At 48.7% G+C, this 142,975-nt stretch overlaps 1 protein-coding gene across 3 annotated transcripts; it reads left to right on the forward strand.

Moving 5' to 3' along the window:
• The first annotated feature begins 8,410 nt into the window (after nt 1–8,410).
• Nucleotides 8,411–112,774, forward strand: ESRRB (estrogen related receptor beta). Of its 3 annotated transcripts, XM_057731809.1 has the most exons (7): nt 8,411–8,460; nt 61,117–61,526; nt 78,320–78,436; nt 94,120–94,230; nt 95,061–95,222; nt 106,199–106,468; nt 112,530–112,774. In XM_057731809.1, the coding sequence occupies exons 1-7, from the start codon at nt 8,411–8,413 to the stop codon at nt 112,772–112,774; spliced, it is 1,365 nt and encodes a 454-aa protein (XP_057587792.1). The 3 variants fall into 3 exon arrangements, with proteins under 3 accessions (XP_057587792.1, XP_057587794.1, XP_057587793.1); XM_057731811.1 differs by lacking the exon at nt 8,411–8,460 and having other exon boundaries at nt 95,031–95,222; XM_057731810.1 differs by lacking the exons at nt 8,411–8,460; nt 78,320–78,436 and having other exon boundaries at nt 61,130–61,526.
• Nucleotides 112,775–142,975: the final 30,201 nt, after the last annotated feature.

Here is a 142,975-nt window from a genome sequence, read left to right on the forward strand (position 1 = left end):
CCGCTCACCACTAGAGAAACCCCGTGCACAGCAATGAAGTCCCAACGCAGCCTAAGATAAATAAATAAATAAATTTATATTAAAAAAAAAAAAAGCAAAAAACCAGGGGGAAATGAGAGCACAGTATGTACTGGGCCTCCCGGGTGTGGAGGAGAAGGAAGAGAGGGGACTGGAGAAGGGACACTGGACCCGGGGGTCCTGTTGGTTGGCTTCGGATGGTACCATTGACCTGGATGTCTTGGCAACTGAGCCAGAACTAGGGTGTCTGAGTGGACGAGTGAGTGGGTGGGTGGCGCAGGGTGCACGTGGGCCTCTGTGAGCCAGTGAGACTGTTACTAGTGCAGCGGCCCCCCGCCTCCGTCGTAACCCGTCAATCATTATGCTCCTCCTCCCCAACCAAGGAATGCGTAGTAAATAATAAAATAGTGTGAATTGAGAGAACGTCAGTGGCCCTGAGCCACTTGCTGATTCAGTCTTTATCCTCGCAGCCGTCCCCTGGAAAGCAGAGCCTGAGGCCAGCTTTGAAATGCTGACACGTCACTGGATAGGTGCAAGGCCAGGGAACGGAGGTGATGAAAAGGGGAGGCGGAAGGACAGGGGCCAAGCAGTATGTGCTGTGTACTGTGCTGCCACCACCTCCCATCCAGCCTCAGAGAGACCTAGCAGGTTGCTTAGGGGGCATGTCTCTTCTGGAAGGTTTATGAAGAGAAATCACGCCATGAAACAGTGCACGGAGGGCAGGAAAAACAGCAAGAATTCCGGGAGCGACCCCCCTGAGCATCTGGGGTGCATCATCTGGCCCCTCGGGAAACCAGACCTCATGTGCCGGAAGTGGAGGTGAGACTCAGCCTGCGTGAGGTGCTCAGCAAGAGGGAGAAAAGTGGAGGCAGTGGAGGGAAGCTGCCATGGGACCTGCAGTGTGCGCGTGTGACTCGGGCTCTGGGCCCCGGGCCCCGGTTTTGTCCTTCGGTGTGCAGGGACATCCCACCTGGTCCCACGTTTGTCCCGCTCCTTGTGGGGCTCGGACACCCCTCAGGAGGCCTTGACACCGTCTCCACTGCTCTTCCAGTCCTTTCCTTATCACCCTTCCAGTCTGCTTTGGAAGCAAGTCCCACGGGGCTGAGCATAAAATGCCATCAGTGCCTTTAGGAAGAGAGAGTAAGGAGGAATTATGGCTGCTCCTTGCTCGGCTGGGTTTTGTAGAATTACCCCAAAGCGGTGTTTATCATGCCGTTGAGCCAGAGGCCCATGTTTAATGTGCTATCTGTCCTGACCCCAGATGTCTCTCTGCACCGCTGCCCTTCCACCAGCCTCTCCTACCATCCGGCTCCTTCTAGGGTCATTGCTGACAAGTGTATTACCGGTGTTTATCCATATTAAATCTTGTATCGTTGACTGCCCTTTAGCCATTTCTCTAAACTCTCTTTTGTCCTCCTGCAGTTTCCCTTCCTGCCTTGCCTTGTCCTTCTTGGAAAGGCAAACCCTTCTAAGTCAGGAGTTCTAGTGAAGCTTGTTCCTAATTGTTTACAGAGAATAAAGCTGTTAGAGGTGGCCCTGCTACAAGGCTGGAGCCTTCATCTGGAATTGGTCCTGACCCATTCATAATGACATCGCTCAGAGCAGTGGGGACTTCACCGATGGAACTGGCTTCATTACAATATGCACGTTTGGGAAGGTAGCCATTGGCCAGCAGTTTTCTCATGTAAAAACACAGTGGAAAGCTATCGTCTTAACCAGGTTTTACACAGCCAGAGCACTTTACAGTTTATAAAACACTTATGTTTGACTTTTTTCCTAAAACCTAAAAGCATTTGCTGTTTTTCCCTCCCCATAAAACATTTTACTAGAGCAAAAATAAAATGCATTTTATTCTGAAAAATAATGAAATAAGAAGTTCTACCTTAATTGAGCCATTAGGAAATGAGAACACATTTGAATGTTCCCAGGGTTGACTTTTGTCATTAATGCTAGGGAGACAGCCTCAGCCAACGTGTTTCTTTGTTCCCCACTAAATAACAACACTCTGCATGTGTGTAGTAGTTTAGAATTAATTTTCCCAAAGTTTCATGCATTTAGTGATTTATTTAAGATAATTCCTGAGAATAGATATTCTTTAAGATATTTCTTTAAGGTATTCCCTGAGAATAGAAATATACTGAGAGGTGTAATTTGTGAGTTTGCAAAAGCAAATCCCTCACTCTTTCTGTGGCCAGTGTCAACCATGAGAATCTGGCAGTTAAAACTATCATCAAAGAAAAAGTTTGCCTTTTACCAATGATGAGGCCCTAGAAACAAATTGCTTGTTTGATATTTGAAACCAACTGTTTTATGCTTAAACTGAGGCAAAAGTCACAAGAAATTGGATGATAAATTAATATGTGACACAGATGAAAATAGGGTCAAATTTCTTTGTTATTGGTTATGAAAACACCCCATGATCCACTGTAATGGAAAATATTTAATTAGACAGATCATTCATTCCCTCAATAGCTAGTTGCTTAATGGCTCTTTGGTACCAGGTACTATCCAGGCATTTTCTTCTCTCCCCTCCCCTTTCCTACATCCTCCTCATCCTCCCCTCTTCCTCTCTGTACTCCTCCTCTTGCTCCTCTTTCTTCCCCCTCAAATGTGGCAGGTGACAGAGCTCTTAGAATCATGATGTGTTCCGAGTCTCCTGGTGAGAGGAGGGAAAAAGATCTTTGTTTCTATGGAGAGACATCTCACCTTCCTGACCCCACAGACTGCCTGCTCGCTGAAGTCCCCATCTTGCACAGGGCAAGGAATCTTTCTGGCAAACAGAGAACTTCAATATGCCATTCAGCTGTGTTGGAGAGAATGGGATCTTGAGGCTCAGAAAAAAATAATAAATAACAGAGCTTTGAAATATCTGGAAGTTATTCCAAGACCCCTGGTAGGGATTTCAGATAATAAAATAGATGACAGTGGTACCCAAGCATTTATCCACTCAAGACGTCGTCCCCTTCATATTTCATCTTTGGTGTCATGGCGGCAGTGCTAACAGGACACGAGCCTTCTTGCCCCAATAATGGCCCATTACAGCTTCAGGAAAAGCCATCATGTTTCCGCAGCATTTATCTGTCAGCAGGAGACTATTATGGGAGCACAAACTCACATTGTATTAGCGTTATCAGTTCACTATGATCCTTGGGATGCATGCCAGCCAGTGGGCTGCCAGTCTGCTGACCAGCACTCGGGGATATAACTCCACACCCCAAATTCAAGCTTTGAGAAGAGAGTGGGCCCAGCAGGGGTGAGTGGTTGGGGACATTTTCTCTGGCCAGGAGTCCATGGAGCTCTGACCTGATCAGCACAGTCCCCAGAGATGCCTGGGTTAGGCTCACTGTCCTGGCTGGGCCCACCTTAGTCCTCATGGACCGTCAATGGATGTGCTTCCCCGACTCACCTCCCCCAGTGCTTACCCTGGGGCGGAACAGAAACAGACTTGGATTGTGATTCAGACAGTTCCACGGAGGCATCCTCTCCTTCCTGGGCTGGTGGTAAGAAGTGACTACACACCTTGTGTTTCTAAAGGCATCATTCTTACCTGGAAACTTGGTTCGGGAAACATGGATAAGGTTGAGGGACAGGGATACCGTAACCAAGCAATTAGTGTCCTGCATTCACGGCGCTTAGGGAGCATGCAGTGGAATTGCCAGAAATTCTTGTTGGGTCTTGTCTTTTAGTGATGAAGCCATCAGGTGCTCCTGCTAGGTTGCCTGGCTTGAAAGATGAGAAAAGCCACCGCATTGCTGGGCTGAGAGCAGCCCGTCCAGGGAGGGGATTCAAGAACCCGAGAGACACTGCTTGCTGCCGCCTTGCATCTACAGAAATGACGGCTGCTGGGGTGGGGCATGGAGGCGCCTCAAGCCAGGGACATACACACCAAGACCGATGCAAGGGGTGCTGTGCTGGGGTCGGCTGCATAGATCATGGCAAGACAGCTCGAGTGGCCCTTGAGATCCAGGTGCAGGCATTTGGACAGCCCATTCTAAGGACTTAGCCAGACTGGGATGGGCAAGAGTAGGTGGTTGGTGTAGACCTGGGTTCAGCTATTCATGAGACGCTTGGTGCTTTTTGCACCCAGGGGAACATAGATTTGGGGGACAGAACACGTTGGGCTGTGTCTGGGTATGTTTTCCTACTTATCTGCCTCCTGGAACCCCACCCCAAGGAAACCACTTGGGGAAGGGTGTGGACACAGAAGGCTGGGTCTCCACCATCTCCCAGGTAATGTGCGTGTAGAGCGTTGTTGCCAAGGGCATGGTTCTGGTTTGGCTTCATGTTCGTTAGGAAAGAGCTTGAACTTGGGGAAGGAGGGAGGAGGGAAAGTGAAGAGACCTGTCTACAAAGAATTAGTAGTTGAATAAGTAGGAATCTATGCATTTGCCAGTTATTTGCTGTGTAACCTTGGGTAGGTCACTTCACCGCACAGGGCCATTTACAAATTTCCTTATTTATAAAGTCTGATGAAGGTGCTAAATGATTCCCTGAACCCTCCCCACCCCCAATCCTCAGCCGTAAGGTCCTGCAAATGTAATAAATACCTACTTAAAGGAGTTTGTCACAAGAGCAAAGTCAGCGGCTCTCCCCTTCTACCCTCCACAACTACTGTGTCTAATACCTTTTGTTCCATTCCCTTGGGCTGACTTGCCCACCTGGGGGTGCCAGTATCGGCACATGGGAGAGTGAAGGAATGGCTTAGAGCTTTTTGCTGGGGTGGATTACAAGTTACACCTGCTCCACGTGAGCAGTGGAAGATTGAGGTGATGATTGGTTGAATGACTTTTAAGCTTAAGGGAGCCCAAGAGCCCTGCCTACTCCATTATACCCCCAGCACCACTTTTGTTTTCTGGAGAAGAGATAACATCAGCCAGGCCATGCGGAGTGGTCAGGACCAGATCCCAGAGTCCTCTGCATGCTCCCACACCGCCACCTCTCGAGCTAGAGGCCTGGAAACCCATCCTCCATGATCTGGCTGAGGACAGAGAGGAAGAAAAGCTGGTCCCACGAATAGTGTGTGTCCTGGCCACGTTTGCCTGGAAAACCACAGGGGAAGCCTGGGCCTGCCAGGCTGAATCAGGTCCCCAAGGTGTCTCTGTCAGTGGGCTGTCTTCTCCCCTGCAGTGGAGGCTGCAGTCTCGCACTTGCCAAGGAGGGAAAGGAGGAAGAACTCTACCCTAGGGCCATGTGCAAGGGGCTGGACAGGCACCACTCGGGGCGAAGACAGTCAGAAGAGGACCAGATCTCAGGGACCTCATTCTCACCCTGGAGGACAATCAGCTAGTGCCCAGGGGTAAGGTCCTCAGTACCTGCATCCCTGTGCCTTGGATGCAGACAGTAGTTGTGCGGACATTTGCCTATGTTTTTTTTCTTTTAATTTTTATTGGAGTATAGTTGATTTACAATGTTGTGTTAGTTTCTGCTGTACAGCAAAGTGAATGAGTTATATATACACATATATCCACTCTTTTTTAGATTCTATTCCCATATAGGTCATTACATTTTTTTTTTATTAATTAATTAATTAATTGGCTGTGTTGGGTCTTCATTGCTGGGGTGGGCTTTCTCTGGTGGTGATTGGGGGCTACTCTTCAGTTGCAGCGCACAAGCTTCTCATTGCAGTGGCTTCTCTTGTAAAGCATGGGCTCTAGGCACGCCGACTTCAGTAGTTGTGGCTCGTGGGCTCAGTAATTGTGGTACACAGGCTTAGTTGCTCCGTGGCATGTGAGATCCTTCTGGACTGGGGATCAAACCCATGTCCTGTGCATTGGCAGGCAGATTTTTAACCACTACACCACCAGGGAAGTCCCCATTACTGAGTATTGAGTAGAGTTGCTGGTGCAATACAGTAGGTTATTATGTTATCTGTTTTATATGATATATAGTAGTGTGTATATGTTTTGAACCAACACAGACTTCCTGTTTTCCTTCATTTGCCCCCACTGGCTTTGCACCCACTGCTCCAGGGTGTGAAGTTGTCTTTCTTTTCATGCTCTACCCAGTGTGTTCTGTCTCCAGTTTGAGAAAAGGTGCACCCACCCAAAGGAAGGAGCCAGTGGATCTCATACAACCTGTCAGGAACTAAGCCCCTCCGGGGCAGCCAGCCTGTCCCCTCAGCAGGCTCTGCCCACCTCACCCCAAACTGCTATGGTCTAACATTTCATTCAACAAAGTCTTTATGAAGCATCCGTTGTGTGCCACGAACCAGTAAGCGCTGGGGATTCTCTAGTGAACAAAAGCAGACAAGTCCCTGCCCTTATGGAACTTACAATCTAGTGTGTGTATGTGTGTGTGGAGGGGGTATTATTCATCCCAACACATGTATAATTGCAAACTAATAAGTTACCAGAAGCAAGGCAAATAGCAGAAGGTTCTGGTGTGATCTGGAACGTGGGGCATTCTAGGTGCCAAGGGCAAAGCCTGAGGGGAACATGGCATGGGCTGAGGAGAGGTACGGATTCACATCTGGTGCTTGCCTTGTAGACCACTGGGAGGGACTGGGGCCTCTTTCCTGATTGCAACAAAATGCAAAGGGGACTTTGGATGTGCATTTTACAAGGCGCTCCCTTGGCTGCTGTGTGTTTGGAGAGTGGCTTTCCAGGGGTCAGAAAGGATGCAAAGAAACCAGTCACTGAGGTCTTGGCAAGAGATGGTGGTTGTGTCTCTGCACCCCTCTCTCCATCTCCAGTATAACCAAGTACCTATGTGATTAAAAAAATCTGGGGCTGCCGGGGGTTCTGCTGACAGAGCCGACATTTTCCTCTCTCTGTGAGATATCTGCCAGCGCCCCGAGCCTGGAGAATCCCACACGTTCCTGCACTTTAGCACATAGGAAAAACCTCAGCTCTGTCTCCCAGCCTGCACGAGCTTCCATTTATCCAAGTCAAGCATCATCTGCTGTCCTGCAGCCCATTCCCCAGCCCCTCCCGAGCGGCCGGCCCCTCCTGGGGTTTTTCACAACCCTTCTGCTTTTATTCCTGAAGTGCTTGAACACTGCCTGCAGTTAAACTCCATCTATACATTATTTTGATGATAAAATGATGTTTCCCCCCTACTGTTCATTGTCTTTTGTAGAATACAGGAGAATAAGGTGATGGTGTCTCTTGAGGGCTTTTTTCTCCCCTTTAAATAATTCTATACCTATCGCTGCCCCACACTCATTTAATTATTATCCCTGTGGCTGGCACATCTCAAAAGATGACAATCCCCAGAAGAAGGACTGGGGCTTGACTTACAGCTGGTTTTGGTACAGTGACAGCCCATAATATTTGGGTTCATGGAAAGAGCAGCAGACAGGGATGCAGGTGTGTTCGTAGCTGGGGACTCAGGTGTGTATGTTGAAGTGTGTACTTGTGCTTCGAGGTGGATGTGGCAGGTAAGTTGGTTGTTTTCACCACAATTGTGTTTTTCTAAGCAGACAGGAATTTATTTGCGGGTGTCTCTGTCCTGGGTACATTTCTGAGAGTTGCCAATGAAGAGAGCATCGTTGTATACATCTAGAGAGCCTTTTATAGAAGCACGCCCTGCCTCTAGCCATGTGAGAGCCATTCAGAACCCACTGGCCCAGGTGATGAGAGCTGGGAAGGAATCAGTTTCTACCCTGTTCTCTCTTGCTGGGCCTCACCTGTCAGCCTGACCCTTTGCACTTTTGTGCACCAAACGCCAGGTTTGAGGCTATGAATTTCTAAGGTGCTGGCCTCTTCTCCTTGATAGGAGGAAGGAAAAATGTGACCCATTTTCAATTTGTAAAACAGACCCTTTCCAAAAGACTGAGAGGTGAGTTTGCTAGACCGGCCAGTTAAAAGATAGGATGGGGGAGGGCAATGAAAGGCTATATAAGGGGCACATCTTTCAACCCCCCAGTCCCACTAGCTAGTTGGACAATTTTCTTTTTCTTTAATGGCGAGAGGACAGGCCTTGCGACTCTACAGCACAGTCCTCCTACTCCTCAGGAGGTGGGGACCTCGCGCGAGCGTCTGATTCCATTAAGTCTCTCTGGCTCACCCCCCTCCTCCCACCCCAGCTCGATTCTGTCACTTTAAGTCCAGCCCCTGAGAGATAGCCAATAGGAGCCAAACCATACATCAGTCTCCCAGCCTTAAAGCTACAGTAGGGTTAGTGGGCTCCAAGTCTCTGGTGCCCGAGCCTCCTCCACGGTTTCGCATCCCCTCTGCCCGCTCGGAGTGTGTGCATGAGTGGGAGCGCTGGGCTGGAAGCGCACGGCTCTCTGCCTCCCTCTCGCCCCGCCACGGCGCTTCCTCCCACTCTGCCTTCTCGCGCTCACTGTGCCCCTGCCCGGACTCGCACCTCGTCGGTGCCCTTCACTCGCTCTTCCGCGTGATTTCCCCGCCGCCTTTCTCTACCAACTGGGAATGCTAAAACGGGACTGATGGACGTGTCAGAACTCTGCATCCCGGACCCCCTCGGCTACCACAACCAGTAGGTGCTCTGCTTCTCCGTCTGTGTCTGTCCTTCCGCCTGTCCGACTGTCTCTGTCCTGGGTGTCGCAGTTCTTCTTCTAGGCATCCTTGAAGTGGCAGGACCCCGGGGGCACTTGGGGGGACGTCGGAAGGGGAAAACCGCACACTTCCTGCGTCTCCTTCTGGGGGTAAACCCGATTCTAACTTTTCCCTCACCCCTTTTTACAAACCCTCACTTTTAGGTAAGAGCAGAGCTTTCTCATTCACTCTTTCTCTCTGATCTTTCCCTCGGGGAGAAAATATTTGAGTTTCTGCGGAATGGGGAGGAGCAAGCCCAGAACAGGTGCGGGAATGTCGCAAGGATGTTCTGTCCCATCCGGGAAAGCCTCCCTGCGGGCCCTTTGACTTTAATATTTACTTCCATACTGGGGAGCGAAAAACAGTCCCGGCAAGCGGGCGAAATCGAACGTGCGGCGCTGGTTTGGAAAGTGTGGGCGGCCAGCGCTGCTCGCCCTGCAGTCCCAGTGGGGCGCCCCGAGGGCGCGCACGCGGCGCTGTGGACCCAAGTCACTCTAGGGCTGCGGGCGGCGCTGCCCGGGCAGACTGCGCCCCTCACGCCCCACCAGGGGAGCCCGCATCCCGCCAGGGGTGGGGACAGTCGGCTCAGCGCTGCGGCGGAGGCAAAGTTGGTTCGCGGCTTTAGAGGAGGCTGCGCCCGGCGAAACGGACTGGCTTGATTTCCGTGCCCCCGGGCGGCTTTGCGCTCGTCTCTTTGGAACCTGGGGTTGCCCGAGAGGCGTGAGCGTGGGTGGCGGCAGGGGCTGCAGGACACGACTGCCGGTAACCGCGGGTCCCCGGGCTGCGGCAGCGTGCAGAGCGCGCAGGGTGCAGAAGCGGAGAACTGACCCCCGGAACGGTGGGAGGCTGCCCCGCGCGACCAGCCTGTGCTCTCCGGGGTGCTGCTCCGGCCACCCGCGGATTCCCACCCAGTGCCCTCCGCGGTCGTCGTCCCACTTGCCCGGGTACCTGCCCTGGTCTCCCCGCGGGCGCTCTGCGTACCGCCGCGCTCCGGGCTGGTGTCCCAGCGTCTGGGTGTGGGCGCGCTCAGTGTGGTCCCTCGGAAGGCTTCAAATAATAATACAATGAAAACTCTAGGTTTTCGTGGACCTGCTTAACTTCTTGCTCTTCTTCCTCCTCTTTTTTTCTGAAGCAAACCGAACTACCAAAGTCAATTCTCGTTCCGCCATCCTTTCATTTTTGTACCACCCCATCCTCCCAAGAACCACGACATCCCTAAAACAATACTCTGGATAACGTGGGGTCCCAGGAAATGTGATTACACCCCGCCTCGCTGCACAGAATATCTCCACTCCAGGTGGACCACGCGTGAGAGAGGAGGCAACTTCACAGCAGCGTCTCCTGGGGGTGACCGGACTGTCCAGCCTCCACGCTGACCTTTTTGGTTCTAGTTTGGGGATTTCCCTGGGCAGAGGGTCCTTTAGGTGCCGCCAGAATTTAGACAGTGTCAGAAGAAGGCGATTGGGTTGGGAGATGAGGGGAATCTTTCATTATAATGGATTCAGATTTCCATCAGTTTGAAAAGTGGCTTTTCATTCCCTTTAAAGGTTACACTGATTCCAGCTTGCATGGCTGGTGGGGGTGGGGATCCGGGGTAGCTCCACACGGTGGTGCTCCCTCCATAAGGGACTGGGAACCCAAAGAAACCTGCGGGGTGGGTGAGGCTGTGAACAATGTTTGAGGCTTGTGGGGCATTTCCTCACATAAAATTACCAAGTGTGACAAATATTGGATATTTAAATTCTTTAGGTTCCCTCTCTTCAGAGGTGACTTCTTTAGTTGAGCTTGAGATATCTATGTATTTGTCCCTGGCTCAAGTCACAGTCAATAAATATGAAATTTCGTATGGGGAAGTACATCTTTTGATTATGTTGACCAGGAGAGCAAGGAGAGATGGGGGATTTAGCAGCTGGGTAATTCATCGCGTTGACGGCAACCCTGGCTTGAGTTTGAGGAGAAATATGGGCAAAGAAGGAATGTCAGGGAAGCAGCAAATGGGAGTGAGGGAGCTGAGGTCCTGGGTGTCTGGGAAGGGTTTGAAATGGAAATCAGTTATAAAGTAAGCCTGACAGTGGTTTGGACTCCCTCGCCTTCTTGGTTTCTTTGCAAAGAATTAGCTTCTCACTCCACAGGGCACAGGAAAAGCCAGAAACGTGCCTGCTTTTTCTACGGAGTAACTAAGCATCCCTGTGAGATGCTGTTTCTCAGAGCCCAGGACCTGCTGGGAGCCAGCCCAAGCATTAGGGAGCTGGCCCCGTACACAAGCGCATGCCTCCTGGCGAGGGTTTATGTCTGTTGCCGTTACAGGGGTACAAAATCTCCAAGGATGAGCTTGGGGAGGTCGGAGGCTGGTGTTAGGGGAGGCCTCTTTCTGGCCTTTCGACCTGGGTGCTTCCCGATGAGTCGCTTTAGAGACACTGGTAGCAAAGTAACAAGACAGAGGACCGCATTCTTCGGTTTGTTGGAAGAACTGTAGAATGAATCCATCCATTACAGTGCCGATGTTTCTCAGGGAACATATACCAGAGTGGGTTTGAGTGCTCTGTACACACAGTGGCTACCTATTTGGCTTAGTTTACATTCCTGGACTTGAAAAAACCCAAGGGCGCAGGGACCACAGTCCAGGGAGAAAAAACTCCCCAAACCTCCTTCTTACTTGCTAATATACAGAGAGCATTTTTTAATGCTTTAGTGTTATTTTCACTTTCCAGGTGAGAAATTAACACGCACAGACACACACATTCACACACAGATATACTTGGACTTTCATACCTTTCTCTCCTTCATTTTCATTTTCCTGTAGCCAATCCTGTAGGTGACTCCATTACCATTTCTAATCAATATTTTATGTACATATATAATCAGCCAGAGTGGGAGTGAGTGTGCCGGCCTGTGTGGGCCTGTGTACAAATGCGTCAGGGACGGACCTGATGGAGACCCTGGCGTAAAATTTAGGGAGCGGTGGGGGGGGGGGAGCTGCTTCACCTACCATCTGATGACCACTTTGCTGATGTTAAACAGAGAACAAACTGTCCCGAAGTTAAAATATGTGGGTTCACACGTAGGAAAAATGCCACACGGTAATTCAGAATCAGTGACCCAGAGAAAAACAAAGGGGGAAATTAATTTTTAATGTTACATTTAAAAATAAATCAGAGTGAGGACATTAGTCTTGGTTTTCTGAGGGAGGGGCTCTAGGAAATAAACCTTTCTGTGCCTGCCACCCTTCTGGGAGGTGTGGGCTGCTGTGGAAGAGGATGGGCTCGTTCAGGCCCGCGGGCAATAAACGAGCAGGAAACAGTAGGTCAACGCAGAGGGCCCAGTTCTGGGGAAGGCCCTTTCCAGCTCAGTGAGATCTTGACATCAACTGGAAATTTCCTCTTGCAGCTTATTTCCCCAACTCCATTTTAGAAACAGTACTCGATTTTACCAATAACTGGGACATATGAAAAGATGTCTCTTAAAAACATGTATGAAGAAACAAACTGACCCACCAAACAGGAACCTTTCCACTCTATTGATTTGAAGTAATCAATACATATTCCATTTAGTCCGAGAGAGGAGGAACAGAGAGGACTTTCGGGGAAGGCTCTGTGAGGAAAGTGGCTGTGATAGAGATTTCATGTCACAACCCTGCCTTCTCAGAGTGCCCCAGCCCTAGCCCAGGGGGCCCTTGTGACTTTGTCCTGCGCGCTTGTGTTCCTGATAATGGGACATTTTGCCAAATGGTGTTTGTTTTGTTTTGTTTTGTTAAGATTCTAAACTCATTGAAAGTTTGTCTTCCTCAGTCCTCTGCAAAATGCCTAGTTTCTTTTGAGCAGTTGGAACTGGGAGGCTCTATACAAGTCTGGCAGCCCAAGAATAGGGGGTGGGTGGAGTGTGGTGTGAGAGAGACATTGTGAGTGTGTTTGCATGGTGGGGGTGGGGGGAGGTGGGTGATGGAGCTGGCCCTGTGAACGAGCAGGATTCAAAGGGAAAGCAAGTTCAGTTCGGAAGATGGTCAAACAGTTAGGCAAGAGCTGGGATGCTTTTGACACGGTTCTGCAGGACCCTTCCCTAGAACTTGTCTTCCCAGGTGCTTTAAGTGGTTTCCTCAGTATGATTAAGATTATTTGTGGCTCTAATTAGAGGGGAAGGACTAGCAGATATTAGACCATAATCCACTCCTTCCAAGTGAAGTCCAGCCCACACCCTGAACACCCCAGGCTGGTGCCTTTCCACACCTACCGGTCGTCGTTCAGCTCTGTCCCTTTTCTCTCTGCAAGCAAGGCCCTCCCAGTCTCTTCCAGCTTGACCAGGAGGTCTGCCCAGAATCAGTCAGGACTCCTCACGTCTCTGCTGGGAGCTTCCATCTTGGAGTCAGGTGGCTTTTGGCTGAATGATCCCACGGGGACCCCAGCACGGCTTCAATGCTGAGCCTCTGATGTCCTCTGCAGTGGCCGTGGTTCCCAGAGGGTGCGTGGGCCCAGGAGGGGGCTGCTAGTAGAGGGTCCGCAGACCATGCCAGAAGGGCTCACCCTGGGGATGGGCTGGAGCCCACCTCCTGCCCTTGAGGCCACTTGCTGATTTCTAGGGATAAATCAAAGGTCTTTTTTAGCACTGTAAGTGCTGGTGACCCCTGACTGGGCTTCATCTCTGGTGAGTGTCCCCTTTCTCAGTCCCAGCAGCCTCAGACCTCTGAGGAACTGTCACATGCATGGTCATTCCTTGGAGGAGGGGCCCATAGGCTTTGGCTGGCCCCGGTGTCCCCTGGCGTGGCTGGGGTGGCCTGCGGCAGGATCACATCCTGGTTGTCCCATTGGCTGGTGTGGCCAGGTCCCTGCGCAGGGAGGTTTCAGTGTTTATAATTGCAAATGTAATTAGCAGGCCGGCTCCGGGGGACTGGGATGCTCAACTTCTCTGCACATCACAGTGACCCCTGTGCTGGCCGGCCAGCAGATTAACCCTCCCCGGGCCAGCCTGCCCCCACCTCTGGTAAGGCCGCGGACATTTCACTGATAATGGCAGGGCTGTCCCGGGGAAGGGGTGGCAGGGCCAGACTCCTTCCTTGGAGAGGTTGTCAGGGCAATGCCTGGGAGAGGTCAGTCACTGCGGGTGTATTTCTTCCCTAGGCCACTGGGCATGTGACCCTTACCACTTGTGACAGTGTGACCCTGTGTGGCAGGCTGCCCTGGGGCATTTCCTCGTGCACTTCCCAGGCCAGACTGGAAGGAGGTCACCTGAAGACTTGGGGTGCATGCTGGTCTGTGGCTGTGGGGCCCTTGTTGGGGAAAGCAAGGCTCTGGAGGGGATACTCTGTGACTTCTGAGGAGTGCTCTCGGGGCTCAGCGGGCAGGGGGAAGTGACTGCCTGCTGGCTCCCTGGTTCTGCGGGGGTGCCCTCACTCCGGATGTGCAGGGGGGCAGGCCCTAGGAGAGCATGGGCTTCATTTGTCCCTGGGAGCAGAGACATCCTCCCCCCAAAGCAACCATCCAACAAAAGACACTGACAGACCAGACGTGTGGGGAACATGGAGCCGCACGGCCCCCCACCCCCGCCCCCTTCTGTGAATACTGGTATCTGCCTACCTAGGGCGCCTTTCTGTACGGACCAGGATTAGAACAGAAAGGATTTAATAGCACCTTTATTTATAAGCATTGGCTTAAGGGAGCGTCAAGCCCTTTCTTGTTGCCATTAGCGCCCCTGATATAGAGGATATCTCTGAACCCCAAAACATCAAAAGCCGCATCCGTTCCTAGGAGAACGTGTGCCTGTGTGTGCACGGGTGTGACAGCGTGCTACGGTGGGGCCCCCCTTTCAGATGGGAGTCACAGGGCCGAGGGGCTCTGCTATTTAAACACAGCCCCGGTCACCCGGCCTTTTACCCTCTGCCTGGACTGAGGTCAGGCTGTGGCCACATTCCTGTGGGGGCTGCCGAGCCTTGGGGTCTTTCCGTGCTGTGAGGGGGAGCACAGAGGGACCCAAGGGCTGGCTGTCTCTGCCGCCGGAGGAGTTCAGTCTTTCTTAAGAGGCTCTCTTCAGTTTTCTGGGCCTGGGTAGGGGTGGCAGACCCCGGAGAGGGTGAACAGGCCATGCTGCCCTTCTCCGGGAGAACAGATGGCCACGCTCAGAGGAGCGTTGGGAGTTCTGCCCCAGGGCCCCGACTCACCCTTCTCTCCCTGGATATGACCATTGACAGTCTATCGCTGAAAAGGTCAAATGTATTCTTAAGTCAAGGAAAATCAGACTGGTTTTAATCTGCCCATGGGACTTCAGTATGGAATTGAACAAGGTGAAAAAAAAAAATCTATTGGCTAAATGTCTTAAATTCAAAGTTGTGTGCACTTGGGTTAAAATAAGCCCCAAACAAAAGTTTTCCTGGGGATTAGAGACAACTTTTTTTCATCTTCATTTTAACCTATACACATTTTAGTCCCAAAGAAAAATATTTTCCCCTTCCTTCCCTCTCTTTCTCCCTTCCCCCTTTTCTCTCCATGTCTCTCTCTTTAAATTTCTCTCCTCTGTTCCTTAGGACTTGAAAATATTCTATTCAATATTGTCATTCAGTGTCCCCTGGATTGAGCCTTTTCTGGGAATGGTTTTCTGGATAATGTTATTTTGTTTCTCAATGTCATTTCATCCAGAGGTCAAAAGGCAGTTAAACAAACTCCAGCAAGGTTTTGTTTTTATCTTCTGGTTTCAAATGTGATCAATTTTCATTTAAAACGATATCAGAATCCTCTTCTACCAATTACAGCAGCAGTCAGCCTCATGCCTGACCATCGGTGTTTACTGAAACACTACATTAAAATTGCGCGAATGTGAAGTGCCCAATTAGAGTCAAGCTTGTCTATCTAGGAAGCTATGTTTCAAAACCCCAAATGCTAAGTGTTATTTTAACTTGGCTCTTTTTTTTTAATTGTTTGAATTAACTTGAATTCATAAATTTTTTTTTTCTTCTCCTTGTTATAAAAATTCTTAAAGTGTTGTGTTTACTTAGATTTATGTTTTTGGTCTTTTCACCTGGCCTGTATTTTTAAAAAGATATCTGGCAAAAGGTTTTTGAATATCACTAGTCTTTTCGTGTGTTCTTGGTTTCCGAAGGGCAAAGAACAAGGAAATACAGCCATAAAGAAATGCTCTAGGGGACGGTGGAGGATGTGAAGGGTGACGTTTCAGATGAAATTCTCTCATGTCTTACAATTTAACATTTTCTTTCGTCTTTACTTATTTTTTTCCCTCTATTTTCATTCCAGCTTACTCTAGTTTGCCTTTGTCCTTTCATCCCTCTTTGGTTTTATATGTTTTGGAGGAAGGAGTGTAGGGTGTATGGGTCTGTGTGTGTCTACTTGAGCGTGTGTGTGTGTGTGTGTGTCAGTGTCTGAGTGTGTGTGTGTGTTGGAGCCATTTTGAGGTGTTGAGCTGAATTAGTCGAGAGAAGTCCCAAAGCAGAATGGCTGTTATGGGCCACCCTAGTCTGATTCATCCATCAAGACCTTGACCCACTGTCAATGGCCTGCTTGCATTTGGTGGAGACAGCAAGGAGGGTAAAAAACTCTGGTTTAAAGCACATTCCAGGTTGGAATCTGAGGAGGTGCGGGTGAGAGGGTATCAGGATGCACCAAACTTTATTCGAAGCCAATTTTTCCATCTCTCCACTCTCTTATCTCACTTCCCAGCACTTTGAGCACGAGTTTGGGATCCTGGTGATGTTGAGTGAATGAGCTGGTGTACACTTTTGTTTCTGCCTTCCTAATCGATCGGCAGAAAACATTCCCTTTTGATGGTGAGACATCTCTTCAGCACGCGTGCAGAGTGCAGTATTTATCCTTTCCCTTTTAGCCTCACTCTTTGTCATTTGTCCCTTGGGTGTGTTGACATTGTCTACCTAAGCAGTCAGGCTAACAAGCTGTGGCAGAAGGAACACCGCTTTCACAGAAATAATAGCGAGAATGCAATGGTTGTAAAAAATTATAACAGTAGTAACAGCTTGCAGCCTTTTCTTTCCCAAAAGCGCAAAGCAATTCTCATAACCAGTTTCCTCATAGTAACCGGATGAGGGTTGCTGTGTCTTGCCTCTAAACATAAATGTTTTTCTGCAAACATAACATGCAAAGGCTTCAGGTTTGCACGTCGAAATTCATCCAGGAGCCAAAAAATGCCTGCTGCCTGAAATATGAACAGACAGATAGAGGAGAATACGGTGTTAGCTACATGCCCCGCACCCCAAGAAATGCTAGGTGTGTTGCCTTTGAACTGGGAAGGGAGAAATGTTTCTTGTAAAGGATGCCGTGTCAGGTCTGCCCCTCCTGTCACAAGCACCTGAGCTCCATGCCAGGCTCTGCCTCTCCGTGCCCCCAGTGTTCCTTGGCTTCTCTGGCTGCGATCTCAGGAGAAGTTTGCAGACCAAAGCCACACAGAGGACGAGGGAGGTTATGACTTGGCACATGTGAATAGCTGGTAAAAGAACTGGGTGAAGAGAGAGGCAAAGTCACCCCGCCACCCTTGATCACCTTCTTGGCCATTCAGCGTCTCCCAGGGCTGCCGTCCCTGTTCCTGGGTACCTCAACCTGCTCTCTGGAGGCAGAAATTGGAGGGAGGGCACCAGGGAGCCGAACCTCCTGGATCCCTGTGACTCCTCTCGTGACTTTTCATGCTGATACCCAGACCTGGACCTGCTCACCTGCAAACTGCTCATCTGTGCGTTATTTTTGAAATTGGCACTGCCTTTGTTATTTCCTCTCTCATTCCCCCACCCGCTTTTTTATATGCGTGCCTTGGAAATAGGAGACACCCTAATACACCAGCCTAGTATACCAGCCTAACATAATAGGAGCCACCTAATATACCAGGGCCCCACAACTGTCTGTATTTTTTTCTGCTTCGGTATTCTTACTCATGTTCTTACTCAGTTCCACCCCCCCCCCAAATACCCAACAACCCAAAGCTTTGGGTTATTAATTGATTATTATCTGATTTAACAAACAAAACATCCTACCCCACAAGGAATCCCAGCAAGAATCTGGCTGTGCTGCTCAGGCTGAGATCTGCTTTCTCCCCCCTCAATCGGTGAGAAACGTTATAGCTTCAATTCCCTTGTTGGACCCTGAGTAAAAAATTAATTCATGAATAATAAAAACCAATCAGTCTTGTTGAGTTTAAGAAGGATTAGGAGAAAGGGTGTTTTTTCTTACAGAGAACATTTGGAATCTGCGTGTCATTGTCACCGAGTGTTCGGGGTGGCTTGAGCGTGCCTTTATTCACAGCAAATGAGCTGTTTATTAACCTGAAGTGTAACACGTGCGTCTTCCTCAGTTGTAAGGCCAACTTAACTAAAGATTGTTACGGGTTTCCCACCCAATTCTCTCCCACAATCACATACGGCAAGTCAGTGATCAGTCATTGAAATTAAGACAGTTTCCTGTGTGAGTGGCACATAACCAAATAGCAACCGAACTGGCATTGCATTGTGAATAAGCCCATTTGTTGATAGAATGGAGTCTGTCTCTACCTTTCCCTCCCCTTTCTTTCCCTGGGAAGTAACTGACCAGAAATTTACATGCCTTTGCAAGAAGTAGAGAAATTAGACTTGTATATTCTCTTTTTAGTTTCCAGAATACTATCTACCTCCCAGGATTGTTGTGAAGATTAAACAGAGGTAATTCACAAGTGTCAGGCACATAGTGGGTGTACATTAAATGTTTGATGTTCTTATTAATTTTTTCATGTATCTTATGGGAAGTTACTTTTCATTCCTTTGATATAACCTCACGATGAGAGTCCTTCCTACGCAGCACTGAGATTGGGGTGCTTGAACTGATTACTTTGTTTAATGCAATCAATGTGGCTTGGGTTTCCATATGTAACACAAGGGGATTACAGAAGGAATTATGATTTGGGACCGAGATGATGAATAGGAAATTTCCTCTGAATGAATCCCTATATTCTTGGACCATGGGTAGAGTTGCCCAGTAAAATACAGGATACACAGTTACATTTGGATTTTAGGTAAACAACAAATAATTTTTTAGTGTAAGTATGTCCCATGTGATATTTGCTAAATATGGCAACCCTGCCCATGGGTGTTTTTCTTAAACTGATCTAATTAAGAAGCACTTCCCTTATTTTTTCTACTTTTGACAAAGCCCCAAAGAACAATTACGTGTAGTTTTTTCAAATTGTTTTTTAAATGACTATCTTTAACTTTTTGACAATGTTAACTTGTTTGGTTGGCCATGTCCTTAGAAGTTAGTGGGTACAAGTGATTTCTGTCATCCAGATATATTGATGGAGTAGCAATCAGATAAACAAATCTGCTGAATGAGGTCTCCTAACATAGCATCCAGAGCTACTGAATTTTGCCTTAGGGAGGAACAGGGTAAGCCGAGTCTTTTCAGGTACCTGTCTCTGATGATGTTTTCCTGACAAGCAGGTGGAGGATTACTAGAACCTGACACCCCAGCAATTGGAAGCTACCCTCGCTGCACCTTGGAGGCCAAAGCAGTGGTCTCTCCCTGCCTTCCGACACAAGGACAGGAGGCTGACCCTTTGGAGGCAGCCCCTAGGAGGCTGTGGGGGAAACAGCCCAAATCAGTGTTAGGTGGTGGAGTAGGAAGGACAGGGGCTGAACCTGATACAGTCAGTTGGGGACACGGATGAACTGGGGCACACCAACAGAGGACCAGCGAACCCCAGCTTCTCTTCACTCATCGCCCAGAGCAGCACAGTCGCTCAGCCCCGGTAAACACAACCATTGTTTTAAGCGTGGTACCCTCACAGCCCAGAGTATGGGAAATGGAAGAGCTCTAGAGCCCCCTGCAGGCCATCAGTGGCACTGCACCTCATGGGTGACAGTCACACTGCAGAGCCTTCTGAGGGAGGGAAGGAGTGTGGAGAATCCCAGCTGGTGAGCCTGCAGAAACGCAGGATCCTGGAGGAGTGGGTTAAGGTTAGGACCCCGGCTTCAGAAAGCAGCTCTGGTTTTGGAACCGCCTTTCAGAGCCACGCTTCATGCTTTTTAGCACTGCAGTTGTCTCCTAGCATGGTATGCCAACGCCCTCCCCCTATGCACACATACACACACAGGACTTTCAATGCCTCTGTGGCTTGCCCTGACCTCCAGAAAGGCTGGGCAGTGCTCAGGACTCACTCAGCCTGAGGAAAGGCCTCCAGCTGCTGGGTGTGCAGAAGCACGGCAGCCAGCGCCGTTTTCGGAGACTGATTGACACTTGTGTTCAGATTCTCTTCTCCAAGACACTTAACTCCCTGGGGATCACTTTAGGCTTTGCTGCAAGAAAAGTTTTGGGGGAGACAAGAGACCTGAAAATGAACTGCAGGGTCAGAGATGGACAATCATAATAACAGTAACAGTCATTAATATTTATCAAGCACATACTGGGTGTGGGGTTTTGTCCTAAGAACGTTTCGATGTATTAACTCACTGCTTCCTCACAATAATCCTATTGGGATTAATAAGAAAATAGGAACTATGTCCTATTACCATGCCCATTTCACAGGTAGGGAAACTAAGGTATAGAGATGCTAGGTCACTTGCCCAAGGTCACACAGCTGACAAAGCTGGAATTGGCTCAGGAGCTGTCTGGCTGTGTGCCTGCACTCCAACCAGTGTTATACGTCACTCATTAAGTCTAGAATTTTAGCTTTCTAACCCCAGCTTTCAGACTGCCCCTTCTTAGCTGTGTGGATCAGACACATAGGTGAAGTTTGCTGTGAAGGTGGAAGGGGAAAATTGGGCCCTGTGTCCTGTTCCTAAAAAGGCAGAGGGAGGAATGGCTACAGCATGTCGGGCCCTGTTCCCTCCTTAGCCTGTGTCACTGGTAGAGGGGAAGGCTGGAGAAAAGAACTTTTGATCTTCCTGACCTCATTTTGCAGGGGCCCATGGCTAACCTCCACAGGCACCCCCTTCGTGCCTCCCTCTGAGCCTGTCATCAGCCTATGTTGAAGCTGTATTTTCTCCCATCTCATCCCCTCCCCCTGTTCTCTCACCACCTGCTCTCCAACAACTCCTAAGTCTGAATCTCAGGGTCCAACTCTGGTGTCCAGCTTGGACTCCTGGGTGGACCTCACACCAGCACGTGCAAAATAGAATTGCAGCATCGTCCTCCAAACTGCTTCTCCCTGTGCCTTCCTTGTCTCTCCCTCCCTTGACGCAGGGACCCTCTGCCAGGATACAGAGCGTGTCTTCAGTTCTTCCCCCGCCTCCCCTTCATTTTCTAGTCGCCTCCTCAGTCCGAACAACTGAGATCTATTCTTTGCTATTCTTACTACTGCATACACCCAACTCCCAGTCTGCCTGGCAAGTTTCTATTTATCCTTTAAAACCCTGTTCATGTGTTCCCCTCTGGGTGATGCCATCCCTGACCCCCCCCCAGGAGGAAGTAATCTCTCTCTTTTTGCAGCTACAGTCTGGGCCGTGCCCCTGACTGGGTTGTAACCTGTTGGATTTGAATATATGCTAATCTACTTCGTGAGCCCCTAGAGTACAAGCTTATCTCCATCCCCACTGCCTACAACAGCACCTGGCACGGAGTAAGTGCTTAATGCGTGTTGGTGGGCTAACCTAGGGAGATCAGAAATGAGTAAAGGGGAAGTCGGGGGCAGAAGAGGGAGGTAGAGGGCCACAGAAACAGTTGCTGGGAGAGGCCCGACTCTGCAGCATCTATTGCTTTGTTTTGATTGATGAGGGCATATCTGGCTGGTAGGTGGTCTCCATGCCCTTCTTGGGGGCAGTATGGCGTCATGGTTAGGAGGGAAAGCTCTGGCTCCAGACTGACTGAGTCTAAATCCTGGCTCCAGTGGTGTGCTGGAACCAGCTCAAACTGGCTCGGGAGAGCCGACCATTAAATGTTCAGGAATTTTGTAGCTGATTGTTAAACACAATCATTATTAAAAATGAAATTATAGAAACTTACTAGTAAATACATTGTCTTAAAAACAAAGGTAATAAGTACTCAAAACTCACTACTTCTAATATTTACTACCATTATGTTCTTGAACTAAATCCTCTGGGAATACCAGAGGATGAATTGTTACTGCCCATCCCTTCACAGTAGTATGGCATCAGCGATGTCACATTGGTAGCTTGAAACTGGCCACGATGGGAGTATTTACACCATGGAAACAGGCAAGTCAGTCCCCTTCTTCCAGGCAGTTCTTAAACATTTACTGTCACACCACTGCCTGGCACATTGACATCCCAGCTCTGTGACCCTGGGTAAGTTGCTTAATCTCTCTGTGCCTTGGATTCCTCATCATCAGTGACCCCCTTCATTGCTGTAAAGATTAAAAATTGATCAATATAAAGTACTTCAAGCAGAAACTGGTACACAGTAAGTGCTCAAGAAATTTTGGCTCTTTTTAGTATTTCTCCCTCGTGTCTCCAAGCATTTCCCTATTGAAATTCTATCAAAACTAATGACTTTGGAAATTCCTCAGCAGTTCAGTGGCTAGGACTTGGCGCTTTCACAGCCAAGGCCTAGTTCGATTCCTGGTGATCAGGGAACTCCCGCAAGCCACACACTGCAGCCAAAAAAAAACAAAACAAAACAAAACAAAAAACTAATGACCTTCTCAGATGGCAGAATGTGAGTTTTATCCTTAGAGTGTAAGGTTATTGCTTTTCCCTGCTGAACCCTTGCCCATGGGCTTTAACTGTAGTAGCCCAAATCAAGAAGCAGGAAACACTAGTTTTCCAGGGGGAAAGGCCCTGGTGGAGAGGCTCGCTCAAGCCTCCGGGACGGGAGAGTACCTGCAACCACAGCAGCCGCCAACACAGCTGAACAGGTGATGCAGGCACAGGTGAAGTCAGGAGAGAATCAGAGCAGATGCTAAGAACAGCCAAGCTCCAGGATGAAGAGAGCCCGTGCTATGGCTGCAGTGGGTTCCTTAGATCATGTGAGGGGCAGTGCCTCTCCCCGGAAATGGTGGGAAGCGCAGCCGTGCCTGAGAACGTGAGGGCCCCTCTGGTTTGGGGAGTTTGGGGAGTTGAAGGAATATTCCAGATCATCCCCAGGTTAGCACACACACTGTAATCAGCTTGAGCTGGGGTTGCATTGGCCGTGCTGCAGTTGCTGGGGAAGCTGCAGGAAAGTGGGAAGTGGAGAGCATCTGGTCCACAGCTCCCAGCACAGCAGAGGCCCAGGAGATGCCGCAGTGTGCTAGGCTTTCTTGGACTCCTCCTCAGCCTGTTTCTCTGGCCCCAGCCATGTCTGGCCCTGGAGGAGTTCTCTGCATTGGCAGTTCCCTGGAAATTGCTTCTGGCTCAGACCTTTGGCATCAGGAGGCCCAGCTCAGTGACTCAGTCACACACAGCCACCCCCGCCCCCCCACACACACCCCCCTCCCCAGGGCCAGCCCAACCTGCTTTCAGTGGTGAGAGGACTGCAAGCCTACAGACATAGGTAACAGCTGGATCTGCACAGCTTTCCAGGCCAGGGGTGCATCTCATCACTGGGGGCTCACTTCATTCTCTGAAGCCCTGGTCTATAGAGAAAAACCCTTGGAAATGGCCTTGCCAAGGAGGAGGCAGCCTTGAGAATTAAATTCCTCCTTCCCACCTCTCAATGAGTGTTGCTCCATCACCCTGAGCCCCTTAAAGGCCTGCGTCTGATTTATTTGTGAATCTGCAGCACAGCGCCAGGCATGGAGGAGCCTTCAGTAAATAGGAAGTGAAAGCTTGGATACATTTTGAGAAAATTTGTGTATTAAGTTTAGCTGCTGATGGGCCACATGTACAGTTGTACAGGTTGTTCACTGACAAAGAGTGCCTGACTGAGGGGGTAGGTGAGGTCTGAACCTAGTTTTTCTAATTCACCCCAAAGTACACATGGCAGGGAGGAGAGGTCGTGAGTATTTAAGGAGTTCAGGGCCTAGAGGGGCTTAGGAGTCTCAGGCCCTGGCACACAATGGGAACAGCCCCCCTAATTAATATATGCCCTGATTCTCTAAAGGCCACTGTGTTTCTATCTGTCCAGCACCATCCTTGCAGCATGAATTTAGAGCCTGATAAGTCTTCAGAAGGCTTTGTGTTCTGTGTAATTGCAGTTCTTAGTGGGTGCCCACAGCTCTCGGCAGGTGTGACCAGGAAGGGGCCCCCGAAGTTCCCAGACTCAAGGGATTGGGTGGTGTATGAGTGTAGGTGTGGGCAGGCGGGGGCCCTAGTTAGCAGGGCACGTTGGAGGGAGTGTGTCATGTGGTCCCTGGGCTCCAAGGGCCTCTGCAAGTAGATCTCGAGGAGCACAGAATCTTAGCCACTTGGAAGGGAGAGGAACTGCTGTATGAGCATTTGATCGGGTGCTCGCAGCCATGATCTCTTTATATTTACAGTAACATCTCAGTAAAGTAGGGGGTCCTACCCCCTTAATGGAAGAAGAACCTGAGGTCCAGAGGGATTGAGTGACTTGCCCAAGGTGACAAGTGGATCCACTTAAAGGGCCAGGCTGCAAGTCCAAGTCTACCTGAAATAGTTCAGAGCTCCAGACCAGCCCTCCTGACGTTCCTCCACCCCCCCCCCACCCCCCCACCCCCCCCCCCCCCGCCGCAATGATAATGTGGTCCCAAGCTGCCCCCAGGGCTCAGGAAGGGGCAGTACAGCCCTTGAGAAGGGCATGTGGCTCTTGAGCTACCCTGGGGCAGCTGAGCAGAGGGTCAGGACATGCAGAAGCGTGGATGTCGGTACCTGTGGATGTCTGTGCTGGGCTGAGGAAAGTGCCTCCTCTCCCTGAAAAGGAAAGAGGAAGAGTGAAGTTCCATCCGCTTGCGGCTCCTGTCAGCTGCCTGGAGCTGCTGAGAGCGCTGAGCCTGCTTGAGCTGGAACTCAGGCCTGTGGCCGGCACCTCCGAGGGCCTCCACGCACGTCTGTGGGGAGGGGACGTGCCGGAGGCCAGTGTCCTGCGTGTGGCCTTTGGGGCACGGTGGAGAGGGGGCCTGCTTTGGTGTGTCTGTGCTGTGGCCAGTGTTTAGCAGGCCTGGGTTTGGGTTTGAGGTTTTCTCTCTCTTGCCTCCCCCTCCCCCATCTGTACCCCTGATTGGCAGAGCAGTCCCAGGATTGACTTGGGGCAGCAGTAGGGACCTGCCCGCCCTCCGGGGGAATAGACACCCCTCAGCAAAACGGCTCTCATCGCCTTGGGAAGGGGCCCTACTTGGTCCTATTAGAAGCCCCTGTGTGTGCTCCTGGGTGTCAGCCTTTCTCACCCCTCCTCCACCCCTCAAAACCTCCTATGTCTTTACTCTGCCAGGTACTTTCCCATGGTAATAGTAAAACAATAGTTACAGTGGTCTGCAATGGATCTTTTATTTATTTATTTATTTTTGGTCTGTAAATGTATTTGTTGAAAAAATGTTACATGTTATGACATCTAGATATTGCATGAAATAGCTTTATGGCAGAGGTTAAAGCTACCTGGGATCAGAGCAGTCCCAGAAATAGGGACCCCTGGCGGCCAAGCCAGGCCCCTAGGGAGCACGGAGGTCAGGCTGGGAGGCGGGTCCCCTGGCAGTGCCATGTCGTCGTCGTGGGTGTAGCCAGCGTGGCAGCGGCTCAGGGGTGGGCAGGTGGGTCTGCAGTGTTTCTGAGCAGGAGCCGGGCCAGCAGCCAGTGGCCGCGTGCAGCAGATACTTGCAGGATGTGACTCAGAGGCCTCTCCACGGGGAGGGAGCGGAGAGGGGACAGGAGGACTGGTGGGTGCTGGGGCGGGGGCTCAGGCAAGGGACTCCAGAGCCACAGGCTTCTCAGGGGATCACTGGATTCTGGATTCTGGTTTCTGCAGTAATCACTACTCCTGGCCACACAGGTGAGGCCAGACGTGGTACCCACGACAGGAAGACCCGGCCACTCCAGGCTAAACCACTTTCTCTCTGACTCTGCAGCTCTTTCCTCTTTCTCCAGCACACTTGCCTCGCAGCCCTGTCGTCCTGCCTCTGTGAGCCGAGGCTTGTTTCAATGTGTTTTTCTCTTCCCGCTGCTCATGGCCACAGCCATCATGGCTACCATCTGCTGAATGCCTGCTCTGAGTCAGGCACCGTGCAAAGCGCTTCCTGTGGCTACTCTCATGTTTTCCCTCCTCTCTTTCTGCGCCTTTTGTTCTAAAGACTCAGCCCCGGGAGCCCCTGAGCGCCCTGCCTGGGTGGTGCGTGGGACTCCCTACTTCCCAGAGGGAGAAGGCAGAACCTGGCGGCTGGGAAAGACAACAGGAGGCTCACCGGTGCCTGAGCCCGCATTTGGCAGATGGGAAAACTGAGTCCCTGACGGCGCTTGGTCGGGCACTGCCTACCTTTCTGGATGTAAATCCTCTTTGCCCTCAGCTTCAGGGAGGGCCTCCAGGCCTCTGGGCATCAGGACCTGAGCTCTGAGCCTCAGGGCCGAGCAGTGCTTGTCACTGTCTCTCTGTTCCACGGTGCACCTACCCCAGCCGGGCTGGGTCAGGCAACGAGACGGTGGGAACCAGACAGAGAATCATAGTGGGGGCGCTGAACAGGCTGACGGGAACGATTCCAATCTTTTTAAAACATCAAAGAATTGAAAGAGTTTTAAAAGCTGGAAACTGGCAGGATGAAAGATGAGCTGATCGTCCTGGGCAAGGAGGCCCCCCCACCCCCACCTGCGCGTGGTTCCCCTGCCATCCATCACCCGACACAGGCCTGTGGGCCCCTTCATGCGTCCCTCCTGGGGCATCTCTTAGGCTGTGCTCTGCTCTTGGTGACCAAGGTGGAGATATCAAGGAGCTCCTCTCAGCGCGTGTGGAGAGAAGGTGGGAGATTTGAGCCACGTGACAGTAAAGATCACATACTGTGTCTGGCTCACACTGGCCTTCCTGGTGCCTCACCCCACAGCTGGCACCAAAAAAGAATGCATTGCCCTGCTGCCAACCCTGTGGGCACTTTCAGGCAGCATCCCAGCTGCTGCAGCCCATGTCCAAGGTCAGCACCTAACTGGCCATCTCTGATCTGAGGTCAGTGTCAGGGTCTGCAATATTCCGGTGTGTGTAACGCACCTGGCTGGGCTGGCCAGGCTAGAGAAGGGCTCCTTGGAGGAAGGGGAGAGAGTCCTTTCCTGACTCCTGACTCACACTAGTGCACACACAGAAATAGACTCCTGTGTGATGAAGTGGAGAGGGTGGAAACTTTTATGTCAGACTGGTCTGAATTCACCTGGCAACTCTGCCCGCCCTTGCTGTGGAAACTTGAGCGAGTCACCTAACCTCCCTGTGCTAAACTGGCCTCATCTGAAAAATAGAAATAATAATCCTTCCCAGGACTTCCTTGGCAGTCCAGCGGTTAAGACTCCACACTTCCACTGAAGGCGGCATAGGTTTGATCCCTGGTCAGGGAACTAAGATCCCTTATGCCATGTGGTGCAGCGAAAGAGGGAGAGAGAGAGAGAGAGAGAAGGAAAGAGAAAGGAAGGAAGGAAGGAAGGAAGGAAGGAAGGAAGGAAGGAAAGGAGGGAGGGAGGGAGAGAGAGAGAAAGAGAAAGAAAGAAAGAAAGAAAGAAAGAAAGAAAGAAAGAAAGAAAGAAAGAAAGAAAGAAAGAGAAAAAGAAAGAAAGAAAGAGAAAGAAAGAAAAAGAAAGAAAGAGAGAGAGAGAGAGAAAGAAAGAAAGAAAGAAAGAAAGAAAGAAAGAAAGAAAGAAAGAAAGAAAGAAAGAAAGAAAAAAGAAAGAAAGAAAGAAAAAAAGGAAGGAAGGAAGGAAGGAAAGAATAACCCTTCCCTTAAGGGTTGTGGGGAGCTTTACTACAACAATGCTTGTAAAAGGCTCACACAGGGATATTGCCAGGACTTCACAAAGTCCATTATGCCCCAAGCATTCTCTGTAAAGATTCTGTAGTCATTGAAAGGAAACATGCAAATTTCTTTCAAAGTACGACTGAATTGTGAACTTATTATGTATTTTTCCAACTGATGAAGAATGACGGTACCCAGATTATGATACAGGGGAATCAAGAAATGTTTTAGTATTAAAAATCCCTCCTAGGTCCGTATGGACTGATGCAGACATATAAACAGCACAGAATTAAATGGAAAATAGAGCAGGTGGCTGAGCAGAATATATAGTAAAATCACATTTATGGGCTTTTAAAGTTACGAATGCTGGGCATATGCTTTGGGAATTTCTGGAAGGAGACACAAAAAGCTGTCATTTGAGTTACCTCTGGGGAATCTGCTTGGGAATCCTGGAATTGGCGAAGATTTTTCTTTTGACCTTACCCTCTTGGTCATATGTATGTGCTCTATATAAAAACAATTTTAACTTAAAGGTTAAGGAAACCAACTTAAGCAAGTACACTAGCAAATGCTCCTAAGAAAAACATCAAAATGAAAAGGGGTCCTCTACAAACTTGGAAGCCAGTGCTCCAGACAGACAGACTTCCAGAAACGGGGTTCTGTCCTTGCCCGGCTCCCTGCCCACCTGCTCCCCCTTGGCCCCGCCGCGGTGCACAGCTCAGCACGTTGTGGTGGGCACCTCTGCCCGCAGCAGATGCAGAGACAGTTCCCAGTGCAGGTCGGCCCGCAGGCTGGGCTTCCAGGGGTGACACTGACGGTGGACGAGGCAGCCGGGCTCTCCGGGATTGGCAAGGGTTGGCCTCCCCACCAGAGTCTTTCTCTACTTCACGCCTCGCAGAGCCAGGCCAGGGAGCTGCTGGAGGACCTTGGCTGGACGAATGGGAGGCTGTCCCCCTGCCTCGGAAGCCATTAATCTTGTGTCTCCTCGGCCTCCCACCCCCACCGCCCTGGCACAGACGGACTCGGGGAAGGACATGAAAGGGGCCCTGGGCTTCTCTCTGTGGTGGACTGTGACCCTAGAACATACCATCTGGCTTTTCTGTGTGTCTTCTGACACCAATTCCCCAGGTCGGGACACGTCAAAGAGAGCTGCGTGTGGTGACATTTCTCATTGTTATTCCTTCGGTGCAGCCTTAGGATTCAAGGTCACAGGTAGATGCAGCCTCCAGAGGCTGCCTGTGGGGCCTAGGGCCTCCCATCCGTCCTGTGGATGCCTCGGAAGGGGACATGCACAGGGACTCCCAGGACGGCAGAGAGGGCAAGACCCTACTCACTGCGCCCCGGCAGGCCAGTCCCACAGGGCCAGGCTGGGTACCAGAACTTCCTGGTGCAACCAGCTCTGCACTTGCTGCCCTGCAGTCTGACTCTTCCCACACAAAATAGCCAAAGTGCCAGGGACCCAAACTGGAGTGTCAGCAAAGGCATAGAGTTTGACCTTGGCCCTCAGAATCTTGGCTTTATTCTCAGATCCGTATTTGCTTTAAGGCAGAGGTTGCTGGCCTTAGGGTAATTCCAAAACAGAATTATCTGGGGTAGGGTAATTTTGTGCAAAGGAGAGAGTCTTTGATTAACCTGGATATTTGATACTCAGAAGTGGACTATCTTTTGAGCAGTGAGTTCTCCACCAGTGGGGGCATGTAAGTGGAAAGGGGACCTGTTTGGATCGAGCTTGCTGTTGCACACTGTGCCCTTTGGAAGAAAACCGTTCATTTCATATCAGTGGGGAGCAGATGGTGGACCTGCATGGGGCCACGTTGGACAGCATCTCACTTTTTACTTCTGATCTTTCCAGCATGGGGCAGTGCCTGCTACGCTAACTTGCACTTACTGGAAAGTTGGTTCCATAACCCTAATAGCTAACACACATGTATGTGTTTACTATATGCTAGGCACAGCACTGCATGCTTGTACCTATTTTTTGTCTTTGAATCTCAACAGTCCTGCAAACAGACATATATTTTTCTCACTTGACAGATAAGAAGGCCGGGGCTCAGAGAGGTTGAGTAGCATCCCCAAAGTCACAGAGCTAATAAAAGGCAAAGCCAGGATTTAAACGCAGATCTGCCTCCAAGTCCATTCTGCTGGTCACACTTGCGGATGACAAATGGTTCCCCCTGTATTCTTTGCTCCCTGTTGGAAATTATTTGGTTCTCCTGTTTATCACTGTTTATGCTATCAGAGTTTAAAGGCAGTCAAGAAACTGGGTGGTCTCTGCTTTGCTGCTTACTGCCTTGGCAGGTCTCGTGGCTGGGAGGAGGGTGTCCAAGCAGAGGGTTCTCGGGGCACCACTCTCGGCAGTAAGGGGACATTCACCTGGGGTAGGGGGTGCCTAGCGTCAGGCATCTCATTCAGAGACAGCCTTTCCAGGCACCAGATACACATGCTCATCGAATCCTTGCAACAGCCCAGTGGGACAGAAGCTCTTCTGTGCCTCACTGTACAAATGCTGAAACGGAGGCCCAGATTGGTTGTGTGGTTGATCAGCTTGTGGACAGTGGAGTCAGATTCAGCTCAGGGTCTACCTGGTTCCTAACTCCGTCACCAACCTGCATTTTATACAGCTCAGCCTCTGCTGTTTTGTTGGGGGGATATGTGGGGAAAGAGAAGGGGTGCAGTTGCATGGGTGGGTGAAGGATTATTCTAATGCTTCTTTTCCAGATGGAGACACTGAGGCCTCAGAGTGTCTTGTTGAAGTCAGAAGTTGGGGACCAACGTTACCAGCAGGTCCTTCTGTTGTCCCCCGTCTCCCGACTGTTCCCTTTGCAGAGGGGTCCAAACAGCTGATGCTGACCATTTAGGAGGAAGTGGTCCTGTGGCTGTGTGCGAGGGCAGGAGGCTGGATGATCTGTTGACTGACTGGTTGTTGTTTTTAAATCAGGGCTCACATCCTGATTTAAACAGGTGGAATGCTTTGACCCGTCCAACAGGAAGTTCCCTGTGGTGGAGTCTGAGGCCCTAGCTCAGCCCCTTTGGTAGATCTGTCGTCTTAACTAGTCACTTAGCCTCTGAGCCTCCATTTTCTCACCTGTTTAATGAGGATAACAGCACCCCAGCTCACTGGGTACATGTGAGGATTAGGTGAAATCAAGTCTTTAACAATGGTGAGAGTCGACTCCCTGGGAGGCAGAGCCTAGCAGTGCCTCCATCCCTCACTCCTCCTTGGTGGGCCCTCAGAGTCTGCATCATGGTCTCTGAATGTGTCCGCTGGTGGTGAGTCTTCATCCTGCGGGGGTGGATTTCGTTTTCAATACAGCCAAGGTCATTTGGAGGCAAGTATAGGGAATTAGCTGGCAACAAAGCGATTTTTGATTACAAAGAAAAGTGAGGAATGTGACTCTTTCTCAGATAATCTAGCTCTCAAGGCAGTTCCCAAGAGGAGTTTTAAAAAGGCTTTGACCAAAGACAGCATCACTGAGAACTGGGAAGAAATGCCCAAGGTGACCACGTGGAAGTGGACAGCGCTCCCCAGGTGTATAAATATTGGTTGGTCACAACTGGTCTCCTGACTTGACAGTCAGACCCCGCTGCTCCTGACCAGCTGCCACCGTTGGCGGAGCAGACTTGGTGGGGGGAGGGTTCATGCAAGCATCCAGGGGAATTCGGGTAATTGTGGCAGCCACGGGTCAGGCTCAGTCCCTGCTCCATGCAGAATAAGTAATGGCCCAGCAAGATGCCTATAACTCTCTCATCTTATCAGCTAAGCCTGCAAATTACCTAGCAGAACCCATGCTGCTTCGGCCAGGATGGCCAAATCAACCGCAGCTTTGGAGAGTCTACTTGGCTGCAAAAGGGAAGAAGGACACTCACCCCCTGCCGACCCCCGGTACATCATTTGCTCTTGAGATTTAGCCTGGCAGTGGGAGCCCTAAAAGTGGGCACTTAATTCCCCTTGTCTTGTACTGTCATCCCCTGGCATTTTGCTTCTGGGGAAACTTCCAGAGAGATCGTCCTTGGAAAGGTAGAAATTCAGAAGTTTTGAATAAGAAAATAGCAAGCCAAGAACATAACTTGGGGAGAAAGGCAGAGTGTGAGGACAGAGAACCCTGAGTAGTGGCAGATGGATCTCAAATGCTGGTCTGAAGACTGTTAGTGATCAGAATAAAATGAGGACAGTTAGAGCAGCACCAAAGCCTTCCAAAAGCATTCACTTCAAGTGCAAGATTTCCTTTATTCTGAGATTATGACCTTCTCATTTGGGATTCTAAAATATCTCTTTCTTTTTTTTTCATGTTTATGAAATGATGGTCATACTAGGTGTTTATTTGTTGTTGTTGTTTTGTTTTGTTTTATTAAACTTCTTACTTGACAAAATAGTCAGCCTTGTATTCGTTCCCAAATTTGGTGGTAGTGGGGTAGAGTGAGGTTTATTCTGTGAGACAGAAAGATGGGGAGCCACTGGCCTAGAAGCCAGAACCCAGACACCAGGTGTCCTGAAGCTGGGCCACAGGCTCTGTAGGGAACCTGGAACAGCAAGTGCAGACACAGGAAGCAAGTGGTCCCGCCTGATGTTTTTCAAGGGAGAGGCTCCTACGAGATGGGGCTCTGTCCACCCAGGGATGCCCTTCCCTCTTGCAAGTCTGCTCTTCGTGCTGTTCAAAGGGCAGCTGATTGGAAGTCACAGATATAGATTTCTTCTCTGCTTTGGCCAAGTGCCACAGAGAGCGCTGTCCTCAGCCTCCCTGGATTCCACCCCGAGGTCTGGCCTGCTGCAAGCAGTCAGCAGCTGCATGTCTGAGAAGAAAGGCTCCCATTACCCTTTGCGGTGGTGGCAGTTCAGGGCCAGGCCACTGCTGAGGCCGGCACAGCCCCAGGTATTCACGTGGGAGGATCGAGAGGAGAAAAGCCCTCAACTCCTTGTGTCAAAGGAGAGGGAACGATAAAGGAAACTCTGAAACAGACTGGGAGTTGTCATTCATGAAAGAGCAGGCCTTCTTAATCCCCACTCCAGCTTTTTCAGCCTGGAAGATTTCAGATTAAAGGACCGTGGTGAATAGGGACCACAGTGACACATTACTTCAGAGAGTGCCCCAGGGTTTAGGTTAGGGGTAGCCCCACGCTCTGGGCAGTGGGTGGAAGCAGAAGCCTACAGCCCTCTTCGATTCTGACCCTCAACTGCAGCATTCCTTGAAGCATTTGTGGAACTTAAGGACTGCAGGATGCTCTGGGGAGAAGGTTTCTGTGGTTGTATTAGTCAGGGTTCTCCAGAGAATCAGAACAAATAGGGTGTGTGTGTGTGTGTGTGTGTGTGATGCATATAGATACACACACAGACACACACACACATAAAGAGATGTTAAGGCATTGGCTTATGCACTTACAGATGCTGACAAGTCTCAGGCTCTGCAGGGTGAGTCAGCAAGTCCGAAAGCTGGAGATCCAGGAGGGCTGATGGTGTAGTTCCCGTCCCAAGGCCAACAGGCTCGACACCCAGGAAGAGCTGCTGTTTCAGTCTGAGTTCGAAGGCAGGCAAAAGCGGATGTCCCAGTTTGAAGGCAGTCAGGCAGAAGGAGTTCTCTCTTACTTGAGAGAGGGTTGATCTTTTTGTTCTCTGTAGACTTTCAACTGATTGGGTGAGGCCCACCCACATAAAGGAGGACAATCTGCTTTACTCAATCTACTGATTTAAGTATTAATCTCATCCAGAAACACCCTCACAGAAACAGCCAGAACAATGTTTGACCAAATACCTGAGCACCATGTGGTTCAGTGAAGTTGACACAAAAAATCAACTGTCACGGTGGTCAGACGAACTTGGAATTCTCTGTATACAATCGTTGTGTCTTAGACCTTCCAGTGTGAAGTTCTGCAGTAAGGAAACCTATTTGACTTGTTCACCTAAGTGTTCTGCTTATTTATTTGACAATGATTTTTTGTCTGGTTTTTTGTTTGTTTTGTTTTTTGTTTGTTTGTTTTTTGTGGAGGGGGTGTGGGGAACAGGCAAGATATCTTTCAAAATCTCATGTAACTGGATTCTGTGGACCAGGCAGTGGGAAATACTGCACTGGAGACATTAGCTGAGACATCACTGGTCCTCAGAACTTCCTCTGCCATACTGCACCCCTGCAAATACTTGATTTTGGCTTCTTAGGCTTCTCTTCTCTGCTCTCCCCGGTGCTGTGCCGGCACAAAGGTGTCCTATCCGTGACTGGGGCTATTGTGCAGGTAGAAGATTCTGTGCACTGTCATGGTCAAACTGCATCCAAAAGTAAAAGGACTTAAGAGAGAACTTTTTGAGAGTTCTTAATTAGGCTGCTTTTCTTGGGTGCTTACTCAGTACTGGCTTGGTGCTAAGTGCTTCATAGGTGTGATCTCACTTAATTGTTCCACCCATCCTTTGAGTTAGGGACTGGTATCTCATTTTACAGGTAAAGAAATAGGCACAGTGGGAATTTCCTGGCAGTCCGCCGGTTAGGGCTCCTTGCTTCCACTACAAGGCGCGTGGCTTCGATCCCTGGTTGGGGAACTAAGATCCCACATGCTGCGTGGCACAGCCAAAAAAAAAAGAGAAAAGAAAAAGAAGTAGGCACAGAGTTCCCGTGACTTTCTAGCAGATGGGAAATCAGGATTTGAACTCAGGCCCATGTGCCCCAGAACCATGCCTTTTACTGCCATGCAACCCTGATGTGCAACATGTGACTGAGAAACCTTTAGGAACAAAGCAAGCAAAGGTCTCACAGGCATGTAGTTGGAAATTGGTCTATTGATGGCAAAAGAGAAAATTGGGGAGATTAGGGAATGGGAGGAAGATAATGCCCATTAGGAAAGAGAGACTGTGTGCTTATAAAATGTGCTCATGTTCCAGAGGGAAAAGCAGAACATCAGCTTAGACTGTCCTGGCCCATGGTCCCCCTTGCTGGTGACAGACAGACCCTGCTCAGCTGTGTGTTTCACTTGGTGTAGGTAGGCACCCGGTGCCCTTGGCGGTGATCCCCGAGAGCGCCAGCGGGTGGGGCAGGGGTGGTAACAGGCAGCAAGGTCCTGCTAATTGGGAGCAGGACTTCTGGTCCAATAACTGGCGTGGCTTCAACAAGCTGGGTGCTCCCAAATATCTGGTGTGCTGTCTGCCAATCTGCTAAGTGAGCGAGGCGGCTGCATCCTATTTTGAGGGTGTTCCATAGAGGAGGAGCAGCGTGTGTACATGCCCGTGTGACCATGTCTGTCTTCAGCAGTCGGTGCCCATCAAGGAGGGGCTGGCCCCTGCCACAGAGGTGCCCACAGGAGTGTGTCTGCATACGTGTGTACATACACAGCCATAGAAATGTGTTCCTGCATCACACAGTACTTTTAAATTATTTCAATTATAATTATATATTATATTATTTATATTGTATTATATCCTTGTTAATCATTGGTCCCTCCCAAGAGAATAAAAGCTGCCTGAGGTCACAGACCTTATTTTCACTGCCAGAGAGTGTCCAGAACACTGACGTACCCGATAAATATTATGAATGAATGGATGGATGAATGGACAGACCACCAGGTATGATCTTTTAGTAAATGCCCTGAGATTTACACCTTCATATGAGCTGCACCTCTTCAGCAGAGCCCTTCAGGAAACTTCTGTTAGCTCTCCCACCCTTCTTTCCCTCCCCCCTCTCTTCCCCTCCCTCTCCCCTCCCCCTCCTTCCCCACCCCTCCCCCTCCCCTCTCCTATTCTCCCTTCTTCCCTTCTCTCCCCCCCACCCTCTCCTTCCCCTCTTCCTCCTCCCCTCCTCCTCCTTCTCCCTCCCCTTCCTCCTTCCCCTCCTCGTCTCCCTTTCTCCCCCCCTTCCCCTCTCATCTTTTCCCCCTCCCTCTCCCTCCTCCCGTCCCCCACCTCCTCCTTCCCTCTCCTCCACCACCTCCTCCTCCCCTCCCCCTACTCCTCCTCCTTCCTCTGTCCCCTCCCTCCCTCTCCCCTCCTTTCTCCCTCCCCTCCCCCTCCTTTCCCTCCGGTTCGCCCTTCCCCTCCCCCTTATCTCCCCGTCCCCTTCCCCTACTCCTCCTCCCCCTCCCTCTTCTCCTCTTCTCCCTCCCTCTTGCTCAGTTTCCCCTCCAGATCCCTGGTGCTAAGAGTCATCTCTGGCTTCAGCCCAGCCTCTTGAATATCCTCAATGATTTTTACCTTTTTTTCTAAGAGACAAGAAAAGTCATTTGGAACGAAGCATATGAGCTGGTTTGTTGGCCAAGTTGGTCACTATCCCAGAGATGATAAATGAGGTATAATAATCAGATGAATATTTTTTTTGAATATTAATACTTTTTTGAAGTAGGCCCAGTGCCAGAAGGTGAGATGAACTGCCTTCTAAGTTTCCTTGTGAGGTGGTTTGGGAACTTGGATGCTGAGTTTATGGGCATGATCACCAGAGGGTAAAGTGTTCCCTGCAGTTTTTCCTAGTGAACCTGGGGGTGAAGTATCTGTGAACTTCAGCAAACAGATCCCAGAGGGGAGAGAGAAGTAGACAAAACCTAGAATCTCCAAGGGCCTGCTGTGCTCAGGTTGGTAAACCAAGGTTAATTTAACTCTTCTTCTCTGCCAAGCCTTCCCTCTGCTTCTGACATGTCACTGTGGGACCTTGGCAGGGACTCCTCCTACTCTGATTTCCTCTCTCTTGTGCTTGCATCTTATTCCACCCTGTGCTCCCTACCTGCCTGGAGAGCAGCTACCCAGGAGGCAGGACCTTTCCCCTGTACCTGGGCACAGTTGGAGTGGGATAGAATGGCCATGCCCTGCCTCACAGACTCCCTCTTGCTGGGCAGGCCCCTCATCCTGTCCAGAGTGCTGGCCCTTGGACTGCATCGCCACTTCCTGCCCAAGCTCCAGGAGCCCTGATGCCGGGGCACTGGGCACCGAGCCTGGTTTGGAGCCATTGCCCCTGCTGCCGCTCTCAGAGCTTAGCACAGAGCCTTGTGCGTTCCCAGCCAAGGCTGTTTAAGATTTTCACAAATCCGTATCACAGCATCCATATTAAATGCCTCATTAATATAATTTTTATTGTAAAAATTACTTGGAAAGATTGAAAACCACTTGAAATTTCAGGGATGCAAATAACTCATTGATTTTACAATAGGCTCTGATTTCTCAGAAATCATTAAGCCAATTCAGAAATTCTTACTAAAAAAAAATCTAACCTAACGATTATTTTCAGATGTGATAAAATGTTTATGAATACATCATTAATGAGGCCAGTTGACATCATGTTACACTTTGTGGACATTTAATTAAACATTAAAAATGTTTGGTTTTGCATTTTTTTTTCCTTTTCATATTTTGGGATTAAGAACATTTTGTATATTTCAAACATATAAAGATCTTTGAAAAAATTCACAGGCCAGAGGTTCTGTGTATATACAGCTGAGTGGACAAACTGACCCTGTTTCACCCTTGGGAGTTACAGGGTAGGGAAGGGGCAGGAGGGGGTGGTGGAGAAGGGGGAGGTGATGGCTGGAGAAGCCCAGGGTCTCTGAGCAGCAAGTGGGGTGGTGGGTGGAGTTAGGGCTGAAAGTCAGGGGCTGTGTTCTGGACTCCTCTCTGATGTTCAGTTGCTCTCATCTGTAAAAGGGCTTTGAAGCCTTGTTCTGTTGCCCGGGGTGCTTCTCTAACCTTCCAGTTACCCACTTAGCTCTCTCCCTCTCTTCATTTAAGACCTGACTCAAATGTCATCTTACTTAAAATGGTACCTCATCCTTCTCCAATACATGATGCAGTGTCAAGGAGACATTCATACTATAAAGACAAATAAATGAGGACAAGGGAGTAGGGAGTGTCCTCTGTCGTGCATTAGTTTATTTACTTGCATGTGATCTGTCTGGACCTTCTTCCTGAGAGGAATTGCGTTTTGTTCATGGTGATATCTCCAGCACCTTGGACAGTGTCTGGCACCTAGTAACTCCACAGGGTAAATACTTAAAAAATTTTTTTTTAATTAATTAATTAATTTACTTGCTGCATTGGGTCTTCATTGCTGCTCTGGGCTCTCTCTAGGTGTGGAGAGTGGGGGCTACTTTTCATTGTGGTGCATGGACTTATCGCGGTGGCTTCTCTTGTTGTGGAGCACGGGCTCTAGGTGTGCAGGCTCAGTAGTTGTGGCACACGGGCTTAGTTGCTCCGCGACATGTGGGATCTTTCCGGTCCAGGGATTGAACCCGTGTCCCCTGCATTGGCAGGCGGATTCTTAACTCCTGCGCCACCAGGGAAGCCCCCACATGGTAAATACTTGTTGGCTCTGTAAATGAGCGAATGAACGATCTTTGTCTGCCTGCCTCCGGTGGCTGTTGGGAGAATCAAATGAGAAGAGATGCACTCTTCAAATGAGAAACTAATGGGCCAATGGCCCCAGGAGTCAGAACACATTTTGTTTGCAGAGGGCTTTCCAGGTGTTCACTATGTGGCTCACAGGACAGTGATTCTCAAACTTCCATCTCGGTAACAATCACTTGGAGAACATATTCAAGTGCAGGTGGAAGATTCACGCCCGAAGTTTCTGATTCTGTGGGTCTGGGGCAGACCCCCAGCATCTGAACTGAACAAGCCCTCTGGGTGATACTGATGCTGCTAGTCACCAGCCCATGCTGAGTGAAGCCCTCGCAGAGCACTAGTTGTAACTTTCGCCTCATTTTGCAGATCAAGACAAGAACCCAGAGCCCCTGGGCTGTCTCAATGTCCGGAATGCAGTGTGACCCCAGAGCCCATGGTTCCAAAGTTGGTGGTGGGCGGGAATGGGGGCTGCCCCTCTCAAGGGCCCAGGAGCCTGTGCTGAGAACTGTGACTCTGGTTTGGTACCCCTGGGTGCTGGAGTTCTAGTTTTCCTATTTCTTCTTTTTAGGCCAGAGGATTTGGGAGCTGCCAACCACGCAGGCACCTCAGGGCACACACCAGGTCCTGCAGGGCCAGCCAGGCAACTGGGCCTTGTTCACACGCAGCCTGCCTGAAGCCTTCATTGCCGAGCACTGATGGGGGCTGTACTGTCTTGGAGGAGGGGGTCTGGGTGCCCCCAGGAAGTCAGAGGAAACCGGTTACTGTCTGATGACCTTGGCACAGGGCACAGAGGTGTTGGCATTGGTAGCTGAACATCCCAAAGCCAGTGTGAGCGGAGGCAGCTGATTGGCTGCTTCTCTGAAGCAGGACAGATCCTCCAGGCCTGACCTGCTGGTGCAAAGGGCCCATGAATTCCATCTGTGCAGCCCCGGGCGGGGTGATGACTGACGCTGGCCTGTGGGTCCTGGCTGCCCAGCCCTCTAACAGACACCAGGCAGCACACCGTATGCAGGTCACAAATGCACCTGCAATCTGCGAGGACAGGGTATCCGGCCACAGTGACTCACATCTGTGGAGCAGACTTGGGACCCCTGAGTCATGAGGCAGTTTTGAGGGGCCATCGGGCCTTGGCCCAAAAAGAGTGCAGGTGGCCGTTCCCAGTCCCCTGCCTCACTCATTGATTCATTCTTTGTTCATTCCACAAAAATGTATTAGGCACCTTCTATGAGGACACAAAGATGAATAAGACAATCCCTGTCCTCAAGGAACTTAACCAACAAATGATGCCCCAAGGCACACGCATTTACAGAGCAGCGAGCAGCCGCCAAATGCACTGTGCTGCACACAGTAGGCGCCCAGTAAATCTCTGTTGAAGAGCGAGGTGCAGGGGAACATTAAGGAGGGAGTGGGAATGGTGCCAGGGAAGGCTTCTTCACGAAGGTAGAGGGAAAAGGCATTCCAGACAAAGGTGTGAGAGTCATAAAATATTTGGGGAATGCCAAGAAATTTGGTGTGAGTGGCAGTAAGTAAGAGCTAACTTTTATTAACCACCCCTGTCCCAACCTGGCAATGTTCTGAGCACGTGTTATGCGGGCTCTTAACCCCCAGGGGATGCAGCTCTACAATGGGAGTGACAGCAATCTCTTTAACCCTTGGAGACTGCTATCACTCCCATTATACAGTTGCATTGCCTGAGGCCCAGAGAGGTTAAATTAATGCTCCAGGCCAGGCAGGTAGTAAGTGGTAGAGCCAGGTGTTAAACCACTCACTAATTGGTACTTAATCTGAGCCTGGATTTCACCATCTGTAAAATGGGATACCCAGGTTTCCCTGGCAGGTTTCCTGGAGGGATTAAGAAAGCTATGCATGATGGCACATGGAAAATCTGTGAAAAGCTACAAGTTTCAAAAAAAAAAAAAACTTGGTAGCAGGGGTTACTGTGGGGAGTCTGTCAAGGGAACCAAGAATTACGAGAGCAAGAATACCATACAAGTTACTGGATCACTTTTTGGGCCTCTAGTGTGTAAAGGTTAGATGACAAGGAGCTGGGATGGGGGTCCAGTTCTGGAGGAGAAAGAGAAGTTGAAGCTGGTGTCCCTGGAGCACGGATGGCACTTGTCTGTAGTGGACACTCCCCCTGCACCCCCACCCCTCTCTCTGAAGGGAAGGACACGGTGGCGGTGGCGACAGGCCTTCTCCTTCATACAGTATGTACATTTTATCTCTGCAGACTTCTCGCAGACTTGGTTTAAAGATCTCAGCTCAATACCATTAGTGTATATCTGCAGAGGGCCCTTTGTAAAATTGATTAGAAAGTGGGCTTTTGCATGTGGGGTGGGGGTGGGGGGGACCTAATTGGATTTGAGCACTAGATGGTATCTAATTCCCTGCATCTAGCAACTGGCTTGCGGACCTCCCTGGGAGCCAGGGCCCCTAATTTGGTTTGTGAATACATTAGCCAAACAAGCTGAGGGGACTTCTATGGGGAGAGGGTTTTGGGGGGATGGGTCAGGGAGATGGTGGAAAGGCTGAGGAAATGAAAGAGGTGGTTTCTGCCCAGGTCCTCGGCCATGGCTGTACTCAAGATTGCCAAGGGTGTGCATTTCTGATAGTTTTAGCCAGTCCAGGGGAGTGAAGCAAACTTTGAAAGGGACTTGAGTTGCTTGCCAATTTATTAAGCCCCTACATGTATATTTTTTTCCTTTCTCAATTTTTTTAAAAGGTAATACTCACATGTAAAACCAAAAAAGTCAAACAGTTTGAGAATATAGGCAATGACTGGTCAGTTACTGTTTTTCCCCTAATTCTTGGTCCCACAGACAGCCTTCCCAAAATAACCACTGTTACAAAGTTTTCTGTGAATCTTGTATATTTTCTCAAATTTTCCATGTACAAGCACAGCTTTCTTTGTTTTTAAATTTATTTATTTATTTGATGGTTTATTTATTTAATTTATTTTTATTGGCTGCGTTAGGTCTTCGTTTTTGCGCACGGGCTTTCTCTAGTTACAGAGAGTTGGGGCTACCCTTTGTTGCGGTGCATGGGCTTCTCATTGCAGCCGCTTCTCTTGTGGAGCTCAGGCTCTAGGTGAACGGGCTTCAGTAGTTGCATAGCATGGGCTCATTAGTTGTGGCTCGCAGGCTCTAGAGTGCAGGCTCAGTACTTGTGGTACACGGGCTTAGTTGCTCTGAGGCATGTGGGATTTTCCTGGACCAGGGATCAAACCTGTGTCCCCTGCATTGGCAGGTGGATTCTTAATCACTGAAACACAGCTTTCTTAATCCCTCCAAGAAACCTGCAAGGGAAGCCTGGGTGTCTCATTTCACAGATGGAGAAACTGAGGCTCAGTAAAGGCTCAGCACTGGTAAAGTGCCAGTCGGTGAGTGGCAGGGCCAGGATCCAAGTTGTCAATGGTCTGGCTTTAAATCCTGGAGTCTTTTCACCAAATCATGTGCTGGTCCTGAAAAGAGGGGGGACTGCTTAAAGCTAAACCCTTGGATTTTTATTTCTCCAACTTTTTTCTTGAGTCCACTCATGTGCTGTCATTTTGTGCACTTGTACCCAAGAATCTTCAAAATAGGATGGAAAGTTACAAGGGCATCTTGGCGGGAGACTCCTTCAACTCAACGGCCCTCATGAGAGGGCGTCGAGTGAATCCTTGTCTGCTTCATCAGGGTCTTGTGGGCTGCCTCCTTCTGTCCCCTTCCCTACCGGGCACTTGTGGTTTGTGTGTGGAGGGGGAAGAAGGTGTATGCGAGAGGCAGCGTGTGCTGTAAAATAAGTGTGGCCTCAGAACCTAGGGTCAGCGCCCAGCTTATTACCGATGGTAATGGTGCCAACCTCATAAGCTTCTTGGGAGGTCTGAATGGTATGATGGCATGGCACTTGGCCCATGGTAAGCTCTCAATAAATATTAGTAATTATTAGTAATACTGGATAGATAACCTTTCATATATTACTCATCTACTCTGTACAAGTTACCCCAACCAAAACATAAGAATAGTATTGTTCTTATATTATTATACTATCATTTACTTTATTTAATCGGTAATATTATTTAAAATATAATTCTACTTACATAATAGAGCTTTTAAAAAACAGAATTAGTGTAATAACAGGCATACAAGAAACACTCAATAAATGTGATTTTGCATTTTCGTTCCCTTCCCGTGACCAGCTTTAAATCAAGATCTTGGTTCTCTTTTATCTCCATCCTGAATCTAATTTCTCTAGGGGAGAATGAGAACAGGAGCATCAAGCTATTTGGGTGGATTGGGGAGTGTGTGAGGTAAAGGGCTGGGCTTCCTCTCCCCACATGGAAGATTTTGTAGGGACCAGAAGACCTCAGCCCTGATGCTGTAGTGTAAAACCCAGAATTATGTAACAGCTGGATTACGGGGCGATTATTAGCTTTGCTTAAAGATTTTCCGCTTACACAAGGATTAGCTGTGGGGTTCCTTTAAATAGCTGGCTTTGGTAATGCATTTGTACTGCAAAGAAAGGAGGGAGGTGGGAGAAAAAAGGGGACAGGACTGTGAGGCAGAAGGTCTTCATTCTAAGCCTGCTGCGTGATGGTCATTTTGCCCCACGGAACCGCAGTTTTTTGACGGAAGTGAGAAGCGGCTGCCCTGCGGTGCCGCCAGCAGGAGGACCGCAAACCACTGCGCTAAGGCTGCGCTGCACAGCAAAGGTGCCCCAGGTCGAACTACATTAGGCTGGGCAGACCCCGCCTCCCACGGTGTGTTTGTGATGCACAAGCCCAGCAGATGCTCTAGAGCCCCGTAGCTGCCCCGCAAAGGTTCCGATGTCCAAAAGCCCTAAGGTAGCCCCAGGGATTTTCTGGAAGGAGCCCCTGCCCACATCTCCATCCAGATCTCCTGTCATGCCCTTATTTGTCCCTGTTCTAGACTTCCCAGTTTGTGACTCCCCGAAGTGCACTGCTGTTTCCCATCTATGACTTGCACGTGGTGGTCCTGTTGTCTAGAGGCCATTCCACACCCACTTTCCTTATTGGCCTGGCTAACACCTTACTTGCCCTTCAAGACAGCCTAGAGGACACCTCCTCCAGGAAGCCTTCCCTGACCCCCTTCCCCTGAGGAGGGTTAGACACTCTTCCTCTCTTCCTTCAAGCGTCCTATGCATAGGCATGTGTGACTGTCATAACACTATTGGACACTTTATTGTCAGTGCTCGTTTGTTTGTATCTGCTATGAGCTGCCGAGCTTGGGGGCAGGCTCCTTGTGGGGTTTTGTTTTTTTTTTATATAATTAATTTTTTAAATATTTATTTATTTATTGGTTGTGTTAGGTCTTCATTGCTGCATGTGGGCTTTCTCTAGTTGCGGCAAGTGGGGGCTATTCTTCTTTGTGATGCGCAGGCTGCTCATTGTGGTGGCTTCTCTTGTTGCGGAGCACAGGCTCAAGGCACGCAGGCTTCAGTAGCTGTAGCTCATGGGCTCTAGAGCACAGGCTCAGTAGTTGTGGTGCATGGGCTTAGTTGCTCCTCTGGCATGTGGGATCTTCCCGGACCAGGGATCGAACCTGTGTCCCCTGCATTAGCAGGTGAATTCTTAACCACTGCACTGCCAGGGAAGTCCCAGGGTCCTTGTGCTTGACTCAGTAAATTTGTGGTAAATGAAATTAAATAAACAGGTAGTAACTTTATTAATTTATTTAGCTGTGCCAGGTCTTAATTGCACAGATGGGCTCTTTAGTTACGGTTCATGGGCTCCTTAGTTGTGGCATGCAAACTCAGTTGTGGCATGCATGTGGGATCTAGTTCCCTGTCCAGGGATCAAACCTGAGCCCCTTGCATTGGGAGCTCAGAGTCTTAACCGCTGTGCCACCAGGGAAGTCCCATGACTATTTTTTTCTGTGAGGTAAATGTGCTTCATCCCCAGGCACTCCCACCCCACCAGAAAGCATACAGCATGTCCTTAAGAGCCAAACCCTGTTGTTAGACCACCGGAGTCCAAATTAATTCTGGCTCTATGCCAGCTGTGTGACCAAATTACTTTGCCCCTCAGTTTCCCCAACCTTAAAATGGGATTGTAATAGTTCTGACCTCTTAGGCTGCTGCACTTAGAACGGTGTGTGGACATCTTTCCATATTGAGTGATGGGTTTCATTCTGCAGGGCTCTGGAATCCTGCCCCTGCAGATCCTCCCCAGGCCCTGGCGCCCCCAGGTTGCTGAGCTTGCCATTTCTCTCTCTTCCCTGGCTCTAGTGAACTTTCTCACTTCCCCACCCACCACAACCAGTCAGCACGGAAGTAATCCAATTTTACTTGATTAGTAGTCATTACTTTCTGCTGCTGTTTTGGTTTATTACCTTTTTTTAAGCCTTTGAGATTTAATTGAGTTGATTGATTAGCACAATCACTGATTGGAAGGAGATACTCTGTAACCTTCTCCTTCCCCCCGCCTGTACCTTCCCCCAGAGAGAACCTGGGCTGATTGGTGGGGTCCAGGGCTCCTGCCCTAGAGATGCAGTGGTGTGGCTTGGTGGGCTGGGAGCCAGGCACTTGGCCCTGACTGGCTGAGTGACCTGAGGTGGGTTCCTTACCCTCTCTGAGCCTGAGTTTCTTTCTCTGTAAAAAAAAAAGGGGACTGAAGTCAACGAGCCTTCTGATCCTTTGCCACCCAAAAATTCTGTGAAAACTATACATCTAAATACCACCCCCACACCCCGACTTTGGTCTGTGAATCATTCATTCATTCAGCATCACTGAGAACCTGTGCCCAGCACTCAGCCAGGTGCTGTGGGATCCAGATGTGAGTGACACCAGGGCCCTGCCTTCCAGGAGCTGGGGTGGGGATAGCCTGACAAGTGGCAGATTCCAGCATTTACAACTTACATGTGCTTTTAAGTTCAACAGAGTTTCGAGGGGAGTCCCTAACTCTGGAAAGCTGTAGAGGAGGGGTGACCTCAGTCCAAAGCAAAACAGATTGTGATGGGGGGAAGTGATCTTTATGGAGGTCACCCCTCCATGCCAAGTACTGTGCTTAAGCGCCTTCTTATTTTCTCTGTAATCCTCACAGTAACCCTGAGACTAAGGGAATGCAATAGCGATTTTATCGATGAAACACTTGAAGCTCAGAGAGGGTAAGTGGCTTGCCTAAAGCCACACAGCAAGTAAATGAAGTCTGAACAATATTAAAGCATGTCCTCTTTATACAGTTTTACACCGTTTGCAATGTTCAATCGTTTGAGAAAGGTTTAAAAAATTTCAGCTAATTTCCCCAAATATTTCTTCTCTTTTCATTTTTTGTACGTTATCTTCCATGCATACCGTTTTTATGTTGTGAATATATACATCTCTTAGTGCAGAGGCCCTGAGGTGGTGACGCGCTTGCATATTTGGGGGTGAGAAAGGAGGCCAGTGTGGCTGGAACATGGGGAGCAGGGTGGAAGGTAAAGTCAGAAAGGCAGCCAGGGCTAGGGCATGGAGGGCTTTGCAGACTGGTGAGAACTGGGTTTTATTCCCAACATATTTCGCCATTGTCTTCCAATTCCTGTTGTTTCAAAAGCCCACAGTTCAACCCAGTGGATTGAACTGGATGTGGCATTATTCACCAGCATTGAGGGTGTTGCCAGTGGGGGGTGTGTGTGCATATAGGTATGAGTGTGTGTGTGTGTGTGTGTGTGTGTGTGTTTGAAGTGAATACTACATGTCGCATTTCAAACATATGGCTTTTGGGGAACTTTCGTTCTTTCTTTTTTTTTTTTTTTTTTTTTGGCTGCACCGCACAGCTTGCAGGATCTTAGTTCCCCAACCAGGGATGGAATCCTGGCCGCTGCAGTGAGAGCACCGAGTTCTAACCACTGGACCACCAGGGAGCTCCCCTGGTGAACTTTCTTAGTGTAAGTCAGTAGGAATTGAGATGACTGGTTTGGTATTTGATTATTTATGTGACTAGACCAATACAGCCAGGCTGTGATTTGCGGTAAAGAGAGGAGAAGGGGTTCCAGCCAGCAGATGTGTGTGTGCAAAGAAGCAGAGCCAAGAAAGTGTAAGGCTTGTCTGGAGGCCTCTGGCCTTGAAGGAAGAGCAGGTGATGGGAAGATAGATGTCTCCTAAGGACAGGTCAGCACGCGTGGCTCTCCACCTTCTCTTCAAGAGGCAAAGTTGGAGCTTATATGTTTTCCAGTTTTTAAAAAACTTTTTATTGGAATAGTTTTGCTTTTGCAGAAAAATTGTAAAGATAGTGCAGACAGTTCCTGTATACCCCGTCCAGCTTTCCCTCTCACTAACTTCTTACATTACTATGGTATGTAAGTCACAATGATGAAATTGACATTGGGACATTACTATTGACTAGATGCTGAACTGTGTACGGATTTCATTCGTTTCCCACCGCTGTCCCTCTTCTCCTCCAGGACTCAGTTCACCACCTCACCCTGCATCCAGTTGTCATGTCTCGTTAACCTCCTCTGGTCTGTGACAGCTTCTCAGACTTTTCTTAATTTTCATGCCCTTGACAGCTCTGAAGCTTGCTGGCCAGGTATCTTGCTTTTGCATTTTTAAACTTTCTATTTCCATCTGGAATCATGATGTTAAGAGGCTGTGAAATGTTGAGGTCAAGCTTGGAACACAGGAGTTGGAAGGGCCTGGGTTCAAATCCTGGCTGTGCCCCAACCCATGATGTGACATTGACCAAGGAACCCTTCCATCCTCAATTCCTTCCCCGCTTACAGTGGGGACGAGGCTGCCTCCCTCAGGGGCCTGGTGAGAGTTCACTGCATGGATGCTTAAGTGCTCAGAAATTCAGGTTTCATTTTCTATTTAATTTTATTTTTTTTATTTTTTGGGGGGGTACAGCAGGTTCAATCATCTGTTTTTATACACATATCCCCGTATTCCCTCCCTTCCTTGACTCCCCCCCCCCTCGAGTCCCCCCCACCCTCCCCTATTTAATTTTTGGTAGACACCTGGTGGGACTGATTGCCCTAAAGACCTTATTCACTTCCTTTCCAGGAGCCAGGGTTGTGAAATGCCAGAGCGAGAAGGATGGTGGAGTGGGTGTGACAACTTTGCAGGAAGCTGACACTTTGCAAAGCTTTTAAAAATAAGATCCTAATTTGATCCCCACAGTAACTCCATGAGGTAGCAAGATGGGTTAGCCCTGTTTTAGAGATGAAGAAACTGAGGCTCAGCGACCGCCAAGAATCTGCCAAAGGTCATGGAGTAAGGAAGGGGCAGAACTGAGACTTGAACTTGGACTGGGAGAGACTGGATTTGATTCTCCTCCCAGTGTAGCCTGGCCTGAGCTGGACAGTGGGTGGAGCAGGCAGCTCTGGGGTGGATGTGGGTGCAGAAGTCATTCTCCCCTGCTCCTGCGCTGAGGTGAGTCTGTCGTGTGGGGCAGCGGACTGGCGTTTGGCTAGGACATGTGGACACGACAGGGCAAGAGACTGGAGAGTTATGGATTCCCAGTCTATACGCATCATATTGATCCTAGGCATTGTAGTACAGGGAGTGGTTCCTTTTGTAATGTGAGTTTTGTTTTGTTTTTTTCCTTTAGGGGATTTCATTTTTAACCCTTGAATTATCTGTGAAACTAGAAACAGCAAAAAGCTCTTGACTGGGGCCTGCTTCCTGGGGAAATCTTGTTACCGTTAAAGACCAGTCTGGCCACGAAAGGGAAGAAGTAGCTGTTTGGAGTCACACTTCTCCAGAGATGATCCTTTGTCTTTGGGAGGGGGTGGGTTGGGTAGAGTGGCTGAACCCTGCACCGTGGGTGTCAGGACGGATTAGTGCTCAAGACGTAACCCTTTAATATATCGTAGAAGCTGTGTGGCCCGTGAGGCTCACCATCTGTGCCTTCATAGATCTTCCCATTTGTAAAATAGGACTAAAGATCCAGAGTTATTGGGAGGATTAAATAAGCTTATATGTGCAAAGCAGTTTGCACATAGTAAATGGTTGCTAAACAAGAAAGGAAATTTAGTATAATTATTGCATTAAATAATACAGCAGCATTAATTTTTTTTTTCTTTTAAAGGGCTTCCATGTCTGTTTCCTTATCGAGACTTTACAACCACCCAGGAAAGTAAGGTGGTTTTTCTTGGATCCATTTTCCCAGTGCAGCACCTGAGAGGCAGGGAGTGGAGTGACTTGTCCAAGGCCACTCAGCAAAGCAGTGGAGATTGAGGCTTGACCCTGAGGTCCCTAGGGGTATCCCAATCTGGTACACCTGCAGCCCCAAGCGCCTTTCCTGGCAGGCATGACAGCAGCACCTGCCCCTCCAGTGCTCCCCTCACGAAGGACAAGGGCATTTCCTCTCATCCTCCTGCCTCCCTTTCCTGGGGCAGCTGACTTCCCCACCTCAGCTCTGACTTCCCAGGGAGAAGGGCCCTCATCCTGCTTGGTACTGGCAGGGGGTAGCTCCACCTCTCAAGCCAGTGGCAGGGCTGGTGTCATTGCCAGCAGCATCTCGGTGGGATGAAGGTTGCATTAGTGAGCAGTAATTGAAATGCAAAATAACATTTTGATCGAACCAGCAGGCTGTTTATTTATCAGATCCATAGTCAGAATGCCCCATCTGGAGAAGTCCCTGTGATAAGTGACAGCATTTCCAAGGGCAAGCCTGGTGAATCCAGCCCCTGACTCCCAAAGGCCCAGATTAAGAGACGGCCAAGGAGCCTGGGAGTGACCCGTGGCGGCTGCCCCTTCTCCTCATTTTCTTCTTAGATCCAGTTTATAGAGGAGACGACTGAGACCCGAACTGTCAGCTCATCCCTGCTGTGGCTGGAAGGACCTGCACCCGAGAAACCTGAGGAATCACAGGAACCGCTCACGTTTATGGAGCCCTTACTATGTGCAGGCGTGGCTGTCAGTGCTTCCCGTTTATTGTGTCATTTAATCCTCAGAACGCTTCTCTGAGGCAGGTACCTTTATGTTACGCATTTTGCTGGTGAAGAAACTGAGGCACGGAGAGGTGAAGCAACTGGTTGCACAGCCGGGGAATGACAGAACCAGGATTCAGACTCAGGTGATCCGGGCCCAGAGCCCTTGTGTCTGGGCCTGCTTCTGTCCCCTCTAGAGGACAGGGAGCAGCAGAGGCTTTTTTTCACTTATACAGAGTCAGGGTCCTGGCTCTGAAATCAAGGCAAGCTTTTTCCAACCTCACATCCCAAAGGTTTTCATTAATTACGTTGATGTTTGTGTTAACACATCGTCTTTAACATTTCAAAACTAGATTTCTTGATAAGTGGGTCTGAGATGCTAGCTTTCCTAAGTTGCTTCCAAACGTGTCACATGGTTTGGGGTGCTTACAAAAATAAATAAAAGTAAGAAAAATCCATACATCATTCACAAAGTCTTTCCACCAGGATTAGCAGAATTTGATGGGAACTGGGAACGAGCTTTAGGTCCTCTCAGTGAGACTGTTGGCTGGACCTCTGCTCCCGAGGTGCTGGCTGACTCCCTTGTCCTGACTCCGGGCCTTCTTGTGGCTCAGGCCTATGATGGTCACAGCCTTGAGGGGCTTAGGCCTTTGGGACTCATGCCCCACCCAACGCTCACCTCCTCCTTCATTTGTTCACTCAGCAAATATTTTCTGAGCATCTGTTGTGCCTGGTCGCATCCCAGACAGTGAGGGAAGCAGAGCAGAAAGCAGACGCAGCGCCTGCTCTCATGTATGGGGGCCACAGGCCCTGAGGTGGCAGTATGCACCCTCGTCCAGGCACAGCCAGGAGGCCCACGTGGCTGGTCCGGAGTGACGCCGAGGGAGAGTGGGCAGCCGCGGAAAGGACTCCTGCTTTCCTGGGGGTGTGAGGGGAAGTCCCCAGCTATTTCAGGCAGAGGAGTGTTGTGACTTACTCCCCTTTGCTTTGTAACTCACTCTGGCACTTTTTGGTGGTGTGACCCCTGCCAAGATATTTAGCCCCTCTGGGCCTCTGTTTTTTCATCTGCAAAATGGGGGAACGACAGATTGTTGAAAGGAGTCGCCGACCTTGTGAATATAATTCCATGCCCAGCGCACAGTGAGCCATCTCTTGTCATCATTACAGAGCTCGGGAGTGGGTTCCCAGTTGGCTGCAGTGCCAGGTCCCCCCCGTCCACCTGAGTTAAGATGTCTCTTTGTCGTCTGCCCAGGCTGCCCATCGGCACAAAGACTGAAAAACTAAGTCAGGAAGGGAAATAGATGCTGGGAGCCCTAAGCTTCCTGTGTCATCCCTGCTGTGCATAAGGCCACATAGAAAGGGCCACTGCTGTGACCAGGCGGCAGATGGAATTGTGGTCCCTCTCACTGGATCTGCACACTGCCCTATAGGAAAGCACATAGGAAGGGGACAGCGAGGCCCAGGAACAGCACATACGAAAGAGACTCAAATGTGTGAGCACACATGGAGCGGAGCGGAAGTGAGCCACGTGCCTTAAATGCTGATTTCATCTAGGGTCGCATCAATAGAAGTATAGTATCTAGGATGAGGGAGGTGTCAGAACTGCTTCCCACTGGTTGGAACTCACCTGGAAGGCTGAGCTCTATTCTGCTGCTCCTTTTTATGAGGAGTAAACAGAGCAGATGGATTATTCTCAAAGGAGGGCAAAATGTGAGGAGGAGCGATTCTAGGTCCAGGAGATATGTTCCTGGTGAGGACAGGGCTCAGCGGGGAGCCTTCAGCAATCTAGAGGGCTGTCAGATGGAAGGCGGTTAGGCTTGTTCTGTAGGTCCTGAGGGAGAGAGCTGTGTAAACTAACTGAAAGCTCCAGAGAGAAGAAATATTTTGGCTCTTGACAAAGAACTTAAAAAAAAAAAAATCTAAGTTGTCTAAAGATGGAAAGAGCTATCGCCTGAACTAGCAATCTCCTAATCACTGGAGTCTTTAACAAAGGCAGACGGCCACGGGACAGACCAGGGGTCCTTTGAGGTCCTGGCCTGGTCCAAGTGCCCCTGGTTGGGAGAGGGCCCTGCCCACCTGCCTCTCCCTGTCTTTCTGCTGTTCCTCCAACACACAGCTCTCCCTGTATACCTCCCTCCCTGTCTTTCCTCAGGGGTCGCCTTAAATGTCACCTCCTCAGAGAAGCCTTCTCTGGTCACTGTGTCTGGACATTGCTCCATCCTGCCATCTGTCCCCTGGCCCTGCTCTTTCTTCATAGGGCTCATCGCTAACTGAATTTATACCATTTGGTTGTTTACTTATTGTATTAATTAGGGTGGGTCACACTTTTGTTACATAAAACCCCAGTGTTTCAGTGGCTCAGCATCACAGGTTACGTCCTGCTCACGTGACATGTTCGTGAAGGTGCTTGGCAGATAGCCTTTCATGAGGTTTTCATGGGTCCAGGCTCCTTCCAGCTTGCGGCTCTGCCATCCTCCACGGCCTTGGAGTTCCCTCCTGGAGACTCTGCCTAGATCCTGTGTGACCTGCAGATGGGGGAGGACAGGGGATTGCCATGGCAGATTTTTATGGGCCAGAATGGGAAGTGGCTTACATCCCTCTGACCACATTCTGTTGGCCAGGACCCAGTTGATGAGCACAGCTAACTGCAAGGGAGACTGGGAAATGTGGCCTTCCTGTGTTTAGGAAGAATGTGAAATTACTTTTGGTGACCTTGTGCAGTCTCAGCTATACTTATCATCATATTTCATTGAATCTATGACATCATAGACATCATTTTTTTAAAAAGATTTATTTCTTATTTTATTAATTAATTTATTTTTTGGCTGCTTTGGGTCTGCGTTGCTGTGTGCAGGCTTTCTGTAGTTGCGGTGAGCAGGGGCTACTCTTTGTTGTGGTGCGTGAGCTTCTCATTGCAGTGGCTTCTCTTCTTGCGGAGCACGGGCTCTAGGCCCACAGGCTTCAGTAGTTGTGGCACATGGGCTCAGTAGTTGTGGCTCGTAGGCTCTAGAGCACAGGCTCAGTAGTTGTAGCACACGGGCTTAGTTGCTCCGCAGCATGTGGGATCTTCCCAGACCAGCGCTCGAACTTGTGTCCCCTGCATTGGCAGGCAGATTCTTAACCACTGCACCACCAGGGAAATCCCAACAGCATTATTATTTTTGGAACCACTAATTAAATTAAACTATGGCATGCCATCGATTCAAGATGCATTCTGATTGCCAAGATGTTAAAATGTGAAAAACGGGTGTAGTTTAGAATCAATGAAATACAGTGTTGTCACTGCTTGAGGACAGGAACCTGTCCATCTTGGGCACCAATCCATCCCCAGGGCTGGCACACTGTGGATACTCAAGGAATAGTAATGGAATGAAGGAGGGAGGGAGGGAGCGAGCAGATGAATGAGATGATGTGTGAGTTGATTAGCTGTCAGAACCCCCTTGCGTGAGCTGCCACGCCAGGGAATCAGGCCTGGTCGCTCACCTGAGCAGTGGTGCTGCCTCAATATCGAGAAGCTGCCGACTAAGGCTCCCGGGCCTCTGGCCCTGGCCGGCACCCTTGTCTGCTGCCAGCTTCCATACTCTATCTCGCTGCACATTGGTGCAAAGTCTGACCTCGCTCACACTTAAATTGTCCATCTTACTGGCTCTGTCCCTGGAGAGGCAGCCGTGACACCAGGGTCTCACGGGAGAGACTCACTGCCCAGCCGGGGTCAGGTGCACATCCCTGGGTGGCTCCACTGGGCCAGGAGGTGGAGGTCTGTGTGAATGTGGTGATTCCCGTGGGAGCTCGATGTGCATGCGGGAGAGAGAGAGAGAGACTGCGGGAGTGAGAGAGAGAGACTGCTGGAGTTGGTTGTCAGCTCCTAGCAGAGAGGCTAGTTAGTTCTAATAACTGGTTCTAGTGATAAGGAGCCCCTGTGTCTGAAAGGGGACTTTCTCTGTGGAAGTTCCAGCCTGCAGAGAGGCACACAAGTGCATGATTAAGTGGTGGATGGATGGATGCGTGGATGGATGAATGATGGGAAGGAGAGAGGGAGCAACACAGTCTTGCTTGCTGTGGGACTGAACTTCTTAGAGGCTGAAAGGAGGCTATCTCCTCATTACCAAAAAGGGTGCTAGTAACTAAGGGCTAACATGTATTTATTGATCACTTTTGCCAAGCACAATTCTAAGCTCTCTTCTGTATGAACTTGCTAATTCTCAAGACCATGCTATAAGATGAATACGATAATTTATCATCATCCCCATTTTACAGATGAGGAAACTGAAGCTCAGAAAGTTTAAATAGGGCTTCCCTGGTGGCACAGAGGTTAAGAGTCCACCTGCCAATGCAGGCGACACGGGTTCGAGCCCTGGTCCGGGAAGATCCCACATGCCTGTGCGCCACAACTACTGAGCCTGCGCTCTAGAGCTGTGAGCCACAACTACTGAAGCCCGCACGCCTAGAGCCTGTGCTCTGCAACAGGAGAAGCCACTGCAATGAGAAGCCCGCACATCGCAATGAAGAGTGGCCCCCACTCACCACAACTAGACAAAGCCTGTGCACAGCAATGAAGATCCAACGCAGCCAATTAATTAATTTAAATCGTCTTAAAACAAGAACGTTTAAATAACTTGTAAGAGACGGAACTGGAATTCAGATTCAGGCAGTCCAGCTCTGACCACTAAGCTCTACGGCCCAGCACTGCGGCTCCTCCAAGATTAAATGCTGCCTGGAAACTGCCGAACCTGTTCGGTGACAGTAGGTGGGATGTTTATGCCATATCACTGCTTGATATGGGGTAAAAATAAAAACAGATTCAAGAAGAGTTAAGATAAATTCACAGATGCCAGATCTCCAATAGCTATTGATTGAAAGGAAGATCGCTAGAGGTGGGTTTGAGGGCATCTTTTGAAATGGTGAGCTGGCCTTCCTCCGCACACACCGCTTTGTGGTGTCAGAGGCCAGAGGCGGCCAAATGGGCTAAAGTAAGAGCTAACAGGTACTTTGGGGTCCTGCATGAGGGCACTCCCCTGAGAGGACTGAAGTGAGGGCTGAAGTTTCAATTGGCCTCCCCAGAGGGGGCCCCTCTTTCTAATCCCCAAACAGCCGCAACATAAGCCAGCAGAGGCTGTCCACGGCAGGCCAGAGCTTTGCCAGGGGACTCAGTCCTCCCAGCAGCCCCGGAGCAGCCACTTGGCGTCCGGTGGTCTCCTCCTGCTTTGGCGAAGCGTCTCTCTTCTCATAATGATGGATGCAGCCTGGGCCATCATGGATAAAAAGCCCCGATTGAAAGGCACTAATTACCCATCATTATTTCCCATGCCGTAATTTGTGTGGAACGAGATTTCAATCAGTTGTCTGTGATCAGCCTGGTTTTGACTAATCTTTCTAACGACAAGATGCTTAATTACAGATTTTTGCCTGGGCTCCGTTGGCGTACAGGGGGAGGCAGGCTCTCACTGAAGCCAGTTTGCTATCCAGTCATTTTGTAGTCTTAAGTCCCAGAGGGGCCCCCGAGGGAAGAGAGAGAAAGAGAGTATGAGGAAAGTATTCCTGAGGAGACCAGACAAAATCAGACCATCTCAGGAATGGTCCTGTGGTAGTCACGTGGTGATGGAGGGGAGCAGGTAGGCTGAGTCAGCCTGTTCCCCTGCTCAAGTCACCTACCTACTGTGTCTCTACACCCCCAGCCAGCCTGGCTCTCTAGGTAGTGTCTTTGAGTGAGTCACGACTTCTGGGGGCTTCAGCTCCTCATCTGAAAGTCACCAGGCCAGGAAGGAGAATCTCTGAGCACTTATGATTCACTGACTCCCGCTGTGCGCTGGTGTCTGTCCAGAAAAATAGATACACTGTTGAAAGATATGCATCTCAAGATTTCACAAGGAGTGATAAAAACACTATTTATTAAAATAGGTGATTCAGACTACTCCAGGGGCAGGTCAGTTTGAATTAAAGAAATATCTGAGTTTAAGGGAAAAATACGTAATGAATGGACTCAGATGCATGGAATTGGATTAATTATAATCCTTTGTTCATAATACTTTTCATCACTGGCTTCCCCTTCCTCCGCCCTCCCCCACCGTCCCCCTCCCCTCCTCCTTCCCTCCTCTCTTCCCTCCCTCCCATGTAATAAGTACCCATGGATCCTTGTCCCAACAGGAATGCTGGGACCTTGTCACTTACTCATATTTAGCCACGTGGTCCTCCCCATTCTGTCCCTCCATTAAAGGCTCATTCTGCATCCTCTAGTAATATTTTTAAAGGAAGTTTAGCTGTGTTACCTTCAGGTGCCTGAGGGGCTTATTCATAACAAATAAAGCCTTGCTGGAGGGTCTAAGGATCTGCTTTAATGAATAGCTCAGTGGCCCCTGGTTAGCAAATGAATTATGGAAATGTACATGAGTCTCTCAAGTGTTCAGAAACCACTTTTCTTCTGTAGGGTGGATTCCTGCTTCAGGCTTATTTATCCTCTTAATTTGCCTAACCTACTACTTTCTCTCCTGGTAAATAGCAAGTTCCTTGTGGAATTATCCTCAGTTTTAGAGCTGGGGACTGGGTTGAGGGGAGCGCTTTGCTGGGTTTAACCACAGGCCGCCACGAGCTGCTGGATTTTCTGGAAGGGGTTTCCTGGGAGAATCACAACAGCAGCCACTGCCCACTGAGAGTTTGCTGGGCCTCAGCACATTGTAAACGTTTTGTCTGCATTAGGCTCTGCTAGCCCAGAACAACCCTATGAAGGAGGTGCTGTATTGGAGCCCATTTTACAGATGAGGACCCTGAGGCCTAGAGAGGAAGACTTGTTTACTCAAAGTCAACAGCTACTGTGGACTGGCTCATCTGACGTCAGAGTGACAGCTCGTAACGGTTAAGTGACTCAGCGGCTTGTTTCTGCTCTCACAGGGGCGGCCCCAGCACAGAGTCAAAAGATGGCTCTGAGGGCAGCCCCTCTACATGTGATTTGGATCCCGGCATGTGGTGGGGTGGACTCTACCCAATAGGGGACAGCAAGCCAGGCCCCAGACTAATCAGGCCAGCCCATCCCTCTTCCCTCCAGGAGCCTCTGTTCCTCCAGAAGCTTCTCTTCTGCTACCTGCCCACCAGTAGGTGGCTTGAGCGGGGTAGATCCCTGGGATTGTAGCTTAAAGTTTTTTTATTTTTTAAAATTTCATTTATTTTTATTCCTTTTTTATTTAAAAAATTTTTCTTGTTGGAGTATATTTGTTCTAGCTTAAAATTTTATGATTGTCTCTTGCTGATATCCTGTAGTTTCTCCTCCTCTAGAGGTCCGTGGCAAAACAGCTGAACAGTTTGGGGTTTCCTTTAGAATTTCCAAGACTCTGTTGGTCTCTGTATCAGGAAAACCTTCAACCACTTCCCTGTCCAGCAAAGTGATGTCCAACAGAAGAAGAGAGCCCCCCAGTAAGCTCAGGTGTCCCTGGAGGTCAGGCTGCTCTGGGGTAAGGGTCCCACACTGGATGCTAAAAGTGGCAGACCTGGGTGAGGGTGGGGAGCCCACATTAATCAGATGGTGGTGACATTGAGGTCAGGGCAGCTCTGGCTGTGCTCCTGTAATGAGATGGATCAGAGGGAAAATGATGCCTCGAGGGGTTTCGACCACTGACTATTGCTCTTTCAAAGGCGGCTCAGATGAGGCAGCAGTCCCCTCCTGTTAAGTCAATAGTCATCGACCATTTGGGGACTGGGTCCCAGCCAACCACAAATGATGGACTCGACATGACCCTCTCCTCTCCAGAGCGCAAGTGTTAGCCACCTCCCTCTCATCTCAAGGCTGCGCTCTTCCTGCACCCCATCCCGGCCACCCACCCGGTGGCCACATCCTCCCTTGACATTGAGGCTCCACCTCTGAGATCTTCCCTGATCCAGTCTCCCATCCTTCCAGCTGTCCCGCTCCTTCTTCCTGCTGTCCCTCAGCCTCCACCCCCTGGAAACCCCCATGCTCTTGGGCCCTCTGTTTTTTCCCAATTCCTCTCTTTCTGACATCACTCTAGCCCCAAACTACACCATGTGCCCAACCCTCAGCTCCCGGGCCCTGTACCCACCCCCTTCCCTCCAACGTCAAAGTCGGTGGTTCTCAACTGAGGGTGATTTTGCCCCCTGGGGAGCACCTGGCAATGTCTGGAGAAGGTTTGGGTTGTCATATCTGGGGGTGGAGGTGCTACTGGCTTCTAGTGGGTAGAGGGCAGGCATGCTGCTATAAACGTTCTGCAATGCACAGGATGGCCCCACAGTGAAGAATTACCGGCCCCAAATGTCAGTAGTGCCCGGGTTGAGAAACGCAGATTGAAGATCCCCTGCATTGCTGCCCCTGCAGAGTGAGTTAAGGCACCTGGTAAACCTTTATGCCCCTGATTTCTGTTCACTCCTCCTCCCACAGTGGCTGTTGCAAACTTTCTTCCTTTTTCTAGATCTCCTGACCTCACCTCCCAATTTCACAGAGTGAGGAGAGGCTGCATGGGGGGCGAGGGTGACCACCTCCGAACCTCCCCTCTGCACAGCCAACCTTCCCTCCCCCTCTTACTACTTCGACTCATTTCTCTATTTCTCTTCCGGGGCATCCAGACTGCTTGCAAACTCCCACCAGTTCCCCTGACTGCATGTGCTATTCCTGTAGGATTCAAACTTGATTCCCCTAAGAATCACATCTGGGGGGACTTCCCTGGTGGTCCCAAGGGTAAGAATCTATGCTCCCAATGCAGGGGGCCTAGGTTCGATCCCTGCTGGGGGAGCTAGAGCCTGCATGCATGCTGCAATGAAGAGCCTGCATGCTGAAGCTGAAAAAGATCCCGCTGCCACAGTGAAGATCTCGCATGCTGCAACTAAGACCCAGTGCAGCCAAAATAAATAAATAAAAAAAAAAAAAAAAAAAAAAAAGAATCACGGCTGGGATACTAAAAACAAACCAACAAACAAAATCAAACATGCAGATTTGTGGACCCCACCTGCAGTGAGGAATGTTCAAGATATGACTGGGGTAGGATCGGGTCCAGGAAGCTGCTTGTTCAACCGACACCTCGGCTGACCCTGACGAAGTTTGGAATAGAATTTGAGAAAAGCTGACACTCATCTTTTGTAATCTTAATCTCTGCATCTTGACTGGCTCTTTACTGTTAGCATGTAACATAGAGTCCGCTGTAGAATTCATTGCCTCCTCTGGGGAGAGATGGGGAGTGATGGGGAGCGATGGGGAATTATGCTGGGTCAGTAGGTGGGATCAGGATTGCCCAGGGCAAACTGGAAAGTAATTTTTAATCTTCTTAAATTCCTTACATTCTTGACACACCCCCTTCTCATCAAAGAAGCCAATAAGTTATGGACAATAACAACAAAACATTCCTTCTCTGCCTTCACCACCCCTAAGTTCAAGTGGATGGTGCTGCCTAAAGGTGTGCAAGGAGGCCCCCACCCCCACGCCCTCCTCTGCTGGCCAGACTTCCTGGAAGGATTGTCTACTGTTCAGTGCCTCCTGCGGCCCTGGCTGTGTGGCTCCCATCCTCCCACGCCGTGACACTGCTCTGACCAGCCACCTCCTGACTGCGCACTGCAGGGGACTTGCCCTGACGTTGTGGCTGCACGTGACCTGCTGCCACCCCCTTCTCCATGGCTCTCCTCACTGCCATGGAGGCAGTCCACACCTCTCTTTCTCTTCTCCTCCAGCTCCTCTAGCCACTTCTCTACCCTCTTTTTGGACTTCTTTCCCTCTGTCCTTCCTTTAAATTATGCTGTTGAATAAAGGAACAGTGTCCAGGAGGTCAAGGATGGCTGGAGGGAGGACGCACGTTTCCTGGAGGGAAAATGAACGCACCTGTGAAAGAATGAGTGAATGAATGAAGCCAGAGCAGAGGGGCATGGCAGGCGGCGGGGGAGCCCCTGTCGGTGTCGTGTTCCCCACCCCATCCCCCGCTTTCCTGACCACACTCTGCACACATGTGTGTGTTGAGGCGTCTGTCCTTCTGGTGAGAGGATGCGCTTCTCGACATCATGGGGTGTGCCGGTCATTCCCGCTGCCTGGCCCGCACTTGGCACACAATAGGTGCCTGAAGTGAGTGTTGACTCTCCCTGGAAAAGACATTCTAGTGGGGCCAAAATAATGGTCCCAGAAACGAGAAGCCTGCAGGAGTGACCTCCCCAGCTGGGGCTCAGGCACCATATTCGCAGCTGGATTTCCGTGCCAACTCTGAGGCCAGGGTCAAATTTGCTCCCTTCTCAGTCCTAGAGCCTAGGGCCTGGAGGCAGCGGCCTGGACAGGGTGGGTCTTGGCTGCATAGCCTACTAAAGAGCGCTTTGAACCAATAAGGAGAGAGGCAGGAGAGGAAACCTGTGGCTTAGGGTATGAAATCACTGCCTGCCCTGGGTGTCCTTCAGGGCTGGCTGATCCATGAGGCTGGGGAAGACAGTTCGGAAAACTGTGGCCTGCTGTCCACTGGACGTAGCTATAGGGCTCCCCAGCTGCATTGCTCAGGGCACAAGCTTCTCATACATCCAAGGCACAGATCTGAAGTGGGTGGCGTATAATACATGTTCACTAAATAGCAGTTGCTATAGTTACTGTTTATATTAAGTGCATCTCCCGAAATCTCTAGGGGTACTCACAAGCCTGAGGAAGGAGCGGGATGGGGCGCTCGGGTCTGGGAGCTGCCTCGCCCTGCGGTATTTGTCACGGTGGGCCTGGGATGCTCCTGGGCACGGCAGAGCCTAAAGCAGCAGCGGGAGGAGATTACAAGTGTAAGAGCACCTGGTCTGCTCTCCCTGCAGGCCCAGCGCAAGGGCATGGTGTGGAGTTAACCCACAGATGCACTTGTGCTTCTCAGGTTGATGGCATTTCCTGAGAACACACCAGGGACCCTCTGGTGGATGGAGGGGTGGTAGGTGGCCATGTGGTACCTGGGAGCATTACAGGGGACCAGCAAAAGATGTAAAAAAAAAAAAAAAAGGCAGAGGAGACTTTCAGTGGTGTACCCACTGCTCATGTAAGGGAAACTCAGGGCTAGTAGGAGAGGTGTCTCAGAATATTCAGTTTGGAAAAGAGACCTGAGAGCTTTTATCTTCAAACACTACATTCCAGTAGATAATAAACTTCTTGACAGTAGGGGCCTTATAGGTATCTTTTATCTTTTTATCAGAAGCAGCTCCCAGCTTCTGATTAGAACGGTCTGCGGGGCAATGAGTTCCCTGCCTCCGGACATGTTCAAGTGTAGATGGATGGGAGAATCCCCTGGGAGGGGTATTGACTGTGAAATTATTGGTGGGACCAGGGACCGTGGTGGCCCCTCCCCGTCATAAGGTTGTTTTCGGTGGTGTGAGCGTGTGGCCGAGGTTTTGTCGTGAGGGTGGACTTTGTGAGTGTGATAAGGCAGCCCTTTCCCCACATGGTGACCAATCCTTTCCTCAATGATCTGCTCAGAAAACAGGGGCTACCTCTGGGCATCGCTGGACTGTGGCGGCTTCCCCAGTGGGTCCTCCAGCACTGGGCCCACCCCGCCCCCCGCCCTGGGCGGGGACCCTATTTCCACAAATGGGGCTGTACTGCCGCCCTCTCCAGCCCTTTTCCTCCTCCAGGACCTTTCCCTCTTAACTTTCACCTGCTCCTCAGGCATCCGCCTTGGCCTCCTCTTTACCTCCACCCGACCAGGCCAGGACATGGACAGGTGGACCCTGACCCCGCCTCCGGACTCAGGGCCCGACTGGCCCAGAGCGCTAGAGTGCAGGCTGCGGCTGGGCTTCCCCGAGTGTTTCCCTGCCCTTCTCTCTTCTGGCTCACGCGGGAGAGAAGCCCCTCCCCTTGTCCTGGAAGCTGAAATGTGCGAGGGTCCCACGTTGCCTGCCTTCTCACCCACCAGCATGGTTCCGGGCGGAGGCATTTTTGTTGGGAAATATTTTATGACCCTTCGTGGTGATCCCGGCTCTCTGCCGATGCTCCCTGACGCCACAGTGAGGCAGGGGCGCTTCGAGGTTGAAACTTCAGATTAAGAAACAGCTGGCGGCTGCTGGGAGCTGGGGGCGGAAGGCTCCCTTGTGCTGCATGATGGAGGCTCAGTCTCTTGAGGAGGAGGCCGGCCTGAACCAGAGCTACGAAGGGGAATGAGAGCGGGCGCCTGGCAGCCACCCTCCAGATGTGCCCAGGCCAGACGCCAAACCCAGAGGGCGGCCAATTTGGCGGACGCCTCGGCCACAAGCCCTGCCTCTTGCCCTGGCCGGGTGACTTGGCATCTCTGGTCCCAGTCTCAGGGGTGGTGGCGTTTGGGGGAAGCTCCTAGCTTGGGCTTACCGGCTGCCCCTGGGGGAAGGGCCGGGTGACGTGGGTCATCGGGCCCTTGTACTGAGGGTGTCTGGTGCAGGGGGCTGGCACCCCTGGACTTTCAAATGTGTTCCCATTGTGCGGGAAGGCTGGCCAAAGATTTTGGCTGAATTGGTACCACTTTTTGTCCCCCTCAGACCAGCAACTTGCAAAGGGCTGGGGTGCCTCACCTGCAGCTCATTGATCAAATGTAGTTTTTGTCTTGAGGACTCAGAAGGTTCTGGGGGGTAGTGCCGGAAACTTGCTCTGGGCTGTGCCATTTTTCAGCCCAATTGACCTTCCCGGCCAGCATTTTATCTCACCAATGCCTTAGCATCGGGCCCCTCCCAGCCACCCCGCCCACCGGTGCCCGGGAGCCCAGAGCTAATTCCTGGGGCCGGGTCACACCCGCCGCACCTTCTGCGAGCTGACTCCTGCGCTCTGTGTCCCCAGGCTGCTCAACAGAATGTCCGCGGACGACCGGCACCTGGGCTCCAGCTGCGGCTCCTTCATCAAGACGGAGCCGTCCAGTCCGTCCTCGGGCATCGACGCCCTCAGCCACCACAGCCCCAGCGGCTCATCCGACGCCAGCGGTGGCTTCGGCCTGGCCCTGGGCGCCCACGCCAACGGTCTGGACTCGCCGCCCATGTTCACGGGCGCCGGGCTGGGAGGCACGCCGTGCCGCAAGGGCTACGAGGACTGTGCCAGCGGCATCATGGAGGACTCGGCCATCAAGTGCGAGTACATGCTCAACGCCATCCCCAAGCGCCTGTGTCTCGTGTGCGGGGACATCGCCTCCGGCTACCACTACGGCGTGGCCTCCTGCGAGGCCTGCAAGGCTTTCTTCAAGAGGACCATCCAAGGTGCGTGGCAGCAGGGTGGGCTGGGCAGGGTGCGGGCCCCGCGGGGAACTGGGTGATCCACGCGAGCGGCTGGCTCGGGGTCTGGGTACTACTGGAGCCAAGGTTCTGGAGGCTCCTCTTTCTGTCTCCCAGGGTTTCTCTTTCTGGGATTCTGGACAAGGGCTTTAACTCCCAAGCTGATGTTGAAATGGCATGCATCCCGCATAAGGTACCGCAGAAGACCCAAAGAAAACCCATACAAATGCCTTAGCACAGGTGGGCCTAGGATGGGAAATGCTGTCAAATGTATGATCCTAAAAAGCTGATTTTTGGGAAAAAAAAGTTAGCCCTGTTTGCCCTGCAATTCCAGACATCTTGAACGATAATGGGCCTCTCATTTTGCTTTTATCTTTTTTAATTGCACAAGTGGAACGTGTCTATTTTCTTCATCGTGAAAGAGTCAGGGCCACAGAGCAAGGGGAATCTCCCCCTGACCCCTCATCCTGTCCCATCCACGTGGGGCTGCTCTTCGAGGGGTTTTACAATGTATGTACATATCAGCCGAGTCATGTTCCGATGGCCGTGGGGTGGCTGCCTCTCTCAATGGGCGCTCACTCTGATGGAGGTGGGCAAGAAGAGCCCTACCAGTACTCTCTGTGAAGTCAGTCCTAGGTAAGTTGGGGAATAACGATGGAGCCACCCTTACAGGGCTGTTATCAAGTTCATGGCACAGGGCCCAGCACAGAGGAATGGCCAGGCATGGTAACCAAGATTCTTACTACAGTAGGTCATGTGTAGAGCACTTGCTGCATGCGTTCCATCGAGGATCTGTGAGCTCCTACTAAGTGCCAGGGTGGTGCTAGGATAGACCAAAAGCCCTGCTTGTGGAGATCACTGAGATGAGCAGATGCTGGTCCCTGGGGACAGAAACTGCAAACCAGACTGGAGAAAACCCAGGGGTGTCAATCCTGTCCCCGTCCTGCCTGGTGGTCCGAGAGTGTCCTCCCTTCCCCTATTCCCCTATTTCGCTTTTGGAAGAGGCAGGCTGAGCTTCCCTGGGATGATTCTTGGCTTGTTCGTTCAACACATATTTGTTTAAATTTCTTGAGACAAGTTATTTGTGAAACTAATTGAGGGCACCAGGATTGGCTGTTTCCAGTTCTATGCATTAGTTGAGATGGTGTGGTGTCCTGACCAGCCGCCAGGCAGGCTCCTGGGTCACATAGCTCCATCCCTTACCTTACAGCTCAGTGCTCTGGGGCCTGCCTCAGTTTCTCTGCTTCAGTTTGCTCCTGGGTAACGTGAGATGATGTCACGCCTATTTCACACAGAGCTGTTAAAACAGGCTTAAATGCATTAATATATATAAAGCACTCATACTGTTGCCTGGCACTTAGTAAGCACTAAATAAACATCTGCAATTATTATTTTCATTTTCACAATATCATGTAGTACATATTATTCCTAAGACAGACATACAATTTGCTTTATCTTACAGAGCAGGCCTTTGTAATTACATACATTTAAATAAAATAATACAGTTATAGTTTTGACTTAACAGGATTTCAACTATTTTAGTTGAAATTTAGTTATAAATTTATTTATTTATAACTAGTTATAAATATATAACTAGTTATAAATATATAGTTATGTATTATTTATTTATTTATTAAATGGGCCCTTTTAAAAAATGTAAACATGGTAAAAGTTCAAACAGTACAAAGGAATAAAACAGTAAAAAGTAAGTTTTCCTAAAACCCCAGGCCCCAGTTCCCTGTGCCTTTCCCAAAAGGAGTCAGGATACCAACTTCTCTCAGCAAGCACTGACTGAGCACCTTTGTAACAGGCACTGTGCTAGCTTCCAGCATGGTGAGTGGATACACCCTGGTCCCTTCCAGGCTTCGCATCCCCATCTGGGAGGAGGCCCTGGAATCTCTAGACGTGAAAAGAAGTGCATGTAATTCTAAGTCTCCTGCCTCAGCCAGGGTTGAAAACCTCCAGTCCAATATCCAATCAATATCATTGGATATTTGACAAATAAACATGAGATGTTTAAACCAATTTAAGCTGCTAAAATAATAGTGTTTTTCTTCCCAAATTGGGAAGTGATCTTGGTAAAATTGCCACTATTTTAGACTGCTGGAGGTCAGTTTTTGAAAAACTGCTTTTTAGGAGACAATTACATTTTCTTCTCTCCATATTCTTAAATATGCTGGAGAGTTCTGGATCAAATTTTCTGAAAGCAGAGGCTGGCGTAGGCAAGCAGAGGCTGGTGTACTACACCCTTGACAGCGGCCTGGGTGCTGGCAACGTTCTGTGCAAGTCAAGAGCCCACAGGAAAGATTTGTAAATAGTCTTAATTACTTGCTACCACGTAAAGGATAAAGATCTCTTCCTAGAAGTCCAAAGACAAACAGCAGCATTTAGTGCAATCAGAACGGGACCGCTCTTGTCTCTTTTCTTTGTCACAAGAAGAGTTACTCACTTCCAACCAGAAAGAGGTTTCTATCTGGAACAGGGAAATTGAACTCTAAGGCTGATGGATGGCTCTGGTTATTTGATCAATTCTTTGGTTTTGTTCTAACAAAGATTTTGATTTTGTTGTTTCTGAGAGTCATAGTTGTAGGAAATTTGGAAAAAATGGGAAAAATATAAAGAGGAAACAAATGACCTACAATTGGACAACCCCAGAGACGAGCTTGAGTCCCTACCCTGAGTAAGGTGCTTCAGGGTGAGAAAGACAGGTACCTGCCCTCAAGAAGCTGGAATCTAAGGCTTAAAGCACGCAGGCTGCAGGCATTGGCTCCCAGCCAGGGCAGGGTCTCGGTGCGCACAGTCACGATAGACCTCCATTCTTTCCCTACAAATATTTATTGAGCACTGACGGTGCACTTGTCTGTGCTGGGGCCTAGCACTGAGGGGATGAGGGGGAAAGGGAGGTGGGCAAAGTACATTTTGCAGGCGGCTTCCTGCTTTTGTAAATCAAGTTGTATTAGAAGAGGGCCACACCTATTTGTTTACATATTGTCTCTGTTTCACTGCTTTGGTGCGGTAGCTGTCAGAGAACTTCTGGCCACAGAGCATAAAGCATTTACATTTTTTTGGCTTTTTACAGAAAGAAACTTGTTACCCACCCTGCACTTCAGCATTGAATAAGGTAGATGCAGCCCCCCAGCCCCCATGAGGCTTATAATCAATGCCTAGTGACGCATGTTAAGTGTTCATTACACTTTGCCCAAGTCTATGCTGTCAGTGCTGGGGGTTGTAGCGACACCCAGAGCAGCTGAGCTCCGAGGAGGTCGACAAAAAAGCACAGTCCTGAAGGGACAGAAAGGCTCCACAGCAAAGGAGCTAATCGTCACCCTGATTGGATTTAGTAGCATATCTAAAGAAAAAAAAGGATGCATCAGCCCTGAGGGCACAGGGAGTCAGCCTGGGACAGCCTGATGTGATTACAGGTTCAATGGATCTGATTCACATGTTTCTGATTATGATCTAGGTCCCCTGTAGGTCTTCTACTTGGAGTGAACTTGCTGGTTAGGCAGAATGCTGGCTGGGCAGATCAGTTTCTCCTCATACTGGAGTGTGCAGGCAGCCCTGGGCTTATACATCAGGTCCCTGAATCAGGGCAGTGTGAGTCAGCCCCTGAGAGATGGAGCCCCTTTCTGTGGCTGGCACAGTCAGGCTTCTGGATCATAGGGCTGAGTGCCGGCTTCTGGACTGGGATACTGACCCACAGCAATGAAAACGTTTGTCATGAGTACTGCACTGAAGGGGGGGCCTTTCGGGGAGCCGCTTGGGGAGTCTGTGCCAAGCTGTACCCCCAAACCCTGACCTCTTTCAGCAACTTCCCTGCCGCCTGTTCCACGGAGACAGTGGAGGCCCTCAGACGGGAACTCCCTCAGCTTGCTGCCACCAAACCAACCCACTCGCAGCGTCGCTCATTCGCTGATGGCACAGATCTTCACTGCTACCCACTCGTGCTGGGAGAGGTGGCTCCCACCCTGGGCGCTGCTCTTCTCAGGCTTGGGATCCACCTCCTCCCCACTTCCCAGAGACCCTCCTACGCATTATCTCCTCTCTTTTATCTTCTCACTCTCTAGGGGCTCCTTTGCATCAGTATTTAAATACTGCTAGTATCTCCAGTCTTAAAACCCTGAAGGGACTCCCCTCCCTGGTGGTCCAGTGGTTAAGACTCTGCACTTCCACTGCAGGGGGCATGGGTTTGATCCCTGTTTGGGGAACTAAGATCCACCAAGCTGCGCAGCCAAAACCAAAATCAAACCCCCAACAATATGCTCATATGTTATACTTGCATATTTTCAGTCGCTTTATGTAAAACTGTGTATTATTTTTTGAAAAACTTTTTCTTACATTTTGGGAAATGAGGTTTATCGAATGTTTCACATGACTCTGATGAAAGTGTCTTTGCCTTCTCTAGGGCCACTTTTTTTTTTTTTAATTAAAAAAATTTTTTAAATTAATTAATTAATTGGCTGCTTTGGGTCTTCGTTGCTGCATGCGGGCTTTCTCTAGTTGCAGGGAGCCGGGGCTACTCTTCATTGTGGTGCACCGGCTTCTCATTGCTGTGGCTTCTTGTCGTGGAGCACGAGCTCTAGGCACGCGGGCTTCAGTAGTTGTGGCACATGGGCTCAATAGTTGCAGCTCTCAGGCTCTAGAGCGCAGCCTCAGTAGTTGTGGCACATGGGCTTAGTTGCTCCGTGACATGTGGCATCTTCCCAGACCAGGGATGGAACGCGTGTCCCCTTCATTGGGAGGCAGATTCTTAACCACTGTGCCACCAGGGAAGCCCTAGGGCCACTTTCTGAGTCATCTGGGGCAGTGTTTCAGAGCACACAGTCTTCACTTCCATCCAGGTTACAGGAGATTTCATGAGCATGGATATGTTGCTGTCCCTCAAATTTTTGTTTTGAGCCCTAAGTACATTTCCTAGACCATTAGGATAGTTCATACAGTTCAGTCACTTTACAATCATGGTTTCCACAACGTATCAGGTACCATACTGCTTTTGACTCTCAATTGTTATTGTGACATATTCCCGGGAGTAGCTAAATTTGTGTTAAAGTTCTTTCCGCCTTTGTTACAGATTCAGTTGGGTGACAAGGCTCGATTGATGTCTTCTCGGGGCAGTGGGTCTCCCCGAATGATAGCTGTTCACTACAAAGTGACTGACACAGCACCTCTGATAAGAGGCTTCACGAAGACGCAGATATTAAGCAACTTTCCCTTTTCTAAAGGACAGCATTTGGGGAAAACTTCTGTCTTACATGGAGCTTACGAAGCAGCTGTTCAGTTCTTTGGTGACACTTTACTGAGTCCCCACCAGTGTGCTGGGAGCTGAAGTCAGAGCACTGGGCCCTACCCTGTGGACTTCTAGTTTCAGGGGTACGACAGATAGTAAATATGGCAGCAAATATAGAAGCACGCTGACAGACCCAGGTGCGCGCGGTGACGGACAAGCAAGTGATGGGAGCAAAGGTGGCTGAGAGAGGGGTCTAATTTAGTCTGGGGATTAGGTAAGGCTGTGCTCAGAAGGCAACTTTCAAGGTAAGGGGAAGCACAGGAGAGAATCCTGGGACCAGCATTCCAGGCAGAGGAGACAGCGGATCTGTTTCGGGACCAGAAGGAGGGCCAGCGTGGCTGTGGCGAGCGAGTGAAGGCCAAATGGAAGGAGGTGGGGCTGAGAGGCGGTCGAAGTCTCGGGGGTGGTGAGTGCCGCACCTGGATTTCCTTCTAGCTGGGATGGAAGGCGAAGACCACGCGTGCTGCACAGCCGCGAGGGGCTGTGTGCAGGGTCAAAACCACCCTGTCCCCCTCCCCATGTTCCCAGGGCACATGGCCAACTTTGCAGGTCACCAGGAGGCCCCTTGAGCAGCTCCTTAAAGAGAAACAGGCAAGAAAGAGGCCCTGGCACCGAGCTTCCTATGTTCACGTGGGGCCCAGGTGGAGGCTGGGAAGGAAACTCCCGGAGGAGAGGGGCTGGCAGTGGGGGGGGGGGGGGGGGGGCGTTATTGATGGGCTAGCCTGCCTTGGACCACCTCCAGGACTTTTGTCCTGCAGAATGAGGCCTGCGATCCCAGGGGACAGAGACTATGACAGGGATGCAGAGATGAAGCCAGGAGCAAGTGGGAGCGGGAGTGGGGTGCTGTCCCAGCCCTGCCACTCACCAGCCAGCTGACCTTGAGCAGAGCCTAGGGTCCTCTGGCCTCAGTTTCCTCATCTGTACAAAAGTATAAGAAGAGTCAATTAAACCCACAAAGCATTGCTGTCTACAGGGCACTGGGGGAATGAGAGGAAGAACAAACCACAGTTCCTCTTTTCAGAGGCACAGGCAGGGTGAAAGGCAGGTGAGACACAGCCAGACGGAGCAGGGAGGGCTTCCCAGAGGAAGGGACATTTAAGTGGGAGTGGAAAGTGAACATTCTTGGTAGAAAGAACAGCAGGAGCAGGCCCACAAGAGTTGAGTGTGCTCTGCTCGGGACATGGGGACCCACGATAGGTGATGGGCTGGAACAGAGCATGGGACTGGATGTCAAAGGGCTTCACAGGCCATATTAAGGAAAAGTATAGAGTAATATTTCAGCTTGAGCTGCTTCACCTGGCTTAAGATCCCAACTTTACAATTTCTTAGTTGTGTCAACTTGGGCAAGTTACTTAGTTTCTCTGGGCCATAGTTTCCTTGTCAATAAAATGGGACTAATGAGGCTGATAGCCAGTCCCTGCTCCTAGGATAGTCTTGCAGAAATTACGAGACATGCACGTAAATTGTTTAGCTTCATGCCTGGCCTATGATAACCATTAAACAGAAAGGATTTGTTATGTGTTATATCCTTGGCAACGAGAAGCCATTGAAGATTTTTGAGCAGGGAATTAGTCACATCTCCTTTTAGCAAGATAATTCTGGCAGTGACAGGGAAGATGGTCTGGAAATGGGAGTCTGGGGGCAGGCAGACCAGTGAGGAGGCGACTTTAACAGTCCAGGTCAGAGATCTAGTTAACAGTCCACTTAGAAGCATCCAAACCAGGAGCAGAAGGGTTAAAAGGAGAGGTTAGGGTTTTGAAAGAGATTTCAGTATAAAAAAATAGTCCCTGGATTGTGAGACTGGCTCTTAGATTTCTAATTTAGGCTATTAGGGAATGGTGATGTCATTAGAGGGGAAGAAACCTAGAAAGAAGAATTTTGCTGGTGGAAGGGGGGCGGCCAGGGAGGAGACCTGGGATAATGGATGATGTTTGAGACCTGTTGAGTTTGATCGGTTCACAACCTTACCCTAGACAGCTGGAAATACAGGGCTAGACCTCAAGAGTAAAATCCAAGTGAGGTTTTGGGTCTAATGGGATCTTCTAGGGCAGGGTTCTCAAAGTGTAGTCCCCAGACCTTAGCACAGGCTTCACTAGGGGTCTGGTTAGAAATGCGGTTTTCAGGCCTGTAGCATCTGAGGCTCTGGGGGTGGGGCCCAGCGGTCTGATTTAACAGTCCCTCCAGGAGAGCTTGTTCTAGGGAAAGCTCTTCTGAAGAAGAGGGGTGAAGGGATGGGGCGCCAGGAAGAGGGGCCCTGGTGAAAGGAGGGGCTCAGAGCCTTGAAAGGAGACTGAGAAACACCATATTTTATCAACTCTCAGATGCACGATCCCCCCGTGTAACATCTCTGAATTGTGCCGATTAGTGTCTGCTCGGTGACAGCTGTATGTGGTTGTCACTGCCCTCACAAGCACATTAAAACTTGCTGAAAGGGGCCAGTGACCTGGAAGGAAACCCCTGAGACAATAAGGGGCACTCAAGAAGCACAGTGTCATCAGCTGCTTTGTTAGCAGAGAGGACAATTCCATGGAAAAACATGAAAACAACGACTTTGATCAAAAATGATTCAGGAGAGTCACACTAGGAGAAGTTCTAGGAATATCTTCAACTTGTTTTTCTTATGTTTTTCCTTTCATGTATGCACAAGAATGCTATGTGATCAAATCTAACTAAATCTCAAAGAGCTCTTTTAATAAGGAAAAAAGAAAATGCTAGTGGCAAGGAAGCCCAGCCATACTTTGATTGCAGATGCTTCTCCTCTCTTTCTTGGTGGTATAGAAAATAATGGTGCAATCTTACCGTCAAAAGCATCTGAGATTCTATGCAATAAATATAGAAGCCGTCCGAGACGTTACAAGAGTCCCTGCAGAAAAGGGAGATGAAATCTAACAGAGGAGCAGTTTTAAGAGGTGTGATGGGTGTCTGCCGCTTCAGGGAAGGACCAGGATGGGGAAGGCCCAAGAGAGGGGATTGCATTTGACAACTGGGAGGTCATTGCTGAATTCTAGGTTTCTCTGGGTGGGGGCTCTTGCTTTCAATTCATTTGCTTTGATTAACAGGTATTTCAGGGGGCAGGCACTGTACTTGAGATACAGAAATGAAAGACCTAACAAGCTCTATTCCCAATAAGCACACAGTTCAGAAGGGAGGACCGCATGCAAAATCCTGATTATGAAACATTGAGCTAGTTGCTTTCAGGATGTGTATGTGTGTGGTGGGGGTGAGGAGGGTGATGGATGAGGCCTGTGAGGGGAAACAGGAAGGGGCATGTAAACCTATCTGGGACAGAAGGGAAGAGCATGTCACCGAAAAGGCCACATGAGCACTGAGGCTCCAGGGATGTGGAAGAGTTTGTCAGGAGGGGTTTTAGCTACAGGGAGGTATGAGAGGGCTCAGAGGCTCCATGCAGTTTCCTGGAGCCTACAAACTGGGGGCCTCGGTGGAGGGAGATTAGAGTGGACTGGTCAGAGGTGGCCAGATCACAGAGGGCCTGGTGTGCTTTTCCCTGGAGGTTAGATTTCATCTTTACACAATGAGGAAATTAATTTTAAATTAATTTTTAACTTCTATCAAAATAATGTGTGCATAGTTTAAAAAGACTCCTATAATGAAAAACAACAGTCCCTGACCCTACCCATTCTCTCCCTTTCCCTCCTGATCTAGAGTTAGCCATTTAAGAAAATCTTTCTTCTAGCCCTTTATCTTCTTAATTACTAATATGATTTTACAGCTATACTTACTGACGTAGCAATTTTACATTGTTTCTTGACTTCCTGTTATGGAAGATGAAGAGTTAGTTCCTAATATACGAACCATCCCAACACACATGCCTTTTCCATCTTCCCATTGTCTGAATATGGTTATACCACAATTTTTGGTTAAGTGAATCTATTTACCTACTGCCAATTCCTCCTGGATGTCTCCTTGACTTTTCTCCTGGTTGGATCCTCTGTTCTCTGGATCCTACCTCTTCCTCTTTTTGGTCCTTCCCTTTTGGGGACAGGGTTGGGGGGGAGCTCATGCTAGAAAGGCACAGGAGAGGTAAAATTGTTGATATCTTGGATGTGTGGAAATGTCTATACTCACTCTTTCAACCCATACATTACATTCTAGCTGAGAATAATTTCTCCTCAGAATTTGGACACCATTGCTGCTTTGTCTGCTAGCTTCTAGTGCCGCTGTCAAGAAGTTTGATTTGTTCACTTAGAAAATGTATATTGAGGCTTCACTCTTTCCCAGACATAGTTCTAGGTCTTGGAAAACAGCGGTGAACGAAGCAGACAATGAACAAGCTAAATAAAGTCAGGTGACGGTGCTAAGTAGAAAAAAAGTATGCGCACAAGTTTTCTGTGTTTGTATGTGCACAGAGACGGTTTTTTGCCTTATGGTCTGAGATGTGGTGGCCAATCTTACTCTTGATCCTTTGATTTGTTTTTAACTCTCCATGAAAGTTTTTAGGATTTTTTTTTGTCTTCCATGATAAAAAAATCTGTGCTGTGTGTGTAGGTCTTTATTATTATTATTATTATTTGATATTATTATTATCATTATTATTATTATTTGAGGTAATTGTAGATTCCCATGCAGCTGCAGAAAATAATATAGAGAGATCCCAGGTATATAGATCCCATACCTTTCACCCAGTTTCGTCCAAAAGTAACATCTTACATAACTATGCAGCATGCATAACTATACGTAGCTATATGACATAACATATATGGGCTATATAGCATAACTATATGTAGCAAGATTTCACAACCAGGAAATTGGCATTGATATCAACCAACCTTATTCAGATTTCACCAGCTGTACGTGTGTGTGTGTGTGTGTGTGTAAGTTCTATGCAGTTTTATCACTGCAGATTCCTGTGACCACCACCACAGTCAAGATACAGAAAAGTTCCATTACACAGGATTCCTTTTAAAGCCACACCACCTTCCTCTCTCTTCCCTCCCTGACCATGACAGCCATTGATCTGTGCTCCGCCTCTATAATTTTGTCAAGGTCTTTTTTTCATTCATTCTTCTGGACTCTCAGCAGGCCTTTTGATCTGGAAACTCATATTCTTCAGGTCTTAGACATTTTCGTCCCTCCCCTGCTTCTTGCCGCAACCCCCTTTCTCCCTTGGTGATAACTTTCTCTCCACTGTTTTCTCTTTCAAAAACTCCTAAGGGTTGGATATTGAGCTTCCAGGATCAATCTTCTAACTCTTACCTCTTTTCTAGCTTATTGTCCATCTCTTTGATTTTTGGTTCTATTTTAAGAGTTGCTGCTTAGGTGATTCTTTGGAATTTTTTGGTATTTTTAATTTCTATGAGCTCCATTTTATACTTTTTATAGCATGCTGTTCTTGTTTCATGAGTATTTTTATCTTCTCAAGGCAACAGTATTCCGAGTGTTGCTTGTGGAGGTTTATTTCTCCTCGCTTTGTCCTGGTTTCTTCCCACATACTTTCCCCCCTGTTTATTTTGGTTAGTTTTTGTGTTGTTTTTTTTAAGATTTATTTTATTTTTAAAAAAATTTTTGGCTGCGTTGGGTCTTCATTACTGCACACAGCTTTCTCTAGTTGAGGTGAGCGGGAGATACTCTTTGTTGTGGTGTGCAGGTTTCTCATTATGGTGGCTTCTCTTGCTGTGGAGCACTGGCTCTAGGTGTGCAAGCTTCAGCAGTTGTGGCACGTGGGCTCAGTAGTTGTGGCACACGGACTTAGTTGTTCCACGGCATGTGGGATCTTCCCGGACCAGGGATGGAACCCATGTCCCCTGCTTTGGCAGGCAGATTCTTAACCACTGTGTCACCCGGGAAGCCCAGTTAGTTTTTATATTGAAGGCTTTTCATAGATGTAGTGATAACCTTTGGCTGTCTTAAATGCAAACAGGGATAAAAAGCATAGAAGGAGCTTTCCTTTGGCTTATTTTTATCTGCTGGTCTTTTCGCTGATGCTGTTTGTTCTTCCAGAGAAGGTTGCTATAAATTCCCATCTTCAGGTTGGGGGAGTGGGGAGTGGAGAGTGGGTGTGAGGGGGTGGAATGTATGTTTGGCTGCTAGAATTTGGGGAGTGGGCTTCAGGAGTGGGGCTCGGCTGTGTCACTGTTCGGTATGCAGTATTCAGTCATCCTCTTTTCAGCTTCAGCTTCCCTTCTGCCCCCTGCTAAGCCTGGGGTTCCTGAGTCCCAGTTCACTTGCTTACACTCTCCAGAGATTAAGTGGGCTTCTCTCGTGCAAGCTATGGGGAGATCCTTGGCGGCCACATAGAATGGCAGCTAAGTATACCTTAAATGCAGACTTCCAGTAAATTCCCACTTTCAATTCCATACCTCACTCCAACTTCTGCTGTGTCTTCAACACCTGAGGCTTTTTGAGGTTCTGCGGTACAAACGACTTATTTCTTATCTGGAATCCCCTCTGGCTACTCTGGTTCTGACTTCCTTCATTCTTCTGCGACAGTTCTCACTCCCTTACTGCCCTTTAGCGGGCTCTCGGGAAGGCACGCAGACATAAGTGTTCAGCGTGTGTGATGAACCAGAGGTCCATCGAGGCATTTTGCACAGGAAAGTTGTTCACGCCTCTCCAGGGGCAGCGTGGAGGGTAGACTGACTGGAAAGGGCAATGGAGGTGAGAGGGGGCAAGTGCACTAGAGGTGAGGCAAGAGGTGATGGGCGTGGGAAGCAGCCGTGGCAGGAGGAGAAGGAGGCAGGGAGTGTCAGGCAAGTGGGATGAAGAGGATCTTAAAGGGAAAGGAAAGGGATAAATCTATGATGCCACCCCAGTTTCTGACCCAGGTGGCAGGTGGCTTAGTGATGGCTTTGCTGAGAAGGAACACAGTAAGAGAACGTCTGGGTGAGGATGGGCTCAATTGGAGGAAGTATGAGGAACCCAAGGGAATTCCAGGTGGAAGGATCCAGCAGGCAGATGGGTCTAAGGATGTGAAGCATAGACAGTGCCTCTTGCTGCCCATCCCTGCCAATCACATAAGCTGAAGCCAGTGGCATGAATGAGATCATCAGCTGGAGGGGAAGAGGAGGCGAGGGTGGAGAGCTGAAGACAGTGGACCATGCAGAGGTGAGAGGGATAACCTCTGTCCTCCAGGCGTGAGATTAACAAGCGAGTGGAACCAAGTGACTGCCAGCCCAGCCCTATCACTCCAGAGCTAAAATTGGTGGCCATTCAGGCTCTGCTGTCAGCCAGCAGCCTCTGAGCCCATAAATTCCTCAAGAGCTGTTTATCTAAGCTCCGCAGCCCCTGTCCCCAGGGAGAGGACTGCCCACTCCTCTGCAGCTGTTTAAGGACAGCTGATGTGGATGCCCCTGGGCTTTCCTTCTCCCGGGGCACAGGATCAAAGGGAGCTGATGGTGGGGGTTTCCCCTCCACCTTGAGGTCACACTGAAATCCAGATCATTCCTGGCTCCCTCCCTCTCACACGCAGCATCACCTCTGAGGTCTATCTATGGGAGGCCTGGTCCTAATGTTCTTAAATGGCAGGACGGTGGTTGGCCTCAGGTCTGACACCTAGAAAGGACTCACTCCGGGGTCTTCTGGCTGCATGTACCCTGGCAGCCCTGATGGATGGGAAAATAAGCATGTTCACTTTGCTCACTACCCAGTGCCTGCACTGCATTAAACCCTTTATGTGCTTTCTGTCACTGAATCCGTAGGACTTTATGAGATGGGAACATACTGTGCCCATTTTACAGATGAGGAAACCGAGACCCAGAGAAGTTGGGTGATTTGCCTGAGGTGGAGTCTGCATGTGTTTATACTGGGCACACTCCCAGGTTAGAACTCTGAATTTATGCTAGACGTTGGCTGTGTCCCTGTCCTGTGAGGGCCCACCCCCAACACTGCCACACCTCAGCTTGGTGAGTGTGTGTGTGAGTGTGTGTGTATGTGCACACACCCCTCCCTGCCCCTGCGCTCTCCTAGACTGCCCTCCAGAGACCACAGGAATTCTGATGATTTAATCTCATCACTTTATCGAGGAGGCACTTACAGAAATTACAAGGCAAGGCCACCAGCCTGGCTTTGCTGGCAGCCAGCCGCTTGGGCCATAAAACAAATTGAAAGGAACAAAAATAAATAAATAAAATTAGACCCCCCCCCCCTCTCTCTCTCTCTCTCACACACACACACACACACACACACACACACACACACACACACACGTCAAGAACATCGCTAGGTTCTTGTTAAGGCTCGGTCTGTTGTCCTGAGAGAGCAGCAGTGCCAAATCAACAGATACTTATTGACCCCTTGCTGGAGCGACAACCTAAGATCTGTCCTTTAAGGGATTGACAGGCTGGCCAAGGGGCTGAGACCAGTGAACGTGAAGAGATAGCCACCTGCAAGTGGCATCCCACGGTGGCCCGTGTCCCCATGCCCCAGGACCTGTAAACTCACCACTCAGTGCAACAGAGCAGAGCAGGCCAGACCCCCTGGGTTCAAGTTTTTGCTCTGCCTCGTCCTGGACTCGGCTCACCTTTCTCATCTGTAAGATGGAGAGGAAGCTGTTTACCTCCAGCGTTCTTGGGAAAATTAAAGATTCAATATATGAAAAGCAGCCTGCTGCTGCTTCCTAACAAGCCCGCGTCAGTGTTAGCTCTCAGTGTGCACTGAGCATCTACTGTGTGCCAGGCACTGGGACTGCGGAGAGGAGCTGGTCTGGGAGGAGGAGACACACAGTGGCGACGCGGGTGATGGAGAGAAGGAGCACCTTCCCAAGGGGGACCTGGAGGGGCCGGCAGGCCAGGCAGGGAGGCGGGAGGGAGCAGAGTGGGCTTGTTCTGAGCAGCAAAGACCTGGGAGCCTAGGAGGTCACTGAGTTCCAGGAACTGATAATTATGCAGAGCAGTGGGAAAGGTGAGGCTGGAGAGAGAGGAGAGGAGTGGGGTGGAGCCAGGGGCCAAATTCTATGGAGTCTTCTAAGCCAGAATAGACCTGAATGAATTAGTTTATGTCTGGGATTTCCTCCTTTCTGTTTCATTCCCTCTCTCTCTGTCTCTCTCTGTCTCCAATGTTGTGTTAGTTTTGGTATACAGCAAAGTGATTCAGTTATACACACATATCTATTCTTTTTCAGATTCTTTTCTGTTAGAGGTTATTACAGGGTATTGAATATAGTTCCCTGTGCTACACGTAGGTTCTTTTTGTTTATCTATTTTATATACAATAGTGTGTATCCGTTCATCCCAAGATCCTAATTTATCCCTCCCCTGTTTCTCTTTTTAGCTTTACCATGCTTATGTGAGTACTGAAATTATATCCCAAGTCGCACAAGCGAGAAGTGGTTAGGCTCAGATAACAGAAGGGAGGGGCACACAAATCTTTATCCCTCCCCCTCCCTCTTACCTCCCATCCCCCAGCACAGAGGATGACCTCTGCCCCCCCACCCCCCACCCCCAGAAAGATGGTGCTGGACTTGAGAGAGAGAGAGAGATCTGTAAGATGCTCCAGGCAAATCGACCTCTATGAGCCTCAGTTTTCTCGCCTGTACCAAATGAGGGTCAGAATACGCACTGAGCTGTTGTGAGTACTCAGTATAATTAGGCATCTTGTAATTGGGGCTCAATAATGTCATTACTTCAAAGCACTTCGTCAACAGTGGAACCTGGTTCATGCTTATTCTCAGAAAATCCAAATGCCACCTGGAGGCTGAGGCACAGGGACACCTGAGGGCAGCCCCTCTCTGCTTCCTCTGCACCAGCTCAGCTGCTGGGTTAGCACAGGGGCCTGTCTGAGGTCCCCAAGCTCCTTGAGGGGTGCAGGGGTGGCACAGGGGCTCTGTGTGGCCTTGGGTAACTCACTTCGGCTCCTTGGTCTGTGAAATGGGGCACTGGTGGGTCCCAGAGTGTCGTCGTGAGGATTGAGGGAGCTGAGGCAGGTGACACACATTGTAGGTGCACAATAAAGGTGGCTGTTATCACTGCTAAAGTGGATGGGTTACGTGGCGGGGATTCTGAGGACAGGCAGGACTGGCGCTGCCCTGGGCTGTGAGTGGCCTTGTGGAGGCTGCTCTGTTCCAGGCAGCATCCTTGCTGGGTGAGCTGGGCCCAGGAGGGGAATCCAGGGAAGCAGCAGGTGGGCCATCACTGTCCCGGCTCCCTGAGGAGGTGGTACCTGGGTGGGGGTGGAGATGGAGAGTTTGCTCTAGCTCAGAGTCTGTTCTCTGAAAACCACAGACTCAAGCAGACTGCACTGACTGGGAAGAGACATAATGAAAAACAAAACAGCACTGTGGTCCGCTGTCCTGCACTCGTATCTTCCTGTTGCCTGTCTCTGCCCCGTCCCCAACAATTCCACTCCATCCCCCCACCCCCATTGCCTTTCCTTTGGCCTTCAGGCTTGTTATAGCTGCACAGCGCACATTTGTGAAATGTGTAGACAGGGAAGAGTGCTCAGGATAGATGCTGCGCCCCTATGTTAGAAAGGCAGCTGCAGCCTCTCCCGACCATGCTGTCAGCCCTCCCAGGAAGAGGCACTGAAGAGGGACAATGGCCTCCCCAGCGCACTTGAAGATCAGTTCATCCTAAATAAGACCCACACAGTTACACTGCATAGAACCTCTCCATAAACCTCAGGTTTCTCATCTGTAACATGGGGATGGTATCATCAGTACCTACTTCATGGAATTGCTGTGAGGATTCGGTAGATTGTTGCAGGTTTGTCTTGCATGCCTTCCGTGCAGCAGGGGCTGAGCTCAGTGTGATAGAGATGATGTGGTAAACAGCACACCTCTTGCCTTCGTGGTGCTCTCAGCCTACTGGGAGCATGGGGTCAAGTTCATGGAAGTCATTACTATCACCCATTTAAGGGGTGACATGGAAAATGAATCACACATTCCCTCTGCAGCCATGAACTGTGCTTAGAAAATCACCAGCTCATGTTGAATCATGCTTTGCAATTTTTAAAGCAATCATATACATAATCTTGCTTAATCCTTCATTTAGCGGATATCACACTGTTTTGCAGATGAGGAAACTGCGACTCAGTGAGAGGAAAGTGATTTTCTCAAGGTCAGCCAAGCTGGGTGGCCTGGGCCTCTGCCATGGGATGTGGGATGCAGGCCCTGGTCCCTGGGGGCTCAGAGCCGCCAAGAGGCTTTTCCCATGAGTTGGGGCACAGGTTGGAGGGCAGAGGGCCGGTGGGCCACACTGACCTTCTGGTCAGCAGTGGGATAAAATTTCTCTGCTTAGGATAAAATGTCAACTCAGTGAGTTTTGATGTCCCAGTTCAGTGGTGGCTTCAAAACTGTGGGTGACCATTCTTCAAAGCTGTGGCTGCCTGGCCGACCTGACCTCTGGCACTGGGATCTCTGTATTTTAGAGAGCTGGAAACACCCTGTGCCTCAGAGCACCTCATACTTTGAGAACCACTGCCCTATGGGAACCTCGGGACTGAGGGAGTAGTGGTCCGGCTGGTGAATCCCCATCCAGCCTGTGGCCGGCGGCTGGGGGCCCTGGACGGCACCTGGCAACCCTTCTGTGTCTGCTTGCAGGGAACATCGAGTACAGCTGCCCAGCCACCAACGAGTGTGAGATCACGAAACGGAGGCGCAAGTCCTGCCAGGCATGTCGCTTCATGAAATGCCTCAAAGTGGGGATGCTGAAGGAAGGTAAGAGGCCCCACTCGGCCACGCAGGGCAGAACTGAGGCCCGGGTCCTGGGTGAGCTCTTCTTCCCACGGGGAGGTTCAGACCCCCAGGAGATGCCAGCAAGCTCTGGATGTGCTCCTGGAGCAGCGCATGTGAACAGGTCTCTCCCAGTAGCCCAGGTGAAGGCCCCGCCCCCAGGCTGTCCATCTCACACACCCTGCAGGCAGGTGTGCAGCCCCGACCTCCCCGGAATAGCTCTCCACGCCCTCAGGAGGGTGTTTGAGAGGCAGGAGTTGGAAGTTCTCCACTAAGGATCTTTTGGGGAATTGCAACCCTACTTGGGCCTTAGAAAGCTGGCTATGTGCCCTGGGGAAGGCCCTCCTTGGGGGCAAGAACCCTTTCCGCCCTGGGAGGGAAGGCTTGAGATGCTTTATTACCTCTCAGTGGCTCATGGTGTATGGGGGTACAGAGACATTGAAGGCCAGAATGACACATCATGGACCTTTCATCTCCCAAGGTCAGCCTCTACTTTCCAGCAGGTGCACAGGACATGGCTGTCACCTGGCTAATGTTTTCCTCCTCCCCTGTTCCCGGCACCCACCCCCATCCTCTCTCTTCCCTTTCCTTTCTCTGCCTTTGCCTCTCTTTCTCCTCTAGAGCCCTGCCATCCAACATGGGGCAGCACGAGCCACGCCTTCTAAGTGTAAAATACACACCAGGTTTTGAAGACTTACTAGGACCTAGGACAATAAAAGGGGGTGTAAAATCTTGTAGCAGTAATTTTTAAAATGATTACATGTTGACATGATATTCTGGGTATATCAGAGTAAACAAAACATTGGGTATCAGCAGCTTCTTTCTACCTTCTTTAGGGTGGTTCTAGAAAATTTAAAGTGGCCTGTGGCTCTCCTTATTAGGACAGCATGGCTCTCGGTCTCCTCCCCCACCTTCCCTGTTGACCTGCTCAGGCTGATGACCGTCATTCAGTGCCTTTTTGGAGATGGGTGTGGGTATGTATGTGTGTGTGTGTGTGTGTGTGTGTGTGTTTCTGCCCTTTCCCCGCTTTCAAGGGGGAGCCAGTGGCAATTTTTACAGATCAGCTTTTATGATTCTGGGCCCTGGGATCCTTCCAGAAATGGGAGGAGGCAGGAAAAGAGTTGTGTGCTGATGATCAGATTATCTGATCCAGAGGGGCTGGGAGAGAAGAGGAAGTGAGGGACTGGAATGCAGGCCCTCACGGGGAGGGGTTTCTGGAGCCCAGCCCAGCCTTTAGAAGCCCTCCTCCCATCCTCCTCTCTAGGTGCCCTGGGGGAAGAGGGCCTGAATTGAAGGTGCTTTGTCAGTAGCACGACTTGGACATTGTTGTGATGTGGAAATCAGGACCACTGTCCTCCGTTTTCCATTCTGGGCTCCCCCTTCACCTCAGCTCCAACCAGTTCCTCCACCGCCCTATGTGGCACATTGGCCTTTAAACTGCGTTTCTTACCAGGTGCTTCATGTAAACTTTTTGAGATGGAGAAGGCCACTCAGCTCTTCTTCACATCCCAGCTGCTCCTCGGAGAATCAACCAAAGAAACAGCCCTCTTTCTAGGTTAGAAACAAGCTGAAAGACTGTGTCTGTTCATCTTGGGTCTACCCAATTTCGGTCTACCCCTGTGTAGGGTGTGACCCAAGCTAGCGGCTGAACCAGGTCCCCTGACTCCTGTGCTAGGTTCTTCCTACTCCTCCAGAGCATCCCGGGGTTCACAGATGAGGAAACTGAGGCGCAGAGGCCCTCCGAAGCGTGCCTTAGCGCTGGCCTCCTGACCTCCCCCTCTGCATGCTGCTGGGAACCAACCGGAGGCTTTCTCAGCCCTGGAGAGGCTGCTGGCTCTTAAGTTTGTAGGGATGTTCAGGGAAGCCGGGTGTGAGGACCCCGACACAAGCCGGCGGCCAGCTGTCCAACAGCCTCTCCTGGATGGAGCGCGTAGCCTCTCTCGGCTTCCTTCACAGCATCTGAGGAACTTGGGACAGAAGGAAGCTGATCGCTAGCAATATGCTCCTATGAGTGCTAACACGATTGCTAATATGATTACCGACAATATTTGAAGCGAGACAAAGCTGAGTCCTGCAGAGGCTCATGCTGGTTTGAGGGGAGCTTCTCCGTGCTCTGCCGCGTCTGCTCCCCACGACACAGGTCGGGGTGGGGGAGGCTTCCCGTCCCAGGCCACCTCCCCCTTCCCCCAGGGTTGTGAGCAGGGAGGGAGAGATAAGGAAAGTGGGGACCACCACTCGGCATCCCTGGACCATCTTGCAACCCTTGAACAGAGTCTCCTTAGGGACTACTCAGTGCTGGGAGGAGAGTAGGGGTACTTCCTAGTGGCCCTCAGAAAGGGGGAATGATGAGGGGGTCCACCGAAGCGGGGAGGCAGGTGGCCAAGGGCACAGTCCATCAACAACAGCAGCCCAGCACCCCGCCGGCCGCTTGAAAGGAGTGAGGCGGGTGTGGTGTGTCCCAGCAGGATGGTGGGGGGTGCTGGGGGGACGTGGGCCTCAGGTGGGGAGCACACATATGATGGGCGTCCGAGGCTGTTGGTGGGAGCCGGGCGGATGTGCTGCAGTGAACTTCCTGGGGCCCAGCCCCCGAGAAGCAGCAGTCACCACTACCCGATACTCCCCTCCCCTCCAGCCCTGCCCTGGCTCCCCGATGGGGGTTGGGGCGGGGGGAGATGACACAAAGATTCCAAGCGCCTCCATTTAGTGCCTCGCCGCAGTACAGAGCCTTGGCAAGATCCTGGGATCTGAAGCTTCACGGGGACCGGCCCCTTGGGAGAAGCGTGCCTCACTGAGGAGCCTGGGTCCCTGCCAGGCAGGGGCTCTCAGCACATGCCCTAGCTCCCGCTTTTGTTTGGCTTCCTGCCCGACCCCGACCCGCGCCCCGTGTGCAGGAGCCCAGGCCCCCAGGACCACCGCAGTCTCCCTGCCTCCCTCTGTCTCCCTCAGACTCTGACCTGACTCTGAAATGCAGACCCCAGCCTTCCCCAGGGGGCTCCCCATCTTCAAGGCTCCGCGGTGGGGAGAGCCAGGGGCCGGGGTCCTGGGGGAGGGGGCTGGAGAGGGGAGAATGGGAGGCCGGCTTCCCCTCCTCCACACCTCACCGACCACTGTTTCCCTCTTCTATCCAGAAGCTCTGGATGCCTTTTAAGGTCTTTCTTTTCTCAAGTAAAATAACCTGAGAGACTGCCAGGTGATGCTGGAGGCCCGGCCACTGCCTGGGAAGAGGTCAGAAGTGAGGCTTTCTGTGGCTCAGGCTCTGCCTCCAGGCTGCTGTCAGCTCTGGAAGCTTCGGCTGTGGAATCTAGGTGATGTCCAAGGGTCTCTCCCTTCAAGCAAATCCAGTGTATGAAAATCTGTATTTTTCAGGGGAAAAAGTAATTATTCTCTTTAAAAGAAATTGAATACAAAATCTGCTCTGGGCTAGGAGTCGGTGCCTGTGTCCCCTCCTGGCTCTGAGGTATCCTTGCTGTGTCTATTATCTCTCACTTACAAGCCTGGGCCTCCATTTCTTCACCTGTGGAGCAGGGGTGTTGAAACCTGCTCTCCATCAACAGGCCAAGGTGAGGACCAGATGGGACAACTTGTGGTAAGATCCACTGTGGGATTGCTTTAAGATGTCAGCTTCCTGGGTGTGTTAAACTAGTATTTGATTCAAAGATAGTCTTCTTTGCACCCATTGTGTTAGGTGGGGCATACTGGTGTCCAGCTGCCTTGATTTTCCTTCTGGATTTGCTGGTGGGAATCTTAGAGGTGGCATCTGCCTTGGGCTGACCCCATCTGGGGTCTAAAATGAGGATGAGAGGGTCCCTTGGCAGGACCGTAGAGAAGCTCTCCCCTGGTAGGGGAGGGTGTGGCCTGATGGCCTCTAAGCTGGGAGAACCTGGAAAACCCTTTGCTGCATTTCACAGCCCCTCCTCCCCCGTCTGGGAATTCAGCAAATCTCCTTGCCCAGATTGTCCCTGCAAACTTCTCCTTCTCCTCACCTCACTTTACCTCCCTCAGGCCACCAGCCTCCCAGGCCCGCTCCATTTCCTCCTCCCCTCAGCCCCCGGTCTGCCTTTCCCCAAGTGTTTTCTAAAAGATATTTGATTTCAGTGAAAGCTGGGCTGACGTCCATGCAATACGCCCTCACTCTCTTTGTGCTTATTGGGAAGGCGGAGGGCTCCTCCGGGGATTCTGGGTAATTGGGTTAGTGGCCAGCTCATGTCAGGAAATTAAAAGGAGGCCCCGATCAGGTTCCTGCTGCATGGGATTTAATGGCTTTGTATTTATAGAGTATCCCGCCTGTAGCCCATGCCAGAAACACCACTTTTCTGGCCCTGCGAATGAAGAAAGAGGATGAGAGATGACTTGCCTTTAAAAATTCTTTTTCTTTTCCAAACTACCTTAGTGTTCTGAAACAAAACAACCCTTGAGCACTTCAGAGAATGGTTTTGAACTAGAGCCCGAGAACTCTGATGGCTGTTTGTGTCCCCTTGAATCACTTTCCACCCTACAAGCACACATACACACGCACACATCTGACGGCTCACGAGATCTCCCCACGTGGCCTCACGCCTTGGGCCACTCAGGCATAATGCCTTGATGACCTCTGGTTGGGGAAGTGTTGATTGAATGAAGTCACAGGAGATGGTCTTGTCTGTGCTGAGCCCTTATTACTGTTCATTCAGGGCTTTTGGCTTGTCAGACATCGGATAACGGTGTTTAGTGGTCTCATGGACACAGGAAAACCCCAGCAGCGCCGCTTATCCGCTCCTTGGGGGATTTACTTAAACTTTGTTAAGCCTCCCTTTCCTCCTCTCTAAAATGGGAATGATAGTAGTGGCTCTTTCATCTTGCTCCTGATTCGCCAGGGAAAGCCCCTAGAGTTGTACCACAGAGTAAGAAGTCAGTCATTGATTTGAGATACTCTGCATCATGTTACATCATTGATTTCTTCTGTGTTCCAGAAGGCAGCTCTGAATCTTCCAAAGCCTCTCTCCCTACTCCTTGGCTGATGACCTTGCTTCATGTTTGCTTGAGAAAATAGAAACAGTCAAGTGCGGGAATTTCTAAACCCCCTGCTGTTGAGTCCACAAACCTCCCTACTTGTTTTCCACCTTCACTCTTGTTAGAGGGGTTTCTGTTCCCATCAAAAGCCTGTCTCCCCACCTCTGCTCTGAACCACGTTCCTCTTTCTTTATCAGGGACGTCACTCCTATAGTATCATGTCTGCTTCCAGCCCCATCAAGCCCTTCCTCGCTGCTGGTTTATGTTCATCAGCACACAAACAAAATTTAATTTAAAAAAACCCACAACTGTATTTTGATCCAAACTTTTATCTCTTTTCAGCTACGGCCCTTCTCCCTTTCTCAACAAAACTTGCCTGAAGAGTTGACAGCACTTACTATATCCATCCACTCTAAAAATAAAAATGGAAACAAACAAAACATTTCCTTAAAAAGTAAGCATTGAGTAGATCCAGAAAAATATAGTATGTTATTTTAGTTAAGGTAAGGCTAAACTTCAATACAAAGAGACTCCCTTCCTCCCTCAAAACAAAAAACTCAAACTTAAGCAAGAAAGAACTTTAATTCTCTCTCATCTCTCATATACAGTCCAAAAGGTCAAAGGTGATCCAGGACTGGTGGGCACCTTTGCCATCCTTAGCAAGCAGTTTCTCCTTGTGAACCCAGTCATCTCCATCTCCTACGCAGCCAAAAGGAAGAAAAGCCTGTATCAGATCATTCCGAGGGCAAGACCCAGAGTGGTACAAGTTCCTTCCATTCACAGCCCATTGGTGGGAACTAGTCACATGGCCACACCTCTTTGCAAGGATGTCTGGGAATTGTAGTTTTTAGCTGGGATGCCATGTGTCCAGCTAAAACTGTGTTGGTATGGAAAAAGAGAATACCGTATTTTAAAGGACAGGCATTGTCATTTGCCGAAAACATATGTAAAGTAGGAAGAATACTGATACCTTCCACCCAGTCTAAGAAAAAGAAAATTTACCCTTACTTTTGAGGTTCCCTCTGTACCTGAGCCCACATTCATTACTTTCAGGGGCAACTATTATCCCGATTTCACAATATTTTCCCATGCCTTTCTTTATAGTTTTGTCCTGTATTTGTATCTCAAATAATATCATGTTTTTTAGTTTTAAATGAAATTATACTATACATGTTCTTCTGCATCTTAATTATATTAGTCAGGATTTCTGAGATGAACGCTTCTTGTTGCATGGTGCTATCATTCATTTATTTTAATTTCTATGTTATAGGAGTCAGCTGGATACATGCTTACTTTTTTAGGCTTTGTGCACCAAAAGGTCTCTGTCTTAACTATTTAACTCTGCTGTTGTGATCTGAAAGCAGCCACAGACAATATGTAAATGAATAAACAGAGTAATGTTCTATGAGGTACTTGTCTGAGCCTTTTCCTAACTTTTCTACTTTATTTAGAAATCTTATTCTGGTCATTTTTTCAGTTGCTGGTGTAAAAATCTCATTTGTAGCTTTCTTCTCTTTATGGAGTCCTTTGATGAACAGAAGTTAGTAATTTTAATAAATTGAATGTATCAGTTTTTCCTTTATAATTTGTACTTCTGTGTCACTTAAAAAAAAAAGTCTTAACCTGCTACTGTAAAGATGCTTTCCTAGTTGGCCTTACCCATGTTGGTCTTGGATCCTGCCAGAGTTGACTTTTGAGTACAATGAGCTGACTCCAGGATGGCAAATTGCTTTTAGCTGCACTGTCAACTCTAGGGTGGGGAGCAGCTGCCTAGAATGTGTGATCGAAAGGCTTCCTAGGCAGTGCCTGGGATCAGTAGGCAAGAGTGCCGTGATTGATTAGCAATGTCTGCCACAGACTAGGAAATGGAGGGTGGTGGCATAGCTGACAGCTTTTTGCCATGACTGATCTAGTGCAACTGAGTTTAAGTGATTTGCCCAAGGCCACACAGCTAGTAAATAACAGAGCTGGGTGGAAACTAGTATCCTTGGTTATACCAGAATTCCTTCTAAGAAGCCCAATCCAATTCATTGTAGATGCCTTGGCCAGTAGCAAAGCCTATAGCCCTTCCTCAAAGTGGGAAAAAGAGGAAGGGAACAGAAAGGGAGGCTGGGCTGAAATAGCTTTTCCTGTTAAGGTGTTCCGTTTTAGAGACTTTTTGGCAGCTGGGATTGCAGGGATAGCACAGCCCTGCCGAAGCGTCCTTGGGGACACGGTGCCCTGGGTGAGAAGGGTCCAGAGGAGAGAGCAGCAGGAGAGTGGACGCTTCTTTAATAGGCAGAAGGCCAGGACCTCGTCACCCAGCCGTCTTACCCACCCTGGAGCAGCTGGCACAAGCCCTGGACTATTAGGTGGCATGTGTGTTTATCCACCTTGCTCTCTTGGTTGTAGGGAGTCAGGTGTGAGGCGCTCTTCACCATTATGTTACGGCAACCAGGGTAAGAGACAGCCCGAGCTAGCTGTCCTGTCTGGGGCAGCAAGGTGAGCTCACCTGTCACCCAGAAAGCCCTGCCGGACAGGCGGCTGACGGGAGCCCGGATCGCGCAGGGGGTGTGGATGAGTGTTTAGGGTGCTCAGCTGAACTAGGGTTCCCATCAGCATGTCCACGTGGCCCACGGCCCTTGGGTGTTCCTACCACCTTTTGGGTGGTTTGCTCCTCTTTCTGGAGATGGGTCAGCTACAGTTTGGTAAAACTCATGGGGAGAGCGTCAACACCTAAGTCTCCTGGAAGGAACACCCGTTAGACAGAAGTACTGCGTAAAATAGGTTTAGTGCATTGCTCCCCAGACCTGGTGGGTGATCAGAATCACTAGAGGAGCATTGCAAAATTATCCACTCCTGCACATCTCCTCTATTGACTTAGGACCCATTGACTCAGAACCTCGAAGAGGGTAAGTCCTTAAGGTCTGTGTAGTTCAAAGGCTTTCAGGACATTCTGATGATCATACAGGATGAGTGGTCTCAAGTTCAAGGCAAAGGAGATAGGACTTAGAGAGCAACGTTCAGATCCTCCCTCTGACCTTTCCTGGCTGTGTGACCCTGAGAAAGTTACCTGATCTTTCTGAGCCTCAGTTTTCACGTGGGAATAGTGATAATCGTGTATTCTTCCTCCCTCAATTTTGTTTACACAGATCAAATGAGGTATGGAAATAGCTTTGTAAACTGTAAAGCATTGCATACATCATTAATAAACCAACGACATTAAATTGGGTGTGTGTATGGCCGGGGGGTGGGGGTGGGGGCATTTCTAGGTAAGGGGAAGAGAAGGGCCTTGACCATGACAACTTTGCAGTGTCAGAACAGCAGCTCAACAGAGAAGGCAGGAGAAGGACACAGGCTCGGAGCCGCTCCCTCTCTGCCTTGTCTGAGCCTTTCCTTTGGGAAGAGAAATGTGACAGCTGCAGCGCCTGGGACAGGCTGTGGGCCAGGTGTGGGGCCTCGCTTTTCTGAGCTTTAACTGGTTATTTTTAGTACCTGGGATAAAAGAAAGAAATTTAAAACTGCCCCCTGCTGCTGCTGCCCCTGTACACGCTGCTATTTTTACTTCCGAAAGGCTGGGCTCTCATCCAGCTTAGGGAGGGCGACCGAGGAGAAAGAGGGGGAGTTGGAGGGAAGCAGGAATTATTTTACTTCCATTAAGAAAAAAGTCAGAAGCCTGATCTTATCAAGTCAGCTTGTGGACATCTGATCCAGGACAGGGCAGCTGCCGGCCCTGCCTGCAGAGGGTCGGAGAGGTCAACAAACGGGGCAGGGGCTTGGGGGAGCCCCATTCCCCCCTCCCCCTCCCCTACCCCCAAGCAGTTTCTTCCCCAGAGCAGCCCAGCAGCTTCTTTGCTCTTTTCTGTGCCCCGAGCTGGGAAGTGGGATTGGACACTGCAGACAGAGGGACAGCAGCCCAGTGATGAGACTGCTGGGGGTTGGGGACTGTGTGGCTGCAGCCAGACATATTCAAGAGAGTACCTGTGGTGGTGCTGTGTGCCCCGGGCACAATATTCAGTGTCTCTGAATCTTAGTTTCTTGAGTTTTTGTTGAACACATCTGACCTATGGTAGTTATAACTAAGGGGGTGTGTTTCTCTTCCCTGGAAGAAAGCTGGCAGTTCAAGGCAGACACTACCACTCTCATACTATTGAGTGCCTACTGTGTACTGAGCACATTAGTATGTTTCACACATTTTATGTTATTTAATTCCACTAATCAGAGAAAGGTGAGGTATTAAAAAAATCTTTTAACAGCTTTATTGAGATATAATTCACCCATTTTAAGTGTACAATTCAATGGCTTTAGGTATATTACATTTTTTTTTTAATTGTGGCAAAGTATATACAACAAAATTCACCTTTTAAAAATCTTTTTTTTTTTTTTTGGCCAAGTCACATGGCTTGTGGGGTCTTAGTTCCCCAAACAGGAATCCAGCCTAGGCCCACAGCAGGGAAAGCACTGAGTCCTAACCACTGGACCTCCAGGGAATTCCCTAACAGCCATTTTTTAGAGTACACATAATTCAGTGGGATTAAGCTTATTCAGTGTTTTGCAGCCATCACCACTACCTGGTCCAACATGTTTTCATCATCCCAAATAGAAACTGTGCTATAACTCCCCTTTCTCCCCTACCCCCAGCCCTGGGATCCTCCAATCTACTTTCTGTCTATTCTAGCTATTTCTTATAAGTGAAATCATTCAACATATCTCCTTTTGTGTCTGGCTGATTTCACTTAGTATAATGTTTTCAAGGTTCATCCATGTCATAGAGTGTATCAGAACTTGATTCTTTTTTTCATGACTGAATAATATTCCATTGTATGTATAATACCACATTGTGTATCAATGGATATTTGGGTTGGGGAACTCCCTGGTGGCTCAATGGTTAGGACTCAGCACTTTCACTGTGGTTCAATCCCTGGTCATGGAAATAAGATTCCACAAGCCACGTGGCACAACCAATAAATAAATAAAAATAAAAATAATTTTTTTTTAAGTTTAAAAGGACTTAAAAAAAAAAAAGATACTTGGGTTGCTTCTCATCTTTTGGCCATTGTAAATAATACTGCCATGAACATTTGCAGATTAGTATCTATTCAAAGTCCTGATTTCAGTTCTTTTGAGTAGAGACCTAGTAGCAGAATCGCTGAGTTACATTTCTGTAAGTAGTTAAAAAAATGTTTAATTAACCTTTTTATTTTGACATAATTGTAGAGTCATATGCAGTTGTAGGAAATAATAGAGCGGTCTCGTGTACCTTTACCCAGTTACTCCCTTTGGTTACATCTTGCTATAGTACAATATCACAGCCAACATATTTACTTTGATACAGTCACGATATGGAACAGTCTCAAGGGTGAAGTATTTTTAATAATAATATTGGCTACCATTTATTGAGCACTCACGATGTATTCATGACACACTTATGAATACTTAAATTTTGACCTGCACATGTTAAAAGATTAAACAGTGTTGACAATAGTTAAAACAAAGGATAAGTATTTGTTATAGTATTTGGATGGCGCTCTGGTACACTTGACATGAGAATATTATTGATGCTTTTTTAAATTCAGAAAGTATCAATAAGATATCAATAACATGATATAATCTAATAATCTTGGACAGCAATTGTAAGTTAATTAGTATTTTAATATGCTCCCTGAGCCTACTTTTTAGATATTTCGCTGATATTAAGAACACAAACAATAAGGCAACTTTAATTTCAAGTCCCTGCCTGTATTTTTTTCCATTTGCTGTTTGTAAGACTTAAGCATCCTAATTTAAAAAGTAATTGCCCATTGTATCAGCGAAAATTGCTTTCCGCTGCAAGTTACAGAGAACTTGACTGCTAGTGGCTTAAGCATCCATAAATGAGATTGATTTCCCCACCTAACCAGAAGTCCAGAGATGGGCAATTGCACAGGCTTCTTAGCCAGCATCAAGGGCTCAGGCTCTGCCTTTCTTCTCTAGTGTTCTTTGGTGTCCTCACATGGCTGCCTCATTGTTGCAAGGTGGTTGCCACAGCTCTAGGCTTCATCTTCCAGGTCAGGGGAGAAAAAAGGCAAAAAGAGCTACACCAACCATGTCTGTCTCTTTTATCAAAAAAGCAAAACCATTCCCAGAAGCCCCCACTATAGACTTCCCCTTATATCCCATTTGCCAGAACCAGGTCATATGACCAGCCTTGGTTACCAGGGAAACAGGGAAAGTGGGGAACAAGAATGCTGGGCCTGGCTGGGTCTCATTGTGTCTATGAAGAAAATCTGGGCTCTGTTAACATGGAAGAGGGGGAATGAAATGAAAATTGGGTAGAAAACTAATAATGTCTGCCAGACCCAACTGCTAGAATTTGGTGATCCACTTCTAAAGGATTCATGATACAACATATTTCTGTATTACCTCTTGGGGAGGGGCTGCTTCTTGTTTACTAAAATATGCACAGCATAGTCAAGGGGAAAAGACACACACATTGACAGATAATAAGTTTAAACATAGACCACTGTCAGTCTAGGCAGAGTGCAGAGGAATTCAGACCTCTGTCCACTGTCTCTGCCCTTGAGGGACTGACCTTTCTCAGAGCAGAGCAGATTACATCAATAAAGATAAATGCATAGAAGGAGAGGAGATGACTGGCCTGAAAACATTGTACAACATTAGAAAATAGAGGGTTCCTGACCATAGAAGGAGGATGCTCAAGGATGTCCAAGTCCATAAAGGGTTGTCTTGTGGAAGAGGGGATAGTCTTGTTGGATGGAATGCAGGGTAGGAAGTGATCTGAAGACAGAATTTAGCTCAAGACAAGGGGAAACTTTCATGAGGAATGGGCTGCCTTGAAAGAGTGAATTTCTGGAGGCTGGAGAGACAGATGGAAGCTAGGGAAAGGATCAGACCCTGAGTTTTTTTGTTTCTTAAGTCTGAAGGGCTTCATTTTAACTGGGCACATCATTTTACTCAGATACTTGATTGCCAGCTGTGGGCTTGGTGCTGAGCTTGGGCTGCAACAATAGATGAAAGTCGTTGTCCAGGAGTTGCCCACAGTCCACCAGGGAGATGGGCACATGGTGTATGATGGTGGAGAGTTGTCTTGACTTTGGTTGCTGTAATAGAGAAAGAACAAACAGAGCCCGAGAATGGCGTGGCCAGCTCTGCCAGGGGAGTCTGGAAAGGCTTCACAGTAGAGATAATACTTGAACTGGGCCTTCAAGGGTGCATCCAGGGTATGAACTGCCTTTGGGATGGTGTGGGCAGGTTACTTAGGTGGGGGCCCATCTGCCCAACCCCAGTCCAGGGGTCCCTAGGTTGGAAATCACAGGTCTATGCCCAGGACCCCTCTACCCTAAATGGGCATTGATAAACACTGACTGAGGGGCAGTGTAGGGGGGAGGGGAGAACTCAGAAAATGGGGCAGACCTGGGTCCTGTCTTCTAAGAGTCCATTGAATTGGAGGTGGCATGTGAAGTGCCAGGTGGAGGCCGGAGCACAGAGCCATGGGAGTGATGGCCTCACCTGGCTACTGAAACCACTTTCCAATTTACCATTTTCCCACTATTATGTCATTTGTCACAAAAACCACGTGTGGTGAGCAGAGTTGGTTTTACCATTGCCTCCTCTCCTGTATCTGAGACCAAAGCCATGAGAGACAACTTGGCCGAGGCCACACAACTCATAAGGGACAGAGACGGACTGGAGACCTTGAGCTAGAGTGACTCGGGTCTGTGCACAGAGTAGGATTTGGAAAAGCAGACAGGAAGCAAGGAGAACAAACACACCTCAACCAGTTATCAATTTGTGCATACTCCAATACAGCAGGCTACCTTTTTTTTTTTTAACAGACTAACCTGATAATTGATACATTTATTGGTTGGAGTCGTTGACCATTCTGCTGTAAAGATCTGGAGGAGAAAATTTAGAGAGTTTACATCAGCTGTGCCCTGGGAAGTCATACCCTGGAATGGCAAAGGGCTTGGATATTGGCTCATTTATTGGGCAAATTACTAAATCTCTGTGAGCTTCAGTTTTTCTTGTTTGTATTATCCCTATCACAGCACCTGCTTTATATGCTGTGGATTCAATAGGGCAACATATACAGAAAGTCTTCAGTAGGTTAGGCTGTTCTCGTTGACACTGTCAACGTGGCTTACCAGAGGGTTGTCCACAGCACGGGGGAAGAGTAATAGTGACGATGACGGCAGTGATCACGGTAACAGCTCCCGTTTTCTAAGCACCCACGCGGCACATTGGGTGCCACGACAGACCCTGGAGCAGGACGGCGGGCAGCCTCTGGTTGTAAGGGGCGCCTAGTCGTTAGGGGAAGCCCAGTGTGTTATTGGAGCCCAGGAAGAGGCACCCAGCCTGAATAGGGGTTTGCGGGGTGGGGGTGGAGGCATGTCCATTCCTATATGTATGGAGACTTTCGTGAACACCCACGAAGGGCCAGGCCTTGTATCAGCACAGAGAGTATTCCACGTGGAGGCAGTGACAGAGGTGGCATCTGCCCATCTCCTCACCTTCCTGAGGATGGGTGCCTCTTTTTAATTTTGTTGGGCAGTTTCCTCTCCTGCTGACAGCTGTCTGGGATCAGGCAGCCTGGGTGGGAGGCGGGAGCTTATGAGACTGGCTTCTAGCAGAGAAAGTCAGTGAAGTAGGGAAGGGGCTCATCCTGGACTGATGCTGCTGACCATGGACCACACTTTGAGAAGGAGGCAGCAGCCGGAGCCCCGCCCACATCTACACAGCGCTCTATCTCGTGCATGCTGACCTGCCACCCCGTGACTACAGCTCTGCCCAGGGCTTTCTCTGGCCACCTGAGCCTGCTCAGCCCAGACCTGTGAAGTGCCACTGACAGCGGGAGAGGTGACTAAATGCCCCAAAGTCCTCATCCCCGGCACCATATAAGGCGTGTGCTACACTGCCTCCCAGGGTCTGCAGTGAGGCTAAGCCTCGGTTGCCCACAGCAGGAGTCCACTCAGGAGCACGCTCATTATTGACTTTCTTCCTGAGATCGCCTCCCGAGTAACCTGCCCACATTACTTATCTCAGTGTCTGGTCCCGGAGAACCCACTACAGAGGTGGTCAGTTGCAACCCATTCTGACCCTCAGAGAGGAAGGGGAGTTCATTGGAAGCCCATCAGGAGGCTCAAGGACCACACTTAGCCAGACAAGGACCGAGGGAAGCCCCAGAGAGCCCAGGCACAGGAGATGCTGTAACCAGGAGAGTCTGGCCCAAGGCTGCCCACACCCCTGCGGCCGCGGGCGCTGCTGCTGCCCTCCCCAGTAAGATGACTCGCAGCTGGGGAATTGTCTTGAAATAGGAAGCAGGGGTGGGATGCTGGGTGGACCCCCTCTTGGGAAAAAAAGTTCACTATAGTCATGTTCAGCATCAAATACAAAAGTGCCAGGTGGTGGGGTAAAAAGGACGCTGCTGATGAAATGTCAAACAGTGATTGGTCCCCCAAAGAGAGCCTCCTCAGGCAGCCTGGCTGGGTGTGCTTCCAGCATCCTTCTCCACTCACCCACGTGGGCTAGGAAGATGGAAGAAGTTTGGACGGGCAGGAGAAACTGCTGGGGGAAAGACGGGGCCCTGAAGATCAACTGACTGGAGCTCTGTGCCCATGATGCTGTTGACCTTTGGGAAAAGGACGAGGAGTTGAAGCCACTGAGCTTGCTCCCTCCGGGGACTCTGTCTCTGTCTCTGACTTCTAACGTGTTTTAGTCGAGATCCATTTCATGGTAAGGAAAAGAGAGCCGCTCTGCTTCCTGTATTAGTTCTCACTTGGAGCTCAGTCGTTGGGTCCCATCCATCTTTTCATGTCAGGCCACATAGGTTGGTGGCCACACAGGCTTGTGTGCCCTTGGGTAAGGAGCCTGCTGGAGGTCCTGTCCACCCTGCCTGCTGGTGTTGGTGTCAAATGGTACCAACCTCTCTGTCCAGACAGCAGGAGCTGTGGGTGGGGCAGGATTCTTGAAGGTGGTATGGACCCAGTGACAATAAAGTCTCCCTAGGATAGGCTCTCCCTCCTGGAAATGGATGTCAGTGTGAAAGGGCCACAGCTGCTTTTATACCTGCTGCTGAGATCCTTCTGGGCACTGATGTTCCAGGTGTGGCCAGGACCCCAGCATCCCCATCCCGTGGGGTATTTGTGTAGAAGGCAGATTTTAGAACTGAATCCTAGAATCTCTGAGGATGGGATCCAGAAATTGACATTTGCAACGAGTGCCCATCTGGATACTTCTTATGTGAGACGTTTGAAAATCTTTCTTATGGCTCTTTGGAAGGGCCGCCCACGGCAGGGATTCCTTTCCTCTCTTGACAAGCTCACTCCATCCTGCCTGGATTCACAGCAGATCTGAAATGATGTGTCTTCTTTCCCCAACACTTGCAGGAGTGCTTTTGTTGTGCTTTGCCTTTTGGAGACAGAATGACTCAAGAGCTGAAGTTTGCTTGGGATGGATTTCAGGAGGGTGCTACTCCAGGGTGAAGGACCATGCCTAGGGCAACGGGATGGACCACTACTGTGAAGACAATTATTTTAGGATTGTCCAATCCCCTGGCCTGAGGCTGGCCATGGCGGCAGCTGTAAAAAGCCATCGGGGCGTAGCCCTGGAAGATTTAGTCATTGCTGAAATTCTAAAGGCAGCTCTAACACCCCTGGTGATGTTGAACAACTCTGAGACTTTCTCCCTTTCCTCCCCCACAGGTGTGCGCCTTGACCGAGTGCGTGGAGGCCGCCAGAAATACAAGCGACGGCTGGACGCGGAGAGCAGCCCGTACCTGAGCTTACAGATTTCTCCTCCTGCTAAAAAGCCATGTGAGTGCAGGGAAGTCCACGCCCCCTTTGCCAGCATCTGTTCCTGGAACATCTGGCGTCCCTTGGGGAAATGCCATCCTCATACGGCTGGGTTGTGGGGCACTGAGGGTCACAGGGAGGGGCGTCGGTGCCTGGTCCTGGTATCAGGTACCTCAGGCTTCGTTCAGAAGACCTTTCCTGTGGGATTACCAGAGTAGGGCTCCAAATGCAGCATGAGCCTAAGAAGGCCTGCGCCCAGTATCCAGAGCATGTCCCCTCAGCGCCCACTCGAATCCGGTTCCTCTCAAGAGAATTCACCAGCCAACTTCTCTTGCTGGGATACTTCCCCAGAGCCCACATCATCACTGCCAGCAACTTTGTGGAGTCAGAAGTGGGGTGGGGGGAGGAATGGATTGAGAGTTTGGGGTTAGTAGATGCAAACGATTACATATGGAATGGATGGACAACAAGGTCCTACTGTATAGCACAGGGAATTATAGTCAAAGTCCTGGGATAAACCATAATGGAAAAGAATACAAAAAAGAATGTGTATATCTGTATAACTGAGTCACTTTGCTGTACAGCAGAAATTAACACAACATTGTCAATCAACTATCATCAATAAAATGAAAGAAAAAGAAGAAAGGAAGGAAGGAAGGAAGGAAGGAAAGAAGGAAGGAAGGAAGGAAGGAAGGGAGAAAAGAGGGAGGGTGGGAGGGGATGTTTATGGCCACCTCTGAGCTTCCTGGGTCTCCTCAGAACTCAACTTTTCTTCCTGAGCCAGCTAAGGCTCCACATTGGCCTCTTTCCTCTTTTCCCAGGCATTTACTTTCTCCCTTTGGTCATTGCAGTGACAAAAATCGTCTCCTACCTGCTGGTGGCTGAGCCAGACAAACTCTACGCCATGCCTCCCCCCGGCATGCCAGAGGGTGACATCAAGGCTCTGACCACTCTCTGTGACCTGGCGGACAGGGAGCTCGTGGTCATCATTGGCTGGGCCAAGCACATCCCAGGTGAGTCTCACAGGACTGGGGGAGAGTGTAGTCAGAGACTCTCAGCCGTTCTCCCCATGACTCTGGTTCTGATGCGTGGGAGTCCAGGACTCAGAAGCCCTGTGGAATCTTGGCAAGCCTACTTTTCTCTGGGCTCCTTTCTCTCTTTGTGGGATTGGAGGTGAGCAGGTGTTGGGAAGGTCCAGTGATGTTCCTGAACTTCTGGGGGCTCTTCTAATTATCATTCTAGCAGGGCTCAGATTTCTTCATCTTCTTCCTTCTTCCTTCTCCTCCTCCTACGCCTCCTCCTCCGTTGATTGATTTATGGCTGCATTGGGTCTTTGTTGCTCTGTGCAGGCTTTCTCTAGTTGTGGAGAGCGGGGGCTATTCTTCGTTTCGGTGTGCGGGCTTCTCATTTTGGTGGCTTCTCTGTTTCGGAGCACGGGCTCTAGGCGTGCAGGCTTCAGTAGTTGCAGCATGTGGGCTCAGTAGTTGTGGCTCATGGGCTCTAGAGTGCAGGCTCAGTAGTTGTGCATGGACTTAGTTGCTCTGAGGCATGTGGGATCCTCCAGGGCCAGGGATGGAACCTGTGTCCCCTGCATTGGCAGGTAGATTCTTAACCATTGTGCCACCAGGGAAGTCCCTATGGTTGCTTCTACAATAAATAATAATTAAAGCAAGTTCTTTGGATCTTTAAGGCCAAAGAACAGGGTTTTCTCCTAAACCTTATTGGAAATATGCTGGAAAACAACACAGAAGAGGGATTGACTCTTGTTTCCTATTAGAGGCAAGTGAAGTGGAGTGGTTAAGAACATGGGCTTGGGAATCAGATTGGGATTCAAGTTCTGGTTCTGCAACTTGCTAGCTGTGTAGCTTGCAGCAGGTCACCCGACACCTCTGCAAACAGGCAATACCAGCAGTCCCTCCTTTGTGGGCTTTGACGTGGGGATGAAATGCGAGTGTGTGTGATGCTCTTGACGTCAGCTGCATGCTTGCTATGGCCACTTGCCTGATTAAGGGAGGCCTGTCTCTTAGTTTGGATTCTACGATTTTAAGATCCTTGCTGTTATGAAAAGTACTGTAATGAACATGTTTCGGGTGATCTGGACTTCTCTTCGTTGCATGTGGCCCCAAACCCCTCTTTCAGCCTTTTCCATTCTGGTTAAAGGGAAGGAGCTGATTTTTCATTTGTTTTTGTAGACACTGATACCCACTTATTTTGCATTACACCCTTGTTGGGGAACTTTCTAAAGTCTGTGCAGCTTTACTCCTTTATGGTTCTAATAGCTTGGCTCATAGTGTGGGGAGATACCCTGTTCTCCTCTGGCAATGACCCACGGTGGACTTGGATTCTTCCGAGCTATGTGACGTGGCACAGTTTATCTTCCTGTCTATAGATCCTTTTTGTGTTTGCCACTGGCTCAGAAAGACGAATACAGCATGCATGGTTATGTAGCAAAGGTGTCCTAGACTTTAGACGCCAAGGCCCACAGTTGATGGGGGCAAGTCAGAAAGTCCTTCTTTAAGATGTTATGTGCACAGCTTACAGGAAGGAGCCTTCCTGCAGACAGCGGCTCAGAAGTGGTGCTGGTATCACTCAGCTGGCAGGAAGCCTAGAATTCCTTCCCCAGGGACTCCCTGACTCCGGGGTGTGCTCCCTAGGGATCTGGGCTGGAGTGCCCTTACTAAGGAGCTCAGCCTCTTGGGATTACATACTCAGTAGTTTCCGAATCTGCCCTGTGCTGATTCAGCACCAGTATGGGGTCAGGCCTCTGCTTAAGACCCCTCAGCCTGGATTGCTCCACTAACCCAGGGCCAAATCGGGCACAGCTTCCCCTGCACACACACACACACACACACACACACACACACACACACACACACACACACTCCCCCCTCTTCCCATCACACACTCCTCTTCCGGATACTGCATCGCGGCAATGGCTCAGGAGTGGTTCCTGGCGGACCCGCAGGTCACTGCCTGCTTCTTCTATCACCTCACACCCACAGTACCTCCCAGGGGGTGGAGTAGTACCAGGAGGCACTGCCTCTCCTGCACCCAGTTTCCTTCCCACCTCCCAGCTCCACCTCCCATCTGTGCCCAACCAAGAGGGCAGTGGGCAGAGCAGAATGGTGGCTGAGGGCACTGACTCTGTGTTCAGGCAGACCTGGGCTCTCATCCCAGCTCTGTCCTCACTGGCTTTGTGCGAGACACTTCATTTTTCTGTGCTTCAGGGTCCCCACCTGTGAATAACAGCGCCCCCCTCCCTGAGTTCCTGGGAGGATGTGGCACACAGCCCAGCCCCCACACAGAGTGAGTGCCTGATAAATGGCGAGACTGTGACCATGGTCGTTGTTGCTAATAGTATTAAAAGCCTCCTTTCACATCATCATTTCTCCTTGTCCAAAGCTGAATTCTTTTTGATTAAAAAATAAAATAAACATAGGGGCTCATTTGTCTGTCTCAAATGCTAATTTGCCTATTTTGCATACATTTGCATGCTAAGTATTTGGGCCTGACCTTCTGGTGTTTAAGGTAAAATTAATTAATAGGGTCCCCTGCCACTGTGTGTAAACCTCATATTAAGGGTGATGACATAATCAAGTGTCTGATATAGTTAAACTAATTGACTTAATCCCATCTCAGATTAGATGGAAAACTTATCTGAAGACTTGCTCACTAGCCCTTAGAGAGAGAGAGAGGAGAAAGAGGGCAGGTTGAATAGGGAGGACACAAGCCAGGGTCCCACCCTGGGACTTGTGTTAGCAACTGTCCATCTTGGTTCCTGGACAGACAGAAGGACTGGCTTCTTAAGACAGCTCAGGTTAGAGCTCAGGAGAGGAGCCCAAGCCGCTGCCCTGAATTAAGCACAGGAAACCACATTTTATGCCTCAGTATTGTCTAATCCAGAGCCTGGCACACAGAGGGTGGTTCATACTTGCTTTTACATGCATTTATTGAGCATTAACTGTATATAAGCTCTCTTGTAGGAATTGTGGCTGATCTAAAGCATTAATTTCAGCCCTAAGGGTCTCATTTGGGAATAAGATAGATAATTAAAAAAAAAAACACACAAAACTTCTTCATGGAAAATTTCAAACAAAGGGAGATCAAATAGTATAATGAACCTCCGTTACCCTGCTTCAACAGTTATCCCCCCACGGCCAATCTCGTTTCCTCTCTACCCACCCATTTCCCACCTCCTGTTTCTCCCACGTGAAAAGGCAGATGCTTAGTTAGAATGCAGAAGGAACAACCACAGGATGGAGTGCAGAGGTTACAGGGACGCCATGGGCTTCAGGGGAGAGAGTAGAACATGAGTTAGGCCTTCAGCATTGATGGCCAAGTGGCCATGGAGGAAAAGTCCAGAAGGGCATTAACTGCTGTGCACAGACGTGGACATATCCACGTGGGCCCCGAGCAGCTAGCTTAGCCAGAAGGAAGGATTGTTTGAGCACAAACTCATTTCCAGCGCTCCCCGCCCTTTTCCCCATAGTTTGAACACACAGGACACTTTTGCAAGGGTGAGCTCGATGGAGAAGACAGGCTGATGGTGATTCCCTCAGAATAGCAGCCACTCTTTTGTCTGAGTCAGTCTGAAGCTGCCCACCCCTAACACAGGCTTTTCCCTTGAGTTGAATTTCCCAAGTACTGGGTTGCCCAGAGGACAAGCCCAAGCCTTTAGAGTGTCCACCTCTTGTTCCCCATGCGGAAGAGATTAGAATAAGAGGCAACATACATTTACAGGCAATGGGTATCACTTGATGAACTGCAGCCTCCAGATGTTATTAGCTGTTATCCTCCTAGCCCAGGCAACCCTGAGGGTAGCCCAGCCAGGACAGCCTCCTCTGGCCCTGCCTGGCCCAGGCTGACATGTGCACGGCCTCGGCAGGTGACCCCCCAGAGGCCTCCTTGCAGAGGGCCCCTCAGTGGCCCTGCTACCAGGTAGCCACCGTCTGGCTCACGCTGGGAAGAGAAGAGCGCCAGAGACCGATGAAATATGGGCTGCCGAGTGACAGCAGCTGTGTCTGGAGTGGCCTCAGATCCTATAATTACATCTCCCTTTATTACCTCTGCTAATGGCCCTCCAGGTCGACAGAAACGATAATAAATTAACAGATTATGAACTCCACTTGCCACAAATTATGTGCTCTTTTTTTTTTTTTTTTTTTAATTCTAGGAGCTCATGCTGTCAAATCACTGGGGGATGGGGACTTAGGAAAAGCCTGAATATTATTAGATCAGTTGGTGCAGATAAAGCAACTTTCGGGCGCAGCAGAGCTCATGGTGGGAGAGGCGGGAAGAGAGAGGCAGTGGGCAGCCGGCTGGGGCAGCCCCAGGGGCACGGCCACATGCAGCCTCTCCCAGTAGCGCCTCTGCCCCCGAACTGCTCATCACCTGATGGAGGAGGAGACCCAGCCCAGCACAGAAACGCAGAAGTGAAGGGTGCATTGCTGAAGGGCAGGGAGGAATGCTTCAGCTCCTTTGTTTGGGTTTAATAAAAGAAAGAATATGTGCTTCTAGTAAAGGTACAGCAGAGGGGTGAAGTCATGTGTTCCAAATACCCATCTTTCCTAAGCATCATTCTGGGAATTTCCTGTATGTGAATAGCCACTGTGTGTGGGTGTGTCCCCTCCCTGCCATGGCTTATTCTGTAACACTGCTTTACACTCTGTTTTTCTCATTTAGTTATATGAAATAATAGCATATACTATGTGTTAAGCTGTGTTCTAAGTGGTCTGAGCATTAGCTCATTTAATCTAAACAACCCCATGAGGTAAGTAATATTATTATTCCCATTTTACAGATGCAGAAACTGAGGCACAGAAAACATGCCTGGGGCCACAGCCAGTGGTCAGCATAGCTAGGAATCCAACAGACAGGCTGGCTCTGTCGTCTATGCCCTTAATAGTTATAGCTTTCTTGGGCAATGAGTATCTTTCTACATCCACACTAATGGTTCTTCCTTATTCTCTCTAGTGGCTTCTACTGTGCCATTCACCTAGCTAATAATTACATTTATTACATATATATAATAAGTACCTGTAGTCCATTGGTTACATCTAGGTTGTTGCCTGCTTTGGGTCATTACAAATGGATCTAACAAACTCCTCTTTCACATTTATTTTGGTGTGTTTATGTATACTTTTCTTTTTAGGAGAAATTCCTAGCAGTGAGATTGATGGGTTGAAGGGAGCATGCCTTGCACGTTATGCTTGATTTAATTTCACTTTTTCAACACAGACAGGTTCAAAAGCCAAAACTAGACAAAAATGTATATGCAGAATTCTCACCTCCATCCCTATCCCCTCCCCCCTCGTTTCTCCTAGAGGTAATTTTTTTTATAAATTTATTTTTATTTATTTACTTATTGGCTGCATTGGGTCTTTTTTTTTTAGGAACTTTTATTGAGATACAGTTAACATACAATAAACTGCATATGTTTAGAGTGTGCAATTTGGTATCTTTTTTCTTATTAGCAATGCATACATGGCAATCCCAATCTCCCAATTCATTCCCCCCCAACCCTCCCCACTTTCCCCACTTGGTGTCCATATGTTTGTTCTCTGTATCTGTGTCTATTTCTGCCTTGCAAACTGGTTGATTTGTACCATTTTTCTATATTCCGCATATATGTGTTAATATACAATATTTGTTTTTCTCTTTCTGACTCACTTCACTCTGTATGACAGTCTCTAGGTCCATCCATGTCTCTACAAATGTCCCAGTTTCATTGCTTTTTACAGCTGAGTAATATTCCATTGTATATATGTACCACATCTTTTTGATCCATTCATCTGTTGATGGACATTTAGGTTGCTTCCATGTCCTGGTTATTGTAAATAGTGCTGCAGTGAACTTTGGAGTGCATGTGTCTTTCTGAATTATGGTGTTCTCTGGGTATATGCCCAGTAGTGGAATTGCTGGGTCATATGGTAACTCTGTTTTTTAGTTTTGCAGGGAAACTCCATACTGTTCTCCATAGTGGCTGTATCAAGTTACATTCCCACCAGCAGTGCAAGAGCGTTCCCTTTTCTCCATACCCTGTCCAGCATTTACTGTTTGTAGATTTTCAGATGATGCCCATTCTGACTGGTGTGAGGTGATACCTCATTGTCGTTTTGATTTGCATTTCTCTAATAATTAGTGATGTTGAGCAGCTTTTCACGTGCCTCTTGGCCATCTGTATGTCTTCTCTGGAGAAATGCCTATTTAGGTCTTCTGCCCATTTTTTGATTGGGTTGTTTGTTTTTTTGATATTGAGCTGGATGAACTCTTTATATACTTTGGAGATTAATCCTTTGTCTGTTGATTTGTTTGCAAATATTTTCTCCCATTCTGAGGGTTGTCTTTTCGTCTTGCTTATAGTTTCCTTTGCTGTGCAGAAGCTTTGAAGTTTCATTAGGTCCCACTTATTTATTTTTGTTTTTATTTCCATTACTCGAGGGGGTGGATCAAAAAAGATCTCGCTGTGATTTATGTCGAAGAGTGTTTTTCCTATGTTTTCCTCTAGGAGTTTTATAGTGTCTGGCCTTACATTTAGGTCTTTAATCCATTTTGAGTTTATTTTTGTGTATGGGTGTTAGGGAGTGTTCTAATTTCATTCTTTCACATGTAGCAGTCCAATTTTCCCAGCACCACTTATTGAAGAGGCTGTCTGTTTCTCCATTGCATATCTTTGCCTCCTCTGTCATAGATTAGTTGACCATAGTTTATCTCTGGGCTTTCTATCTTGTTCCATTGATCTATATTTCTGTTTTTGTGCCAGTACCATACTGTCTTGATCACTGTAGCCTTGTAGTGTAGCCTGAAGTCAGGAAGCCTGATTCTACCAACTCTGTTTTTCCTTCTCAAGATTGCTTTGGCTATTCGGGGTCTTTTGCGTTTCCATACACATCGTAAAATTTCTTGTTCTAGCTCTGAGAAAAATGCCATTGGTAATTTGATGGGGATTGCATTGAATCTGTAAGTTGCTTTGGGTAGTATAGTCATTTTCACAATGTTGATTCTTCCAATCCAAGAACATGGTATGTCTCTCCATCTGTTTGTGTCGTCTTTGATTTCTTTCATTAGTGTCTTATAGTTTTCTGAGTACAGGTCTTTTGCCTCCTTGGTTAGGTTTATTCCTAGGTATTTTATTCTTTTTGTTGCAATGGTGAATGGGATTGTTTCCTTAATTTCTCTTTCTGCTGTTTCATTGTTAGTGTATAGAAATGCAAGAGATTCCTGTGTGTTAATTTTGTATCCTGCAGCTTTACCAAATTCATTGATTAGCTCAAGTAGTTTTCTGGTGGCATCTTTAGGATTTTCTAGGTATAGTATCATGTCGTCTGTGAACAGTGACAGTTTTACTTCTTTTTTTAATAAATTTATTTATTTATTTATTGGCTGCATTGGGTCTTCGCTGCTCTGTGCGGGCTTTCTCTAGTTGTGGCGAGCAGGGGCTACTCTTGGTTGTGGTACGTGGGCTTCTCAGTGCAGTGGCTTCTCTTGCTGCAGAGCACAGGCTCTAGGCGTGCAGGCTTCAGGAGTTGTGGCACGTGGGTTCAGTAGTTGTGGCTCATGGGCCTTAGAGCGCAAGCTTAGCAGTTGTGGCACAAGGACTTAGTTGCTCCGCGGTATGTGGGATCTTCCCGGACCAGAGGTCGAACCCATGTCTCCTGCATTGGCAGGCAGGTTCTTAACCACTGTGCCACCAGGGAAGTCCCCAGAGGTAATTTTTATTTCTCACTTTTCTGTCTAGTGTTTCTTTTGTCAAACATTAGAAAATATTGAGCTATTTCAAATATTATAAAATATCAAATATCCCCCCCACCCCCCCCCCACCCCCCCGACCTTGCACAAAACAAAGCAGCCTCTATCTGCTGTGCAGCGCTTTGGAGCAGGCTCCTGGATTTTCAATGCTTTTTCCAGCTTCTTCTGAAGAAGCTCAAGGAGGAAGACAGGAGTCAGGGGCTGAGTCACTTTCAAACCAGCCTAGCAGGGGGTGTGCACACAGGCCTCAGGGCATCCTCCAGTGGTGGCCCCACGTCCCCAAGGTGCTGCCCCTCTCCCTACCCCCCACCTGCCCTGCAGGCCTGTCTCTGAATCAGACCTGATAAGCAAAGGCAGCTAAATCCCGACTCGTGTCTGGAGGACTAAGGGGGTCCGACCATGTTCTTTGGGCCCATGTCTTGTCACCTAGGAGTCAAGGCCCAGTGGCATCTGTGCGTTCTCTCCTCTACGCCGGAAGTGTTTGTGGGGCCCCTTTGCATCAGGATGGGTGCTTGGCAGTGGGGGTGTCTGTGCTCCCAGGAGCCCTGCCCACAGGGTGACAGAGGTCCATGCAGGTGCACCCCTTCAGAGCCCCACCTCGCCCCTCAGTGCTCAGCTCCAAAGTCTCTCTTCTGCAAAGTCCCCTGAGGCATGTTCTCTGGCCTTCATCTCACGGCAGCCCTTCTTACAGCCGTAACATCATGGAGACACGCGGTGACTTGGGGTGTGTCTTTCCCTCTTGACTGAGCTCACGAAGGCAGGGACCGGCTCTGGTTCCAGCTGGCCATTCTGTCCCCGGTGCCCAGCCCAGGGCCTGGCACTTAGTAGGTGCTCAGTAAGTATCACCTGTGGGGTAAACGAAGGGGCAGAGTGTGCCGCTCACGTTCTTCTAGTGATGAGCCTCTCACGAATCTTTTCTCCTTCATTTCCAGGAGCCTACCTCCCCCTCCCCCTCTGCCACCTTCCAATTCAATTGTCTATTAATTTCACCCCATCCACCTCCTACATCTTCCCTCCCAGTCTGTCTGCCTTCAGGCCCCCACCCCCAGTGCAGTCCCACACGTCCCTACGTACACACCCTCCCTGTGCTGGCTGATTGGTATCTGTTAATTAATGTCGCCCCAGGCCTCGCCCGCTCAGAGGCCCGATAAGGGAAATTGGATGTCCATTTCTATCTATCTTTCATTACCTCCCGGCTCTCCCCGCCACCACGGGCAGCCACACACCCTCTCCCACTCTGGGATCTGGATGACAGCACACGCGCACCTGACCCTTCTGTGCCACCGCCTCTCCCCCGAGAAGGTGCATCAGTCCCCGCTCGCCCCGGGTCGGCAGTATAATAGCTCCAGCTCTGTGGGCGATCACCCAGGGATGCCAGCAGCCGGGTGGTGATCCCAGGCCCAGGTTGTACAGATTGACCTGTGAACTGCGATGGTCAGACTAAGAAGGCTGTTTACAGGGAAAGGGGGACCCGCCGAGTGAAGGGGGCTTCATCCCCTGGATGCCCCCTGTACAGCTGGACACTGGTTGCACTGGTTGGAAAACAGATAGGGACGGTGGCTTTCAGAGACAGAGGACAGCAGATGAGGGTGGAATAGACTCCGTGGAAGCCCAGAGCGGTGGGCCAATCCAGAGGTTCAGGACCACCCCGGGCCTCCAGTCCATGGGGAAGAAGAGTCATGTCAGTAGCGTGCTTACAACAACAACAACAACAGGAATAGTAACAGCTACAGCAACCACCACCTTCCTCGTTCAGGTTTACTGAGCACCGACTATGTGCGGGGAGGTGCTAGGTGCATCCCCCGGCCATCTCTTTTCATCCTCACTGCACCCCGAGTCAGCACACTGCCTCTAAGCAGAGTTAGGTTCTAGGTCAGCAAGTAAAGAGTCCTACATAAGCAAAATTACCCCCGAAGATCCCTTAATTTCAGCTGTCCGTGACGGATGTGTGGTGCGATGGCTTTGTGGATACCTTTCTTTTTCTGTGCAGCTGGCGTGGTCGGTCTTGGAACCCAACACCGTGTTTCTGGTTGAAGTTCCTGCCTTGTGTTTAGTGACTAAGAGATTTGAAAACCAACTTTCTTCCTCCCTCCCTGCTTCCCTCCCTGCTGCCTTCCTTCTTTTTTTTTTTTCCCTCTTTCTCTTAAATCAAGATTTATTTAATCTTTTAAATCTTTAATCAAGATTTATTTAATTTACCTAAGTTAAGTGCATATATAGTGCAGTTCCAGTGTATTATTCTCATTTTGCAGATGAAGTCTTTCATCTCATCATTAATAATAATAGTAAGAGCTCAGTAAATGTATGTTGTATAATCGTTGTCTCATTTAGACCTCACAGTGGCTCTCTGAAGCAGGCACCACTGTTCACCCATTTCATAGATGAAGAAACTGAGGTCTGGGGAAGTAGCACAACTCTTCTAAGGCCAACCTACAAAGTGGTAAATGAGGAGTCGGGACTTGAGCCCAGGCAATCTCCAGAGCATGATAAAAAAGACGTGGTCATAATTCTGGAGCCATCCCCACCCCCCACTTTCTTTCACTCTGGACTCAGCCTCCTTGTTACTAGGGAAGGAAAACACCCATGATCCAAGCTCACAGAATATAGTACTGCTTGGGTGTCATTATGTGGAAAGTGATGGCCGGGCCAGCAGGGGTCTGACCCCTGAGAGGACAGGCTGCCTGTGATAAAGCGCCCCCTGACCCCGAGGGCTCTTGAGCTCTTAGCAGCCCCAGACTGTGGTCACTGGGGGTCACTGGCCAGGAGCAGCTGATTCTTCCCTACTGGTTGGGCCCCGCAGAGCTGAGACTCGGCATTGAGGTCAGGTGTCCCTTTAAAACACCAAAGCCTCTCCTACTTTGAGCCAGGAAGGGGGATCTGGAATCCATCAGGGTGGAGGGGACCCTGTACTGCCACCTCCTGATTCTACTATGAATTCAATAACTCCTTAAATTACAAATGCATATAGTTAATCAAAAAGCCTCTCTGCACATTTAAAAAATACCATAGAATTCACAATAATCATGATGATAACAACTGTCAACATTGACTGAGCTTTTGTTATGTGAGTCTTTTCCATGAATTCCGTGTCTGACTCATTCCCCAAGGGAAAGACAATGAGTCCAGCAGGTAAAAGGGAGGGGCAGGATCCAGAGGTTCCTCCCGCACCTCCCAACCCACGCCAGCCCAGGGAAGCCCCCGGCCTGACCACTGCTGCCCTGCTTGCGCCCTCTTCCCACAGGCTTCTCCAACCTCTCCCTGGGGGACCAGATGAGCCTGCTGCAGAGCGCCTGGATGGAGATCCTCATCCTGGGCATCGTGTACCGCTCGCTGCCCTATGACGACAAGCTGGTGTATGCAGAGGACTACATCATGGACGAGGAGCACTCCCGCCTCGCGGGGCTGCTGGAGCTCTACCGGGCTATCCTGCAGCTGGTGCGCAGGTACAAGAAGCTCAAGGTGGAGAAGGAGGAGTTTGTGACGCTCAAGGCCCTGGCCCTGGCCAACTCAGGTACGGACGGGTGTCGGGGCTGCAGGGGGAGCTCCAGGGGGTCTTCTGGGCCTGGGGAGCGTAGCTCTGGGACCTGTGAGCAGGGCCACGGTAAGAGGCAGGAATGGTGTGAAGATGCCAGAGCTTCTTGTCACCAAAGATTGTGCAAGGGGTGGCCCAGAGTTGAAAACACGATGATGAAGGCTGGCATTGGTTGAGTGTTTCCTAAGCCCTTGATTTGCAGGGCATTCTGCTGGGTCCTTGCCATGCGCATCAGCGCAAGGGTTAAGGGCACAGGTTCTACAGCCAGGTTGCTAAGAGTCAAATCCTGCTTATATGTAATTTTGCTTACAACATGCCTGGCACATAATAAGTACTCAGACTATTAAATCAATTAGCCGTGAACTGATTTCATCTTACAATCAATCCTATGAGCAAAGTTCTTATTATTTTAACCCCATTTTACAGATGTGGAAACTGGGGCCTGAAAAGGTGAAGCACATTGCCCAGGGTCACACAGTTACAGAGTGTCAGAGCTAGGGCTCGGACCAAGGTCTTCTAATTCCAAAATCAACTCCAAGCTTATACCTACTCCTTGAATTTCCCACTCAAATTGCTCGGGCCCAAGAGAGAAAACCTTCCTGGCATTAAAAAGGAGGCCTCACTCCCTCTCTTCAGCCTCCACCAACTTCTGGCTAGACTGTCTGGGGAGAGAGGAGCTAGGCATTGGTAACTCAGGTGAGTGAGCTTGAATGTAACCTGTGTCCACACGTAGAGGGTGTCCACCCTCTGCGGGTACCAGGCCAGGTGCAGGGGTGGGGCTGGAGATTGCAGAAGAAGGAGAAAGGTGGGGTGCCTCTCCTAAAGACAGAGTGTCAGGCACGCAGACACATAGCTCTGCTGCTGGGCACGTGCAGTAGTCAGTTGCTCAAGTCTCAGTCAAGTTCAGATTGGACCCAAGTTCAAATTCTAGCTTTCATACTCAGTAGCAGTGTGACCTTGGGCAAGTTGGCAACCTTTCTTAGCTCTGTCCTGCGTGTAGAGTGGAGATAGCCCCGTCCCTCCCCCAAGCACTTTTGTTTTAAATGATTGACGGGAGATGAAGCGCTTAGCCCAGTGAGTGCCTGGCCGAGAGGAAATGTTCAATAAATATTAATTATCATTATTAGTAATATTAGAGGAAACAAGTGTTATCAGTGTATGGAAGAGGGGAGAGCTGGTTCCAGATGGAGACAGGACAAATAGGGTAACCAGCCGGTTTGCTTGGTGCCGTCACAGTTTTATTGGAAGTTCCGTGTCCTGGGAAACCTCCGTCCCTGGAAAACTGTGACAGTTGGTCCCCTAACAAATGACTTCATGGAGAATACAGGGGGTGCCGCTGGTGCCCATCCAGACTCCCTTTACTGGGTTAGTACACCCATGCCCAGCTGCTGAATTTCGCTGCTAATAGCTCACAGCTGCCCCCTTCACCAGAGACCTACCCTAACCTGACCTTGCCTGGAAGGTTACATACCCCGCCCTGCCTTTGCACCTTCAGCCAATGGTGGACCCACACAGGGGAGCAAAAGGCTGAACTGCTGGAGTGGGATCAGGCCCCAGCCAGGCTGCCTCCTTACCTTGCTTGCCCTCCTGTCTCCTGAAAGCACACTCTCCACAAATCCCATGCACCTGAACCCCTGTCTCAGGTTCTGCTTCCAGGGAACCTGACCTAACAGACAGAGGGAAGCTTGCTTTTTTTTTTTTTTTTTTGGTTCAAATCCCTTTTATTAAAAAACTAATGCAAAATAAGAATTAAAGATTTTACATACTTCTATAGAGACCATTCACATACACCTTAAGGTTCCAAAATTGTAATGTAGTCTTTGTTAGAGAGTGCTAATGCTGTTGGATTTTTTTAAGTACAGTTTCAGGTTGAGAGAATAACTGAGCAGGTGGTTCATAGAGTTCCACACAGCATCTCACCTGTGTCCCTCAGCCCCGTACACAATTTCCCGGATGATTAACACCTCACATTCACGTGGCAATTTGTTACAATTAATGAGCCGATATTGATACATTATTATTAACAAAAGTCCACAGTTGCCATCAGAGCTTACTCTTTGTATTGTCCCATTCTATCAGTTTTGACAAATGCACAATGACAAATCTCCATCATCACACACCATGCAGAATAATTTCACACCCTCACGGTCCCCCGCTCTCTCCTTTTCAAAGGGAAGCACTGTAATCAGCGGTTGTGGAGGGGCTGGGGGTTTAGGTGGGCCAAGGAGGAGAGGGAATCCGTGAACGCAGAGGACACAGGGTGAGCACAGCCAGACGCAGCAAGACTGCCCAGACCCTGGAGGGCACATCCTTGAGGCCGGACACTCCTGACCATTTCTCACGAGAGCCGGAGCTCACACTTGCCCGGGCCAGGAGAGAAGCGTAAGGAGGTGAGAGGCCACTCAGCTGTCGCCTCCACCTACTCTTCAATGCCAAGCTGCAAGGGGTTTCTCAGGACTCTTTAGCTCTGCCAGCTGCTCTGGCCTTGATCTCAACACATACAGACACACACACACACACATACACACACACACAACACCTGAGGACTGACAGAGCCCACCAGGAGCTTAAGCTAGCATCAAACTTTGCCTGAGTACATGCTTTGTTGTGAGAGACAAAGTGCCTGCAACCTGGACTTCTCGCCCCAGGGGCATTTACCAGGCCAGCCTGCAGCTCCGTGCAGGTCTAAGAGCTCCAAGTGGAAAAAAGAGGAGTTTTGCGATGCTTAAGGCCTTGGCTGCGTCTTGGAGCCATCAGATGCAGGCAGGAAACAAAGAAAGAACACGCCTGTTTGGAGGTTAGGCTAGTAATGCTGTTGGTGTCAGACCAGAGGCTCCGGGACTAGGAAGGCAGGGGGGTGGAATAGGGCCACTATAGGGAGCTGTGAAAGATTGTGGGGGAGTGGCCTGTCCCCAGCAGCGAGGTAGGAAAGTCACCCAGGCAGACAGCATGTTAACCGGAGGAGAGACAGGGCCTAGACCACTGGAGTGGTCCTAGTGGCAGCCCCAAGGGCCATCGTGGGTACCACTGCTGAGGCTGAGTGGGATGGAGCACATCAGAGGCTATGGCCCCAAACCACGGCCCCTCAGGAGTCTGCCGGCTGTCTTTCACCCTACCTCCCGGCCTCTCCAAGGCTCCCTGACAGCAGAATAAATTTACGGCCATTGATTTTGTAATTAACAGTTTATCAATGCCATCGATACAGACTTGCTGATAGATTGCAAAGAAATTAATCTTGCAATGTTATTTTATTTCATTTTTGGTTGAAGGCAGCTGCCAATTGCAGCCTCCTTGGGGAGGGGGGTGGTGATGGGGAGAGGAAGATGGCAGGCGGCAGGGAGCCTGGCTGGCCAGGTCCCAACCTTACAGGGGCTGGTGCATCTTGGGTGCGTGCTCTGGAATCAGCTAAGAGTGTAGGAATGGAGCCATGCTTCATCCCCACCTGGCAAAGGAAGAGTCCTCACTGCCTTGGTAACAAGGAGCAGAAAAATGTGGAGGAGTCTTAGGTATGGGGCCAGTCCTGCAAGGACACTCTCCTGCAGTCTGAGTTTTCACAGTAATGAGAATAACAAGATTTATTAGTCCCTGAACTAGATGTGCTATTCCATTTAGCCCTCATTACCACCCTATGAGGTATGCAAATTTGTTCCATTTCACAGACAAGGAAACAATCACAGAGAGCCTAAGTAACTTGGCCAAAGTCACACAGCATCTAAGACTCCAGAGTGTTATCCACCTCATTCTACTTCTGTTCTCCTAAGAGAAAGAGACAGGACCCTTGGAGGCACGGGCTGAGTGTGGATCTAGAAGGTCAAAGGGAATCACTGGGGTCAGCCAGTTGGTGCAGCTCCCCTTGGCAGTCTGGCATCTAAACTGACCCAGCATGTAAAGAAACTGCCCTGCTTTTTCTGAAGAATTCAGGAAACTTGCCCATCCTTCCTTGGTGATCCACCAGAGCTTCAAGTTCACTCGATTCAGATGCACCCTTATCCTCCCACCTTTGGCAGGCCTTGGGTGCTGCAGTTCAGGGTGGTGGCTCAGTATCCTTAAGGCACATCAGAAGAAGGCTGGTTATTTTCCCCGAGTCCAGGAAGTAGGTTCCACTTTGCTTTGACTCAGACCCAGCTGTAACCCATCTGTTAGCAGGTGCCTCCCTGCCCCTCTGGGATTTAGGTAAATTTTGTTTGAAATTCATGGCCTGGGTCCAAAGCCCTCCCCAGGACTTTCTAGAACTCCGAATAGTGTCTTCCATCACTGTGCCCCATGTGTCCAGCCATGCTGTCTCAGCACCCCCCACCCCCATATCCCCCACCACAGGGCACCCAGACACAGAGCTCAGCCCCTTTATCTGTGTATGTGTATTGTAAACTCTTCTGTAAGGTTAGTGAATGCACTGAAGCCTAGTGGTAGCTGTTAACAATAATAATCATGATGATGATCCTGATGCTAATGATGATGGTGGTGATGATGATGGTGGTGATGATGGTGGTGATGGTGATGAAGGTGGTGATGGTGGTGGTGGTGATGATGATGGTGGTGATGATGATGATGGTGGTGGTGATGGTGATGAAGGTGGTGATGATGGTGATGAAGGTGGTGATGATGGTGGTGGTGATGAAGGTGATGGTGATGATGGTGGTGGTGGTGGTGGTGATGGTGGTGGTGGTGGTGGTGATGGTGATGAAGGTGGTGATGATGATGGTGGTGATGATGGTGGTGGTGATGGTGATGAAGGTGGTGATGGTGGTGATGATGATGGTGATGAAGGTGGTGATGATGGTGGTGGTGATGATGGTGATGGTGATGATGATGGTGGTGGTGGTGGTGATGGTGGTGGTGGTGGTGGTGATGATGATGAAGGTGGTGATGATGATGGTGGTGATGATGGTGGTGGTGATGGTGATGAAGGTGGTGATGGTGGTGATGATGATGGTGATGAAGGTGGTGATGATGGTGGTGGTGATGATGGTGATGGTGATGATGATGGTGGTGGTGGTGGTGATGGTGGTGGTGGTGGTGGTGATGATGATGGTGATGATGATGGTGATGGTGGTGATGATGGTGGTGATGATGATACTGATGCTGATGGTGATGAAGGTGGCAATGATGGTGGTGGTGATGATGATGGTGGTGATGACGGTGATGATGGTGGTGATGATGGTGGTGATGATGGTGATGATGGTGGTGATGGTGGTGATGATGGTGATGAAGGTGGTGATGATGGTGGTGATGATGGTGGTGATGATGATGGTGATGAAGGTGGTGATGACGGTGGTGATGATGGTGGTGATGATGGTGGTGATGATGGTGATGAAGGTGGTGATGACGGTGGTGATGATGGTGGTGATGATGATGGTGATGAAGGTGGTGATGATGGTGGTGATGATGGTGGTAATGATGGTGGTGATGATGATGATGGTGATGAAGGTGGTGATGATGGTGGTGATGATGGTGGTGGTGATGGTGGCGATGATGATGATGGTGACGATACCACTAGCTGGGCGCTTATTTTGTGACAAGTACTGTTTTAAGCCCTTGATCTGTATTAACTCATTTAGCCTCTTGAGGTAGGTACAGCTATCATCTCATTTCACAAATTAGGACAACAAGGCACAGAGAAATTAAATAACTTGCCTAAAGTCATAGAGCTTGCAAGCAAGGGATGCAAGATTACAATTCCACCATTTTGGGTCCAGAGTCCACCTGGCACCTCCAGGGTGATGACAGGTCTGCTCATGTTCAAGCCCTTTAGGGTCTCCACAGCCACCCCTTGGTGGTTTCCCAAGATAAGTCCTCTATAGATATAGATCTCTCCTTGGGTGTGAACTGCAGCTCTGTCATTGGCCTCTGTGACTTCAGACAGGCAGCTTAACCTCTCTGTCATTGGCCTCTGTGACTTCAGACAGGCAGCTTAACCTCTGGGTTTCTCTCTCTGTAAAGTGAGGGTTTGAAAGCAGAGATCAAGGATGTCGGGGTGGCTCCCATGCCCAGGGCAGGGCCCTCCAGCCATGCCCGCTGATGCTCACCCTTGTACCCACAGATTCCATGTACATTGAGGATCTGGAGGCTGTCCAGAAGCTGCAGGACCTGCTGCACGAGGCACTGCAGGACTACGAGCTGAGCCAGCGCCACGAGGAGCCGCGGAGGACGGGCAAGTTGCTGCTCACGCTGCCCCTGCTCCGGCAGACAGCCGCCAAGGCCGTGCAGCACTTCTACAGCATCAAACTGCAAGGCAAGGTGCCCATGCACAAACTCTTCCTGGAGATGCTGGAGGCCAAGGTCTGATGGCCTGGCACACGGACCGACTCCCACCCAAGGACAGACAAACAGATGGACCGACGCGGAGACCTCCACAGCCACCAGCCTCAACATTCAAGTCCTGTATCATGACCATGAGCCATCCCAGAGGAAGGGGCTTCTCGCCTCCCGGCTGTGTGCAGAGTCCTGGGTGCTGTGGAGCAGGGGAACGGGGATGGGAGGGCAGGGTGCTGGGCTTATGCGTAACTGGCTTTTTCTTTGGTATGTTTTTCCTCCACCACGGGCAATGCTGAGGCCTGGGCCAGAGCTGACTCCCCTGAGGCTGGAGACCACTGAGGAAGTGCCCCCTCTCCCCGCCAAATCACCAAGAGGCAGCACATACCTTTCCTAACCCCACCCCCAACCCCCATCCTCCACCCATGGCCTGGGTAGGCAGTGCTTAGCACCCAGGACTCTGGCATACCTCCTGGAGATTTTCCTTTCCCAGAAGCCCTGCCTACTCTGGGGTTCTGTGGGGCCCCTCAAGAGGCCCTGTACCTTCCACAGTCCATCCGGCTCCCTCCCTCCGCCCTTCCTCTAGGCTTCCAGGCCGGGCTCCCCATCAGGAGAATAGCCACCAGAGCTCATGCATTTTCCTGGTCACCCCACCTCTTTGTGCACCTCCACCTGTCTGTCACCACTGCCCCAGGGCCTGTCCTCCCCCTCTCTCCCCCAGGAGCCCCGCTGCTACTTCCTGGCCTACCTCAGAGCTCCCTCCCGCAATGGGTTCAGCCAGCCAAGACTTCAGGGCCCATAGGCGGGAACGGTGCTGGCTCAGAGAAGAGCAGGGTCCAGACGACGCCCCCCCAGTGCTCCCCCTTCCGCTGGCTTCTCCCACTGCCTGGGGGCAGGTCCAGAGCAGGAGGCCTTGGGACGTGAGGGATGTGCAGGGGCCTGACCCCGTCCCACGGCACCCTGGGCACTTGATTCTAGGCTGGCAGCTCTGGGAGGTCCAGGGCAGGATAGGGAGAGGCCCAAACCGCTCTTTGCTGAGCACAGAAAGGCCCAGAAGCAGAGACGAGCAAGCTTGGAACCCCAAAGACAGGGCTCAGGGGAGGTCACCAGCCTGCCTGATCTTTCCTGGTATCCAGGGGCAGTGGACACCAGGATGCCTCCTCCCCTGCAGTCCACAGGGCTGGGTGAATCAACGCCATGGGAGGGGTTGCTCCTGCCATCCTTGGGCTAAGGAGGTGTAGTGTAGCTCCCTAGGTGCATTTCGAAGGCCAGCTTTCTGGCAGGACAACCACCCCTGCCCTCCACCCGTCTGCCAGGCTTCTGTGTAAGGTGACAACCACCCAGTTTGCCCAGGACCGGTTTTGGCACTGAAAGTCCACTTCCCAGGAAACCCCTCAGTCCTGGCCAAATGGGGACAGTTGGTCACCCATTTCTGTGAGTGGCTATGAAAGTTCTTTGTAACCCACTCGGGGTGAGGGGCAGCCGTGAACATGCCATCTGGTACGCACGGGGTTGGCCGAGGGCAGATGACAGGATCTCCTGAGGGTGAAGGGGTTTCGAGCATGATGGAAAATGCTCCTTCCAATCATCTGCCTTCTAAAGCAAGGATCAGAGCAATCCCACCTGGGACACATTCCTGGGGAACCCACACACATTCTAACCCCACCTTTCATCACTTGGAGGGGCAGGCAGATCCCACCCACCCACCCATGGCCAGGACCAGAGGCTAGGTGCCCTCCCCCACAACCTCTCAGCTTTCCAAAGGAAGCAGCTAGTGCTGGCTCCGCCTCTTCACCCCCAAGACACCACTCCTGAACTTTTGCCAGGAGGGTTGGCCAAATCCCAGCAGCTGCTCTCAGATAGCTTCACATAGAAAATGTTAGGGGCTCCAAGAGCCTTCACAGACCAGCAAAGTGTGCCCCCCACCTTTTGCCTGTGGAGACTTCCATGCCACAGTCACTTGTCAGGCAGCATTGGAATGATCTGGGATACTTCAGCCCCAGCTCTCTGTGCAGTCTCCATTCTGGGCGGACAGATGCACGGGTGCCTCAAAGGTACCAGGGATAAAACCCAGGCCTAACTTAGCCATTGAAGGCCGTGCCATGAAGTCTGGACAGTGAGAGAACTTGGGGTCTCCTCTGCAGGAGCCTCGCCTAGCTTCTCATTATGCTGTGTGTTCGAGGAGGTGGGGCAGAGGGTCGCATCTGATCACCCCGTTCTCTGTAGTGTCACTGCTCAAGGATGAGGACCCCATGGCAGGGGCTTGTACAGGACTGGCCTTTGCAGTCCATCTTTTCTAGAAAAAGCATCTCTGGCTAACAGTGCAGCATCTGGTTTGTGGTGGGTGGGTGTTCTGTACACAGGGCGGCTTTGCTGAGCATCTGCAAGTGTCCCAGCGTTAGGCTCCTTTACAGCAGAGAGAGGGCAGTGGTCCTGATGGCTTGGTGCTGATGAGATGGGTGCTACTGCTGCTGCTTTTACACTTAGAAAACTCCAGTGGTAACAGGAAATGTATCAGTAACGAGAATTCTGTCCGATGGGAAAGGCCCTGGTGTGTACTTGATGACTCCATTGGCATTTAGAGAAAAAGTTTAGGGGCCAGCTCCTTCGTTGGAAGCCTGGCCAGCTGTGGGACCTGCCGGGGCAGGGTGGGGCGGGGCAGTGTGGCTGACTTGGTGGAGGACGTGGAGCAAGGAGAGTTCAGGACACCCTGTCCCCCCAAACAGAACAAAACTGAAGTTTACCCCCCAGGTCCGCTGTTTCTGGAAAATCTGTAAAGAGGAAATAGCCCTTCTCAGTTGTACTCTCATGATACAGGTCATTGACATGAACCAAGAAATAAAATGAAAAAAAAAAAAATCCAACCATGGAGAAGGTGGTGTTGGCTGGGTTTTGTTTGGTGCCCATGTCCCCACCCTTTCTAAAGATTTTAGACTGGTTTTGTCACATGTGAACCTTGATAGTGGCTCCCAGTTTGGGCATACAGGAAACTTCAGAGATTTCCCGGAGCGCAATTGAAGAACCTCACAGGAAGGCCAGAGACAGATGTTGGGTGGAGGCCACGGCAGGGCCTTCAAGGAACCAGAGTCTGCACCCACCCCTGTGTCAGGGGCCACCCTTCCCTCCAGACTCTCCCCTCCCCCTGTGCAGATGGGCGAAGGTGAAGGGGGGTTGTGATGAGGGGAAGTAGTGACAAGCTTGTGACGAGAAGACAGAAGGGCCCATGCCCACGGAAGAGCACCAAAGAAAAGCACTATGTGGAGATTGTTTTATTTTCTAATAATGATAATATGGCTGGAATGGCTCCTTAAGATGTATATATTTTTTAAAATGGCGGTCCCTCATGACATCACCCACCTGTACGTACTTCCACCTCTGTATGTGTTCTCCCAAACGCCCTAGGATTCTTCCATCCTGGTCCCATGTATCTGGAATCTAATAAATAAGGAACAGCCTATCGGAGAGTCTCTTCACACATTATCTTTGCTGGCTGACTGTCCCCTGGACAGCACCACCCTCAGATCGCAGGCTGATGCTAGGAGAGGCCATCGAGAGAACCAGCTCCGCCTCAGAGTTCTCTGGGGATTCAAGTGGGCATTAAAATGTGTATTCAGCAGCAAAACTCAGGACTATAACTAGAGCAGAGTGATACAGGACTGAGACCCCCTTCTACTTCTTTTCAGACTTTTAATATTAATGGTGAGGCCCTTCATTATTTTCACGGTCAGAAAAAATGGAGCATCAGGTATATGTGAACCAAAAATACTTCATTGCCTTAGGATTTGGAAATGCATCTGTACGTATGCACATGACACAGGCGGTACAGAGCCCACGTGTGGTACCAGGACACACTCAGGACCTGCGAGAGGCAGAAGGGAGGGCCTGGAAGAAATCAAGAGGACTATATCAGGATGCCTTTTGTTGCAAGTAAAAGACACCGAGCTGATACATGCCTACTGGACTTACTGCCTTGGATGTATGTGATCATCTAGAAGTAGGGCAGGCATCAGGCAGAGTTCGATCCAAAGGTTCACAAAGTCATTAGGGCTCTGGCTCTACATCTCTGATTCTCTCAGTTCTGCCTTCTTCTGTCTTTATGTTTTGTCCTCAAACTAGCCTCTTTCATGGTAGCAGGAAGGCTGCCAGCTTTTTAGTTCACATCATGGGAGAGAGAAAAAAAGCTCTTCCTAAAACCATGGAAAATACCTGAGCTTCATTTTGAATCCCAATGACTTTTGTGCCTGTCCCTTAATGGACCATTGTGACCACCTTGGGGTGGGACCAGTCCCATGCATCAGTCTAGCTGCTACACAAAAAGGGTTGGGTTGGAAGTCTATTAGGCAACCAACCAACCATGATGCCCACAGGACCCACACACCTGTGCTCAAGGTCTGGTCAACTTTCAGTGAGTTGTTTGTAACTTTCCTGAAGCTCCTGGAAGCAAGGATCCACATGGCAGTCTTTGAACACAACACCTAGCAAGTCTTGCACGTGAAATGTATTAAGTATTTGCAGATGTGAAAGTACCCAATTTGTGAATTACTTTAGGTAAATCCTCAATTCACCTATATCTGGCACATGTGCATATGTATGTACACACACAGACACACACACAGCTGGTATTCACGCTACTACCTTAAGAAAAAATAATTAGAAAAGAATCAACCATAGCATTATATAATGTAATCAAAATAGAAATTTTCATTGGACTATCTGTATTTTAGGATTGTCTCTACTACTTAGCTTTGTCTAGATAATTGTGATCAGACTAGCTAATAGCTAATTTTTTCAAAGTTTAATCCTCATCCATTTTTTTAAAAAATCTCTCTTCATTTGTTCTACAAACATACCCCACTGTGTGTTACCAAAAGAATTGAAGCTTCAAAGAAAGGGGAAAAAAAACTGAGGGTCATTCATTCATTCAACAAATACTTACTGAACATCTGCCCTGTGCCAGGCACTTTTCTGGACATGGAGACTATCAGTCAAGAGAACAAGCACAGTCTCTATCTTCAGGGAGCACACAGGTTAGTGGGAGGAAGAGAGAGCAATGAGCACAATAAATAACCAGATTATATGGTTTGTTAGAGTGTGATAATTTCCATGAGGGGGAAAATGCAGGATACAGGGGATCAGGAAACGGGGGGTTGGGATATAATTTTGAAAGGAGTGGTCAGAGCAGCCCCAATGAGTCTGTTTCATTGACCAGTAAGTTGAAAAAGTGAGGGTCATGTGGGCATCTGGAGGAAAAACTCTCCAAGCAGAGGGACCAGCCTGTGCAAAGGCCCTGAGGTAGGAGTAGGCCTGGTGTGTTCAGTGAACACCAAGGAAACAAGTGTGGCTGAAGTGGAAGGGGTGAGGCAAGGGGGAGTGGGCAAATCACTAGGGGGCTTGAGGCCACAGTAGGTGTGGCTTTCTCTCTAAGTGGAAGATTTTGAATAAAGGAGTCCTATGATCACACACCTCAGTGGGAGCCTTTGGCTGATGTGTTGATAACAGGCCACAGAAGGACAAGGATGGAAGCAGGAAGACCAATTAGGAGACCACAGATGAGGTGATTATGGTTTAGACCGTGGTCAGGGAAGAGCAGGGGTTGAGAAGTGCTTGGATCCCGGATCAGTTTTGAAGCCACCAGTATTTGCTGATAGGTTGGATGTGCAATGTGAAGGGGAAAGGCAGATACATGTGATTTCAAAGATTTGGGCCCCAACAACCAGAAGAATAGGGTTGTCATCCGCTGAGGTGGGAAGACTCAGAGAAGGCAACTGTGGGGGCCAGCTGGGGGAGTCAACCGGGTTAAGTTTGAGAAGCTATTGAAAGTCCGGGGGAGACACCAAGAAGACAGCAGGCATGGGGCCGGCTAACTAGGGAACAGGGAATGAGCTTCCCTAGAGAGCAGATGTTAGCACTGACCATGTCCACTGGCCGTGAATTCCTTCTCACACCCGGCCAACACTGGCCCTTGCTCTCTACTGAGCCTCAAAGGTGGTAAAGTAGAATTCGTCGTAGAAACACAGATTTTTGGAGCAGAAGGGGCTTAGCAATTACCATTTTATATCCCTATTTGACAGTGGTGAGAAATGAGCCCAAATTATAACCTCACCCTTGATTCTCAGAAACAGGGTGGGGTGCTGGACGGGGGCGTGCACCACTGCTTGACTTGATTTAGACGAGCAGTTCTCCAACGGGGACTATCTTGCCCCAACGGTACACGTGGCAATGTCCGGAGACGTATTTTGTTGTCACACCAGGGGCACTACTGGCATCTAGTGGGTGGAGGCCACGGATGCTGCTACATCACACAGGATAGTCCCCACAACAAAGCATAATCTGACCCCAAGTGCCAACAGCGCTGAGGTTGAGAAACCCTGGGATGTACACATATTCTGGGCATTATCAAGAAAAAAAAAAAAAAAAAAAACCTCAGGGTTGCAGGAAACAGAATTTGAAGGTGTCAACTCACATTACCAAGGTCTTCCCACCACTAGATGCCACGTCTACCTCACCTGGTCTTGCTCTGACCCCGACACACCTGTCCAGGGCAAACATCCCACGCTCTCTGTGGGTGGTTCCTATTTAGACTCAACCTAGAGGTGTGAGGAGAGAGGGGTCCCTTCCTGCAGCCCGCAGTCAGGCCAATCTGGTTTCCCTTTACATGTAAACTTTTGGTTTAAGGAAGCAAGATCACACCTGCGGCTTCATGTCTGGAAGAGGTGGGGAGCCCTTCAGGCAGACCATGTGCTCCCTGTTTAAGGATGCTGAGAACGAAGTGTGGGAGGACAGAAAGCCTCACCACCTTACGCATTTTATTTTGCCTCTGATAAAAATTCACTTTGCCCCCAAAGGACAGATTCTACCTGGAATCCCAGAGAACTGCCCCTTACCTGCCCTGAGGCTCTGCTGTGTACACTGTAGTCCCACAGAACCGGGACATGCCCATCCAGGGACACACCTCTAGGCTCAAAGGCTGGCAGCTGTTTTAAGAAAACCCTCGGAAAGGCAAATCTTTTCCGATCCACGGTGTGCTGTCTCTTCTCAGTGAGCCCTCCTTTTTCCTGCTAATTCTAGTCACTCTGGCCAGCCCTCTTTACTCAGTCATTTACCACGTGGCTCAGGGCTAGATTTGGGGGTATGGTGGGGACTCCTGGTTTAGCAGAGAAGATAGACACTGAACTAGTGGTTTTCAAGGGCATCTTATCCAGGAGACTTTCAGCAACATACAGGCATGTGTAACAGTGCAACCAAGCTGGTCTTTGGGGGAGTGGGGTTTGTGCAAGTAACCATCCTTCAGGAGCAAGTGGAAGCTGAGACCTGTAGGAGAGGAGAAAGCCAGGTGAGGCTGGGGGAGAGAATTTCCAGAAGAGAAAGAGGAGACACACACAGAGCCTGATGTGCTCTGGGCTTGCTCAAGAAACTGGAAGAAGACCATTTAATTGGTTGATTGGTGGCAAAGGGGAGGAAGAGGAGAGAAGGCTGGAAATCAGAGGGTCCAGACTGCATAGGGATGGGTCAGCCTTGTTGAGGACATTGCTCTTTATCCCAGAACAAATGGGAAAGCCTGGCAGAGTTTTAAGCAAGGAAGGGACAAAGTCAGATCTGTCTCTCCCACTTAGCGGGTCAAGCTTTCTGTCCTCCATGGACTGGCTATGGGTTTGAAGTATAAGCTTTGGCTTCAGACTGGCCTAGGCTCAGAAGTCCCTGCTCTGCCCTCACGGGCAGTGTGGCCACCACCAGGCACCTCCCTTTCCATCTGCACAATGGAGCTTACCATACCCCATAAAGATGCTAACAGGTTACATGTTGGTGGGACCCCAGCTATATCCCAGACACTTCACACATATTACCCCATTTGTTCCTCATGATGAGTGTTTGACGTGAATGCTGTTGTCTTCATTTTTATGGGTGACTAAAGCTCAGAAAGGTTAACCAACTTGCATCAGGTCACAGAACTCATATTTGAATCCAAATCTGTATGAGTTCAATTGAAATCTCATCTCTTAACCACCACACCATATTTCAGACTAATTATTTAAGGACCAGGCACATAGTCGGCCCTCAGCAAGTGTCTGTTCCTTTCTGCAATCTCCTCCCACAGCAGGGAGCCACATGGCCTCATAGGAGCCACCCTGGGCCAGAGATGTCTGCTCCCCGCCCTGCCAGGGCCGGCTTGCTGCCCACTCAGGTCAGCTCCCTAATATTTCCAGCTGGACAGGGAGGCTTCTTCTGTGCCATGTAGCTCATGTGCACGCTTACAGTGGGGCCTCTGGAGGGGGTCTTGCTATGCCAGTTTGGTGGTTAAGGGACTTTACCCAAAGTCATGCCCCTTGTAGGTAACTGAGCTGGGGTGACATTGCTGGCTTTCAGGCCACATTACTGGGGACAAAATTTCAGGAACTCCATAGCTTATTCTTTTCCACTTGTCTTTGAAAAAATTCAGTCTAGCCTCATGGGCCAATATTATGGTGACATTTCTATATTGCCATTCTAAAGGTCCCTGGATGAAAGGCATAGACTCATTAAGAGGAGAAGCCTCAGGACCTTCCTAGTGGCGCAGTGGTTAAGAATCCGCCTGCCAGTGCAGGGGACACAGGTTCAATCCCTGGGCCAGGAAGAGCCCACATGCTGAGGACCAGCTAAGCCCGTGCACCACAGCTACTGAGCCTGTGCTCTAGAGCCTGCGAGCCACAACTACTGAGCCCACGCACTGCAATTACTGAAGCCCGTGCACCTAGAGCCTGTGTTCCGTAACAAAAGAAGCCACTGCAATGAGAAGGCAGTGCACTGCAATGAAGAGTAGGCCCCTGTTCGCCACAACTAGGGAAAGCCCATGTGCAGCAACAAAGACTCAATGCAGCCAAAAATAAATAAATTAAATACATATATAATAAAATAAATCTAAAAAAAAAAAAGGAGGAAAAGCCTCAGTTATATGCTCTCAGAGGTCAGAGCTTAGACAGAAGGAATCCTATCTCCCCCAAAAAAACACGGACAATCTTAGGGTACCTTGGGAGGTAGAAGTGCACAGGGATGCCTGGGGCAGGTATTTTGCGTCCCTCAAACCATATCTGGCATGTGGTTGGTTCTACCTATGATCCCTTTCCTAGTCACAGGTCTCCCGCAGAGTGGACACAGGGAGGGGGTGGGTGATCCTTGCCTGGCCCTGGCCAGGCCCTACGTCCTCTTGATTCTATAGCACATGTAACCCCCTGCTCCACACCGGAGCTCCACTACCCTAAGGGTGCGGTGGGGGTGGGGAGTGAACAGGAGGCCAATAGAGGAGAGGGACCTGGGACAGATGTGAGAAGTGCTGGCCAAAAAAAGAGAGAGAGAGAGAGAATTTGACTCAGAGGAAATGTTCTTGGAAGGAGACAAAGCTCCTCCAGATTCCTCTGGAAATTGCTTTGTTTAAAATGCAAAGTGCAGATGTGTTTAGATGACATCTCAGCATCCATCACCCTATGCAAATACCGACCCTGGGGAAGAGGAGCCCCTGTAAGTCACTTGGATCCCCTAATCGAGTGCGTCTGGTGACGGCAGGCCGAGGGAGCAGCACAGGGGTGGATGACAGCTCGCCACCCAAGAGAGGGACTTGATAAGGGAAAGTGGGGGAGGGAGCCCAGCCCTGGGCGGGGAGGGGGAGTCAGTGGGTCCACATCTGTGTGGGGCGGAGGATGCTGCTACAGGCGATTGAAGGACAGAGCTCTAAACAAGGCGTTGCCAGGCTCAGGGACGGTGAACGAAATCCTTCTGGGGGAGCAAGGAGGATGCCCCTTGCCTGAACACTCTGCCCCAGGAAAACTGGGGGAATTGAATGCCTGGTTGAGGGTGGGGTGGGGCTCTTAAACTCAAGCCCACCATCTGATATCTCAACCAATACCATTGTATTCGGTGTGGTGCTCAAGACTTGGTTTGTATACCTTCAGTGACAAAAATTTATCATGCGGTAGGATTACCAGATAAAATCCAAGATGCTCAGTTAAATTTGAATTTCAGATAAATAAGGAATAATTTTCAAATATAAGCACATCCCAAATACTGTGTAAGATTTTTGTTGTTTATCTGAAATGCAAATTTAACTGGGTGTCCTGTATTTTTACTTGTTAAATCTGGCAACCCTACACCCTGAACAATCCATTCAATTTCTGCACACATCTAATCACTAAGTCATGAGTTGAACCCACCTCTGCCTTCTTTTCATTTCTACCCATCCCGCTCCCATCCTGGTTCTGCCTTCTGGGCCACAAGCAACAACTTCCCTTCCTTTTATCTCTCACAGGTTCACCCCACCTCCCCACAACAGTAAATGTCCTACTTTCCCAACCTCATCTTAGCCTCCACCCTGGGGAAATATGTTTAGCCTTGCAGTGAGCTCCACTCCAAACACACATTCTTCGATATTCATTCCTCTACTCAACAACTATTTGTTGAGTTCTTGCTATGTGTCTGACTCACAGGTAGACACTGAGGATCCAGCAGTAAACAAGACAAGTGTGATCTCTGCTTTGCTGGGGCTTCCATGCTAGTTGGGTTAGACTGATGTTTTAAAAAAGAAGCAGCAGCAGCTAATAAAATAATTATAAGTGTGAAGGATAGAACGGAATAAAGATGCTGAGATGGAGAGTTATGCGATGGAGAGTTATGGGATGGGGAGGAAAGCTACTTTAGGTGGGATTATTGGGGAGGGTCACTCTGAAGAGATGACATTTTAGCCAAGCTCTGAAAGATGAGAAAATGTTAACTGTGCAGAGTGAGTGGGAATATGTTCTAAAGAGTGAAAACAGCACGTGCAAAGGCCCTGGGGTGAGACTGAATCTCAGCAGAGGGGCTTAATGTTAGCCAAATCTTTCATTGCTCAGAATTTTTATTTTATATTTTAATTTATATTTTAATTGTATCATCAGTGGATATTCTGACTTCTAGCATTCCTAAGATCCCAAGCCAACCTCATCCTTTAGCAGGTGACCTCACCTCTGATTCACTAAGAAGATGGAGCCAACACAGCTTCCTTTTATCACCAACATTTCCCCCATGGTCACACACAAATTTCTTTCTTCCTTTCCTTTGTTCTTGAAATGAGATGTGTTCTGACTTCCCGCCACAGCCAGCCCTTCTCCCAGCCCCTCTGGGGCCTTTGCTTCATCAATTATTTCCTCTCTCGTACCTTCGACCTTGCCCATTCCATTGGCTCCTCCTCTTTCACCTTCAAACTAGCTCAAATTTGATAGCTCCTCTTCCAGCTGTTACTTTCATCTCTTTCTTTGCGTTCTCAGACATTTTGTTCGGAAAATACTGATGTCTTCATTTTTTCCCTCCTGATTCACTCTTCACACATGCCTTCTGTCTTTTGCCATCTTCCATGCAATGGCCTCTGCTCTTTGAAAGGCTGACAGTGCTGCCTTTCCCAGACTTTCCAAACGTGTAGTTCTTCTCCCTCACTCTCTGCACAAGTCTGTGTTTTGCTGCCTGGGACTTCACAGTTATTTTCTTGCTTGAATGCAAGGTCCTTGAAGTCAGGGACTTGTCTTATTTATGTCTTATCACCCAAAGCCCCAAGCACATTACTTTGCCCAGAGGAATCGCTCAGTACATGTTTATGAGTTGAATTCAATTGGAGTGTCTCTTAGGACACTTCTGGGAACCAATGTGAGAGAATTTCCTCTGGGGTAAATGCGAGAGGGCTCCCCTCAGTGGCAGAATGAGGAGGTTGGATTGGAGGTGTGGGTGAGGAGAAAGCAGGAAGGAAGGGGGAATAGGCAGAGGGTGCCAGCTTTTACAAGAGGATGATAAATGATAACAGCGCTGGGAACAAAACCAAACATCTTTCATGCTGTCAGAGCAATGAAGCCAGCACATTCCAAGATGAGGGCACCAGGCAGTGCCTTGCTTTCAGAAGATGCACAGACTCTCAGTCCCCTTCTGCTCAGAGTCAACAGCCCAATTCATCTTCCTTGGGATGTCCTCTGAAACTAGGGGGAGATGGGTATCCTGGGGTTGGTAAGAGGGAGGAAAGTCAACCTGAGCCAGCTGTCCTCCTCAATGTCCCCTTCCTGGGCAATTGTGGTCTCATGTGATCCTACTGGTTCCTTCCATGCCTGAGGTCAACCAGATGGTGTTGAATTCCTTGCATGTTGCAGGGCATTTGTCCCACCCTCTTTTATGGACCACTAAAATATTAAAATAAAGATGCTCTAAGAAGAAGCAAACTGAAACACTCCTGCTGGGGGTGATGAGAAGATCCCAGATACTTAACCATCTTGTATTTTTTTCCCATGTCCACAGTAGAGTGTGAAGTGGAAGAAGCCATGCTCTGAGAGTCAGGGAACCTGCCTGGATTTGGGGCCTGGTTTTGCCATGGAAAAGTTATTTAACCTCTCTGGGTCTTGATTTCCTAACCCCTAACTTGTTGGGTTGAGTAAATGAACTCAGGTTACTTTCTGATTTTCTTATTCTGTTATTCCTTGTGCAACTCAGCAATGGCATCTGTGATTTTCTCAGTGCTCTTCTCTCTTTATGATAACAGTACCCCACTTTGCTGTTCTCTTTCCATATGGCTGTCAACCATACTGCCCTCCCCAACAAGGGGTGGGGCCAGGATCTGAGCTCAGCCAATCAGACTCTGGGGCAGGGTCACATGAAGGCAGCCCCCCCAAGGGACCTGTTATGGGTCCAGCTACCCAGCTGCCCAGGATTCTACTCTGCCTGAGGTCAGATTGCCCATCTCCTCAGTTCTTCGAACTCTCCAGTGTTGCTCCAATAAAATCCCCTTTTCTCCAGGGTCAGTGTCTGGTGGTTGCAATCAGTGACCTTGGTGATAAATTGTTAGAATCCTGAATTCAGGATCAGAAAGTGACTGGAGATGACACAGATAGAATTGTCAATAAAGCTGCCTCTCGGCTAGCGAGACTTTTAATAGAGAAACAGGGAGTAATCTTGCTAATCTTTGCTGCCTGTTCCTGGGGTGGGGATCCCTGGAGAATTCTTAGAAAACTCTGTTGTTCCCTGAGAGGAGGGCATATATGCTGGTATCTTTCGGCATTTCACACCAAGGGTATCCCTCCATGCCTGAGCCCAGATGTGGCTGCACCTGTAACCTGAATGATGTTTCCAACAGGCCAGGCCTGATAAGTTAGCAGTTCACATAACCTCAGCAACTGCCCTTGACCCAACACTGTCCAATAGCATTTAAGAAATCAACAAGGAAGGAGCCACTGAGTGCCCTCCATGGGCTTATAGAGCTGGCCTTGTCACAAGAAGCCCTTAACAAGTGTGTTGTTGAGTGTCTGAAACCTTGGGTAGCTGGAAAGAAAAGAGCTTGAGCAAGAATGGAGATCAGGGACTTCATCTTTGCTAAACAAATTTGAATATAAAAATGATGAAGGGGGCTTCCTAGGTGGCGCAGTGGTTAAGAATCCGCCTGACAATGCAGAGGTCACGGGTTCGATCCCAGCTCCAGGAAGATCCCACAAAAAAAAAAAAAAAAGATGAAGGGAGGTTACCTGGCCACCTAGGGAGCAGACCTGAAAAGGAACTCAATTTTGGGCTTTCTAGTCCTTCCTTATAGGACAGTGTTTCTCAAAGTGTGATTATGGAATGTTTTCTGGTGGCACTTGGATGTTTAAAAAATTTTTATTTTTAAACTTTGGTTTGCTTTTATTTTATTTTAGTATGTATTAGAGAAACTATCACTAACCTATCCAAATATGATCTACAGATATTTTGCTTAGGAAGAGGCTAAAGTAGGTACATAAGGCTAAAAAAGTGAGTTGATTGGAATAAAGATATTAAGTATGTAACAATATAAGTGGGATATGAATTTGGTGACCTTTGTGAAAGTGGAGCTGGAATAAATGAAGTTGGGCAGCGCTTTTTCAAGAGAAGTTCTGAACCTTCCCCCACTTCCCACCCTGTCCCTGCACCACCTCCAACCAACACTGTCCCGCTTCTGCGTGGCTGGGTGAGGAAACTATCTTGAGCCTCTGAGCTCCTCCAGGCACAGGCTAGGCTTCATTCACGTTGAATCCTCTGTGTCTTGTGCACAGCGAGCAAATAGGAAGTACTGACAGATTGAATAATAGTTTCATGCCCTGCCTTGTTCTAGAAAACAATTAAAGCAGACAACACAGAGTAGACATGCACAGAAACAAAGCTTGACAGAAACTCTAGCCCTTCTTTCACAACACGCTTACCCTGTCCAACTGGTCAACCAATCCCAGCCACTCAATAGGTAGCTTAAAACCACCCCCTCTGTCTACTGTCATCCATCCCATTGCTACTGCCAGGGTCAGGCCACCAATATTTCTCACCTGAAATATTATTTGCTGCTATCTCTTAACTGTGTCCCTGTCTCCAGTCTTACCACATCTAAGCCATTTTTTTCACCCAACAGCCAATGGATTGTTTCCAAAACGCAGCTCCAGCCCCAGATGGCTTCCTGCTGCTCAAAGGATGAAGTCACAGTCTTTAGAACAGTAGACAAGGCCTTTTGTGACCTGACCTCTACCTATGTCTCCAACATCATCTCTTACCAATTGCATCCCCTACCCCAATTCATCAGCTGAATTGTAGTTTTCCCTGAAAGCACCTTCCATCTGGGCCTTTGCACATACCACTCCCCTACCTGAAACGCCCTTCCCTTTCTTATTCTGTCTCACTCTTCCTCAATCCTCAGGCTCCACTAGAGCTTCACCTCCTTCAAGAAGCCAGCCCAGACTTCTCAACCTGAGTTTCACATTCCCACAGCACCTGCACTTACTTATCGTAGCACTTACAACAATGAGTCCCAAGTGTTTATTTGTCTACCTGTCTCATACATCTTCAAGGTCTTTGAAGGCAGGATCCATGGCTTATTCACTTTTATATCTCCAGAATCCAGCCCAATGATGGGCTGAGAATAGGCCTTCAGCAAGTATTTGACAACTGAGTAGCTGATGGCCACAGGCCTGGGAAAGCTCATGACAAAGGGGCTTGATACCATGGAGCCTTTGAAACTCATTAGTGCTTCCACCAAGTAGTTCTCACTTCCCACCTGCTCAGCACACAGTAGGACTGCACTCCCTGCCCCCCGTGGCCCCCACATGGTGGGGACCATGTGATTATTCTGGTCAATGGGTTATAAGCACAATTACCAAGCGTCACTTTTAGGCTGAAGCATTTAATGCCAGAGCTCTCCCTCCCTCTGCTTTGAAAACCTGCAATGATCCAGATGGTGGCTTCTCCATCAATCGGAATCCTAGCGTGCCAACAACACTGAGTAGAGCCCCCTGCTGACCTGTGATTAACATGTACGATAAATGAGAATAAGCCTTTGTTACAGTAAGTTTCTGATTTTTTTTTTTTAACCAGCATTATCTGTCACAACTAACACACTTATATAGCCCTTAGGGCTGGAAGGACTTAATGAAAACTATATTCTATCCTCCTTCTGGTCCAATTCAATGCCCATGCTGCCCCCAGTCTAACCAGCCCCCTCTCACCCAGAAAAAGGAAGGAAGGAAGGAAGGAAGGAAGGAAGGAAGGAAAGAAGGAAAGAAGGCAGGAAGGAAGGAAAGATGGAAGGAAGGAAGGAAGGAAAGAAGGGAGGAAGGATGGAAGGAAGGAAGGATAGAAGGAAGGAAAGATAAGGAAGGAAGGAAGAAAGGAAGGAAGGAAGGATAGAGGGAAGGAGGGAAGGAAGGAAGGAAAGCAGGGAGGAAAGATAGAAGGAAGGAAGGAAGGATAGAAGGAAGGAAAGATAAGGAAGGAAGGATAGATAGAAGGGAGGAAAGATAGAAGGAAGGGAGGGAGGGAGGAAGGAAGGAGCAGGGGGAGGGAGGAAGAGGGGAAGGAAAGGAGGAAGGAAGGAAAGTCATCATACCATTAACCAGGAACCCAGCTGAACAGCCACTTGGGAGACATCGCTTCAAGAACTGTGAAGTCCATGGTGAGTTCACCACCATGAAGACAGACAAGCCCACCCTCAGACAGCAAAGGGAGAGCTGGGGTGTCTTCCTCTCTGTCTTCTATGTAGCTATTTATTTGGGGATCTTTAAAACTCACTCGCATTTACCCTCTGAATTTGACCCTCATCCCTCACTCATATGTACCCTTTACAGGTAGGTATACACACCCTGAGGGGGGCGGGGGGATCACAACTCACACAGTGTCACACCCATGCCACCTACCAGCTTGCCTTCCAGCTGGTGTCCATACCACTCACAGCTCACAAAATGTCCCTCTGCTAGTTCCCACCCCTCATCTACCAAGGGCTGTCTGTTTTTGTTTTAATATTTATTTATTTATTTAGGCTGCACCAGGTCTCAGTTGCAGCATGCAGGATCTAGTTCCCCCACCAGGGATCGAACCCGGGCCCCCTGCATTGGGAGCGTGGAGTCTTACCCACCGGGCCACCGGGGACGTCCCAGCCGTCTGTTCTTGAACACATTGGTATCATGGTTCCCCAGATACCAATGCCCTCAACCACCCATGTTGGGAGTTATGGTTGGACACCAGCTGGCCCAGGTTGCATCTTATTGCAGCCTCTGAGTCCTGGGGTCCTGATGTGGGATCCTGTGCCTCCCTGGCGGGGGAGGGGGGTGTATGTACACCATATAAAACCACGTATGTTCCAGGCCTTCTCTCATACCCATGACTCTTCATTAAGCCTAATTAGAATGCCAATGAATGAACATATTATTGTAATGCCCCACGTAATGATTAAGAATAATGGTGATGTTCACTTCTCTTCCCCTTTCTTCCCCCACCTCCCTTTCCTCTCCTCCCACAGAAAAGCTGCATGTTCGCTTCTTTATGATCTTTTGCTTGACTTTATTCCTTCCACTGGGGACTGGGAGGAGGTTGGCTGGGTATCTCATTCTGGCATTTTTGTCACCGGATTCTCAGGGCCGGTAGTGAGACCAGATCGTGGCATCAAATGTTGCTAACGGGGGTGGGGACAGGACAGAGAGGAGGAGAGTAACGTTGATGGGATGTACACATCGGGAGTTGCTCTCCTGGACATCTGCTTACCTAGCTTTCATGGCAACCATGCAGGGTAAATGATATTATAACTATCAGAAGGACTGTCCAAGCTGCGGAACATTGGACCTGCAAGGTGGGTATGAGAGGGCAAGGCAGAGGAGAGAAAAGGGAGGAGAATGGAGCTGGACTGCTCTTCCCAGAGCCCTCCCCACCCCGCCACACACATACACCCACAGAGGACATCACACGTGTAGAAAGCTCTTACACGCAAGCCGTGAGCACTTGTTCACACAGACTTACCCAGATTTGCTGGATGGAAGTGGTAAACTGTTGAGATCTGGGAGTCTGAAGCTCCATCTCCTCAAATAGGTAGCCCCCTGTTTTTAAAATGTCCACACTAAATCCAGCCTGGAAATAGAAGGATTCTGGAAAGTCCACGGTCAATCTAAGATGCACCTCCTTGCTGTAGGGCAGTGGTCCCCAACCAGGGACTGGTTTCGTGGAAGACAATTTTTCCATGGACGGGGGGGTGAGGGTGGGGATGGTTTCCCGATGATTCAAGCACATTACATTTATTGTGCACTTTATTTCTGTTATTATCATATTGTAATATATAATGAAATAATTATGTAGCAGAATCAGTGCGAGCCCTGAGCTTGTTTTTCTGCAACTGGATGGTCCCATCTGGGGGTGATGGGAGACAATGACACCCGAAGTGTGTTGCTTATGTCCAATCTATCCCATAATCTCATTTTGGTTGTTGTCACTGCAGAAAACCCTGCTTCATAAAGAAAGGATGCTGGAAATAGAAGCAGGCTTTTCAGTGCTTTTGTGGCAATCTCAGGATACTCTGCCTTGACTTTAATCCAGAACATATGGAGATTTGAAGTTATCTCAAACATACTTTTAAGGCCACCACCATTTGCGATCTCAAGCAGCTGATCCTCTTCTAGCACGGACAAAGTCGATTCACCTGGCTTATTCACAAATGGGTCGTGGATGCATTCTTTCCCAGTTCGGGGGTCTTTTGTGGTTGGGAAGAGATGCTCAAACTCTTCTGAAAGCTGAGATAGGTGATCATGCACCAGCTGGGAGAAAGAAGGCTCTGGCTCAGTCTCTTCCAAAATCCCTGCTAATCTTTGAAACATGTCAAAAATCCCAATGTTCACTCGTCGCCCCCATAATTCCAGTCTGGCTTTGAATGCAGCCACTTTATCTGCCGACTTGAACGCAGTTGTCATTCTCCCCTGAAGTGACAGATTGAGTTCGTTGAGCAGCTTGAATATGTCACACAAGTAAGCAAGTTTTGTGACCCATTCTGTGTCACTGAAATGTGCTGCCAGCGGTGACTGTTTTTCTAAAAGAAATCTCTGGAGCGCCTCTCGTAACTCAAAAACTCTGGCCAGTGATCTACCTTTAGAGAGCCATCTCACTTCTGTGTGTAAGAGAAGACGTGTATGCTCTGCGTCCAACTCCTCACAGAGCTGCGTGAACAGACCTGAGTTACGGGCATGTACTTTACTGTGGTTGATCATTTTAATCACATCCTGCAAAATGTTAAGTGCAGGTGACATTTTCAGCTAGCCAGCATTTCTCTATGGATGACACAGCGCATTCAGAAGCGACCTCTTTGACCTGAGTAGTGAAACCAGAAAGCCGTCCAGTCATGGAAGCCGCTCCGTCCAGGCACATACCGACACAAAATGACCAATTCAGTTTTCCTGACATGTACTCATTTAAAGACTTGAATAGTTCTGCAGCTGTGGTGTTGGTTGGCAACAAAAGTGCACATAACATATCCTCATGTACATCGTCATGAAAAATACATTGCACAAAAACAAGCATTGTTGCCTTGTCAGCATAGGTAGACTCATCAACCTGGATTGTGTACCACGGTGATCATTAATCCTAATAATTGTTCCTTAATATCCTCTGCTATTTCATCAATTTGTCTAGTTATGGTGCTAGCCGAAAGAGCAACGTGTACCACCTTTTGAACTGCAGCCTCTCCTAAAAGTTCATGACAAATGTCCTTAGTAGCAGGCAGGATCAACTCCACCAATAGTAAGGGCTTCTTAGCTTTAGTAATGCGGTTAGCCACTAAGAATGATGCTCTCAGTGCAGACACGTTTGATGAAGTGGTGGCCTTCAATAATTGCTTCTGTTTTTCATGTTCATGTTTTTTCTTTTGAAAAACTTCAAAGACTTGTCTTTTAATGCAGAGTGGTCTCCACGTGGTGAAGCAGTTTTGAAGGTTTCATGGCTTCATTGGGCAGCTGGTCGCCACATATTATACAACACAGGCTTGGAGCATGTGAATCACCTGTTACAATGAACCCATAATTTAAGTAGGACTCGGTATTTTCTTTTAAATGCAGCTTTCTTTTTATTGGTAGTTTTGCAGTCTTCTGCTGTCTCATCATTGGGTCTTTCCCCCTTTCCAAAGAAGCTCTCCAGCGAAGTTTGTTTTTTACTCATTTGGGCTAGGGTTAGCTTGTGGGCTTACCAAAACTGTGACTGAGACAAGTGTGCAGAGCGGGAAAGAGGCTTGGACGGAAGTGGTAAAAAAAATAATGGGCGGGCCACGTGCAGACTAAAACAAGTGTCGGATTCTGACTCAAAGCCTGCCACCAGATACAGCTGTACAATTGAAGTACACCAACTCACTTGCCACTATAAAGCCTGCCACCAGATGCAGCTTAACTGTCACTTGCCACTCACTGATAGGGTTTTGATATGAGCCTGTAAGCCATTGATTTATTATGGTCCCTGTGCAGTCAAACCTCTCTGCTAACGAAGATCTGTATTTGCAGCCGCTCCCCAGCACTAGCAACACTGCCTCAGCTCCACCTCAGATCATCAGGGTTTAGATTCTCATAAGGAGCCTGCAACCTAGATCCCTCATATGTGCAGTTCACAGTAGGGTTTGTGCTCCTATGAGAATCTAATGCCACTGCTGATCTGACAGGAGGAGGAGCTCAGGCAGTAATGTGTGTGATGGGAGCAGCTGTAAATACAGATGAAGCTTCACTTGCTCGCCTGCGGCTCACCTCCTGCTGTGCAGCCTGGCTCCGAACAGGCCATGGACCGCTAATGGTCCGCGGCCCGGGGGTTGGGGACCCCTGGTGCAGGGTAAAGCACATGGACTCTGGAATCAGAAGGATCTGGGCAAGTCTCTTTGCCTCTTTGAATCTCAGTTGTTCCATACATAAATGGGAATTATCATGCTTACCATATCAAACTGATAGTTCATATAGAGTGCCTAGCACATAGTAGGTACTTAATAAAGTATTAATTGGAGGTAAACTGAGTCTTTAAGTAACTAATTAATTTTATTTATTTATTTAATTTCTTTTGGCTGCCTTGTGTCTTCGCTGCTGCGCACAGGCTTTCTCTAGTTGCGGCGAGTGGGTGCTACTCTTCATTGTGGTGCTCGGGCTTCTCATTGTGGCAGCTTCTCTTGTTGCAAAGCACATGCTCTAGGTATGCAGGCTTCAGTAGTTGTGGCACTTGGGCTCAGCAGTTGTGGCTCGAGGGCTCTAGAGCACAGGCTCAGTAGTTGTGGCACATGAGCTTACTTGCTCTGTGGCATGTGGAATCTTCCCAGACCAGGGCTTGAACCCATGTCCCCTGCATTGGCAGGCGGATTCTTAACCAATGCACCACCAGGAAAGTCCTAAACTGAGTCTTTATTCATATGAAAGTGTATTCTTAACTTTAGGTCTTAAAAGATAGTTTCACTGGATATAGATCTTAGGTTGACATATTGAAGATATCATCACTCTCTTCTAGTTTCCATCAGTGCTATTCATAAGTGAGCCATCACCCAGTTGCTGTTCCTTTGTAAGCAATTTGTCTTTTCTCTCTGGCTATTTTTAAGATCTCTTTTTCTTTGATGTTTTGCAATTTTCCTGTGATGTATTTGAAATGAATGTCTTTTTAATTTATTATGCTTAGAGTTTGTTGGACACCCAGGATGTGAGGATTGATGTCTTTCAATAATTATGCAAAATCCTCAAGCCAGCCTTATCTCTTTCAAACATTGGCTCTTCTCCATTCTCTTTCTCTCCTTTCTGGACTCTAAACAGGTGTATCTTAGATCTCACTCCACCCTCCATACCTTTAACATCATTCATATTTTACAAGTCTTTGTCTCTTTGAACTAAATTCTGGAAAATATTTGAATCTATCTTTCACATTCATTAGTATTTTTCTCTTCAGTTGCATCTAATCTTCTGTTTGATCCTTTCATTGAGACTCTAAGTTTAATTGTTTTATTTTTTTATTTATTTTATTTTATTTTTTAATTGTTTTATTTTCATCTACTTAAGTTGTTCTTTATACTTTCATATTCCTTGCTCTTATTTAAAACTTCTATTTCTTTAGATATATTTGTGATAGGCAGAATAGTGGCATCCCAAAGATGTCCATGTCCTGATTCCTGGGGCCTGGAATATGTTAGGTTGTATAACAAAAGAGAATTAAAGTTAGGCATGTTTGTGGGAGGCCTATTTCTGTTTTTTTTTTTAATTCTGCTCTATCGATCTATGTATCTATCTGCCCATTCCACGCAGATCCATGTGATTGCTGTAGAATTGATGCTAATTCTTCATTAAAATTTTTTTTAGAATTCTCCAGTGAAGCTATCTGGTCCAGGAGCTTTCTTATTTGGGAGTTTTTAAATTGCAAATTCAATTTTTTCAAAAGTATAGAGTTATCCAAATTATCTATTTCATATTGGGTGAGTTGTGGTAGTTGGTGTTTTTTAAGGAATGAGTTCATTTCACCTAAGTTGTCAAATTTATATGTGCAGAATTGTTTGTAGTATCCTCTTATTTTAAAAAAATATCTGCAGTGGCTATAGTGACATACTTGTTTCATTTCTGATTTCAGTAGTTTGCATATTCTTTTTTTTCCTTTGTCAGTCTTGCCAGAGGTTTGTCAATTTTACTGATATTTTTGAAGAACTAGCTCTTTTTCCCATTAATCTAAATTTTTTTCCTGTTTTTAATTTCACTGATTTTGGTTCTTATCATTCTTATTTCCTTTCTTCTGCTTGCTTTGCACTTATTTTGATCTTATTTTTCTAAGATCTTGAGGTAGGGGCTTAGATTACTGATTTAAGACTTTTCATTTTTTCTGATATAAGCATTTAATGCTATAAATTTTCCTCTCAGCATGGCTTTAGTTACAAAACTACAAGTTTTAATATGCTGTACTTTCATTTTTATTCACTTTATTTTTTTATTTCTCTTGATACTTTCCTCTTTGAGCCACGGATTATATGGAAATATGTTTCCTTTCCAAATAGTTGGAGATTTTTCTATTATATTTCCCTATCAATTTCCAGTTTGTTTCCATTTCAGTCAGATAAACCATTCTGAATGATTCCAACTCTTTTCCATTTGTTGTGATTTATTTTATGGCTGAAGTATGATTTGTCCTGATATATGTTTCATGAACACTTGAAAAGAATGTGTATTCTTCTTTGTGAGTGGAGTGGATTGGATTCTGTTGGTTTATGGTGTTGTCAAGTTCTTCTATACTTTTGCTGGTTTTCTGCTTAGTTGTATCAATTGTTAAGGGAGGGGTATTGAAGTCTCCAACCATAACTATAGATTTCCCTATTTCTCCTTTCTGTTTTATCAACTTTTGCACTTTCATCAATATTTTGAAGCTCTGTTGTTTGGTACATACACCTTTAGGATTGCTATGTCTTCTTGGTGGATTGATCTTTTTATCATTATGTAATGTACTTCTTTTTCTTCAGTAATTTTCTTTGCTCTGAAATTTACTTTATCTGATATTGAGACGCTTCTCTTTTCTCTAGATTTGTATTTGCAAGACATATCTTTTCCATTCTTTTACTCTCGACCTACCTATATTGTTATATATAAAGTGAATTTCTTGTAGATGGCATACAGTTGGTGTCATGGATTGAATGTTTATTCCCACCCCCACCCCTCAATTGATATGTCAAAACCCTATCCCAATGTGATGGTATCTGGAGGTGGGGCTTTGGGGAGGTAATTAAGTCATGAATAAGATTAGGGCACCTGTTAGAAGAGGCCAGAGAGCTATCTAGCTCTCTCTGCCTTTTGAGGATAAAAGAAGTCAGCTGTCTGCAACCCAGAAGAGGCAACCTAAACATGCTGGCACTCTGATCTTGGACTTCCAGCCTCCAAAACTGTAAGAAATAAATTTCTGTTATTTAGGCCATCAAGTTTATGGTATTTTGTTATAGTAGCTTGAGTTGACTAAGACAGTTAGGTCATGCTATTTTTATCTACTCTCTTTTAAGTAGTATCTTTGAGTCATTTACATTTAATGTAATTAAAGATATGCTAGTTTTGTTTTCTGTGTGTTCTTTCTTGTGTTTTGTTTCTCTATTTCCTTTTTCCTGACTTCCTCTGGGTTCCATGAACATTTTTTAGAATTTTTATTCATCTATTTTTTTGAGTATATCTCTTTGTATAGCTTTGTTAATGGTTGCTCTAGATATTATTATTATGTACAAACCACAATCTACTGGTATCATCATTTTATCAGTTCAAATGAATTATAGAAACTTTATCCCCTCTATATTCCTTTAACCTTCTCTATTTATCATATAATTGTTTTTAAATATTTCTTCTACACACATTTAGAGCCACATCAGACAGGGTTATAATTTTTGCTTCAGCTGTCAAATGTAATTTGGAAAACCTAAGAGGAGAAGAAAAGTCTGTTGTATTTATCCAAATTTCTGCTTACCATATTCTCTCTTTCTTGCTTGTGTTTTAAAGTTTCTTCTTTTATTCTTTCTGTTTAAAGAATTTTCCTTAGCCATTCTTTTAAGGTTAGTTCTAATGGCAATAACTTATTTCAGTTTTCCTTCATCTTGGAACGTCTCAATTTCCTCCTTTGTTCCTGAAGGATATTTTTGCTGGATATAGGATTCTTGGTTGATTGTGCTTTTCTCTGAGCACTTGAAAACTGTTGTGCCACGTCCTTTTGGCCTCATGGTTGCTAATGAGAATCCTGCTGCTATTTAAATAATTTTTCCCCTATAAGTAAGGTGTCACTGTTGTTGTTTTCAAGATTTTTTTCTTTGTCTTTAGTTTTCAAAAGTTTGACTATCTTGTGTGTTGATGTTGATTTTTTTAGGTTCATCCTGCTTGTAATTTGCTTAACTTTTGATTCTGTGGGTTTATGTCTCTTGCCAAATTTGGGGAGTTTTCAGCATTATTTCTTTGAGTACTTTTTTTTACCTCACCCTCCTTCTCTCCTTCTAGAACTCTGATGATACAAGTAACTCTTCTGTTATAGTCGAAAGATTCTTGAAACACTGCTCATTTTTAAAGCCTATTGTCATTTTTTCAAATTTACTGATTCTTTTCTCTGTCCCTTCATTCTGCTAATGAGCCAATCCATTGAGTTTTTTGCTTTTTGGTTTTTGGTTTTTAATTTTGGTTATTGTGCTTTTCAATTTAAAATTTCTATTTTGTTTTTCTTTATATTTTCTATTACTTTGCTGGGATTTCTTTCTTTCATTTGTTATAAACATGTTTGTTGCTAATTGAAGCACTTAGATGATAGCAGCTTTAAAATCTTTGTCAGCTAATTCTAGCATCTCTGTCATATTGATGTTGGCATCTATTGATTGTCCTTTTCTTTTCAGTTTGAGACCTTCCTGAATCTTAGTAGAATAATTTTTCATTGAAACTTCGTATTATTTAGCTACTTTTTTCTGACACCAGTCAGGCAGGGGAATAAGGGTGTGCAGCCTTGTACTGCCAGGTGGGGGTAGAAGACAGGGCTTCTTAATACTCCTGGGTGGGGGTGGGAGTGGGAGCTGTGGCTCCTCATTAGGCAGCCACTGACACCTCCCTGGCTGGGAGGAGCAGGAGTGCCTCATAACTGCTCTCCACGTGACCTCTACTGACACCACAGAGTGAGGGAGGGGACTCATTACCAACTGATGGGGACAAAGTTCCCAGCTCCCTACATGGTCTTCCCTGACACTACCCTGGTGGAGGGGTTAGAGTGCTTCATCACAACCTGACAAGGATGGAAGTCTAGGCTTCACACTTGGCCTTTACTACTGGGAGAGGGGGTGTGGCCCTAGTTTTTTCTGGCTAAGTAGTTATTGTCTAAAAGTTTTCTGTCTTGCTAGGCCTCCCTTTCCTGATCCTTTGGATGGGGAGAACAGGTTTTTGTTTGGGCTTTTAAAAATCTGTGCTTATTGGTGTTTCCAAGTTGCCAGCTTCTTCAGCTTCAATTCTGGGGGTTATGAGGCAAAAAGAAAACACAGAGAATTCACCACCATGTCGTTCCCCGGGCCTTGACATCCCTACCTGGTCTGCCATCTTCTCTTCACCTTTCAGAGTCTTTTAATGATTGTTTTATATATAATGTCCAGGGTTTTTAGTTTTACTTAGTGGAAGTAATAGGGGAAAGTATGCCTATTCCATCTTCCCAGAAGCAGAAGTCCTACTGTTTGACTTTTAAAATTAGAAAAAACACTGAGTGTATATGGTGGGGGGTGGGGGGCGGGTGTCTGTGTGTGTATGTGTTTGGGAGCATTAAGATACAGGCACATCATGGCTCACTGTCAGCCAGGCACTGTACTGGCACTACAGGGACAGAACAAAATAAGGCACAACTCCAGCCTCAAGGAGCTAACCCTAGAGAGGTGAAGCGAGTAAATAAGTACAATACCTGTTACACTTGCTGTGATGGAAATGGGCCCAGGTAAAGAGATCTGGTCAAATCCTCCTGGGGCCTGGCTTCATGGAGGAGGAGATGCTTGAGCTGAGTCTGCTGGAGCTCCTGGCCCATCCCTAGGAAATGGCCTTTCTTGGAAGATCAAGGTGGGAACATCAAAGCTGTGGGAGTGGGAAGCAGGTAAGAGGGGCTATAGCAAAATAGTTTGGAACAGCACTTCTTAAATTTTAATGTGCATGTGAATCGCCAGAGATCTTGTTAAAATGCAGGTTCTGATCCAGTAGGCTTATTGCGTAAGATCCATTCCCTGACCAGGGATTAAATCTGGGCCATGGCAGTGAAAGCACCAAGTCCTAGCCACTGGACCACCAGGGAATTCCCAATATTGCATATTTAACAAGCTCCCAAGTGATGCCCATGGTGCTACTAGTCCATGGACCGCACTTTGGGTAACAAGAGTACAATATGGACTTTGGAGTCAGACAGTGTTCAAATACCGGCTCTGGCAGCAACTAACTAGGCAAATAACCTAACCCCCCTCGGTTTCTGCATGTGTAAAATTAAGACAACATAGTTCCCGCCCTAGGGAGTTATAGTAAGGACTAGAGAGGCTACGTATGAACAGTGCCTGGCACATAGTCAGCACCCAGTGAAGTGGCGAGACCCAGGCTCATTTCTCTGCGGTTCTCCAGCTGCCCCCTGGCCCTGGTCACTGGTTGCATGAGGCTGCTGGGACTATATGGGCCTGGTGATGGCACGTGCAGGGTTAAAGCTCGGGCTCTTGCCCAGAGACAAATGTTTTGTGTTGTGGAGTTGCTGCTGGGAAGGAAAAGGAGGGGGGAAAGAAGGCCCCTTTTTTTATTATTCTGAGGTGCATTTTAATTTGCACAAGCGACATTCTGTCTGTGATGGATGACACAGAGGGAAAAATTACAGCCCAGGAGGCTCAGCAAAGGGGGAAAAAAATAAAAGAGATCTAGCAAGGATTAAAAACAGCCCATCGTGATACTGCATCCTGATCAGGGGCTGGGGGCTGGGGAGGCTGGGAGGGGTGCCTGGGAAGGAAAGTGCCCGGCAGAGCCAGTCTTTGGTAAACTGAGAACTTGGGGGAAGTTTGCTTTTCTTGCCTCTGGTGTCTCCTTTCTGCATTTGATCCTCCACGCTACGGCATCGCCACCGTCTCTGGGTCTTCCAACTGCGAACTTTTAGGGGAACCTCTTTGAACTCTTCTCCCATTAACAAAACAAAGGAACCTTGGAGCCCCCTCTCTTCTGGGGGTGTTGTACATCATAGCAACACACAACGGCAGAACCAGAACAGCCAAGGGTTAGGGATCTAAATGAGGCAGCTCATGTCCTAATTGCTCAGAGCAGATCACTGAAGGTCACACTGAAGGGAGTTACAGACATTCTTCTCCTTGGCTACTGTTAGCAGTCTTGAGAGCATGGGTTCTGGAAAGGGATTCAGAGACCTGGGTTTGAAACCTGACTTTTCTACTTACTAGCTGTGTGACCTTGGGCAAGTTACCTGACCTCTCTGTGCTTCTGTTTCCTTAACTCTAGAATAGGGATTGTACCTATCTCATGAGGACTATTGTGAAGATCAACTAAAATAGTGATATTCTTCTGCCCTGGGGAAAAAAATATGGCCAAGCAAGATTCAGGGGGTGAGTAGAGTTAGCAAGGGCAGCGATTCCAGCAATAAAACTGGCTGTCCCCAGTGCAACAGGCAGCCTCCACACTCGTCTTCAAGACTCTTAGGAAGGAGACCTCGAAATATGCCTGATCCAATAGCTAACCTACATCTATCCTCCGCTCAGGGCAGTTTCCTCTCTACAAATTCTTGGAGGTGGGGGAGTAGCTAGCCATTGTCTTCAGTCTAATGCCATTCTGTCTAATGTCCCCAGATGAACTAAGGGAAGCTGCCTGCTCTCTTTCCTTTTAGGAGTGAAATTCAAGCAAATCTAAAACTTCTCTACGTAAGACATACACTCCACAGCCTGGCGCCTCGTAGCCACAGCTGGGTAGGAAAATGGAGGTGATGTTTCTTGAAGGCAGCTCACCTAATGTTGATGGTACAAGAATAAGAATACCTTATAAGTGGTTGGGACCCTCATGGGACACCCCTCCTGTGAATAGCAGCTCTCTTCCAGAGCTAGATACCTCTCACATCCTCACTTACTTATCAATAATCCAAATAGCTAACATTTGTTGACTACTTCTATGTGCCAGTTTTAAGCACTATAGATAGAAAGATAGGTGATAGATGATAGATGATAGATAGATAGATAGATAGATAGATAGATGATAGATGATAGATAGATGATAGATATAGATAGATGATAGATAGATAGATGATAGATAGATAGATAGATGATAGATAGATAGATGATAGATAGATGATAGATAGTTGATAGATTAGATAGATAGATGATAGATGATAGATAGATGATTAGATAGATAGATGATAGATAGATAGATAGATAGATAGTAGATAGATTTATTCAATTAATCCTGAAAACAATCCAAAAAGTATGATTATTATCCACCTTTTACAGATAAGGAAACAAAAGCCCAAGAGAGGTTAATCTTGCCCAAAATCACAAAACATAGACCAGAGCCAGGATCCACACTCAGATAGTCTGGTTTCAGAGCCAAGTGTTCTGGACCCTCTGCAATAACACACGGAGGTGCACAAGACACCTGCAAACCCTCCTGGGCATGTACAAGTGTTGTAAAGTTATTTTTCTCTAGCTGAGGTGTGTCTGTACTGTGAATACCAACACTGGAGAGTTGATCTGAGCTCTTTGGATGGTATGGTTTAAGGTGGGACACAATTTGCTGGCATGAGTGCCCAGGGGGTGCAGCAGTTACCAAGAAAGATACTGCTGGGGACTTCCTAGGTGGCACAGTGGTTAAGAATCCACCTGCCATTGCAGGGGACACTGGTTTGATCCCTGCTCAAGGAAGATCCCACATGCCACGGAGCAACTAAGCCTGTGTGCCACAATGATTGAGCCTGTGGTCTAGAGCCCGTGAGCCACAACTATTGAGCCCAAGTGCTGCAACTACTGAAGCCCACACGCCTAGAGCCCATGTTCCACAAGAGAAGCCACTTCAATGAGGAGCCCACACACCACGATGAAGAGTCGCCCCCGCTCGCCACAACTAGAGAAAGCCTGCGTGCAGCAACAAAGACCCAATGCAGCCAACAAATAAATAAATTTAAAAGAAAGAAAGAAAGATACTGCTTTCTGGAACACGTGGAAACTTTGCTTTTTGCATATATTCAGAGGGCACAGACAGGGCAAAAATGCTCAATTGAGTGACTGCAAAATCAATAATTGGATGCTTTTAGAGACTGAGAACTTTGTTCTCTTGTCTTCCTAGTGACTGGTTTGCCATTATTATTATACGATGTCTTCTGAGTCTCCTTATGCCGTTGGCTCCAGGGGGCCCCATGCTTTCCTCCCATTCTGACTCAGCCCCCATGTAGGGCCTGGATTTGTGGGAAGGCTTAGGACCACAGGGAAAAGTCTTAAAGGAGTGTGCTCTGGGTTGGCGGCATAGAGCCCCATGTGCAAGCACTTTCCTGCCGGTGCCCTCTGTCACCTGTGGGACAGCAATGGGGAATCAATTGGCGTTCAGTGCGCCAGGTTAGAGTCTTGCTCTGCTGTGTGACCTGTTTGAGCCTCAATTTTCTGTTTTATAAAGTGGGATAATACTTATTCTTTCTGCCTCAAAGATTATTAAAGGCGCTAAACAAGGTTAGTGATGCTTGTTATTAGCTGTGGTCCTATCATCTTATATCTAATTAGGCACAGAGGATGACTTCCTGTGGGGTATCAGTGCTAGGTGACGTCTCTCTTCCCAAGAATCTCTCCCCTGTGAACAACTTTGCAGAGCCTGAAATTCTACCATTGGTGATGTACTTATTTGGATCTATCATCTTCCTTTATCAGTATGAATCCTTTGGGAGTGGTGATAAATTCCGTTTTATCAGGCCATCTTTTGGAGAAATGGTTCTTAACATGTCTGGAATTAAGACCAGACCTTGTTTGGGAGCCTGATGAAACCTATAGATGTTCTGTCCAGAAATATGCACAAATTTGGGGTAGGGTGGGGTCATAAATCAGCTTCCCTGCCTTATCCAGGGTGCATTCTGTCAGGAGCTTGGCTATGATGGACATCTGCTCTTTTTTTTAATATAAATTTGTTTATTTATTTATTTTATTGGCTGTGTTGGGTCTTTTTTGCTGTGCGCGGGCTTTCTTTTTAGTTGCGGTGAGTGGGGGCTATTCTTCGTTGTGGTGCGCAGGCTCCCCATTGCCATGGCTTCTCTTGTTGCGGAGCACGGGCTCTAGGCGCGTGGGCTTCAGTAATTGCAGCACATGAGCTCAATAGTTGTGGCTCAAGGGCTCTAAAGCGCAGGCTCAATAGTTGTGGTGCATGGGCTTAGTTGCTCTGTGGCATGTGGGATCTTCCTGGAGCAGGGATCGAACCCATGTCCCCTGCATTGACAGGCGGATTCTTAACCAGTGCGCCACCTAGAAAGCCCTGGACATCTGCTCTT

The sequence above is a fragment of the Hippopotamus amphibius genome, chromosome 4 (assembly GCF_030028045.1).
Source record: "Hippopotamus amphibius kiboko isolate mHipAmp2 chromosome 4, mHipAmp2.hap2, whole genome shotgun sequence".
Lineage (NCBI taxonomy): Eukaryota > Metazoa > Chordata > Mammalia > Artiodactyla > Hippopotamidae > Hippopotamus > Hippopotamus amphibius.

Excerpts from the sequence above, each read along its gene's own strand:
- ESRRB (XM_057731809.1), top strand. The coding sequence starts at position 8,411 with ATGGACGTGTCAGAACTCTGCATCCCGGACCCCCTCGGCTACCACAAC. Across the intron at positions 78,437-94,119 it reads AGTGGGGATGCTGAAGGAAG|GTGTGCGCCTTGACCGAGTG; the intron begins GTAAGAGGCCCC and ends CCTCCCCCACAG. Across the intron at positions 95,223-106,198 it reads CTGGGCCAAGCACATCCCAG|GCTTCTCCAACCTCTCCCTG; the intron begins GTGAGTCTCACA and ends CTCTTCCCACAG.